Here is a 144,179-nt window from a genome sequence, read left to right as displayed (position 1 = left end):
AACTACCTGCTAATTAATGGATACATATGCATATATAATGGTATCTGCATCCTCGAATATGCATACTTGCTACTAAACCGAGTAAATTACATAAATAACCTTAATACTTTTCAACTTTCTAATCAAAAAACCTTGATGTTGTGAGTGTTATTAGTTAGTACACGATTGTGCAAATCTGTATTACACTCCTTCAAAAGAAAGTGAAAGTAGTTGGGATTGTTGAAGCAAGAAGTTTTGTTTTTGTTAAATATGATGAGCTTTATATATGCTTTTGTTAAATCAAAGAACTTTATATTTGAATGTAAGGAACCTTATTTATGTTTTTGTTGAGTCAATGATCTTTGTTGTTATTGTAATATATGGATATTATGTTTTTCTAAACAGAAAAGAAAATGCATGTGATGAACTTTTGTTTTTAATTTTCAGATTAAAAAAATATTTTATTTTGTAATAAATGTTATCCATGGATATATGTATAAACTCGCGGATACCTCAAAATCTGTGGATTACCTGCTAAACGGATATCCGCATGGATATGAATAGTGTACGAATTTCATATTTATCCGACGGAGCGGACACAAATATCACACTATTTGCATCCATGGATATCCATTTACATCCCTAAATATAAGTCATATTTATAGGATAAAAATTAGTTAAGGTACTAGATTGTGGAAATCCGCAATAATATTGATCGAAAATGCGGATAATTATATATATGTTTTTAACGGTGTAACCCAAAGGTAGTTAAGGATTGAGACGTCGAAGGAGTTTTTGGTAGTGACAAGGATTTTTACCTCAGACATTATATATATTATACATTGTCTATACCAACTGAGTTAAACTCACGAGGATAACGTCGCAGGAGTTTAGCAAAGAGATCTAGAGTTTGAACTCCACCGTTGATGTTTATTTTTCCTTTCTTACTATATACTCCAAATATAGTATTAACAACTAATCTTTAACCATCGGTAAAATAAAATTACCGGTCTTTAATCAATTATTCTTTTTCAGTAAAATAATTTATTTTTATTATTTATATATCAATTAAATTAATTAATTTCATCAAAACCCAATATCATCACCGTAGTATTTTTTCAATGTGCGGTTCAGTGGAGCCATCAAACTCTTTTCAAAAGAGGTATTTTTTCCGCAACCCTCAAACAAGAATAAGCGAGTCCACTACACTAAGGAGTGTTTGTGTGCAGTTTGGCTCGGTTTTAAGGTTAAAAGTCATCCAAATCACAAAATAAAAAAGTATGCGGTTTTGTTTGGTTCGCTTGACTTTTAAAATAAAATCTGAATCAACCCAAACCAAATCAATGCGGTTTGGATTGGATCGGTTGGTGCGGTTTTTATAGACAATCATTTTTTTCAACGTTAAAATCAAATTAAAAAGTTAAAACACAACATATTTTCAACAATGTTTTAAATTTAATCCAACATTATAATTTTATTTTCATCCAACAATGTTCACACATACGTAGACCAAATTAAAACGTGGACAAAAAGTAATTCTATTTTATAAGAAATACATAAGACTAAAAATGTAATCATCATTTAAGAGTTCAAGTAGCAGATAAATACATTTTTTATAGAAAAAGGAAAGTAGAAACTTAACAAAAGAAAAATAATATCATTTTATTAAAGTTTTCATTGAATTTCTAGTAGACGATATATATTTAATTAGTGTTTTTCTTATATTGCGGTTTGGTTTGGTTTGGTTGGTAAAATCAAAACCGCAAACCAAACCAAACTATACGGTTGAATAAAAAAATGATCCGAGTACATCTGAACCGAATGCAATTTTTTACTGTTTCGGTTTGAATTGGTTCGGTTTAAGATTTTTCTTTTGAATTGATTCGGCTTTGAACACTCCTAAACTACACTACATTCAATTTTATTAATCAAAATATCCTAGTTTAAAAAAAAATAAAAATAAATAATAATTGACTTCTACTGATATCTGCCACTGCCATCGGCGAGACATTTTATTTTATGTTTTGACATATTTATTAATTTTCTTTTGGTTTCACGCAACTAACAGTGGTGGTATACCTTTTTTATTATTATATTCTTTGTTTTTTATTTTAGGGTTAATTAAGTTTTTGGTCTCTATAAATATTTGCAGTTTTGTTTTTAGTCCCTATAAAAATAAATCACATTTTTTAGTCCCTACAAAATTTTCTGTTAGTGTTTTTAGTCTCTGTTAAATTAAAATTTGTTTAATTATGCTTAAAATTTTAAATTTTTGAAAGATTTTTTACATACATGTTAATAACATTGTAAGACACTTTTTTATAAAAATATTTAGTTTTTTAAAATGTAATGAATTAAATATGAATTTTTTTAAAAGCCAAATTTTCAAGATTATATTAATGAAAATTTGGACCTAATAATAAAATTTTAAGTTACTTTTTTGCGGAAGAACTTTGCATAATATTCTAAGTAAGTATGTGAAAAATATGTTACAAATTTAAAAGTTTAAGCACAATTAAGAAAATTTTAAATTTACAAAGACTAAAAGTATGTGTTGGTCCCTATTTAATTGAAATTTGTTTAATTATACTTAAACTTTTATATTTTTAAATAATTTTTAACAGACATGTTAAGAACATTATAATAATCTCTTTTATAAAAAATTAGAATTTTTTAACATGTAATGAATTAAATATAATTTTTTTGAAACGCCAAAATTTCAAGATAAAACTAACGAAAATTTGAACCTAAAAAGAAAATTTTGAGCTAATTTATTGTGGCGGAACCTTTTATAATGTTTTAAACAAGTATGTGAAAAATCTTAAAAAAATTTAAAATTTTAAGCATAATTAAACAAATTTTAATTTAACAGGGACTAAAAACACTAACGGAAAATTTTGTAAGGACTAAAAAGTGTGATTTATTTTTATAAGGACTAAAAACAAAACTGCATATATTTATATGGACCAAAAACTTAATTAACCCTTTATTTTAAGGGTTAAATATGATTTTGGTCCCTAGAAATATACCAACTTTTCGATTTAGTCCCTCTAAAATTTTCCTTCAACTTTTAGTCCTTATAAAATTTTCAATCACTACTTTTGATCCCTATTTTTAAGTAAATTTTTGTATTTTTTTAATAAAATTATGCAGAAATGTATGGAATATTGTAAAAATCACTCCAAAAAAATTAAAATTTTTTAAAAAAACATGAATTAAATATAAATTTTTTACCGCCAAACATATAAAAATTCATATTTAATTCATGTGTTGGTAAAAAATTCTAAATTTTTTTGGGAGAGTTCCTTATAATATTTTACTACCTCCGTCCCTAATTATATGACTCTTTTGAAAAAATAACGGGAATTAAGATAGTGGATATTTGTATTAAATATGTTTGTAATTACTATTGTTTTACAATTTTATCCTTTAAGAAAGATAATTGGTTTATATTTTTAACATGTTATTTATTGCTGATTGAATAAAAATATGTATAATCCCTCCGTTCCTTTTTAAGTGTCACTTTTTGAGAAAATTTTTGTTACTATTTAACTGTCACTTTCAAAGTTCAATGCAACATTAAATGTTGTTTTACCAATATTATCCTTAAGTATTTATTGCGGAGAGAGAAATATATGAAATGAGATATTTGAAGTAGCAATAAACGTCACAAGAAAGGGGGGTTTGAATTGTGACCCTTTTAAAAATTTATTCCTGAAACTTAAATAAGTATATAGGCTCAAGAAAATTCTTGGTTAGTGTTAATAATAAAATATTATAATATTAGGACCAGAGAACTCTGGATAATGAAATAAATAAAAGGACCAGAAAGTTCTGGAATAAAATACTGAAATAAATAAAGCAGTAAAGGACCAGAAAACTCTGGATATATAACTGAAATAAATAAAGCAGTAAAGGACCAGAAAACTCTGGATATATATAACTGAAATAAATAAAGCGATAACGGACCAGAGAACTCTGGAGATATTAAGAATAAAATAAATAGGACCAGAAAGTTCTGGATAATTATTAAGTAGTAGGTTAATTATTTAATTTTAGTTTTAAGGACCAGAGCACTCTGGAAAATTAATATAGTTAGTTATAGGTTATATGTTACGGCCAGAAATTAAGAGATGAGAGAAGAAAGAGAACACAAGAGAATTTATCCTGGTTCGCCTAACCGGCTACGTCCAGTCCCCACACTACGTGTGAGATTATCCACTATAGTATCCTGCTATCAGAAACTTCTGAATAGCACTATAATATGTTGATCACACCAGATCAGTCCGTTACACTCTGTATTATCAACCTCAGCAGGCTTCTACGATTCTTGATCACACAAGAAAAGTTCTATCTCAAACTATTAAGCCCAATAGACTTGAGATCTAGTTACACTTTGTATGGTGGTGGGTGTTGTTTGAATATGGTATCTCACTTGGAGATTTCTCAAGTATCTCACGTAGAGATTTCAAAATAATATCTCAAAGAGATATTTCAAATAATATCCCAACTTGGAGATATTATAAATACAAACTTTCAGGGATATCTTAGCTTCAATAAAAGAAAGATATTTGAAGCTTGCTTTGTTTTTGTTACAAACTTTCAGAGATATCTTAGCTACAAGAGAAGAAAGATATTTGAAGCTTGCTTTGTTTGTTGTTGAAGAGCTTTATGAATGCTTCTTTGAGGATTCACGTGAATGAGAGAATTGATTTCTTTGTATGTAAGCTCTTGAGAATTTGCCTTGCTATGTGCTTGTTTTTATAGAGGCTTGATTTGTGAAGCTCACTTGAAATGTACATGAACATACAACTGTGAAGCTTGTACGAAAAAAACAGCCCATGTGCTCTTGCTTTTTGTTGCTTGATGCACAAGTGTTGCAAAAAATGTGTTATTTCAAGTGAAGAATGTTCTGAAGAACATTCTCTGCTTTTCAGCCTTTTGAGACAGCCCACATGAGGTTGTAATACAGCTGTGTATGAGTTGTAATTGGTTGTGACAGAGATGACATCATCCTTATCCATTTGGAGCTTTACCAGAATGTTCTCAAGAACATTCTTTCTTTGTAAAACGATTTTGTTCTTCTTTCTTTAAGGCACGTGCTTTTCCAATTCCTTTTTAATTGCAAAGGCCTTTTGTAATCATAAGATATTCTTTCCATTTATGTCATATATCCAAAGTATCTTCTTTTGGTGAGACATATAGAATATTTTGCTTCTTGAATTTGTTCCAAAAAGTCCATTTATGTTTGTAATCTTTAAAACATCAAATAAGGATTTTTTTCAACAATATTAAATGAATAAGGTCATTATAGTAAAAGTATAGTTTATTGCATCAAAAGTAGTACTCCCTCCGTCCCAAATTGTATGACGTTTTGGGCATTTCACACATATTAAAAAATGTAATTAATATTGTGTGGGAAAAAGATATTATGAGTTATTTTACAAAATTTTTGGGAAAGAGAAATGAAGGAATTGAAAGAAAAGAGAGTAATAAATGATTAAGGATATAATAGGAAAAGTAACATAATTTTTCATTGGTATTGTAAAGCGACATATAATTTGGGACAAATATTTTTTCTAAAGTGACATACAATTTGGGACGGAGGGAGTATTAATTGTTGATTGTCTTGGTTTGTGCAAAATGTGACAATTAAAAAGGAACGGAGGTAGTAATAAATAGGGGCATGCATGTAAAGAAATAATTAATGTAGTTGGAAATAGCAAAGGGGTCTTATAAAAAAGGACAAAAAAATTCTCAAAAGGGTCTTATAATTAGGATGGAGGTAGTACATTTTTCTGCACAATTTTATTTAAAAATATAAATTCTACATATGAGTTTACTTTAAACGAGGAACCAAAAGTAAAGATTGAAAATTTTATAAGATTAAAAGTTGAAGGAAAATTTTAGAGGGACTAAAACGAAAAATTGGTATATTTATAGGGACCAAAAACATATTTAACCCTTATTTTAATTATCATTATGAAATGAAAAAAAAAAACCATGAAATAAATGTTGATCTTAATTGAAAATAGGGACGGATATAGGCTAGAGCGAGTTAAGCTTTGCAAGGTTTAAGCCTGACCTGTCAAAATTGTTAAGACATAAGCCTGACATACAGTGTGTCATATGCTTACTTTTTAGGCCTGAGTCTAACCTTCTAAAAGCTTTCTACGACCTGTTAGCCTATTTAAAAGTCTATATCATATGAACATATTTAAATAAGCAATGTGATCTAAGTTTAAATAGACTAGCAAATTAATAGATCAATTAGATTAAACTCTCTTTTGATAATCAACAAGAGTTTTTAGGGAATTTGACATATATTGTATTGTACTTGCAATGAGGACAATATCTGAAACTAGGGTTTAGTATGTTTAGGTCATGCCTTGAGAAAAATCTCAATAGCGGTATTTATAGTCCTATGGAGGCTTGTTTTCGCGTGACTTAAGCCCCAAGCAAGATGGACCTTAAGTCTTTTCACATGGTTTTGGAATGCACCTCTAAGAGATTCCTTTAAGTTTGATCGTGCCCCTCTGTCAATTGAAATTTGTCAGTTGACAGAGCAGTAAGATTAAGCTCAAAAGAACCTCTTGAAATGCATTCCTTTATGTGACGACTCGTCTTATATGAGAGAATTCGATGTGATAACATATATAGTTGATTCTGCATAATACATGTTGTGTTCTCTTAATCTTTTGACTTTTCAAAGGGGCTTGCAAATCACTACCTAATTTTTAAAAGGAGCAATAAAATTTCCGGGTGAATGTTTGAGAGTTGTTGTTTAACAAGTTTGACCTTATCAAATTTCAGAGGTAAGACATATTTAGGAAGAATGTAATGTGATGTGATGAAATTAAAAATAAATACAATTATGTATTTTTTTTGAATTGATTATGTGTACTTGTGACTTTATTTTTTATATTTATTTTTTGAATTGATTTTGAATTTATTTAATACGCAAATTTTATCGAATTTATTCAATATGCAACTTTATTCGAATTTATTTAATACGTTACTTTATTCGAATTTATTTAATATGCTACTTTATTCGAATTTATATAATACGCTACTTTATTCGATTTTATTTAATACGCTATTTTATTTGAATTTATTTAATACGCAAATTTTATCGAATTTATTCAATACGCTACTTTATTTGAATTAACGATAGGTTTAATTAGTCTTTATTCGAATTTATTTATTTAATACGCAACCTTTATTTGAATTCACTTTATTCGAATTTATTTATTCAATACACAATCATAAAATAAATGCAAATATAAACCAAAATAATAGACATAAAATCTCATTTTATTAATATAATGGATACATTAACAATGGTGCAGATTTAGTTTTACCCCAAAAAGGTTGTTCAACCCAACATTTTTGGGGTAAAACTACATCTACGACAACCTTTTTGGGGTAAAACTACATCTACTTCATTTTACCTCAAGAAGGCTGCTCACCAAAATCTCAAACTCAAAACAACCTCTTGAAATCTTCAAGGATGGAAAAACAACATTGTTGTTGTAGAAGGAAGAGGAGGGAGGAGAGTGAGGAGGAGAGAATGTGAGAAATGGTGTGAGAAATAGTGAAGAGGAGGATGGTATTTATAGGTGGTTTAAGGTAACATAGGACTTAATGAGGTCAAAAAACGTGTAAAAAAGAAAGTGTAAAAACCATTAAAATGCATTGACTACCGTCTAAAAAACGTGTTCTTAGTGCATGAACTACCGGCTAAAGGTGCGAGAGTTAACTCATGTTGCATGTATGGGGAGCGTGAGTTAACTCATGTAGGAATAAAAATGTCTTTTCAGTTGGGAACAAGCAAAAAAATGTTGGGTAAAGAGCAAATTTCTATAAAATTTCATGATGATGTATGTTGCGATAGATTTGGCCTCAAATTTTTTGTTCGTGGGTTTTGCTTTTTGACACCCCTTATTTTCTCTTTTTCATATGATTTATATGTATTTATTAAGGTTTTGCAAATGCTTATTCTTTGATAGGGTGTCAACATATTTGGGATGTCAGCTCATCACAATGATGTCTTCGCACTTTGAGTTTTTTTTTTTTATGTGGTGGTCGGAATTTGAACCCCGAACTTTGTATATTTTATGCATTGTCCCTACCAACTGAGGTAAGTTCACGAAGACTCGCACTTGGAGTTTATGTCTTAAAAAAAAGAAAATCTTTTCAAAATATTGTTTTATATAGTATTCAATACCGAATTATTTTGTATATTAATACACTTGGTTTAGGGACAAATCAAATTAGGAACTTACAAAGCACCAATAAGAAGTCTCTTTAAAAAATGTAGTGTGATTTCGTAGATCCAAATATATTTTTTATATCATTGTGAATGAGAATGTTGGAAAAATCATGTAACAACAAAATTTTATATTCATTCGCCTATGGTCAAATGATTTATTTTTAACTTGTACGTAACTTTCTTATAAAAAAACTTGTACGTAAATATTTGTCACACAGATTGTGCATTATTATTATTTTTAAATTTCCCCTTTCTATCATCAAAAGATGAAAAGTTAAGTAAAAAAAGAATGAAATCTAATTATTTGCAAATAACATTTAATTGTGATAAAGGGTCAAACACTACCCCTCAATGTTTTTAAGAGACACTTAATATCAGTTCTAATTTTAGAGAGGTTTTTTTATAGCACCTTAAGTTCTAAAAGTATTTTAATGTATTTAGCTCAACATGCACTTTATACACTATAAAATGATCAAATAATATTCTATTGCTACATGGTTTGATAGGAAAATATGGCTAAAACTCTTAAGTTTGTGTATGCTATGATTATATTTCTTTCCTTATTTCTTATGGCAACGAACATAGACAGCGGTGAGTTGTGACCTATTTTTTCATTGTTTTCAAATTTCCTATTTTTTTTTTTGGTCGACTTTCGAATTTCCTTCTTTAATCTTACATAGTCTTTTTATATCTTCTTAGTAACAATATTTTATTCTCTTTTTTATTACAGCACTTATTGAATGTCAAATTGATGATGATTGTCCGCCAATTAAATTTGCCAAGTATTTGTGTATTAACTACAAATGTAGAAAGATTTGTTTGGGTGAATGAATTCTTACTTTAGAAATAAAAAAAAAAAAAATCTCCAAATATGTCAATAAGGATCAATAAAATTTGTGTTTGATGTTAAAAAAAATATATGTCAATAAGGATCAAGTGTTATGTTTGTTCTCAAATTTTCTCCATTTGCTAGTTGTTCTTTTCCATTTCCACCAATAAAATAAGTGGCATGCACAAACTGAAACATATATTTCAATTTCTATGTTTTCAAAGCCTGCAAAAAGAATTGTTTTATGGATGGACGTTGTGCATGAAACATGGAAATAAAATACTCCATACTCACATAATATGTCAACTCTATATATAGTACTTTAATTTTTCTTTAAATTAAAAAAAGGTGGAAATACTAAAATATAGTACTACTAATAAACTAAAGAACATAAACTAATTTCATTGATTAAGAAAATGTGGAAAACTAGAAATTGCATGTTTGTACTTATAGCAAGAAAACATTAAAAAAAACTTGCAAACTATCCTAAGAACCTTGTCCTGCAGAATTATTAAAAAAGTCAAAGAAGGGTTTGTTCCCATTATAACCATGATCTTGATTGATCTCATGATGAGAAGAACCAGAATGTGTATCAGTGGAACTATCAGCAGAAACTGAAACAATAGAAGACACCTGGTCAGTTGATTTCCCTTCCAATATGCCAGTTGGATGCAGAGGAAACAAATCCAATGTTTCTTGATTACTGTAACCAAAGTCATAATTAGGGTTTAGGATTCTCTGTTGCATGTTTTCATTATATACCATTGGACTATTGCAGATATTTGACATGCCATTTGAGTTTGACATAACTTTCTCAGCATGGTTCCTTCTATAACCTACTGCAGGTAGAAGCACTTTTGGATTTTGAGGGTAATAGCTTATTTCATGACTTTGTGGTTGTGGTACGCAATATGGTGCACGCATAGCTGAAAACCAAAAATAATAATTCAATTACCAATGTTACAGTACAATACTAGGATGTAAAGTAAAGAAAGAAATAAGTAATACTAGTGGGGAAAAAAAAACTTTATTAGATTAAAATGTATATTTAATTTGTAACAAAAACACAAAGCAAATATAATCACTCCATCTTTGGTTATGTTTCTGTTTTTGAAGTTATCCTATTTTAATGCTTTTTTAGTTAAGATCTTGACTAGTTCAATCTTTTTGATGAACAGTTGAACACATACACCAAACATATTTGCATGATGAGATACATTGGACTATAGATTATTAAATCATCAGGAAATATTTAATCAACTAAATACGAAAAATAAAATACTAGAAGGCATTAAAACATAATTATGTATAAACCAACTAATTTATTTGACATGAAAAATTACAGAAATTAATTATTGAAAGGTTAATCTCTACTAAAACGGGATTTATATAGAGGGCTAATGTCTTCTAAACTGAGATTGAATTAACAAGTAACAAATAACTAATAGTTAAAAACAAGGTTTTAGATTGCATCAATTCAAAGTGCAGTTTCAAAGGAATTAGCTGCATATTCCCATATTTTACCACAATATAGATGTTTGCAGCATCCATGAAAAAGATACAACAATAAGAAGTTCGCTACAAGAATCAAATTACATCATAATATTCTATCATAAACCATTTTATGTTCGTACAAAGATAAAAATAAATAAAAAATTTGCAGCATAACCACAAGTCCGCTAGCACAATTTAAAATCATGGTTAAAAATCTGAAATATCTACTAGTACGGAGTACTATTTTTGGCCTAGAAATTTTTTTCCATGAAAATATAATAAAAACAAAAACAATGATATGAAAATGGAAAAAAGCATGTAAATTTTATAACCTAGAACTAGAAAAAGGAAGAAGTTGAGAACATACCATTTGGACAAATAGGTGAAGGATAAATGGGTTGAGGTCTATGAAGAAGTCGATTGAAATAAGCAATACTTTCTTGCTTCTGTTTCTGTCTCTGTCTTGCTTTGTGATTCTGAAACCAGTAAAAGACATTCTTTCCTTCGATGTGACCATACACTCTAAGCCTAGCAGTGATTTCTTGTATTTCTTCAGCACTTGGTGTCTTTATTCCTTGCTTATACAAATTCTCCAACATACTTATTTGTTCTTTTGTTGGGTTCCATCGTGAACTTGATGAAATACTATTATTCCCATTCGACCCCTCTTCATTCATCTCATTATTATTCTCACCCTCCATTCTTCTTCTTCTTCTTCTCTTTACTTCCAATGCTTTCACAACTCTTAAGCAAGCACTCTTTTATAGAGTTATGTTATGATAAATAACGAAGTCAGTTGAGATTGGTTGAGAGTTGAGAATTGAGAGAGAGAGAGATTAATGAACAATTTAACATGCGTATAGTTTTTGGTGCAGAACATTTCTGAAAACATGGAGGTGGCAGAGAGAGAGGTTGCTTGCTTAGGTTTCGTCGTCTTTCAATGGTTGAGTAGAATTTTTAGGAATAATAATTGCCAAAATGGCCCTCTCTTTTCATCTTCCTCTTGATTTTGGTGCATATGTATACATAGAGAGTGTTTAAGATTGATTAACGTTGATCAATCTTGTCTTGGGAATGAAAGAAAGATAAGGTAGTTTACGGCATTGAAGAAAAAGGGGGGTATAAAAGTAAATAGGAGTAATAAAGAGAGAAAAAAGACATGCGGTTGGGTTGTACTAAGATTGTAGGTGAAGGCTAGGCATTGGGAATTGAAGTGAGAGCAGATAGGCTCAGATATATGAATATGAAGTTGAAATTGAAACTTGAAAATTGAAATTAAGTTGAAACGTCTAGAGCTATAGCTAGGGCTCTATATTTTTCTCAGTCTTGATGGAGGTGACTGTGAACTCCAAGGTTTCATAGTGGACATTACATGGATCATCATAGATTGTTTGGCACTGTGTGTTTAATGTTCAAGTATTTATTGTCTGCTAGATAAGAGGACCAAACATTCATATTCATTTTGTTAAATGGTCCAAATTCATCTACATTCTTTTTTTCTCTCGTACAAGAAAGGATAAAATGTCATGCATGATTTACGTATAGTAGATAACAGTACTACTAGTACTTTAAATATTTCTTGCGTGAAGAGGTTTATCATTATCAACATAACTAGTACAAATAGTTCAAAGATAAGTACACTGTATATCTTGAACTATTTGATTTCACCGTAAAAGGTTATTACGGTATGGTGATTGTTAATGCTTTTTAGAAGCAATTTTTTCTTAAAAGAGAAAAAAATAAGTATCTTGAATATAGTTTAAATCGGGAATAATTCTTTTATTGAGCACGTTCTTAGATCGAGAAAAGGTCTCCATCAGCACAATCAATTTAAAACTCATGAATAATATTTTTCTATATCAAAAAGAACTCATGAATCCATGGTAAAAGTTTAAGGAAATGTTAACTACTCGTATTACTTCAGATACTAGTTAAAGACTTTAAACGATAATATTTTATAAAAGTTTATGTAATAAAGTGTATTGAAAATTGAAACTTTAACGTTTTTAAAAAATAATTATTTAATTTAGAATAAATAAAGAGTGTCTCAAGGATACTCATTAATAAGACTCATAATATAATTAATGTTAAGACGGACACTATTTTTAACTTTCATATTACGTTTAACTAATGTGTACTCCTTTCGGTTACATTTATAAGCAAAAAACCACTTTTTAGGTTCATTGAACACCTAATGTATTTGGTCTTCAATGAACCTAAAAAGTGGTTTTTTGCTTATAAATATGTTTATTGAACACCTAATGTATCCGTTTCTTTACGGTAGTTGGTTATAAATTTTTAGAATATACTATAATCAAGTAAAGATTCAACTTATAGTTCTTTTTTTTTTAAAAGATTTAACTTTGTGAAATATTTCCAATTATACCAAGATTTCACTGATTTTTTAAATTAAAAATTTGAAAGATGTAATTGAAAGATAAGAAATCAGTCCAAAATTATGTATTATTTTTATATATAGATTAGCATGGACACTCCGTACACGTCCGTTCTCTCTTTTTATAACATTAATGCGTATAAATTACGAAAAATATTTTTTATGAATTTTTTATTAAAATAATTTGTTTTTTTATTAAAGTTATAGGTATCTGTACATTTTTTTTTTCTTTACTACATATAAAGAATACGGGCTGTCTTTTTCTTTTCCGATTATAGTTGTGCTATTTTGTTGTGTCATTAGAAAATATAAAGATTTATATTATATTTGTTATATTTTTTTGAAATTTATTATATTTGTTATATTGTTGATATCCTTTAAAGTGAAAAAGTAAGTCCAAAATCATGCATTCTCTTTGTATATAGTATACATATATAGACCAACGTCAAGACGTGTACTAATGTGTTTGTGTTTTTGCTTCTATTGACAATGGACGATAAGATGCTAAAAAATAATGGAAGAAAAAATGTTGCACCAAAACACTATTATTTAGTGGCTTAAATATGTATTTGATCCTTGCAATTAGGGGTCGTTTAAAAATTGATCCCTGTATTCGCTAATCCTTGCAAATTAGTCTTGCAATCACTAATCATTTAAAATTTAGTTCTTTGACCAACTTAATCACTACCACGTCACTAATTTGATGACGTGACAATCACTGCCAAACATGAAATTTCAATTTTGCCCTTAAGAAGAGGACAAAATATTGAAGAAAGAATTGGAAATCCAGGGGTAAATTTGGAATTTCATGTGGCGTGGCAGTGATTAAGTGGGGAGAGGGACGAAATTTTAAATGATTAAACAATGCAGGGGTAAATTGCCAAGATTAGCGATTACATGGACCAATTTTTAAACGACCCCTAATTGCAAGGATCAAATACATATTTAAGCCTTATTTAGTTTACACCACTAAATAGAATGCTCCAACTTACACCATTAAAATAACACCTTGTAACAACTTTTTCATCATAAGATCGGGTCTGTTAGAATAAATAATACATCAATGACTTATATTGAGGTGGTGTAAGTTGGAGCAATCTATTTGGTGGTCCAAACTATACTTTATAACCATTTTTTACATACGGCCAAAATAAGTTTTTTTTTATAGTGTGTCCAATATTGTTCATATTATTGTAGATTGTTCCTCATAGTAAATTCAAAAGTATCTTAACAAGACTCAACTAATTTTTAATTGATAATTAGCTGAAAAGAGTATATCCTCTATTTTTTTTTACAGAAAAATAAGCTTTATTCATTCAAATGCTAAATAGCCATAGTACAGTCAAAAGTGATGCATTGGGACATTTCTCATCCATCTATTGAAAAACTTCAGCTCAAAAGAGTGTATCCTCTTCGTATATTGGTATATCTATTTACTATAAACACAAATTTTATTTACAATTTTTGATAAAAATTAGTTTAATTTTCATTATTACTTTAATAAATTTTTGTTTTAATAATTAATTAGTATATTTGTATTATCTCTGTTTCTTTTTAGTTTTCATTTTAAAAATAAAAATTGACATCATAGCTACATTTGGGGACCGATCAAACAAAAACGTAGTTTTTGAGTATGTAAAGCAGGAGTGAAAGAACTTGTTCAAAAAAAAAAAGCAGGAGTGAAAGAAAGCAATCAAGAATGATCATGACAGAAACGAGCAATTTCCAACAACCGGCGATACCCAAATTCGACGGCCATTATTACTATCGTGCCATGCTAATGGAGAACTTTCTATGTTCAAAAGAGTACTAGAATTTGAATGACAATAGGGTGTTCACTCCTCGGCGAATCCAAAGGCGGAGCAACTCAAACTAGGGGAAGAAAAATATGTGAATGATCTCAATGCCAATAATTTTATTTGTTTCAATATATAGATAGGACAATTCTTGAAATGATTCTTAATAAAGTAACATCAAAGGATATTTGGAATTCCATGAAACAGAAGCATGCGAGATCTTCCAAGGTTGAAAGGGCACAATTACATATGATGATGTAAATAGCAAGATGGGGGAGCTACAGTGGACCTCTCTTTTGTGGAAGGATGTGTTCTTCCTTCGAACCAAGGAGAGGCCACACACTGATTGGTTTGCATATGTTGTGGCTATGAAAGTGGGGGATGGAAACTAAACTTCCTTTTGGTTTGATATGTGGGTCGAATGGGCTCAGTTGAGGGTGAGTTCCCATATGCTCTTTCAGGTGTGAGATATGTAAGGAGAGAGGGTGGGGGATATGGAGTTATAGGTGTGGTACTTCATATGCAGGAGAGATTTATCAACAAGGAAGTTAGACTTGGTGGAGAAATTGATTATTACTGTGGATTTTTTGGTGTCTAAAAATTCGGATATGCAGAAAGCTTGATCCTAGTAGGGTGTTCTTAATGAAGTTAGCCTATTATTTGGCTCCCACACTCTAGATTTGGTTCAGTTTTGGCGTGCATATAGAATTCTAAGGCCTCATCCAAACTAGCATTCTCTTCTTGGCAATTGCTCCAAGATAGGCTCCATACTCGTCAAAATCTTTTTCAATAGGAGGGTGTTAGTGGGTTCGGGTAGTATTGATCATAGTTTTAAAACTCGGTTCGGTCATCGACTCGGCGGGGATACTGGGTTAATGGGTCAATGGTCGAACCACTGAGTCATTGGTCGAACCGCATGACTGAATCGAAACCACTCGGATAACTCGGTTAGATAACTCGGTCCTTAGATTAAATTTATATAGTTATTTAACTGGATTAACTCGGATTGAATCGGTGACTCGGTCACTTTAGAAACTAAAATAATTAATGAGTGTTGTAATTTAAAAAAGGTTTACATTTAAGGACAAAAATAAAATCAAATGGGTGTTTAAATATATGGACGAAGAGAGTAATACATATTCAAATAAATATAGTAAAATAAAAAAATTCTTTCAAAAAAAATATTGTAAAAAAAATGTTTATTAAAATATTTGAGATGTCGGACAATAATATTTAAATGATAAGAGTGTGCTTGGTTACTTAAAAAAAATAGAGTGTACTTCGTTGCCCTAAAAAAAACTGTTCAGTTATTATATATAAATAATAAGAAGTAATTTTAAAACAAAAGAGGTTTATGTTGCAGTGGATAAGTAATTGCCTTGCAAGTTGGGGGACGCGGGTTCAACACCCAACGCTGCCATTTTTTGGCTTAATTAATTCAATTAATTTCTGCTTTACTTCAAACCGGTCCGGTTTGTCAAACCCGCCAGTTCAGTCCGGTTTGATTACATGACCGATCCGTTTATCAACTCGAACCGGTCACCCAACCGGTTTCTGGTCGGACCGGTTCAACCGGTCGGTCCGGTCCGATCCGGTTTTCAAAACTATGGTATTGATTGTGTTTTTGGTTGGTGTCGCATAGGAGTCGACTGATCATTTATTTTTGTGTGAGGTCATCCTCCATATCTAACATGATATAAATAGGGTGAAGATCCTCTCCATTTGATAAAATAAATGGAGTTTTGCAAGTTGGAGAGAGATAGACACAAAAAATAGATGGTGGGTCATACCACTAAGTGGGTCCCACCATCATTAAATATATTTTACTTTTTTCAAGATTTTATGTATCTTTATCTCTCCAAATTGAAGAAATGGAGAAACATATAAATGGAGAGGATCTTAACCCATATAAATAGGGGTTGGATAGAATTCAGTGTCGCATTAGACCAATCTAGGTCATTTTGACATTTTGACGGTTTTTTTTTTATGGGTCTTGTAAGAGAGTCGGTCTAGGTTTGTTATTGGTTTGACTTGTTGTTGAGTGGACTGTCTTGAAATCATACAATGATATAATCTTTGTTGGAGGAACTTCGGTTGAGTTATTCTAGGATTAGGTGAAGTTCTCCTCTTGGAAATGGTTCCTCAATAATAGTCCTTGAAGTCTTTGCTTCTCGTGTGTGGTAGGTGCAGCCTGTCTTGTGCTAGTACTATAAGGTTGTGTGGTGTTGCCGGTGTGAAGCCTCGATGGAGTTGGTGGGGATGTTTTGTTCCGCTGGTCCAGCCTTGCCTGATCGTTTTCTTCCAATTTTTGGCCTTCAGTGGTGCCAGGGATGGTTGTTTGTCTGTCATGTTCTTGATTGGAATCATAACTGCAAAGACCGTTACGGTGAAGAACGTGTGAGCAAAAATGGTTACGAAGACGAAATGTGTAACTGAAAACGGATACGATGGTGAGATGGTTTGAATCGACAAGAATTAGTGAATGATCCCCTCCTTCTAGCGGCAAATAATTTATCTGGTACATAGGAAGGAAATGTAGCGGTGGTTCTCCGATAAAAGTAGTTGTTGTAGCGCCGGTACACAGTGTTCCTGCTTGGAGCAAGGCTATCTCTAAGGCGCATGAGAATGGTGCTTGAAGGCACGTCAGCACTCCAACGCTCAAGTCAGTATCAGAAAGTGTGGATTTGTGTGAAAAAGTGATGAATGAATCATACCTTGAGCGTGACGTTGGCCCACACTTATATAGGCGAGGAGGTTGATAACTACCTCCATGATTTGCGGTGTGGTCTAAGAAAGTCATAGATGGCTTCAATGGTGGAGAATGAGCCTAAGTGCACGCATGTGCGGTGCCGTACAAGGCATCACATGCACCTTTACGATATTGCCCTCTAAGTGATGTGGGTCACAACTTGTTGGGCCGTTATCCTTTGGCTTAATGTCGGTCCGAAGTAGATTGTATTGTGGTTGATTGTTTTTGTTAAAGATTTGTCTTTGATTGTATCCTTCCTGTGACTTGTATTTATTTATCTCTGATACATCTTCTACTCAAGGGCAAATTCTTTCTTAGCAAAGGGTAGCTATGGCTACCCAAAAGAAAAAATATTTATTGAATGAATATGTATATTTTTATATTTTGCTATCCCTAATAATATATATTTGGCTATCCCAAATTTGATAGTAGATATAATAAATTTTGGTGACAAATAGGGTACCCATGGAAGAATGGTGAGTAATTTACCTCAACCAATACACATTAGCCACATAAGCACATTTTTAAGTGGTATCCGTGAACTATCTTGACCCCACCAACAAATTGCTCATTTTCGTTGATTGGTGGGTAAATTACCCACTATTCTTCAAAGATAATCTAGAAAAAACCATAAATTTTTATTTAAACTTCCTTATATTTCAGTTGAAATTCGAATTAATTGATCCATCTTCCAGAAACCAGAGGGACTAAGTACCAACAAAATTATAACATTTTTTTATTTAACAATAAAAATATGACTACGACAACCCCAACAAATTTTTTAATCTATTACTATCCGTCCAAACAGATTTCATGTAGGCCCATCGCCCACCTCATTATTATTGTTATATAATCAGTGGTTTTACTATTTAGTTTTTCTTTTTTGCTTTGTTTGACTAATTAATTTGTATCTTTTTGTTAAAACTCTGCGCGTTCGTATTATATATTTCATTTTAATTTGTTTTAAAAAAATTGTTATATTAAAATTATAATATTATTAATTTATTAGTAAATTAGAAAAAGGGAAGGAAACAACATTTTATTAATATTTTTTTGGGGATAAAAAAATAAAGTAATTAGTAAATTATAACCCATTTATATTCCGGCATTGTTTCTTTAAATGTATTTTATGAAGTGCATTTTATATAATTAATAGTTATTGTGAATTATTTTGCTTATTCGTTAAATTATAATATTAGTTTCAAAAAAATATTATATTTTTTTTATACATGGCCACCTCATAAAAATACTATTAGCTTCGCCGCTGCTTCTACCTAGAATAGTTTTTATTAATATAAGAGTAATGATACATAGACATCCTTTATTCCCATACATCCCTGTACACCTCATGCATTAGGAAGAGAGAAGAGGAGATAAAAGAGAAAGTGTGCTTGTGTGGAGTTCACGTGACTACGTGTCAGATTTTTGTGTGGGTGTCAAATGGTGTATTGTCATCTAAGGGTGTCTATATATCATTACTCTTAATATAATTGCATGAACTTTCCAAAAAGAAATAGTGACTCTCAATACTGTTGTGGAGTATTTTCAAAAAGAAATTATTTATATGTTTGAAATTTTCTAAATAGTTTTATATTCAGGACAAAGAAATCTCGAAAATGGATAGTGTTATTTTTGAAAAACAGATAAACTTAATTTTGAATACATTTCAATTATGATATTTTTATTGTTTAATTGAAATGCTAAATATTCGACGGAGACATGTTTGTATGTTGTTGTTCTTTTGTGAGCTATGGCTCTTCGTGAGTCAAAAAATCCACCTTGGCGACAAAAAGTATGATAGAAATGTATACTGTATGGCAGAGTAAACCTTTTCTCCCGTGTCATTAGTAGTACTGCATTTTCATTTTGTAATTCCATGTTGCTGCATTTTTATTTTTTAGGAATTAAGCAACATCACTTTGTGCAAATTTAAAGTGTAAATCCAAACATGTACAAGGTTTTAATTAGGCTTCATTTGGAAAAAATTAAATGTTGACATCTGATCAGTGAGTCAATTATAGCTGATCACAGATAAATTAGTTGAGTCTAAGTGTTTAGTAAATTAGGGGTTACACCACATTATAAATATATATGAAATTACATAAAAATATATGTTTAATTAATATTTACTAAACGAGGGCAGGATGTAAGTCCAAAGACTTACACCAAATATAAGTCATCAGATTAAATTGTATATTTAAATGGGTCTCACGTATACACATTACTTATTTATAATTTTTTAATAGTAGTATCTATTAAGAACTCAATCTCTCTAATCCAGCATCTCACAACAAAATTTAAAATGGGATCCACTAATCAGCTATCAATAACATTTTATCTTTACATTTTAATTTTTCAATATTAAAAGAGTGATGGTCCCGCTTAAGATTGGAGGTCTTAAGTAAGACTCGGGTCTTATGAGACCCTGAAAAAGATTCTCCACAATGGAGATATCCTAATAGGTATCGGGTCTTAAATGGTTAAGATATTTCCATTAGAGATGATTTGTTCTCTTCTTTTTTAGGATGTAGTTTATGGTTTTTTGTTGGGTTGAATACCCCTTATACTTCTCTTAATTAATTAGAAGGAAAAATACTATTTGTACTTCTCTCGTTCTCTTCAATAATACTATCAATTTCGATGTTAAAAAAAAAAGTTGAGTGAAAAAAAAAATGATAGGGCACATTTGAATAAAAAAGAGTATAAAGCCGATAAAAAAAATACAAACTTGTGAAAAAAATATATTTTTATCAAACAAATTTATGATATTAATTAATATGCTATTATAAATTATATGCTATAAACTCAAAATTTTATCTTGTTAAACAAGACTCTTCTATTAAAAAAAAATGGTTATAGACTCGGTTTTATAATCTCAAAAAGAAATATTCAAAAACAAAAGTTCCACATAGGAAAAGGTTATTATCATAAAGATTTTAATTTATATATAGAGGTTAATTTCTATGCACTTACGGTAAAATGCTTTTACACCTACACTTAACATATCTAAAAAGATATGTAAAAAAATAAACCATCATCGATATATAGAAATTAAATCTTCATATATATTTGAGGGAATGTTCTTTTTGTAAGCTACGACGCTAGGCTAAAATTAAAGTTCATGAAATCCTTAAAAGAAGGAAAACAAAAAGAAGAACAAAGATACAGACACATTACACAGAGAAAGATGGAGATACTTAGTTGTAACCAGATAAAGCAGGTTTCAAACTTCAAAGAATGCAATGGGTAGAGAAGAAGATCCAAATTGTGGGGATGCATGTGAATGATGCGAGGAAGATGCGTGTAACAGGTTAAAAAACACGTGTTAAGTTTGGAATGGTTTAGGGCATGCAGATTACTAAACCAAAACACCAAGTTGATGTTGGACGTTAGTGCCATTAATGTGACTGTTGCATGCTAAGACATGCAGTCAACGAAGTACAGGGTGTAAAACAAGACATGATAGGTGAAGGATCATGCTATTCAATTCCTCAAGAATAACGGGCTTTTGCGCTGATTGTTGTGTGTGCTGTGCCTTGGAAGAAGAAGGGTTTCTCACGTCTTGTCGTATCCCCATATACTTATTTAAATATAAAAAATATTATAAAGGAAAGAAATCTAATCAGGTTCATCTAAATGCATACAAAGCGGTCGTGTTGTTAACAAGTGTTTTCTGAATACTCTTTAATCATTTAAATTTAGTAATTATTCTTTTAAAAAGTTAATTATTACAATTTCCAATATATTTAATACTCTCTCCATCCCGCAATAAATGATCTATTTGAAAATTTACAATTTTGACCTAGCTTACTTTGATCATATTTTTCTACTAACATACATAGATAAATAATATCATATAAGATATCGTTAGATTCGTCTCGATGAGTATTTTCAAAATATTAAATTTTCATTATTTTTTCTAACATATTATTCAAGATATTTAAGTTCAAAATTATGCATTGGAATGCGTAATGGAGTCAACTGTGTCATGTATTAAAGGACGGAGGGAGTACACAACTTTTCATTAAAAACTTACCATTTAAAGTGCTTAAAAAGTATCCCGGAGACACTCGTTAACATTTCCCTAAGTAAAAATGTAGTATTTTTTAATTTATTCAATAAATAATATATGTAGTTTATATTATAAACCATGTGCGTAATGATTAGACTTTGACAACGTGATAAATTAAAGTTTGAATTTCAACTAAAATAATTTATTTACATTTAGTGTCAAACACATCCCGAATATGATTACCTCAAACGAACATAACATAAAAAAAAAATGTAAAATTTATCTCACTAAATGAGATCGGCTATGAGTAAGGATACTCTCCATTTTCTTAACATTGTGACACTTTTTTTATGGTATAAATTTCCATTTAATTGGGGCAATCTATTATTTTAAGAGGGGGCAATCATTAAAATATCAAAGACTTAACAAATATAACTGGAATATTGGTGGGGGCAGTTGCCCCCAATATATTATATGTGGATCTGCGACTGTATGGGTGAGTCGAAGCGATCACTAAATAATAAGATTAGAGTTGAAGGATCAACGAGTATGTCTTACTTGCATTGAGAAATGTAATAATTTTGCTTTTCACTTTCGACTTATTAGCATCAAAGGTTGTTGACCTTCTATATAGAGTTCAAAGGTGTCTCCTAGATCCATGAATATTGTGTTGTTGAGGATTGATTTTGTCATCCAAAAAGGTCTAGCGGCGCAACTTGTTGTCCGGTTGTCTTCTATTCATGTGTAAATAATCATTGATATATATAATACAACTTCTATTTAATACCATAAATAAAGTCAATGATAGAAGTGAAAAGACATCCATTAATCTTATTGGTCTTTTGTCTTTGTGGTCGTCATTCTGGCAACGAGGATCAACAATGGTCGAGTGAAAAAGAACTTTAATTAGCTCATATTTATGTGTTGATTAATTGCATTAAAAATAGTTTTCATAAGTTATCTTGACGAAATTATAAAAATAAACTGATAATAGCTTATGACAATGTCATAACTTTTTTTTTACTTCTTCAAAAAAGTCTCATTAAACTAGTGTCAACAGATAAGTTCAAATAAATTAATCCAAACAAAAAAAAAATAAAAGAGATTATAAGAAGGGAAAGAGAGTAGTATGAAGTTTATGTTTAATATTTCCTGAACTTCGAGAGACAAATCCCTCAAGAGCATTGTGAGACTTAAATAGATGGTAAGTTCTTTTAAGAGTTTTAACTTTATTGTATGATCAAGCCTGAATTCGAACTAGAATCTTGATTAAGTTGGAAGAGACTCGTGTCATCTCATCCAAGCGTTTTTGGATAATATTTGATCCATTTGCAGCAACAACAAATATTATCTCAAATTCTCAATGACATTGTAACTATTGAAATGCCGCCACCTGCTCTATATCTCAGCGAGGCCTCGTGAACAACACACATGGACAAAGGTAGAGGGGGGCCAGGGAGGGGCGTGAGAGATTGAGAGATGGAGTGAATATTGGTTTGGACTTCGTAGCAACAAAAGCACCAATCCCTTCGTCAAGTTCAGCTACTGAATTCGATGCAGATTGCTAAATCCACATGCATGCTTATCCTCACCAGTGAATTGTGATTCAGGGACAATATGTAGACCAAAATACGAATTCAGATACCATGCATTCCTTAGTTAATCTTCAGTCACACCAATTGGTCAATTACAGCGCATGCTTGTTGCAAAGAAGAATACGACGATTTTGGGACAACATGGTTTTCTTGTTTTAAACTATTATTAAATTACTCCGTGGGTCAAAATTATAAGTATTATTGCTAACTACTCCCTCCGTTCCTCAATAGTTGACTCTGACACACGTACCAATGCATCTGTTTTATCTTTGATATCTTCAATTTTTTACGAAAAAAAATTATGAAAATTTAATATTTTAAAAATATTCATTGAGACGAATCCAACAACAACTTACATGATATTATTTTTCTTTTTGAATTAGTAGAAAAATATGTTCAAAGTATGTCAAGTCAATAATGTATATTGTCAACTAGGTCATCTATTGAGGAACGGAGGGAGTAGTGTTTTGGAGCACTAATTAGCAAGATCCTACAAATTTAGTTCTAACCATTCAATTTTTTTTACTACAATAATTATCTTATTGAATTTCCATACAAACTATGCAGTCATCCTATTTTAGAAGATATAATTCAATGAAGATTGATTCAGTTGATAAGAAGTGTTGATTCACCCACAAGGTTGTGGGTTCAACTCTCGTTGTCTATGTAATGATTTTTTTAGTTAGTGATATGCAAGTACTTTTATAAACGGTCTTTGATCTTTGAGGTCGTTCTATCTTGACTAGTGGTGTTCGCAGTGCAATTTGGATGGTTTTGAGGCATAAACTCATCCGATCCAAAAATAAAACTATATGCGTTCGGTTCGGTTCGGTTTTGGATGACTTATTTATAAAATCTGAACGGATCTAATTTAATGTGGTATTTTGTATCGGTTTTTGGATATCAAAATTGCAATTTTTTATTAATATTAATAGACAATGTAAATATATAGGTTTGATGCAAAATATAACATACAATATGTTAAGAATTAATATTACACGATGAAAATCATCGATTATGTTTCAAACATACGAAATAATAATAAAAAAAGAATAATTTAAACTAATAAGTAGAAATAAAAAAAATTATAAACCTGGGAATAATATATTAATGTAATATATCATAGTAATAAAAAAATAAAAAAAAGTATTAAAATATATATGGGGTTCAGTTTGGTTTGGTTCAGTTTTAAAATTCGATCTGATCCAAGCGGTTCTCACAAAGTCACATCTAAAGACATCCGATAATATTTAATTTTATGCAATTTTTAACTTTTTAGATCGGTTTGCAGTTTCAATTTGGATCAATTTAGATTTGAAAACCCCTAGTCTTGACCATGGTGAACTCCGGTAGCCCAACTTATGTAAACTAATTTCCATAAGTAAAAAAAAAGAACTTAGAAGATAGAAGAATTAATAGGAAAATATCATCACTTATTTAATTCTTCATATTTTTATAGAGAATAAATATTAGCTTAGCACCTTAAAGATATTATTATTGCTTATGAACAAGCTTCAGGTCAGGTAATAAACTTGGGCAAATATGCACTAAAAGTAGGGGCGGGAATAGGGAGTAGGCCAGGCTGTTCGTTAGGGGCCTATGGCTCGGCCTATTAAAAGCTCGGTTCGGCCTAACTCGTTTAATAAATGAGTTAAATTTGAACTTTTTAAAAAGTCTATTAATTTAATTAGGTCAAGCTTAGGCTTATAAAAAAGTCTATCAAGTCGGCCCGTATATAAGTGTATATATATATATCAAAAATTCAAATTCTCATACCACAATTATTATTATTCAGTTTTATGTGCTGAGCCTATTATTTATTTATTTATTTATTTATTTTGTATTTGGGATACAACACAATTCTTGATATTTCCCTCATATATCATATGAACTTCATCTAACGAGCCACGAGTTACTCACCCCAATTGTGTTTTATTGGTTTACTCACCCCTCTATATTAACTAAGTTGCACAAATTGAAAGGAAAAAAATCGATGAACATATTCTGTTTGAAATTTGTAACACAAACTAGGCTTTTAGACAAGCTAATAGGTCAGGCCAGGCTTTTAAAAAGGTCAGGCCAGACTTAAAATAAAGCCTTTGACAGGTAAAAGGTCAAGGCTTAGGCCTTAGTTTTTTCAACTAGGTCTAGCCTATTTAAGCAAAGCCCGACTCGGCCAGGCTCATTCCCACCCCTAACTGAAAGCTATCTCGTCCATCACCTTCTCACTTGGGGTTCATAATACTGTTGGCAGCGGTAAATACTTGAGTTCACCATCCATGGTGGGGAGAAGTAAGAAGGCCATTTTCTCTTATTTAAAGGACCGAATTTGGAAAAAAAATGTCAATCTTGAAGTGTCTGATCCCTTTCTCACGCAGGGAAGGAAATCTTGATAAAATATGTCGCTCAAGCTATCCCTTCTTATTGTATGGGTGCCTTTCTCATTCCTACTTCTTTATGCGATGAGATCGAGCCAATGATGAATTCGTTTTATTGGAGTTCTGAAAAGAATGGTTGTCGTGGAATTAATTGGATGTGTTGGGATAAGCTCACTTTACACAAAAGTTTAGGGGGCCTTGGCTTTCGTAATTTGGAGGCTTTCAATCTATCTATGATTGGAAAGAAAATTTGGAAAATCTAATTTGACTCCACCTCTCTACTCACCTGGATCCTCAAAGCTAAATACTTCCCGCGAAGGGATTTCTTGGATGTCAACCTTGGCCATAATCCAACCTATACCTGGGGAGTTTGTTGAGCACTCAATCTTTACTTTCACTAGATGGAAAATTGGAGATGGCACCAATATTAATGTGCGGAAAATGTCATGGATCCGCAACCTTCATTCCCACAAACCCTCAACCTTGCCACCTCTTCACTATAAATATCTTACGGTAATGCTTTGCTAAACCCGAGTCTGAATTCTTGGAACATTTCTGTCATACAAAATTTGTTTGATGCTATTGATGTAACAGAAATTCTGTCCATTCCAACGGTGGATGGAGTTTATACTGTCAAAACAACTTATTGTCTCTGCTCCGATCTTTTTCTTGATGTTGCACTTGTCTATAACAATTTACGTTGGAATTCTACATGGAAGATGCAAATTACTCCTTGAGTACGTTCCTTTATATGGTGATTAGCTCATCAATGTTTACCTACCCATGCAAATCTCACCAACCACGACATCCCTTGTGCTAATTCTTGTGTTTGTTGTGACCTCTTGGCTGAAACACATATGCATCTATTCTTTGTTTGCTCAAAATCGGTCAATTGTTGGGAACAAATCGACATCCAAAATATTGTGCTCGATCTGGTGGTGACAGCTAATGATTTCACTTGCATGGTTTTTGATTTGTAATGCATCAAAGATATCTAGCAGCCATGGTTCTTTGGAGTTTGTGGAAAAACCGCAATTCAAAGCTTTGGGATAACTCACCGGCCTACACAGTTACCCTAGCTAAGGACACTCTCAACGAATGGAGTTGTATGCAAAGAACAAAGTTGGCTATCCAACCTGCCAATACTCCTCAAGCTTGGAGCAAACCCCCCGTGGGAACAATCAAATGGAATGTTCACGTTGCGTCTTTCAACAACAATTCAATTATGGGGTATGGTATTTGTTTAAGAGATTCCTTAGGATCATTTATGTTTGGCAGATCTTATTATCTTTACTCTTCCACCACAATCCTAGAAGCTGAAACCATAAGCTTGTTGGAAGCTAATCAAGCTATAAAAATGGCCATCCTGAATGGAATGACTACTGTCTTTTTTGAAATCGACTGAAAATCTCTGGTTGATGCACTCACCACAAACTCCGACCCTCTTAATGAATTTGGTGACCTCATCTCCTAATGTAGAAGTCTCTTACTTACCAATTTCACCTTTGTAGTGTCTCATATTCATAGGCAAACAAATATTATTGCTCATAATATAGCTAGAGCATCCCTATATCACACTAGCCCCCATATTTTCAATATTGTTTCAACAACTTTATATTTGTTGATTATGGATGAAATGGTTTAACTTTACATTTGCTTAAAAAAAAAAAAAAAAAAACTTCTTCTGAAAAGATACCACTATTGAATTCCTTATTCTTTATGATTCATGGAGAATAAGTATTGGGCTTTCAAGTTCTTCATTAACTACACGATATATTCAAATAATAAAATAAAAGATTAAATAACTACTCCCTCCGTTTTTAATTATAAGCAAATTTTGATTTTTAAATTCATTCAATTAATGATGTATGTGGTCTATGACATAGAGCACATACATCATTAATTGAATAAACCTAAAAGTCAAAATTTGCTTATAATTAAAAATGGTCCCTATAAATATCCACAATTCTATTTTTAATCCCTAAAAAAATCACACTTTTTAGTCGGGTAAAATATTTCATCAACATTTTTAGTCTCTTGTAATTTTTTATCAGCATATGTGTTAAAATTATATCCCGAAGCTATTTTCAGTCCTTCCTCAAATTTCAAGAGCTATTTGAAGGATACTTTTTTAAGAGAATACCGTTAATTATGAAGAATATAAAATCACACAAGGAAAATCTGTGTTTTTAGTTTTACATAGACTATTTTTCAACTTCGCACACATTATAAAGAGAGGTTATTTGAGATATTAACTCTACAATAAATACGTGCCAAGCAAGGCACCAATCTATAATTCCACACGGCAAAATTAAACACCGGTAAACAAACAAAAACAATAATGCATTATACACATGATTAAGCTGATGTATATAACTCGAAGAAAGTACAATATACTCAGAGAACGAGCTAATATATAACTCAAACAAAGTACAAGAAACAAACACACGCACAATGCCGAACTGGCAGTGTATAACATTTGTAACTTTGCTGATAAAACTAAACAAAGTGCGAAAGTGATGCTGATGAACAAAGTGTACGTGATGCTATGTTCTGTTAACTCCAAGTATGCATACAATGTCTTATAATACATTCTTCTTCTCACTCTATCTCCATTGGAACCACACCTTTACATAAACACAGTTATGTCATACATGTAAAGTACCTAAATACTCCAAAAGCACCTTTGCACACAAGTTACTTACTGTATAGCAAACAAGAAATACAACTAATTAAAGTCTCTTTAATTACCATAAGCAGGTTCCATTCCAACCGAGCAAATTACCAATTATATGTTATGATCCAAGTCATAAATACAAACCGATATCATTATCAGTTCTCACAATCCCAAACAAATATACGTAATGGGAAAATGGGAAAAGAAGCAAAAAATGGCAGGAAAGAAAATTGAGCTTACTGAATAGAAGAGTGTGAAACAGATGGGCTGCAGAAAAGACCCCTTCTCTACAATGGGTTTTGTTTGTGTTTGTATATAGTCACAAGTTACCTACTCACAAGTGAGAACAGAGTGGATATTCTGATCAAGAAGGCAGAAAGATTTTGTTCAAGGAAAAAGGGCAAACATAGATGAATTTAACTTCATTTCTAATGTTTGAACGAGTCAGAGTACAAAAATACTTACAGTAGCTTCACTTTGTCTCTCTTGACCAATTAACCATCAAACATCATTTTAAAACATCACTGGACTTGGGTAACCTGTTTCTCTTCTTATTTTTCTACCTTATCTCTTTTGATTTTATGCAGGTAATTTTGGATTTGAAAAGTATAGCAAACTGAATAAACCCCTGCCAAAATAGGCAAGAACTACAACTAAAACATCCTTCAAACTAAAGACAAACCAAAGTCAATGGAGACATTTTTTAGTCTAATAAGCCCGGAATACCAACCTGATACAGTTTCAAAAGCCAAACCAAAACCAACAAAGTCAATTGAGCCATTTTTTAATCTTTTTCTAGTATGCCCTCGAACACCAACCTGCTACAGTTTTAAAAGCCAAACCAAAACCAAAATTGAAGAAGTCTATTCACTTCAAATTTCTTAACTGATTATAATCCTAACAAAAACTACCCAACTTAGAAAGATAAAACACGAATTTGAATCCATGATCAATTTATCAAAAGTCAAAACAAGAAAAATGAAGAACAGGAACTTAAACCATTGTTAACATTAAATAAAGGGAAAAGTACATTGAAATAAGACAGAGCTCGCTGTACTAGCTAAACCAAAACACATACATATTACTAGGATGCTATTTCAAAAGAGTCCTTGCAAAATCCTGAACCACACATAAATCCCATTACAAAAGTTCCGCTTAATCAACTTCCTCAATTTTGGGGCCAGCACCACTTCCACTGCCAGCAGCAGGTCCATCCTCATCCATGGCTCCTCCAGCATCACCACCAGCACCTTGATACATCCTTGCAATGATAGGGTTGCAAATACCCTCCAGCTCCTTCATCTTGTCCTCAAATTCATCAGCCTCTCCAAGTTGATTTCCATCCAACCATTGAATAGCCCCCTCAATAGCATCTTCAATTTTCTTCTTATCATCAGCCGACAACTTCGAAGCAATCTTGTCGTCTTTGATTGTGTTCCTCATGTTGTAGGCATAGTTCTCAAGCGCATTTTTGGCCTCCACCTTCCTTTTGTGCTCCTCATCCTCGGATTTGTACTTTTCCGCTTCCTGCACCATTTTCTCAATGTCCTCCTTGGAGAGCCTACCCTTGTCATTGGTAATTGTAATCTTGTTTTTTTGCCCGGTTGTCTTGTCCTCTGCTGAGACATTCAAAATGCCATTGGCATCGATGTCAAAGCAGACAGTGATCTGAGGAACACCCCTTGGAGCAGGAGGAATACCCGACAGCTCAAACTTGCCCAACAAATTGTTATCACGAGTCCTTGTTCTTTCTCCTTCGTAGACCTGAATCAGCACACCAGGTTGGTTATCAGAATAGGTCGAAAACACCTGCTCCTTCTTGGTAGGAATTGTTGTGTTTCTCGGAATTAACACAGTCATGACTCCTCCTGCAGTCTCCAAACCAAGGGAAAGAGGAGTAACATCCAGCAACAAAAGATCCTGTACTTTCTCATTGCCTTCGCCGCTCAAAATAGCAGCTTGGACTGCAGCGCCATAAGCAACAGCCTCATCAGGGTTGATGCTCTTACAAAGTTCCTTCCCATTGAAGAAATCTTGCAAAAGTTGTTGAACCTTGGGAATCCTAGTCGATCCGCCAACAAGAACAACATCATCAACACTGTTCTTATCCATCTTAGCATCCCTCAAACACTTCTCAACAGGCTCCATACACTTCCTAAATAGATCCATGTTGAGCTCTTCAAAACGAGCGCGAGTAATGGTAGTGTAAAAGTCAATACCCTCAAACAAAGAATCAATTTCAATGGTGGTTTGAGCAGTAGAGGAAAGAGTCCTCTTAGCTCTCTCACAAGCAGTTCTCAACCTTCTAAGAGCCCTTGGATTTCCACTAATATCTTTCTTATTCTTCCTCTTGAATTCTTGAACAAAATGGTTCACCATCCTGTTATCAAAATCTTCACCTCCCAAATGTGTATCACCAGCTGTAGCTTTCACCTCAAAGATACCTTCCTCAATAGTAAGAAGTGAAACATCAAAAGTTCCACCACCAAGATCGAAAATAAGAACGTTCTTCTCACCAGTACTTGTAGCTTTCTTATCAAGACCATAAGCAATAGCGGCAGCAGTGGGCTCGTTAATAATTCTCATCACATTGAGTCCAGAAATGACACCAGCATCCTTAGTAGCTTGACGTTGTGAATCGTTGAAGTATGCAGGCACGGTTACAACGGCATTCTTAATTGTTGTACCAAGGTAAGCCTCTGCGATCTCCTTCATCTTCATAAGAACCATGGAAGATATCTCTTCAGCAGAAAATTGCTTCTCCTCTGCCTTGTAGTTCACCACGATCATTGGTTTGTCAGCAGGGCCAGGAATGACCTTGAACGGCCACAATTTCATGTCACTCTGTACTGAAACATCGCTGATTCGCCTACCAATTAAACGCTTGGCATCTGAAAACACCAAATCAATCAAACACAGTCACTAAAGGATTCACTAATAAATCACATAACCAATGCAAAACCTTTTGTCAACAATCTCTAATCTCATAACCAAATGCAAAACCATTATCAACAATCTTACAATCATAAACAATAAAATTCACTTTCATACTTATATACAAAAACATAAATCATGCTCTAGCACTACAACCTAATCATATAACCAAACCAATTGTATAAACAATGCAAAAACTATAACCAACAATTTCACAACAATAAAATTCACCTTTCTATCTTTTGTACTGTAAGGCCAAAAAAAACAAAGTCGGAAATCTAGGTTTAAGAGTTTAATTAAAGAGTATACGCCCAAGTTATTATCAACAACAATCATAATACCACTATAAATAAATTTCACTTAACAGTGAGAAGCAAATTATTTATTAATAAATTTCACTTAAACAGTGAAAAACAAATTATTTATTAAAAAAACAGCTAATCGAAGACAAGAACCTAATCAAGATGAAGATCAACAATTTTATCAGGATGAGCAATTACATTTACTTTTCTACCTTATGCATTAGAAATTTCAAATCATGCATGCTTGATTAATTGTGACATTAAAGAAACAAATACTGAAACAGAATAAAAACTTCGGAAAATCAACGATCAAGAACTTGAGAATACTTACCGAAAACAGTGTTGGTAGGGTTCATAGCAACTTGATTCTTGGCTGCATCACCGATCAAACGTTCTGTATCAGTGAAAGCAACATAAGAAGGTGTAGTTCTATTACCCTGATCATTTGCTATGATTTCAACACGATCATGTTGCCAAACACCAACACATGAGTAAGTTGTTCCCAAATCTATTCCAATTGCAGGTCCTTCACCTTTTCCAGCCATAATCTCTCAAGAACTTTTGCGACAGAAAAAACTAGGGTTTGAATAGAGAATAAAGAAAACTAGGGTTTATAGCGTAGTAAATGAATTGAAGTTTTGTTTTTGTTTTCTTTGAAAAACTGAATGAGTTGCAGAGAGAAAGTACTGTGTTAATATAAGGACAAGTTTATGTCTGGAATGTTCGGTATAGTAGCAGTAGTTTCTAGCCGTTGGATGTATAGTTTGGACGGTATAGATCTTTCGAGAAATTTCTAGATGGCAGGTGTTTTTCGTTTTGCATTTTTCTATTTTCTTTTCCGTTTTCCCGCGCCATTGGCTATCGACCGAGCTGCACTTTATATAACTGACCAACTAAATTTAACTTCTTTTTTTTTAAGGACCAACTAAATTTAACTTTTTGTTTTTTTGAAAAAGCACAAATATTATTAAAAATGAAAAAAAATAAATAGTTTTAATGAAATTTTAATTCATATTACTTTGATTTTGATTAAAAGTATAGGTATAAATATTTTGTATTTTTATATTACAACAAACTACATTTATATTTTTTTTAATGACACCCACAATATTGTAAATATAATTTTTTTTTTAATCACACTAACACTATAACATTTTTATAGACAAATTTTTTAAAGGTATAATTGAAAGTAAAAATATCATTTCAAAACCATGTGTTTTCTTTATATATGACATAGACAAGGCACTAGGGTACCATAGAAAGAAAACAAAGTTTGAATTAAATTAGAAAAAGTGAACTCGATCAAGTAGAGTGAAAAAAAAAAAAGAAAAAAAAATTGGAACATGGCGGAAATAACTAACAATAACCTAAAATACAATGAATACATCGAAGGAGTGGGTTAGAATAGTTAGCATGGTTCTTATATTGACTATCCATCCATGGCACACACAAGTTTATTCAATGTACTAATACAATTCAAATTATATAATCTGAACTTGTTTTCCCCATGAGTTTTTGGCAAAATAAGGTGTATAAGGTGTGTTCGAATTTTATTATCCAAAAAATAAGCACATTTAGATTTTATAATTTGAACGACCCCTATACATGCTTCAAAGAAGGGCATATAGGGAATGTTCAAATTTTATAATCCAAATTGGTGAAAAAACTATTTTCCACCAAAAATATAGGGAAAAATATCATTTTAGATTATATAATCTGAAAATAGAAGGGCCTTTTTCGAGTTTAGAAGAGCGCGCGAGAACAACAGAGAATGGAAAAAGAAATTCCCGTAAATTGCACCTAATCATCCACCTCTACTACCAAGATATATAGCAAGACCAAACGAGAATGACAAAACAAATGAAGAAAAATGTTCTTTAGTCATCCATGGTTTGCTTTCTTTCCACCCTAACTAACAAAAATAGCCACATCAGCACTTAGTTGTAGTTTGGAGGATTTTAATCGATTGAATCGATCTAAAAAGTGTTTTGACCTATTTAAAAAGTGACGAACGATACTTGTGTACCATTTTGTGGCAAACGACACTTAATTATTGTTCAACCAAATTTAATTAGAGGATGTGTAAAGACCAACCTTCAAAAATGAAAGATGTGGCTCAAACTAACTAACGACCAAACACCACTAATGAAGTACAGAGAAAAATAAGAGTATTTTCTTCCCACTCTCTACACTTGTTTTGGATGGTATAATCTGAAATAAATTATTTTAGACGATAATCCTAAATGTTGTAGAGCTTTAGTGGATGTTTTAAAAGTATTTTTACACCTTTCAGACTATATAATCTAAAATACCGTAGGACACGCGATAAACTAGTAAGGTGGAATAAAAAAAAAAAACTCAAAAAATAAGGATGGTCGTAAGACACCACTTCTACCTTGGATTTAAATTAGAAAATAAAATTTGCAGATTATTTGAAAAATAATCTTATTCTTTAATTCTATATAATGTTAGAATGAGTAGTTGAAAATGTCATTCAAAGTTTAACTTAATGCGAATGTTAATGTTAAGTTATTCTCTTTTGGTGATATAGCGTAGAAAAGTGATTAAAAAGAAAAGGTTAAATATATTTTTGATTTCTATAACTTTTTTCGAAGAGGCCAAAATAAAATATATTGATAAATAAAAAAAGTCCATCCAACACAAGCTATATAAAAGAGGACTTAGAGTCGTTACAAGGTTAGATTACAAAGTAAATTGGAAGAGAAAGAAAATACATAGAGAGCTAGGATACAAAAATCAAACAAGAAAGAGGGCTAAGCCTCCAAAATGATAATCAAAATCTAACATTACATGTTTTGATTTCAATCACCAAAATCTTAGCTTTTTCACTTAATATAGCAAGTGATCTTTCTTATGTTGAAAAACGCATCCATTTTTCTCTTACTAAATTACCCATACAATAAAAAGCCAAAATAATATGAAAAGTATCGAACACATCTCGAAAATCCTCCTCACCCACAAAACCAAACAAGATGCTAATTTAAAATGCCCTCATTGATCATTAAGAATCCTAGCCAACTTGAAACCAACAACCAAAGTTTGCCGTAATAGATGATTCCAGTCTTCATCTTTACCACAAGCTCGTGTGCATAGCTGATAATTACTAAAAGAACCCAACGTCGAACCAAGTTATCTTTAGTGGAAACGTGATCAAGAAGAAGATGTCAAGCAAAATATATATTTTTAACGGAACCGACTTAATACATATAATAGACTTGTCATCCAGTTAATTTTTGTCATCCGTCGTGGTTAAGTAAAAATAAGCACTACTCACCATGTAACAATGTGAACAATGTAACTTGCAAACCTACATGTCCATCGCATCAATTTGTACGACAACAAAAGTTAACAAATCCACACACTCCCCCCGTCAACTATTCCTCCCAAGGAAACAACCTTTTACGTCATTGTGAACCCTCTCCAATTGCCCCCACCTTATAGAATTCATATATGACATTGTCGTCGATTTATTTTCAAATATTCATTTTCAAATATTCCTAAAGCCTGCTGAAGTTAGCATTAAGAGGTACCACATATCCAAGCAAGGGTCCAACCAAAATAATGCAGAGGACCTATCACCAACCACACGCCCAATGTTATCAAGCAACCAACTACCCTCACACATGCCAACATCATCTCTAATCCTATTAAAATTCTGCAACCACACAGATCCCCTCACCCACCATAACAAGCACTTAAACCCTAATACCTTAAATTATCCCTTTCCACCAACATCGTTTACCACGGAAGACTAAACTAAACTCCTTTAACCTCCTCACCTCCAAACTACCATATTTTTTTCCAGACAAGTAGTGTCATATTTAATCCCAAACCACCAGAACAAAAGCATTAAAATAGATTTAAGATAAGATATGATATGATACATGAGGAAGTCTTGAAGAAGGAAAGAAAATATCATGTGTTATGAAAAATAGAAGAGACTTAAATAGAGTCGAACGACCCCTTAAAAAATATTACGGCTCTTTCATCCTGACAACCTATTTGTAATGTGATCATTCAAAGGATGCCAAAACTGAATCTTACATGGATCCCCAATAGGAAGTCGTAAATACAAGAATGAAATGTTTCATTCTTGCAATTCAAAACCAATGCCGCCACCTTCTACCAAGATTCAATTCCAACTTCCCATTTTAATCCTCCTAAAAAAATTCTTCGACTTTTGATACCCAAAAGCTTTACATCATCACTTTTATTCCTCATTTTTAAATCAACTCATATACATCTTCGAATTTCAAATGAATTTTTGCATAAATCTCTAAATATTAGAAGAATATCCAAAAAAAAATATTATTTTTTAACAAAACATGAAGTACGAAATTTTAAACATCAAAAGTATAAAATTCATATTTATCTCTTGTTAAAAATAAAAAAATTGCAAAAAAATTATTGCATAATGTACTAAACATAATGGCGGAAAACAAATTTAAAATTGAGTAAATAGGCAATTACCCCCCTAAAATTGTAAGTTTCGTCAATTACCTCCCTGAAATTAACAAAACTTCAAGATTTTAATGTCCTGCATAATCAATCGGTCGATTTCCTTTGCTTGAGTACAGAATAGAAGAGTTTAGTTTTGTTTCATGCTCAAACTTGTATTAAAATTTAAAAATTTAGACTAAGGTTTCATCAGAATTTGTATTATAGAAAAAAGGAGATGTCTTATTAATCTTAATTAAAAACACTTACAAGCATCTCTAATATGTAATTTTTTCCTTTCTTTCTGAATTTGCAGGATAATGATAACTCCCAAAATTTATTAATTTTTAAGCACCAATGCTTGTCAAATGGCTCAAACCGTAGTTTATTTCCTCCTTAGACTTGATTACAAGCTAAAGGATTTCTTACTGAAAACAAAGCATTCTAATGACGCTTGCTTAACTTGTGAACAATTTTTGGTAGCTACTCATTTAAAACTTCTTTGTTTAGTTTCATTATACATTGAAAAAACACGGTTCACACTAAATCAAACAATTCACTGATTTGCCAACATAAAAAATGATGGAGTACTCAGCAAGTAACTAAATTTAGCTAATATGTTCCACAATTTAGTGATAATGTAATCACTTTTAAGGATAAGGAAAAAAAATATAAATTTTCAAGTTCAGGAGACATTTTGCACATAAGTGCAAAACTTCAAGGGGATATTTGCAAAACGTCATGTTAACTAACAGAAGAATTTGACGGAAGGGGTAAATTGATTAACGTTGTGCAATTTCAGGGGGTAGTTGAAGTTTTATTAATTTCAATGGGGTAATTGACGAAACTTACAATTTCAGAAAGGTAATTTCATATTTACTCATTTAAAATTTTGAATAATACACATTAATTAATTTAAAAGCAGGGTTAAAGATTGTGATGTAAAACTTTTGTGAACCAAAAGTAAGAAAATGGTATACGGATCAAACATAGATTTAACTCTACAAAGAATGGATGAATAACCAGATATAACCGCATATGATACGGTTTATACTCATATAAATACTCTGCTTCTTTTTTTCTTTTTTTTTTTGAGAGAAAATACTCTGCTTCTTTTATATGCCCTTAATCCCCCCACAACTCAATTAAAATTCTAAGAAAAAGAAATGAAGGAGATGACAAAGGAATAGTCTAGAAGAAAAAGAATGCGAAGTGTACATCACCCATGATAAGATCGGCAAGCCTGATTAATCCAAAGGTTTTAAAAAACCATACTATAAAAGACCACTTTTAAAGTGAAAAAAAGAGGAAAAAATAATGCTTCTCGTATTTTTGCTATATGAAAACACAGCAGCATCCACCTCCTATTCTTCATCATGACAATAATAAAAATGACAAGATTCAACAGGGTATTTCTCAGATATTTGAACTGCCATCTACTCTATGCACTGAACTGAAATTACCAATTACAGATTATCAACCAGGTTACGAACACAATCAACAAGAAAGTTTCAGTTCTCACAATAACAAACATATATACTTGATGCAACTAGCTGTGAAATGGGAGGAAAAAAAATTATCATTGCTACTCATTACAATCACAAACAAAAAATAAAATAAAAGGAAAAGACAAGCTTTTGAGGGGTAAGGGAATTGAAGCATGTGTAAAACAAATGGCTGTAGATAGAGTGAAAGACCCTCTCTTTAATGGTTTCGTTTCTATTTGTACTAATTAATTACAAACTTAATTTTAAACCATTGCCAAACCTTGGTGTTCTGTTTCTATGCTTATTTTATCTACCAACACAAATAAACTTATTACAAACACTTATATTTCCATCTCTTTAAATTTTATTCGCTTGCACTTGGATTTGAGAAGTAAAAGCAAACTGAAGAGGGTGGTCATTGAATTCCCCTTCAAATTCTGAACCAAACCAAGGGCCCACAAAAGTCAATTGCACCAATTATCAACTTCAAACAAACACCAAAATTGAAGGGTTTTCCTACCTGCAAATTTCTTACCTGATTAAATTTTCAGCAAAGAGTAACCTTTCATCCTGATAAACACAGCAAATGCAACGAAGAATAACACAATTTAGTTTGAGAACAATAAGCAATTAATCAAACTAAGCAAAATGTAGAATAGAAGCTTAAACCATGATTAACATTAAAAGTGAAAGAAGTACACTGATGACATAAGAGTTCCCTACATTACCTAAATCAAAACAAATACATATAATTAAGCTACTAATTCAAGAGTCCTTGCAAAAAAAATCATGAACCACCCATCAATCCCATGAACAAAGTTTAGCTTAATCAACTTCCTCAATTTTGGGGCCAGCACCGCTTCCACTGCCAGCTGTAGGACCATCCTCATCCATGGCTCCTCCAGCATCTCCACCAGCACCTTGATACATCCTTGCAATGATAGGGTTGCAAATGCCCTCCAGCTCCTTCATCTTGTCCTCAAATTCATCAGCCTCTCCAAGTTGATTTCCATCCAACCATTGAATAGCCCCCTCAATAGCATCTTCAATTTTCTTCTTATCATCAGCAGACAACTTCGAAGCAATCTTGTCGTCTTTGATTGTGTTCCTCATGTTGTAGGCATAGTTCTCAAGTGCATTCTTGGCCTCCACTTTCTTTTTGTGCTCCTCGTCCTCAGACTTGTACTTTTCAGCTTCCTGCACCATCTTCTCAATTTCTTCCTTGGAGAGCCTACCCTTGTCATTGGTGATTGTAATCTTGTTTTTCTGCCCTGTTGTCTTGTCCTCTGCTGAGACATTCAAAATGCCATTGGCATCAATGTCAAAGCAGACAGTGATCTGAGGAACACCCCTTGGAGCAGGAGGGATACCCGACAACTCAAACTTGCCCAACAAATTGTTATCACGAGTCCTTGTTCTTTCGCCTTCATAGACTTGAATCAACACACCAGGTTGATTATCAGAGTAGGTTGAAAACACTTGCTCCTTCTTGGTAGGAATGGTTGTGTTTCTAGGAATCAATACAGTCATGACACCTCCTGCGGTCTCCAAACCAAGGGAGAGAGGAGTAACATCCAGCAACAACAGATCCTGCACTTTCTCATTGCCCTCACCACTCAAAATAGCAGCTTGGACGGCTGCCCCATATGCAACAGCTTCATCGGGGTTGATGCTCTTACAAAGCTCCTTTCCATTGAAGAAATCTTGCAAAAGTTGTTGAACCTTGGGAATCCTAGTGGATCCACCAACAAGAACAACATCATGGACACTGTTCTTATCCATCTTAGCATCCCTCAAACACTTCTCAACAGGCTCCATACACTTCCTAAACAGATCCATGTTGAGCTCTTCAAAACGAGCCCGAGTGATGGTAGTGTAAAAGTCAATACCCTCAAACAATGAATCAATTTCAATGGTGGTTTGAGCAGTAGAGGAAAGGGTCCTCTTAGCTCTCTCGCAAGCAGTTCTCAATCTTCTAAGAGCCCTTGGATTTCCACTAATATCCTTCTTATTCTTCCTCTTGAATTCTTGAACAAAATGGTTCACCATCCTGTTATCAAAATCTTCACCTCCCAAATGTGTATCACCAGCTGTAGCTTTGACCTCAAAGATACCTTCCTCAATAGTAAGTAGGGAAACATCAAAAGTTCCACCACCAAGATCGAAAATAAGAACGTTCTTCTCACCCGTGCTTGTAGCTTTCTTATCAAGACCATAAGCAATAGCAGCAGCGGTAGGTTCATTAATAATTCTCAACACATTGAGTCCAGAAATGACACCGGCATCTTTTGTAGCTTGACGTTGTGAATCGTTGAAGTAAGCAGGCACAGTTACAACGGCATTCTTAATCGTTGTACCAAGATAAGCCTCTGCAATCTCCTTCATTTTCATAAGAACCATAGAAGATATCTCTTCAGCGGAAAATTGCTTCTCTTCCGCTTTGTAGTTCACCACGATCATTGGTTTGTCAGCAGGGCCAGGAATGACCTTGAACGGCCACAATTTCATGTCGCTCTGTACTGAAACATCGCCAAATCGCCTACCAATTAATCGCTTAGCATCTGAAAACACCGATTCAAGTAAACACAATCAGCTAAGGAACACAACCATTCTTACCAAATACTGAAGCAATACAATTCCCTTTTCTACTATTATGCTCTGATGAGCATGAGCATGAATAAAATTGTTTATCGCCCAACCAATGCAAAACTATGATCAACACTCTCACTATTATAAACAATAAAATTCACTTTCCTATTATTATGTTTATGCAGAATAATTTAAAAACAGATTATTTATATAAAAAAAAAAAAAAAAAAAAAAGAAACAAATTTCAACTCATGTTCTAACACTTCAACATAATCATATAACCAAACTAATTATATAATCAATGCACAAACTATTATCAACAATTTTACAACTATTAACAATAAATTTCTCGTTTCTAGCTTATATGCAAACACTCTGAAACTAATTATTTATTATAAAAATAAAAAAAAAATAAAAACAAATTACTGGAAATTTCAACCCATGCTCTGATGTTATCATGTTATCAGCAATTTTACAATAATAAGATCAACAATAAAATTCACTTTTCTACTTTTAGTACAATAAGAACGAAATAGAGTGTTAGAAATTTCAACTCATGCATGTTCTAAAAACAGAATAAAAACTTCAGAAAATAAAGGATTAAGAAGTTGATTTTAAGAGTACTTACCGAAAACAGTGTTAGTAGGGTTCATAGCAACCTGATTCTTAGCAGCATCACCGATCAAACGTTCTGTATCAGTGAAAGCAACATAAGAAGGTGTAGTTCTATTACCCTGATCATTTGCTATGATTTCAACACGATCATGTTGCCAAACACCAACACATGAGTAAGTTGTTCCCAAATCTATTCCAATTGCAGGTCCTTCGCCTTTTCCAGCCATAATCTCTCAAGAAATTTCCTTCTGAATGAAAACTAGGGTTTTTGTAGAGTTGAGAATAGAAAAAACTAGGGTTTTGAGTACTAGAGAATGAATTGAAGTTTTGTTTTTTGTTTTCTTTGAAACTGAATTGAATGAGTTGAGGAGAGAAGCTTTGTGTTAATATAGAACAGGATTGATGTCTGGAATGTTCGGTATAGTGTTTTTAGCCGTTGGATGAGTAATTTGGACGGTGACGATTTGATCTAAATTTGAATTGAGGGTGTGGGATTTCTCTAGCATTGTCTAGCACGTTCGAGAAAATTCTGAAAGGACACGCGTTGTAGTTGGTTTGAGTTTTCGTACCGCCTTTATATTTTATTTTTCTTTGATTGGCTTTCCCGCGCCATTGGCTATCAACCGTGCGCTTTATATAACGCTCCAATAGGATTAATTTTATATTATTTTTTGATAGAAAATTTATGTTATCTTTTTCTTCACGATTTTACTCCGGTCCGTTTTAAAATATAAGCAAAATTTATTTTTTAGGTTCATTCATTTAATGATGTATGTGGTTATGATATATGTGGTTCATAATATGACCACATACATCATTAAATAAATGAACATAAAAAATGAATTTTGTTTATATTTTAAAACGGATGAAGTACTAAATTACTAGAGATGACATGGTTATCGGGGCATGTTAGCAATAATTATTTTAACTTTCATGTTTCTACCAATTTTTGACAAATAAATTTATTTAATGTAGTTGAATATATATTATTTAGGTGGCAAAATATAAAAACCATATACTCATACACATTAAAACAAAATAAAATAAATCAGGGTAGGCAGATGTTACCCCATTTTTTTTTTGAAAAATTGGATAGCATCTGTCCATATTTATATCCCCTCATAAATGGTTTTATCGACGCTTCCTATGCATGGACTTTCAACCAAATCGCTCTGGTGGAACTGTTGACGGGCTCGTCTATAACACACTATATATACCTTAAGGAAATTTTTTGGTAATGCTTATAGGTTTGATTAATATTCTTTTACTATTTCAAATATAATCGATCATTGTTGTTCCATAATATTAGTTTTTTATATGTTAACTTTTGTATGACATTTACTTTTTGTATCTTTGTAATATTAATATTAATAGAATTTTTTTCACAATCATAATTTGGAAATCCAAAAAGAAATTTAAATTAATTAAACCGCATTTGATTGAAAAGAATTTTTTTTCATGAGGACTGATAAAGCCAAGTTGCAGTACCAAACTATATATAGATTATTGATCTACAAGAGATTTGGTAAATTCAAACTGTTAAACTATTTTCAATATTTTAAGACTAGAGTTTGTAAAAATTTGCTGATAGATAACATAATAACAAGTGATGAAAACTTCAATATGAGAGAGTTGTGTTAGGTTTAAGTTTTGTTAGTTAATTGTATAATGTATTTTATTGATTGTTATATACTTGTAGTATTTTAGATATACTTTTATCTATCGCTCACCATACATCTCGATATTTTGTAAATAATGGGAGATCTATTCCATCCTTTAATTTTGGATGTCTCGCTCAATTACGCAATATAATAGCACTATATGTTTTGATAGTGTGTGTGATTGTAAACCTAGATCGATGTCTCGCAATACAAATGCTATTATACCATGTCCTTGGACAAAAGAAAAGTTTATGTTTTGCACTTACTAAATCAAAAGATCGTATTCAAAGTTTCACGTAGGAAAAGCCTTAAGTGCAAGAATAATAACGTTGATATAATGAAACAAAAGTTATATTTAACTAGTCATATCAAGTATTTACATTAAAATCGTAATTAACTAGACCTAATCATAAAACAACGAGAGCTTTAGTTAGAGATTGTCATGGTAACTTACAACAAAGAGATGAAACGAGAGAGGATGTTGCGTCAACACTTTATTCTTCAAGTTGTAATGCTCTGCCTTGCTTGTAGACTTGCTCCTCTATTATCCTTGCGTTTCTCTCCTTTTCCAAAGTGATAGAATGACAAACAATGTCAATGTGACTGATTCCTCTTTATTTAGTTTTTTGAAAGTGACATTTTGCTAGACGAATTGTATGCTCGGCAAGAGAATTGTGATTTTTTTACCTTGAAATCTTTAGCAGCTCATTCACATGAGTCACTAATCTGTCAGAATTCACTATGAGAATTGGAATACATCACATTGAATGGTGCCCCGTTTCAAGACTCCAATCTTAGTGACAATCGTCGGGAGTGTGCTTTCTGCTCGCCTAGCGAATTGCATGAACTCGATCTTCTTGTCCTTTTTGCTTGGATCTTTATTCATGTTTCTTTAATACTAAAAAAATGCATTTGAACAAGATCATAGTACATGAATTTCCACTCATGATCTAGCTATCTAATATTCAGACTAAATTGAAGGATTATCATCAGGTTCCTTGCATAACAAGTCAATAACTGTCATAATTTATATAGATAAAATTAAGTAATTTGAAACTTTTCAAGCATCGTGGGGCGTTTTGACCATCTTACTGATACATGTATTGTGAATAGACTATCCTCTTCGACATGCTGGCTTCTCGGCTTGCATTAACTTAGTAAAATTAATCAAAATGTTGGAGTAGATGTTGTTAGATTACACGAGTCAAGTCTTGCATACCATGTTTATTGTCGTCTTGCGTTAATCTTAGCGCACTTGTTTGTTAATATGTTGATTGTTGTTAGGATGATTGCCACTTATATTTAAGATATTTATTTCATTCAATTATATTCTTGAAATAATTAGTCACTTTGTATGTTTTTCTTATGAGTATTTGTTTAATTTTTTGTGTAGGTAATGAGATGGTGTTGCTTAAAGAGAAGATTGACGTCTTCGTGACCTTAGTTGATTTGGACAACGCATAATATAAAGAGCAGAGTGAAGACGGAGCGAAGGAGTTATCAACATTATGCCATCACAATATACTTAAATTTAATTTAGTTACGAATAAGTCAAACACTTATGCGATTGACATTTAAATTTTTATTTAGAGTAGCTCAATACAATGTGACAAACTATCTGGAGTTGTTTTCGTTGAGATTTTATTATTTTCCATAATTTGATTTATGTTATGCCACAAGTTTACAATGTAATGTTTTCTATGTATGTGAATATTTTTAAAATAAAAAATTATCTAAAATTGAAGTCATCGTTCTTTAATTGAACACCGTTTCCTTCCATTTTTTTTTTTTTTGACTAAAAATTGCAAGAGCAAATAACATTTTTTTTGACTAAAAATTGCAAGAAGCAAATAACCACCGGTAATAATATGTAATGACGTGTCACACAGTCGCTGGCTGAAAATCTTCCACTACCCATATCGTGCAGTTGTCTCTACCTCGCAAAACAAAATGCATTTCATTCGGATAATAGCAAAAAAATATCCTCTCATCTCTTTTCTCTATTCTGTGACGAGAAGCTGAAGCCTTCGCCCTTCAAGCCTCTCTCTATCACCCTTCTCATCATCCATGGCGAAGACACTGATTTCATCTCCATCATTCATCGGAACTCCACTTCCTTCACTTCACCGCAACTTCTCCCCTAACCGCACCAGACTATACACCAAAGTTCACTTCAGTTTCCACCAAATTCCTCCAATTCAATCCTTAACTCATTCTATTGATGTTGCCGGTGTCTTCGCCAGAGCTGAAGGCCTTCTTTATACGCTTGCTGATGCCGCCGTTACGGCCGATGCGGTTACTTCCACTTCCACGGATGTTACTGTGCAGAAGAACGGAGGTTGGTTTGGTTTCATCTCCGATGGTATGGAGTTTGTTCTTAAGGTAATCTTCACAACTTCTGCTTTTTAATTTTATCAATTATCTTTCTTAATATTCGTAATTTAACTAATTTTTGTTTATAATTCATTCCAAAGAAAATATATGAAATAAAATCAAACCGAACTTATGAAAATAAGTTGAAAACAGTTTGGGAGATGTAATAATTTGTTTCTATGAGATCTTCCAAACAGTCTCATAAGTGATTATACCAATAAATAAGCTCAAATAAGTCAATCCAAACATGACCTTACTATAAAAGGATTTGTTGCTCTTTGATTCATGAAACTTGTATTATTGAGGTTGTTGAGTTTTTTTAGAAGATTGAACCGTTTTTTCTTATCCTGAAATGATATGTTGCAGGGAAAGTGTTCAGTGTTACTAACTTACTGTTTACTTTTTCTGTTAATTTGATTGAACAAGTTAAACTTGTGTATTTTTTTTAGGTTATATGGAAATGTATACGTATAAATGGAAAGAGTAATGCTATTTGTTTCGAATGGTTTTCTAGTTTCAATGGACTTGGCCCTTACCCTTTTGCTTTAGAGTTATCATGTAAAATAGCCATAAAAAGGAAAAAAAATCTACCTACAAATGTTCCACGTTCCTGTAATAAAATTGGAGGATTGCATTTTATAACAGGAAATGTTTTGCTTGTTGTTACTCAGATATTAAAGGATGGTTTGTCTGCCGTGCATGTGCCTTATTCGTATGGATTTGCTATCATATTGCTCACTCTTATTGTTAAGGCGGCTACGCTTCCTTTGACAAAGCAACAGGTTAGTACAAATTACAACAATTTCTATAGGCAAATTTACTGAAACCATGAAATTATGATAACCTCGTTTGAAACATTACAAACAAACCATAAATGGATTGCCAGTTGGAAAAAAAAAAAACCATAAATGGATTTTTCTTTCAGTTATATGAAATGAAGTTCTGACTTTATTTAATACATGTAGGTTGAATCAACACTAGCTATGCAAAACCTTCAACCTAAAATTAAGGCCATTCAACAAAGATATGCTGGTAATCAGGTGAGGGGTGTTGCTGTTTGTTACTTATTAAGCATCCAATTTAATCTTAAGTAAATATTGATTTTGTACCTTAAAATGATAGCATGGTTGTTTCTAACTACTTATTTCATTGCCCTCATTTCAAGGAAAGAATACAACTTGAGACTTCAAGGCTATATACCCAAGCTGGGGTTAACCCATTGGCAGGTACACTTATATCTTACTATTGCCTTTATCATTTTCTTCTCAGCTCTGATTCTGTATAATAATGCTTTGACATGTGATAATATGATGTCAAAATATTTGCAATATCATAACTGGGCTGTACTTAATAGAAGGAAATTTTATCATTTTTTATAGGTTGTTTACCGACTTTGGCTACTATTCCCGTCTGGATTGGTCTATACCAAGCTTTATCTAATGTGGCAAATGAGGTAATTAATGGTATATAAACTATTATAATTTTAGATTTTGATAGACGAATTACAACTACATGATTTTTGCTAATTATTGAAAACTTTTAATTTGAAGGGACTGTTAACAGAAGGTTTCTTATGGATCCCTTCTCTCGGTGGTCCCACTAGCATTGCTGCTAGACAAAGTGGATCTGGAATTTCTTGGCTTTTTCCATTTGTGGTAAGTTATCCTTTGCTCATAAGCGAAATAATTTTTTTGCATTTGGCTATTTCTTTTTCCTTGTACTTGTGAGTCTGTGACACAAACACTATGATTTTCAGACATCACACTATTTACTCTTAACAATAATTTTTTTTGGAGCTTATTCCCAGTCATGGTTCCTGAAACAATAAAATTCTAAATTGTATGTCGTACAATACAATTGCTGATAAAAATTCTTTTCATAGTTAGTAATGTAGCAATTTGTGTAGGCTCTGCTTGTGAAAATATATGCAAGGTCCCTTTTTATAAGTTATGCATATGCACTATTGTCCCAGTTAGTCTTAGATTTCAGTAAATACGAGACATGGTTTATGCAGCATGGGTGCCAGTTGGATTAAATAGTATATAACATGCAGCACATTTAGTGATGCAGATTCTTTTAGTAGTTTGGAATTTAGCATTTTGGGGGTGGGGGTATGCCGGTATGGTCTGTTCACCACAGAATGTGCCAATAGGGACTAAATGAGCATTTAGGTCGACTGCTTAATTAAACATTAATTCACAAGCACTTGTCGTATTAAAATTTATATACAAATTGTTTCTACCAAGGGAGAGCCTTGATGCAACGCTAAAGTTGTTGTCACGTGACTGAAAGGTCACGGGTTCAAGTTCTAGAAAGAGCCTCTTGTGTAAAAAACAGGGGAAGACTGCGTAGGATACACCAAAATGGCGAGACCCCTTCTTGGACCTGTGTATGTGGGAGCTTTAGTGCACCGAGCTGCCCTTTTTTTTTTTTCAAATTGTTTCTACCATCAAAGAGGAAATGAGAGTTAATTGCACTACAGTTCTTTTTGAGTTGTTTCATTACAAAATGAAGTTCTCTAATAGCCTATCCATAAAAGCTTATGAAAATAAGTTGAATGCAAATGAACATATCATCAAGTATTTTAGTAAGTTTTTCCAAGCACTTGCACAAATGTTTATATCATAAATAAGCCTAAATACACTCTTATAAACACCCCCTAGTAAATCATTTTGCTTGTTACAATGGTCATTACCACATCATTTAGTTTCTTTATAGTTTTACGGAGCTCGGTGTTTATTGGTTGTGTTGTGGTAGGTTGAATCTTGTGGTAAATGTAACTAGGAAGTAGGAACTGGGAAAACAACATTATGTTTTGATGACTTCAGTATTTCTTCTCTTTGGTTGACCCTCTTTTCTCACTTTCTTTTTACAAGGAAAAATTTTCTTCTACATTTTTTTGGTTGTGGTTTATGAGATTTCATTTTTTATTTATTTATATCAGTATGGATAATAGCATTTAATGTTCTAGATGAAATGTTCACCTACTGCAGTCATTTATCACAATGTAGTAGGCGGTACACTTTGTTAGTTGATTCTATGTTTTTTCTTCCGTTATACAATATAACGTAACAAACGTCTGTTAATTGTTATGCAGGATGGCCATCCACCTTTGGGTTGGTATGACACTGCAGCGTATCTTGTTTTACCTGTTCTTCTTATTCTTTCTCAATATGTTTCAATGGAAATCATGAAACCACCTCAGGTAAGCATGTCAGGTATCCTTCTCTTTCCTTATTATTTTACAAAGCAGACCTAACGTGGTTTTTTTTTTTACAGACAAATGATCCTACTCAAAAGAATACACTTCTTATTTTCAAGTTTCTTCCACTCATGATTGGCTACTTCTCACTATCTGTGCCATCAGGACTAACAATTTACTGGTTAGTATTTCACAAACTATATCAATGGACTCCTCTCTAGTTATTAAGTTCCTATTTTTTAATTTTCAAATTTTTGCCATAACTTCATACATTCTTTATATGTTTTATTATGGGTTACTATTATAATTATCTTATATTCTATAAATAAATCAAATTTGGTCAGCAAATCAACTTACCGTATCCATATAATACACCTTTTTCTTTCAGAAACCATTTCCTTGATATGACTGCCTAATGTGTGAAACTCAAGTATACAGAGACCATATGCACGAGAACTTAGATACTTCTTTCTGAAGGAATATCATGTTCATCAAGTCAATAATTTTTCAGTAATATATATATATATATATAATACACACACACTATTAGATGTGGGAGATAGTTGTGACGACATTGCTTGTGTGCTGAGAAAAATAAACAATTTAGTTGCTGATAGATTTTTTTTCCTTTTGCTAGGTTTACGAATAATGTCCTGAGCACAGCTCAACAAATATGGTTGCGCAAATTAGGAGGTGCGAAGCCTGCTGTTAATGAAGATGCTGGTGGAATTATTACGGCAGGACGAGCTAAGAGATCATTTTCTAAGCCCGAAAAGGATGGTGAAAGGTCAGTATTTTATGATACAGGTTGCAGCCTCGGTCTTTCAATCCCTCATATACTTATGGCAAATTGGTGATTTACAGGTTTACGCAGTTAAAAGAAGAGGAGAGGAAGAAAAAGTTAAGCAAGGCACTGCCCGCGGATGAAGTTCAACCTCTGGCCTCGGCTTCTGTTTCTGATGATGGCTCGGATGTAAAAAACGAGAAGGTAAATATTCAACTTCTAAAGTTTCCTAGTCACAAATTGTATACAATAGAGCTGTCTATTCGAGAGAAAAAGAAGTAATTAAAGGTGTTCGGATCCCAACTCTGGACAAAAAGAAAAGCTCAATATTTCCATGATTTCATATTGCATAGAATCCCTTAAAAATTGAAACTATTGTATAAGGAACAATTTCCGAATCCCAACTACCGTCTATTTCCAATCTTGTATAAAGATGAAATGGCTCGTTCATTTGCTTCCATATAAGAAAATACAAATTTCCCAGGAAATTCAAGAGGCCTGGTTCTGTCTCAACCCACTTCTTTCCTGATTCTCTCTTCCACCTACTTTGTTTCCCCTTCCCTCCTAACCATCTGACCATCCTACTTCTTGATTTTCCCATGCTATGAAAAAGATGTTGAACAACTTTTCCTATTTTTACTTTTTTGAGAAAAATTATTACCGTCATTTTAATGTAATTTAAGGTTGGTGTTTGAAATTTCCATTCTTCTACCAAAAAACCCCATGCTAAACCAACTTTATACAGGAACAAGAAGTTACCGAAGAGGCGTATGCATCCAAAGTTCCCCAAGAGGTTCAAAGTTTTTCTAGGGGAAGAAGAAGCAAGCGTTCAAAGCAAAAGCCTGTTGTATGATAACGGACCACACACAATTGTTTGTAGTTTATAGTAAGTTTTGTATATTACAATGGTTTGTAACATTTTTGGGTTGTCACTTTTATTGAACATGTTATTTAATTCTGCAAAATATATTTTGTTTCGTATAAGTTCCACATGTTAGCAAATGTAAATTGTCCTTTAACAGACACCTGCTTTCTTACAATTAAAAACTTTCTGTTGAACAAAGATAGTATGATAACGGACCACATACAATTGTTTGTAGTTTATAGTAAGTTTTGTATATTTCAACGGTTTGTAACATTTTTGGGTTGTTACTTTTATTGAATATATTATTTAACTCTGCAAAATATATTTTGTTTTGTATGAGTTCCACATGTTAACAAATGTAAATTGTCCTTTAACAGACACCTGCTTTCTTACAAAATACTTCCTGTTGAAAAAAAATAGTTTAAAACCTTGTAATGAAAGTTCTCAATTGAAAGCAAGGTTGGAAGCCTGAGACAAATGCGCATTAACCTTGCATATTATTGTGAAATAATTGAATATGCTTATATATCAAGTCCGTGTAACAAACTGTCTCTTAATTAAAGTAACTGACTAGCTCTGTAGAATTAGTTATGTGTAAAATGGGTAGGGCGGGTTAAAAGAAACATGAATTTATATGTGCAAGAAGTTTAGAAGAGTTGGGAAATTTGACGATATAGGAAACAGGGAGACATCTCATGAAGAATGGCATGTCTAGGGGATGGAAATTTCTGTAGTATGTAGGTTATATAAGAGGCAACCTTTTGTAGCACCATGTTTGGAACGAGGGAGCACACATTGTCTAGCTTGAGGGTCCAACATGGTTTTGTTTTGAGCGTGTTTGAAGGCTTAAGAGAAACAATTATAGACTTTGAGATCAAGGAAGATGTGTGGCTTGGTTATGCATTGCCTCAAATGGTCATTATTTGTGGTGATGTATTAGAGGATGATTGGGTAATCCCATGTTCGACATGGCCAAGGGTCTGTTTGGTTCAAAATTTTGAATGATGGGAGATATTTTAATGGAGGAGAACGATTAAAGATGTTATGTTTGGTTGAGAGGATGAAAGGGGAAATGACTCTTTTACAAGTGGGAAAATGGATTTCAATGGATGGAGGGGAAGTGCTAATTTACACCCTCATAACATATTAGGTGACATTTGATTCAAGGTTATTTTTTGTCAATACTTATTTGAAGATTTACCTTCTTAAGTGATTTGGGATTTCTGTAAAAAAAATAAAAAAGTGATTTGGGATAGAAAGTGATGAGAATTGGACTAATTGGTGGTGGTATGATTTTGTAATTCAAACTATGAAGTTTGGAGCAAAGTAATGAGCTATTAATATTTGATCAGAAATTAGCTTGCAAGGATTGGCTTAATGAGGAAGATGAAGTTACTGCAGTCATGACATAACGGATGTTCTTGAGTTTGTGACCAAGTAGAAAAACCATGTTTAAAATAACGTATGTATACTATGAACTTTTTATTAGTATAAAACAAAGTTAGTTTAAACACCAGTGATTTGAGACCTTTTTCAACTTAAAAATAGCTATTGCATTTTTGACGCATATGCAAACATACACCTGACCGTATTGCATTGTCCGTTTGCCCCCAAAATTTGAACAAACTTAACAAGCTAGTTAAAAAATATTTTATACGTAAAAAAAGTTAGTTAGAAAATAAATTGAGATTTGTTTACATTAAGACGACATCAATGCATTGGCTGGTGAAATTACGGGTTCCCCAAAGTATTCTATGGGATTTCCCGTATGGTTAAATTTGTCAGAAAACTTGTCCACTATTTTTAATTCCTGAAAACATGATAGGTGAAAGGGTGTAAATTGGTATTTTTTAAATTGTTATTATTATCAAACTCAGAATTCTTTCTTGAAAGAAAATGTATTTTCCTTCACCAACCATGCATGCTACTTAAGTATTAAAATGCCCCTTATAAAAAAAACTCCAGTATAAATATTTCTTCTTAAAAAAAAAAAAAACTTCAGTATCAAATGCTTCATCTTAAATTTCTACTTTCTGTCTATTTAGGCTATAAACTGATTTCGGTAAAGTTAATTATTACTTCATTTGTTTCTATTATAAGAAAAAATATGTCAAAGAAAGTTGATGTATTTGGTTCAAATTTAGAGGATAATTTGACTTTGAAGCTTTGATGAAAAGGATATACAACAAATCAGGTGAATAAGGAGTTAAGAGGAAAACAAATCCCTTGGTGAAGGTGATTTAGGGATGACAGTCCGACAAAAGTGTTACATGAGAATTTAAGGAAAAGACGGAGATTACGTATCTTCATTATTTCTAGACAAATTTCAAGAATATAGTTTCATTTAAGGGAGGTAGAGTGCAACACCCCCAAGTTTTTGTTATTTTATTTTTAGGCTTTTTGATTTAGTTGTGCTTATTGTTAGATGTTTGAATTATTAGACATCAATTGGATAATAGGGAATATGTTAGAATATGTTTTACAAACAAAATCAATAAAATCTATTATGTGAATTAATCAATTAATGTATACATCAATATCAATTAATATCAAATCATAGGAGATGAGCATAGTTTTACTTCATAAATAGATTAATGTTTGGAGGAAATTCAATTTCTAGTTATCTGATTCAAAAAGGAAAAACATTACTCTTTATAAGAGATCAAAATTTGAATCCAACACAAACATCACCTTTTGGAGACCATAACCCTAAGTTATTTAAGCAATACTAGTTCAAAATTTTGTCATTTAAATCTTTAGCGATTCTTGAGTTTGAAAGCACCTAAGTTTCATAAATACTAAAAAAAAATCCAATTTTAAACCATTTTTAGTTCCACTTGTCAGTATGGATCAATCAATTTGAGGAGTGTAATACCAACATAGTTTCTCATTGATCAAAACCATTCTTTGATAGGTAACTTCGTAGATTTATTCATGTTTCAATCAAATTTCATAGAACAATCAGCTTTTTTCTTTATCCTTAAATTCCACAGTTTTTCCTTAAACTTAGACAACAAGAATCATTCTTCTATAATTATGTTTGTAAATACACAAATTGTCGATTAAGGTAGGAAAGAGTTTGATTCTTAGATATAACAAGTATAAATAGAAATAGGTGGCATTTAGGGTGGATAGGAGGAATTCTTTCCCACCATGGAAAAGTCACTTTTCGATCTCTAGATCAAATAAAGAGCACACTTTTATAGTGGACCCTCAATACTAGATTTTTTTTCAAAACAAAAATAAAACATTTTTTTTTGCTGAAAAAGGAAAAAAAATTAGAGAAATGGTGGATGATTAACATCAACTAAATTGTTCAAAATCATGCCATCATACTGACATAGTTTAATAGCGTAAAAGTGTGATAAAAAACCATTCTGATTCGATCTCGTCGGAATCCTCAGATCCGATATTCCACCATCGGCGATCTGTGACTACGGTAATGGCCAGTTCATATGCCATGAATCATCGCCCAGATTTGGTCCATCGCCGATTGATGGAAGGAGATCTTAACGCGACCCTTATCAGATTATGGGTTGGTAACCTCGCAAAGGTTCCATATGGGCGTTGACGTACTGCAAAATACATTCCCACATGGAAGCAAGTTTGGGAGACAAGGAGGGAGCAATTGATATACGACACCTTCAACAAATAAATTCACAACAGTTTTATTTCCTCTCCCAACTAAAAATAAGACTTATTCAAACTAATATTATTTATTTATTTAAATCATTTTTTAAAAAAAACATCAAAAACTAAAATTATTTGGAATCAGATCTGGGTATTTTTGCTAATTCAAAAAAAAAAATCTGGGTATTTTTATGAACAAAGTTAGGGTATTTTTTCATTCATCTTCCAACTTTGTTCAAGTTGTTGTAATGGTACTGTTAAAAAAAAAAAAGGTTGCTGGAATGGTAGCCATGGTTGAGCTTGTGGTGGTGGATGAGTGATGAAGGTGAAAGAAAAAAAATATAGTGTGGAAAAGACTATCGATGTTGTTGAATTTGGTGGTGGTGAAAAGGTGTAAAAATAATATAGTGATGATGAAGTATGATAAGAATGTACTCTCCATTTAATTCAACAGTTAAAATTTACTTTCTTATAGTGGGAAAGAATTCCTCCGACCCAACCTAAATGCCACCTTATTAAATAGAAATGTCTTATGATCCCTAGGTTGCACAAACATGATTATTGTGCCTAGACTGTCGTCGGAACTCGGAACCATGAAATTAGGCTATGTGTTATTTAATCAACTCATCTCTCATGACATGTCATTTATTTAATTTAATATTTTTACAATATGACTGGTTGATGAATATGGCTTCATAGGTGTATGTTGAGTTATTTTAGATTAAATGGTTAATAGTGTTTTTCACCCTTGTAATATATGTCATTTTCGGTTTGATTTGCATATTCGTAAAATTTTTATTTTCCGAAAAACATTCTTAATAGGCCATTCAAAAACCAAAATTTCTTGAAAAAAAATTCTGAAAATGGCCTATAAGGGGTGTTTTCTGAAAAATAAAATTTTTACAAAGGTGCAAATCAAACCGAAAATTTTATAGGGGCGAAAATCAAAAATGATATATATTACAGAGGTGAAAAACACTATTAACCCTAGATTAAATTATGTATAATGTGACAAAAGTATTGTGGTTGTCATATATTGATTTAATAATGAACTCTTCAATTGATTATGTTAATTCCACATGTTTAATTATATGATATTATCTATTTGTACGAGTGTTTTAAATTGAAACAAATTTTACCTACAATTTATATTACATTGCATTTTAAACACTTTCATGGTAGAGAGTGTGACAAAAGACATTATATTGTGGAATTACACACCAACGTTAAAAAAGATAAAATTACACTTTTAGTCCCTTAACTTAATTTTAGGCAATAGTTTGGTCATTTATCTTTTTCTCATTTTAATTTGGTCCTTTTTGTCCATTTTCATATACATTTTCAAGCTTCAAATTAAATATTCTTATGCAAACATAGACAAGGATCATAAATTTGAAGATTGAAAGACCATAAGAAAATAAAATCATGAATTTTCAGCTTAAAAATTCATATGTAAATGGATCAAAAGGACAAAATTGAAATGAAAAAAAGATAAAGGACTCAACTGTAACCTAAAATAAAGTTAAGGGACTAAAAATGTAATTTTGCATTAAAAAAACTCATAAAAGTATTAAAACTTTGGCGCAAATTATTTTTTTCACATTTCTAAAAGATAAGTTTGCGAAATAAAATAAATAACAATAATACAACATTTTGGCTTATGAAAGTCAATTATAACAATACAAATATCTAATAAGGAATACAATAACCCCAACGAAACTGAATAATTAAATTGAAGTTTATACTCTACTCACACAAGCAAAGTGCCATCGTTCACTTCTCATGAAATGTAGACTACAATCTGCATATATAATAATACATAAAAGAAGATGACATACAAAAAAGATGTGAGTATATCTTATACCATTTTAAAGGCATAAGGTAATATTAGATGTACACATTCACAAACAAACGATCAAAACATACACACACCAAGCGTTACTCAAAATGCACTAATCAAACAAACTTTCATTTTTTATTTATTGGCAAAATGCATTTTTGCCCTGCAAGTTTTTCAAACTTGCGATTTTGACCTCCCAAGTTTAAAAATAACACTTTTAACCCCCCAAGTTTCACCCCCTTTGCGAGACCATAGCCCCCCTTAATTTTGACTCGGTGAAGCTGATGTGGATATTTTTTATATTAAATGTTGCCACTTGTGCGTACACATGGAAATTAATGAAAATAAAAAATTTTAAAAGTTGAAAATTGAAATTAAAACTTAAAAATAAAATAAAAAAATTGAAAAGATCTTCTCCATTCATCTTCAACCCAACTTGTTCTTCATTCTACCTTAATCTCCATCCTCAATAATTAAATTTAGTCAAACAAACCAAACTAATTTAAAACAGGAATAACCTCAAATCCAAACAACAATTTTGTTCTAAACTAATGGAACCTTTTTTCTTTTTATTTTTTATTTTTTATTTTTTTATCAAACACTAATTCCGTTCCAATCTTCAAGCCTAAAAAAAAGGTTTAGAATAATTCTGATCCATCAAAACACAACTCAAATAAATTCAACTCAAGCCTAAACCAACAAAGCTTTTTGCAAATACATGAGCTTTTCTCAAGCAAGCTTTTCACAAATACATAACCTTTCATCCAGATACAAAAGCTTTTCGATTTCTTATTCGGCAAAGTGATTCAATTTTGATTTGTTGAGGATGAAGATTAGGGTTGAAGATGAAGAAGAAGAAAATTAGGAATGAAGATTGGGGTTGAAGATGAATGGAGAAGAATTTTCAATTTTTTTATTTTTAATTTATTTCCACGTGTATGCACAAGTGGCAACATTTAATATAAAAAAATATCGACGTCAGCTTTAACTGAGTCAAAATTAAGGGGTGTCACGATTTTGCAAAAGGGGTGAAACTTGAAGGGCCAAAAATGCTATTTTTAAATTTGAGGGGCCAAAATTACAAATTTAGAAAACTTGAGGGATCAAAAGTGCATTTTAACCTTATTTATTTATTTAAAGGGAATCCTATCTCCTATGACTTACCACAAGATATCCATTCTAGGACAATTATAATTTTTTCATCAAACTTCTTAGGGTCAGGATCTTGCCATCAAGGACACCCTAAGTTGACCTCTTTGTCACCAATTCAACATGCTTACCCCCCTTTATAAATAATTTAAATGACCACGATGCATCAAATCGCAAGTGATCACCACCCCCACCTCTCTAAGATGTATCCTAACAATCACATTATCCACCGATTACCATTGTAACCGTTTTTTAATCTTTGTCATTAGTCATCAACCATGTATCATTGTTGTCTTATTTGTCCAAGGTCATTCATGTACCATTTTAACCTTATTCATCTTGGAAGACAATTTTGAAGAAGTATTATCATCTCATTCTTAGACTTAAGCCACACAATATCAAGTATAATTATGTCACATAGCTTGATAAAATATTCACACATCCACAAAATAATATTCTAAAGTCACAATATAAATCAACCACTCCTTTGAGGTTTAAAGATGACTTCTAAGCTTCACACGTGATATATCAAATAACTATGTCATACTTATTAACCTCTTTATATCAATTATAAGAAGAAAAAAAGGTAACAAATTACTTAATATTAATAATACACTTGTATAGTTATTAGAGAAATGAAAAAGTATGTGAAATATTCATCAAAGTATTAAAAAATACATAAAACTGGTAACATTAAGATGAGCAAATAAAACTATATATTATTCATAATATAGAACTATTTTTCAACTTACCTATGATTTAATACATTGACACTTTAGCAACCTACATTCTGGAACTTCATTAGGAGATGTACATAGATCTTGTCCACAATTAGAATCTTTAATACAAAAAGCGAATGCTGTGATAGAAAATAAGAATAAAAAAATGTTACTAAATATGGATGAAAGTTCGCAAAGGTAAAAAAACTAAAAGGATGATAAAAGGCTTACGATCAGTGTCAGCTACAACAAGAAATATGTAAAGAAATATGATCATGATATAAACAAGCTTGAGAACTTCAGTCATACTTTTCCCTCTTTTGCATGTAACTAGTAGAAAATTGTTTGATCACTTTATAGCCTAAAAACTCTCATATAATGTTTACTTCAATTAAATAAATTTTAGTACTTATTATGTTGAATAATATAAAATGTCTCTAAAGTGTATTGATTGGTCACATTTATCCTTTTGGCTTAATCAATTGATCACTTGAATTTATTATAGATCTTACATGGCAATTAAATGTCCCTAAAGTAAATTGAAAAATTCCATTGATATTTTGGGACCGTACATTATTTTTTTTATGTCCTATCCATCCTCATCTCTAAACAACATTGATGTGTAGTGTTTGTCCTTTTAGTTCAGACAATGAATCACTTGATTATATTATGAATATCATATAACAATATTGGTGGTTTATTGATTTTTTTGCCAACATTTCATCATTTTAATTATGATCTATCCTTTCATGATATACGGAGGAAAAATCACAAAAAAAAATGATAAATTTTTTTGGTCCTAAAACATACGCAACCCTTAATTTCATACATCTATTTGACACCAACCTACATGATCTTTTTTATGTGACTCATAGAAAATAAAAAACAAATAAATTAATATAAAAAAACAAGGATAAATTACATATTTAGTCCTTTAACTTAATTTTTTATTTTCATTTTTGTCCCTTAACTAATTAACATTATATTTTTGTCCTTCAACTTATACTTCGTTAGCCAAATAAATCATCTTCGTTAGTTTTTGAAAAAAATGTTAACATTCATCACTTTCATCCTCACCATTCATCACCTTCATCTCAAATCCAAAAATTCCAAAATAAAAATAAAAATTCATCATCTCCATTTATCACCAAATACATTATGGGTCTTGCATGGTGCATGGCATGCTTTTACAAGTTTTTTTTTTTTTTTTTTATTTATTTATGTTGGTCTTATAACTTACATGTGTAGGTCAACCCAGTATTAGTTACCTGTTGTTGCAGGTAATCAGTATTATATTAGTCACATATACAAATTGAGTGCTGGGGTTATTTTGGGTAGTTCAAAAGTAATACCTTTCCTCTTTTCCTTGCCTTTACTGAAACGAGAAGAACATCTTCCTTCACAATTTCTTCATAACTAAACAAATTTTAATTTAACATGGACTAAAAACACTAACGGAAAATTTTGTAGGGACTAAAAAGTGTGATTTATTTTTATAAGGACTAAAATCAAAACTGCAGATATTTATAAGGACCAAAAACTTAATTAACCCTAATATTAGTGATTAAAAATTGCTATCACACATGATTTGATTATTGGTAGCTCTCATACGTTATTAATTGTTTAGAAGATATTTTAGATTGATTAGTCATTGAACATTCTTTCATCGTGATGTATCCAAATAAATATTTTTGTGTCCTACTGTGGCATTGGAGTTATGTTTGAAAAAAATAATAATAAACGTTGATATAAGGTAAATTAGTAGTATATTCAAATTTGACTTTTTCATATTCCAAGGTAAATATACGTAAAAAAAAAAATATAAAAAAAAAGGTAAATTAGTAATATTAATTAGGGTTATGTTTGAAAAAATAATAATAAATGCATCTAGTATTAATTAGGGTTATGTTTGAAGTGCACCCTCCGGTCACTATTATAAGCAAAAACTAACATTTTAGATTCATTCATTAAATGATGTATATAGTTGACAATAACACCCTTTACGTAAATTGTTTGCAAAATCATTTAAGTTATTAAATATCAACTTTAAAGATTAAAATATACTATCCTAGTGGGTCAATCTGCCAAGAAATCTGTGCCATTCAAAATGTTCTTTCTAAATCCAATGGCTCACAACCAATTTAAAAACTAAAAAATAAAATAAAATTGTAGTCTCTTATAGTAGGAGACCCATTAAGGTCGCCTACCGTAGCCATAGCCCTTTCTCATATAGTTGAAGATCAAAAGGAACTTACATCAGAGTTTTCAGAGTTTGAACAATTTGAGGGCTTAAAAATAAGGGAAATGTTAACAAGTGTCCTAGGGGCACTTGATAAGAAGTTTTAAATGGAAACTTTATCTTGAAATTTGTATATTCAATACATTGAAAAATCAAAAAGTAACATTTTCTATATAAAAGTTATCAATTATTTTTATTTTGTGAATTCTTAATAAATATCCTTAGAACACTTGTTAACAAGACCCTAAAAACAATCACCTTATAAATACCAAATGAATGGTATCCATCTTAATTCCAGTCCAGCTCCATCCATTTATTTTCAGAGTACTCACCACGACCCCTATTTATTCTTTCATTGCACCAAAACCCAAAAATCTTGACCTTCTCTCTCCTATTTATTTTGACATAGTATAAGTCAAAGGATCAAAATGGCGTTAATTATTTAGGGGATTAAAATAAAAACAACAAAATAAATTAAGGGATTAAATATACAATTTAGCCCAAAAACAAAATGCTTGTGAAATATCTCTATATATATATATATATATATATATATATATATATATATATATATATATATATATATCTTCCATGTTTCTCTCATTCCCTACCCCTCCACTTCTACCTTCTCGTCTCGGCCGCCTAGACTTCCCTCTCTCATTCGCCTTCTTTGTTACTCTCGGACCCCATCCATCCGCTCTCATGTCGACGTCAATAACATGGATTTGGTCGGCTACCTTGAAAACGTTGATATGGTCGTCATCATAGACAATATGAATCTGAGCTCAAGGTCGTTGGAAGAGATGCATCAAAGTCGACGAAGTGAAACTCGCAGCCACCAACACGGTTGCCAATGGAGAGAAAGATCTTAGATTAGAGAAATAAAGTAAGTGACAATGATAGTGGGTTTGGCGTTGAAGATAGCAGAGATAAGGAGGAGGCCATTGGGGGTGGGGGTGGGGGCGGGAGAAGGTGAAGAAGAGCGGCAGGTAAGATGAAAGAGATAGATAGATAGAGATAAAGTGGCTACTCAATGGATGGATGGACCAAATGGGGTGTCCATGAAACATTAGTGCATTTTTTTCGTTTACAAATAAATTATAGTTTTGACCAATGAAAAAGTTAATTGTATTAATGATGAAGCAAATACGTGATTATACTTATTCATAAATTGAAAGTAATTTAGAAAGGTAATGCATAGATAAACTTGAGAATTTCAACAATTTTTTGCATTTGTTTAAAACAAACATGAGTATTATTTTTTTGAATATTTTTAAATGTAAAAAACTCATACCTGTATACTTCAATTAAATAGTTGTTACCATCCATAAAATGTGAGACATACTAGCTTATAAAAAGAGGTGTAATTACTAGCTTGTATTAATTAATAATGAAGCAATAACGTGATTAAATGTGTTAGCATATAATACAACCTTTGAAAAATAGGGATAGCACTTGAGTGACATTGTGGTGTCAATGTCATATGACAAGTGGCAATGTGGAAATTGGACTCAGGCCCACGCTAGGCGTGAGGGTGGATGTTGAAGTTGGTTTTGAAGTTGTCTGTAGTGTTAAGATAGTTGAAAGTTATGTGGAGTTAGTTAGACTAGAGTTAGTAATCAACTATAGTTAGTTGATAAGTAAACTAGACTTAGTAGCTTGGTTAGAAGTTAGTTAGAGGTAGTTACTCAAACTAATCTCTATATATAGGAACACTATTGTACTCATTCATTATCTTTTATCAATCTACTTTGAGTATCTCCCTCATGGGTACTCTTATGCTTGCTATCTTGCTTACATCTATGACTTTTCTCCTATGATTCCATGATTCTTAATGTGGTATCAGAGCGATACCCTAGGGAGGAAGTTGATGATGCTTCCGCTTTCGATTCAGACACCGATGAAGATGAAGAATCTGATGATGCAGCTTCTGCTTCTGCGATTCCGGAAACTTCATCTTCTCAAGATCGCATCTTTTTTGGCAGTTTCGAGTCTCCAATTACTCCAGTTTCAACTCATGTAATCGCACCAGAATTTGATGGATTCTCCATCAAGATTGGGGAGATTTCATGTGTTCTTGTTGCTCCTTGCAGCAACATCGTAAATGAAGACAATTCTGTGTTTGTTAATTTGCAAGAAGATGAGAAATTGGAAATTCTTGAACCTGAATTGACGAATTGCGACTCTGATTTCTTTGTTTCTGAAGTGCCGGAAGTTTTCGTCACAATTTTACCAGTGAGATTGTGTAGCCCTGTTTACGGCGTCGTCTCCGTGAGGCCTTTCGCCTCGTGGTTGTTCGTCGGAAAACAGGCTGAACAACTTGCTTTCGTCGTCAACAATCAGCTTCGTGTTTTCAAGTTACATGATGAATCAATCATCAATTTCGATCCCGGCGGAAGAATTGGTTCGTGTTTGCTGTTCTCCGTTTTCACAGTTCTTCGACAAATTCAATTCCGGTTGTGGTGGATACCTTGGGATCGAGGGAGGCACGTCCTGATTCTGATTTGTGTTTAGAATCACTTTTATGGCTATTTTTCGTCTCTTGTTTGGAATCAGCATTGCGTTTGCAGAATCACCAGGCGTTTACAGTTTTCAGAATCGCATTTGAAAAGGTTGTTATTGGTTCATACTTCAAATACCACGTTTCAGAAATTCATTTTGAATGAGTTGTTTTTAGAAAAGTGCTTCTGAAATAAGCTAGTTGAAGAATGAGCAGAAACGCGTAAGAGTTTTCAGCAGAGTCTCAAGCTTTCTCACATGTTCAAGCTATTTTCAGAAGAAGTGTGTTTTACATAAGCTGTTCTTCGTTCAAAAGCGCTTGCAGATCATCAAGAAGATAATTACGTTTCCTTGTTTCATGTTAAATAAGCCATATAGAAGCATGTTTTTGAAACCATTGTTTTGCATCAGATTCTGGAAAAGTGATTTTGAAAAGCGCGTTTGGTACAAGCTGTTTTGACAAAGCACAATTTGTTAAGTGTTTCTCCTTCATCCTTGTGCTTAGAGTTTTGGCAGTGTGTGTACCGTACTGGAAATTGCTTGCAAGTTCTCCATTAGGCATGGGCTATGGGAGGATCAGAAATCAACATTGGACCTGTGCCACCTCATTTCCTATCAGTTTTGTTTTTCATTTGCTAGTTTTAACCCCATTTTACTTAGTTACTTTAGTATGAATAATCAATGTAATTCCAAACTCAAATTGGCGAATTTCCCCGTTTTGAGTTTGAGGGAGGCTGTTAAGATAGTTGGAAGTTATGTGGAGTTAGTTAAGGTAGTTAGACTAGAGTTAGTAATCAACTATAGTTAGTTGATAAGTAAACTAGAGTTAGTAGCTTGGTTAGAAGTTAGTTAGAGGTAGTTACTCAAACTAATCTCTATATATAGGAACACTATTGTACTCATTCATTATCTTTTATCAATCTATTCATTTCTACAATGAGTTACTTTGAGTATCTCCCTCATGAGTACTCTTATGCTTGCTATTTTGCTTACATCTATGACTTTTCTCCCTATGATTCCATGATTCTTAACATGTAGTTTGTTATTTGTCTTACATTGTCCAGGTTCCCGGACTATTGAGTGTGCAAGTATGCTTGAGTACCCTCATCCTTTGAGCTAACTTTTGGGATGAGATCCAAACCTATTTAACATGGTATCAGAGCCTGGTTAAAGATTATAATGTGGGAATCAGACTCAGGCCCACGCTAGGCGTGAGGGTGGGTGTGGAAGTTAATTTTGAAGTTGTTTGTAGTTTGTTATTTGTCCCACATTGATCAGGTTTTCTGTGGAAGTTAATTTTGAAGTTGTTTGTAGTTTGTTATTTGTCCCACATTGCTCAGGTTTTCAGGTTGTTGAGTGTATAAGTATGTTTTAGAACCTTCATCTTTTAAGTTAGCATTTGGGATGAGATCCAAGTCAATTTAACAAGGTGAGTCGGGTTATGGATTGCAGTTTTGGAATTGGACCCAATCCCACGCTAGATGTGAGGGTGAGTGTTGAAGTTGGTTTTAAAGTTGATTGTAGTTTGTTATTTATCCCACATTGCTTAATTTTCTGCTGTTGAGTGTATAAGTATGCTTGAGTACCCTCATCTTTGCTTGACTTTTAACAAAGAAATTTTCTGTTAATAATTGTTCTTTGTGATAGAACTATGTTGAGGGACTATAACATGTTTGATTTTTGAAAAATAATGTGAAATTGATTAGTAGTGCTCTAAATAGAGTGCAATGCTTTGAAACTGCAATCACAAGCTTCTAGTTGAAACTTGAACGTGTGTTCAGCCAATTTTAACGAAGAGAGAAACATACATTACTATATTGCATTGTCTGTTTGCTCCAAAATTTGAACAAACGTAACAAGTTAGTAAGAAATACCTTATATATAAAAAAACCTAGTTAAAAAATAAGTCGATATTTATTTTTCTTGTGGTAATTTGTAAAATACGAACATTAATTAATACCATTTAAGTACAAACACAATGCTCCTAAGAGCATGCACATCGGCTGCATATATGGGTGGTATCACACTGCCCAATGCTTTTGTGTCATAAGATCATGGATAATTGACATTGAAATTGAGTAGTTAAACTATCCATGGTGGTAATGCATTACTACCTTCCTTTTCCTGCAATTGTCAGATTTGTGCACATCTTCTATTACATTTGAGTTTTTTTTTCTTTTAATTAATATTTATATTATTGAAGAGAAGTCCAACGGTAATGTACATTTATTCAAGCCAACAAACTATACATTTCTCATCATACATATTTAACTCATGCAACGGTAATATTTTTTTTTTTCACTCATGCAACAACTAAATTTTTTAACATATATATTTGATTATTTATCCTATTCCATGGTAAAAAAAAACTACACATTTCTTTTGAAAATGAACCCCAACAATCAAGGATTTTGGTCCAATTATATACAAAATGGTGGTAATCCTCTTTGTAACCCAAATCAACAAAACACCTCATATTTTGGAAGTACATCTCATAACCCAAATCCACATCATAATCCAAATTTTTTAAATTCTCCTTTTATTCCAATTCCACAAAATAATCCACCCTTTGGAAATTACCCATATCATACTTCACCTTATCAATATCAATCTCAACAATTTTCATCTCAATCAACTAACCCCAGTATGTCTCATGAGGTTCATATTGGTAATGGTGGTGTGCAATCAAATGATCAAGAGACTTCAACACCTAAATCTTGCACTCAAGGTGGCTTGGAATCTATAAATCTTGATGAAGAAATTGGATCTGCACCGGCTGTAAAAACACCGAAAATAAGATTCCAACCAAACGAGGATGAACTTCTCATTCAATCATGGTTCAACATTTCAAAGGACTCGATTGTTGGAGTTGATCAAAAAGGAGATTGTTTTTGGAAGAGGATTAGTGAAGCTTATAACAAGCACCGCGACAAAAATTGTCCAGAGAGGAATTTCATGGCACTAAAAGGTCGATGGCACAAAACGATCAATCCTTCTGTTAATAAGTTTGTTGGGTGCTACAAACAAGCCGTTGGTTTGAAAAAAAGTGGTAGCTCCGAGAGCGACATTATTTTGGCTGCACATGATATTTTTCACCACGACATGCGTAGAAAATTCACATTTGAGGGTGCGTGGAGATTAATGAAGGATGAACCCAAATGGAGTGCAGGTTCATTAGAACCTTCTTCAAAAAGAACAAAGAATTCAACTTCTGGAGCATATTCGCCGTCTTCTAACCCACCAACACCAACAAGCGAATACAATCCGCCGAAGCGTCCAATCGGTCAAAAGGCGGCTAAAAGGAAGGAAAAAGAAAAGCTTAAAGAAACGTCTGCTACCAAATTTGATACTTTGAAATATAACTTCGACAAAAAGTTTGAACTAGTATCCGTGTTTGCACGTGATTATGCACGTATTGAGAGTGAAAAGGTCGAGATAGAGAGGAAAAGGGTTGATGCGGAGCTACAAAGAACCGAAAATGATAGGGAAAGGTCGAAGATCGATGATTTACAAATTCTTTTAAAGGATACGTCAAATATGAATGCAAGACAACTAAAAGATTATGAATATTTGTGTGGCATGATTAGAGATAAATATGGACTTAATTGATATTATTATGTATGTTTTATGACTAGCCATTTTTATTTATGTTAGACTTATTTATGTTGGACTTAATAAATGTTACTTATTATGTAAAAGCTAGCTATGCTACTGATTATTATGTATGTTCTATGTGAGAATTCAATTTAAAGAAAAGCTAATTATAGCCATTATACTAGCCGTTATCTCAGAATATGTAACTATTATATGAGAATTGCTAATATATATAACTAGCCGTTATAATCAGTAGCTTTTAAATTCAATATAAACTAGCCGTTATTCATAACTATATAAATATTATAACATGCATAACAAACTTCACAATCATTCTCAATTTCATTCCTTTAAAAAAAATCATTCTCAACTTCCCTCTTTGTTCACATTCAATATCATACTTCTCTTCACATGGATCCTTCCAATCCTTCCCATATTGCAAAATTGTTCATGGATTATATGAATGATGACTTGGATGAAGAACTTTTGAGGCTTGCACAAGAAGAGTTTGCGAGCTCAAGTAGGCCTAGAAGCCAAAGAAGGAATATAGAGAGGAATCGCGAAGAAGGACATGAGCGATTATTCAATGATTATTTTTCAGAAACTCCAGTGTACACGGATGAGCAGTTCCGTCTAAGGTATCGAATGCATAAACATGTCTTTCTTCGCTTAGTTGAAGCTCTTAGCCAATATGATGAGTATTTTCAGCTGAGGGTTGATGCAACTGGTAGATCAGGTATTTCACCACTACAAAAATGCACTGCTGTTATTCGTATGTTGGCATATGGAACATCTGCTGATAGTGTGGATGACTATTTGAGAATTGGTGAAACTACAACACTAAAATGTGTCGATAAGTTTACAAGGGGTGTGATCAGTGTATTTGGGCCACAATATTTGCGAAAGCCAACGACTGAAGATATCGAACGCCTGTTGCAGATGGGGGAGGCACGTGGTTTTCCAGGTATGTTGGGTAGTATTGATTGTATGCATTGGGAATGGAAAAATTGTCCAGTCGCAATGAAAGGGCAGTATGTTCGAGGTGATCATGGTAAACCCACTGTTATGCTTGAGGCAATTGCTTCACAAGACCTATGGATTTGGCATGCATTCTTTGGGGTAGCTGGTTCAAACAACGATATCAACGTGTTGAACCAATCTGATGTCTTCAATGATGTTATGCAAGGGCGAGCTCCAGAGGTTCGTTATTCAATAAATCGTACTGAATACAACATGGGTTATTATTTATCTGATGGCATTTATCCTGAATGGGCCACATTTGTGAAAAGCATCCCGATGCCACAAGGAGAAAAGAGAAAATTGTTTGCCCAACATCAAGAAGGCGCTAGGAAGGATATCGAACGAGCATTTGGAGTTCTCCAATCCCGATTTGCAATCATACGTAACCCGGCTCGATCTTGGCATCTGGATTCTCTGAAGCGCATAATGGATACGTGCATCATATTACACAACATGATTGTTGAAGATGAGCGTGCTACATATGGTGGCAATTTTGATTATTCTTATGATCATCTTGGCAATGACCCAATTGCACCATCAGACAATTCTAATATTGATTTTCGCGAGTTCCTACGTAGAAGACACCATGTTCAAGATAAGCAAATTCATCGACACCTTCAACAAGATTTAATAGAACATATATGGGAACGTTTTGGGCATGAGAATAACCGCAACTAAAAATTATTTTAAAATTTAGTATATTTTTAGGTAGTAGTAGTTTATTTCAACGTTTAATAATTTTATTGATGTATTTTCTTATAACTTATTTGTGTCAAGTAGTACATTATTTAATATATTTTCGTATAATTTTCATTTAACTTAATTTATTATTTAGATATTTTGATTCATTTTTAGTATATTGTGTGATACATTTTATATATTTTCATTACACATTTTATATATTAATGTAAAATATAATTTAAAATATATTGTAGTTGTAAGATAAGTGGGACCCATTTTAGAGTTTTAGAGGAGTGGCATGGATATTTAGAAAATGTAGTTGAGTGGTTTAAATAATTGGAAAGTGTAAAGTAATGTAATATATTATGTGGGTCCCATTTATACCACCCATTTGGGTGGCATGGATGTGGGTGCTCTAAGAGTAGAATACACGAATCCATTGATCTCTTATGACATGAAAGAAACATTTATTGATACCACTGAATGCTGATGATGTTGAACGAAGATTTTCATTTCTTTAAGGTTTAGTTGGTGGATGCTGATTCCCTTTTGAGCTGGGCCCTGATGGGATTTTACAACTCTTCTTTTCTTTAACCTGTGATTTTCATTGCTCGGATCAGAATATAATTATACAATTATCATACAGTTACCACTAAATTAAAATGAATAAAAATGCACATTTGAAAATAAAAAGTTATTGATGTCTTTATAAAACTAACCCAGTATATGGCTTTGGGATAGCTTGTTTGGTTCTGAGCTTGAAATCAACTGTTGGCAGCAATAGAGAGTTACGTGAGATAGAGTATAATCATTAGAGTTTTAAATTGATTTATAAAATTAAAAAATCTTGTTCATCTATTCAATTAAGTACATTGATTATTTACTCCTTGCAAATTTGACACCACTAAGTGAAATAAAATATTTAACACGTATGTGAAATGTATATGATAAGTGCAAGATTGTACCAACAAATATATAAAGTGCAAGCTATTTGTATGAGAATAGGAATTACCTGATTGATTAGCCTGAACATTGGCATTGACGTGATTGAATGCAGAAGCCATGCAAAGAGAAAGAGAAGATGGATGGAAATTTGTCTTCTCATCTTTGGCAAAGTTTGTAGTGATTATAGTGAATGTAATGGCACTTTTAATGGGGTAATTTAGGGTTACAAATTTACATGCATGATGTACATATAATTTTAGAAAAACGCCGCAAATGAGCATTGTTTAAGAAGTTAAAAAAGTAATTTTTGAATAAAAAATTGTATATTTGTTACCGTGAATATAAATGTTTGATTTGTATTTTCAAGATACAATTTTATTTTATGGATTTCTTAAACAAACACTTACTCCTCCGGTCTTTATTATAAGTAACAATTGATTTTTTAGGCTCATTGGATAATTAATATATCTCGTTATAAATATAGACTAGATACATCAGTTACACAATAAATTTTTGATACGATAGGTTAAACCATTTGGTAATTGGTGCTATTATATAATCATTAGGCAATTTGAAATTTTACGTGAAAATGTTTGTTAAAAAAAAAAAAGATGGCAAGGAATCCTATGACATTTACGTGAGGAAATGTGGGACCATAAAAGATCGAGAATCTGTTTTTGTACTCATAATATACTATATTGAATTCTTATTTGTTATCATTGCTTTCATTATAGTGCTTTACTATTCTGTCGGCATCCTTTCTCAAAATGGCAATATATAGTTAATTGAAATCTGAGCAATAGTGTAAATATTGAGCCTTGAAACATTTAAGATTTTTTATTTTCATTTTTTTAAGAAGATATGAGGGTAAGAGTGATTTTTAGGATTTGAGAGAGAGGGAGGAAGAAGAAAATGTTGTGTTTTGTGATTTTTGGAGCAAGACATCCTATTTATAAACAGTGGTGGATCTTAAGTTATTTTCTTAGGGGTGTCAAAATTATATGAAATTATAAGCAAAATTGACAACTTATTTAACGATATATTTTACTAACCTTTGAATACTAGTGCTAACCTTTGAAGAGTTTTCTAATATATAGAAAACTTGGGGGGCGCCATGACTCCCATGGGTCCTAACCAAGATTCGCCACTGTTTATAAAGTTGGTTTGATTTTGAAATAAACCGAACCCATTTATTTCAGTGTTAAGTAGGTGCCCTAATTGAGCTCTAATCCAACTCTCGTGACTAAAAAATAAAAATTCTTCGTACATTTTAAACTACTTTGCTACCGATAAAATTCACGGGCTCGTGATAATTATTTTTTCAACGGAGTTTTCATTTTAGAAAGTTCATAATTTCAAACTTCAATACTTTTTAAATAGAAAACAATTTATATAGGCTTTGTTTGGCAAGACAAACAAGGTAGCTTATAGCCGATAGTTTATATGTAAATTATTTTCTGTTCAAAATGTATTGAAGTTTAGATTACTCTTAAGAAATAAACATTTAGTCATAATTATAGGTTCATCTCACACCAAGGAAACCATCTTCCCATGGTCTATGGTGTCTTACCCTCCTAAGAAACTTGCACTTGTTCTCTCTTTTGTGCAAGTAGTCAATTCCTTTGCGGAAGTTGATAAATTCTTTTGTGCAAGTAGTCAATTATTTGTTTGCATGAGTCTTTAAACATTTCACAATATTAATAATATAATTATCTTTTATTTAATTAACACGGGATTACACGACTTGTGCGAAATCACAAGTCTTTTACTAGTTAATAAACAATAAAATAACTTTCTAATGACACATATTTTTAAAAGTGTCTCTTTGAGTAACTTCCTTACAAATGTCTTATTTTTAAATAAGTAAATTACAAATTATTTTCTGGCGACTTCTATAAAAACTTGGGTTTTTCAATTGACACATTCACTAAGTCGAATGATTCTTTATTACTCATGTCGAATATATGCATGTAACATGGACCACAGTTTTTTATTTAACACAAGTCTTACTCAAAAGTGTTTAGATGAGATGACTCAAATCTCATTTAACTTAACTAAGATTATGGGTATGAATACAATTTTAAACATGCATCAGCGATTCAGCGTTAATACTTTTAGAAGAGTTTGTCATTTATTATAAGTTCCACCGGAGGTCTTCATGATTACGCAATGAGGATACATGGTAATTTACAACAAAAAGAAAAACGGTTATATTTAGGCGATGTCATACGCTTTCTAAGGGTGACAAATTCTTCAATATAACAATGTAAAAACTATTCTAATCAATGGACTCATCAAACCCATTACATGAATAACCGACAAGGGAATTGCTTCTCTATTTGAGTTCTTTTCCAACAAGTTGCATGTCAATTATTTATCATCTTATTCTTATGCCTATTCTTAATTTCCTTTTGTATTACACCAATGATATTTATGTGCAAGTGTGAGTTAAATGTTTTACATCGGATAGAAAAGTGGAGGTTGAACATTTTATAAATAAGAGAATCCATAAAATCATTGCCTTAAAGTTTTGGATAAGAGTGTGACGTCTCTCTTACTTGTGTGGTTGCTCTGCCTGAATATGGGTGGTCTCCCGGACTCCCCTCGTAACCCAACACGATCAACAGGAATAGGCCTTCGACATTCATCCAATCCCAAAACCTATATTTGGTTTGATATTCACTTAACCAACAAAGGCACTAATATCTCTAACATCACATTTTTTTCACAAAAAAAAAAAAAAAAAACTCTAATCACACTAATATCTCTAACATCATATTTCTTTCAAAAATGTATCTAAAATCATATAGAAAATGCAATTTTCCACACTAACACGATCAACCATTCCCTTGTGGTATAAACATAACTTTTAAGCTTCTTAAATGATGTATCAAACACCTAGCTAGTTCATCATACTTATTAACCTCTTTATATCAATCATAAGAAGAAGAAATGGTAACACTACACAATATTAATAATTAATTTCTACGGTACACTAAAATAATTGATATGTATCGGTACATCAGATCTTTAAATTAACAATTAAACGAGTTTTTTTGAAGAAAAAAAATACTTTTTATCATTTACAATTGTAATAAGTAAATACTATTCACCAAAAGTTTCGACGAAATAAAATCTAAATTTTTATTAGTCATAGTAGTGTATATTGATTATTTTTTATAATAAAATGTAAAAAACAAAATACTACGATTTTTACGAACAATGAAACTGTATTTTTTCTTATGAAAATATATTTCTTAAAATATAAAAGTCGACAGATAAATATTTATTTCATATAAATGATCGTTAATTTTTTGATTTAATCAATAAATGTATCAGCAAACTTCAATTTATTGTTGTATCATAGAAGCTTCCTAACTAATTGTCACATTGAACTTAACTCAGACATTGCATAATTTATGCAGGGACTGAGATTCGAACCTCGAATACCCCACTTCTCCACATTTAATTATGTGAGCTCTAGTTACTAGGCTACTAAAAAAACTCCCTAACTAATTTAGTAAGACACTTATATGACCATTAGAGAAATGGAAACGTCAAAGAAACATATTTTAAAGTGTTGGAACATAAACTTGTAATAAATTTATGAGAAACAAATAAAACTATAGCTTTATACATTATATGGAGTTATTTTTCAACTTTCCTTTGATTTAATGCAGTAACGCAAACTATAGCTTTATATAGTTATTTTTCAAATTACATATGATTTAATGCAATAACTCTTTAAAAACCTACACGACGGTACTTCGTCAGGACCCGAACATGGAGATTTTGGACAATCAGAATCATCAATACAAATAGCAAGTGATGTGATATAAAATTTTGCCTATAAAGAAAAAATGAAAAGGATGCTACAGCATACTAGGCAAATTCAGTTTTAGCGACGGCCAGATTCCATCGAAAAACAGGCTAAAACTGTCACTAACTGTTCCCTGACGGACTTCGCGACGAAATCGAAATATGTCGTAACAATAGGCGTCGGAAAATGTTAGCAAGGGAAAATTAAATTGTCACAATTTTGCTAAGGTTCATGTATGGTCGCAAACAGCAAAAATCTGACGCTAAATATCACAAAATAAGGACATTTATAACCCATATTTCCGTCACAAAGTATCGACGCAATAAATATCCGTCACAAATTTCTGAGGAAAAAAAAGGTTGCAAAATATCAGAGAGCATACTCCCGTCGCTATAGTTTCTGGAAATTTGAGTAGCGTCATTGTAAAGGCCGACGCTAATTTGCATACCAAATGTTTCACAACTTTTAATTTTCCATCGCAAATAGCAATTTTTTTATCCAGATAATTAACATTTGTGTCCATCTACTTTGTCACAAACTTTATTTCGTTGTGGCAATTGCAATTGTTTTGTCCCCATAAATATTTGTTTACGCATGTGACATTCATCTCAAATATATATATATATATATATATATATATATATATATATCAAGTTTACAATTATGAGTGACTAGGCTATCACAAACATTAATTAGTTTTTTTATTCAGGTTGTAAGAGATCAAACCATCACAAATGTTAAATATTTAATTGCAATTTTGACCCCCTATGTTTTACAATCTGATGATTTTGACCCTTTATAATAAAATAATAACAATTTTGCTCCTTAAGTTTATCCCCTTATTTTGACCACTTAGTCTGATTTTGACCCAGTCAACTCACATGTGGCACCTCACTTAAGCACTTAAGTGAGTAGGATGCCACATGTATTTTTTATTTTTATATTTAAAAAAAATCAACTCATAAATAATAATAATTAAAAAAGAAAATAATAAAAATCTTTCTTCTTTCTCCTCTCACTATGCTTCTTGAAGCTTCCACTCCCTCTAATGAAATACGATTTTCCAAACACTTTTTCCACTATAGACTTACTTGGTGTTCTTGGTGATACAACCTTAGAGCTTTCTCGTGTAACATATGAAACCTCCATGTGTCCGAAAAAGTGGACACACCTAACAGTCAAACAAACCTTGTTGCCGCCACCATCGGAACAAGATTTCTCCGACGGAGAAAAAGATGGCAAGAGAGAAAGTGTAGTTGACATGAGAGAAGGGAAGGGGTGAAAAATGAATGGTGTGGAAGTGTCGAAATACAAGAAAAAATAAAGATTTTTTTAAAATTTTCTTTTATATTTATTACTCACTCTGTCTCACAATATTAATTAGTCGTTTAATGTTTGTTCATGATGATTAAGAAAATGATTAATTATTTTGATATCTAGTTGATGTAGGAAAACATATTAAAAGAATGCATGAATCATTAATTGATTTATGACATGTTTATATAATTCAAGTACATGTTTGTTAATGATGCTCCCGAGATGCATGTATTATGTTATTATTGTACGTAAGATATGCATCTTATGCATTTGTTTTCATGTTTTAAAGCACAAGCTTACAAACTCGAGAGTAAAACAAATAACAACAGAAAATAGTCTAGATCCCTATATAATAATATTGGAGTCGTACAAATATTTCATAACGATTAAAAAGAAAAAACCCACAATACATGTCTTTATCTTCTCTCATTAGCAAAGCTCCGCTGATCGCTATTCATGACCATATTTTTTGTGTAATCTGTATATTCAAATGCATAGAAGAAGAGACCACCCAAATAAATGGCGGGTACATCTTACATGATGTTAGAAGTATATGGCTTAATATATGAAGGATTTTTCTATCATGTGCAAATTTGCACATGTTAAAAAGTTTAAAGTAGTAACTTTAACTTAAAATTTGTATTTTTTATATTAAATATGTAGTTTTTAATCAATAATTGTTGGTTTTCAATAAAAAAATTACTATTTTTAGTTACCTTAACATGTGCAATATTGCACATGTTAGACAAATACATAGACATGTATAAAATCAAACAATCATGGAAATATAATATTACATGATACAATGGAAGATAATTAACCACTCATATGCATGTGGTGCCAAACTAACTCATGAAAATATGAATTAAGAGGGCATGATATATGTGACATACAAGTGCAAAAAATATGCATCTTTTATGCCTTCATGTATATAGTACACTCTCACTAATATGATATTGTTATGTGAACAATCAAGATATGTCCATACATAAGATATCTAATATAATCCATTTATAATAAATGGTCAAATGCATCTAAAGGTCCTTTAAGTTTTTCGTTTTTTCTAAAGTGGTCCTTTAAGTTTTAAAAGTCACAAACAAATCCTTTTAGTTTTTGAATCGTTTCAAACAAGTCATGTTGTAGATAGCATAATTGTTAATTGCTTCCTTGAACTCATCTTTGATACCAAATCTGGCTCCTAACACCACTTAAAATTAGTCATCTTTTTAGGCATGACAAATGGTGGATAATGAATGATCTTTGTTGCTATCATTGAATCATCACCATCATCCTATAAAAGGATTTGTTTGAAACGATTCAAAAACTAAAATGACTTGTTTGAGACTTTTGAAACTTAAAGAACTTGTTTGGAACTTTTGAAACTTAAAGGACCACTTTAGGAAAAACGAAAAAACTTCAAGGATCTTTAGATGCATTTGACCTAATTTCCCTATGTATATAATCCATTTTTTTCTTACGCATCCTAAGTTGCTTATTGAAGATATAGGTTAGTCATCGGTAGTTATTGGTTGAGGTTGGTTACTAGTTAGTTAATGTCTATAAATAGACTTGAGTTAGTTAAATTGTAACTAACTTCTTCATTTATAATACCACTCATTCTCATCAATACAAGAATGTTATAGTTTTGTCTAAACTTTATACAGAGATATTATGTTTCATAATAGTTCCATTGTTGCTAATTCAACTTGGGCCAGACGATGTCAAGAAGTGTTATTCTAACCTTCTTAGACCTTATTCACTTGATATAAATCATAAATATATGTTACAAAGCATGATAAAATACTAAAAAATCTTCAAGATGATATTCTAAAGTTTCAAACTCAAACGGTCATTTCCTTGATATTTAAACCTTATTTCTAATCTTCTTTCATGATATATCAAGCATTTAAGTCACATTAGTGTATTGCTAAGACTTGAATAAAACAATTAACACATGTCTAATGCTATCAAATAAATTGAAAATGTTAGATAAATATATATATATATATATATATATATATATATATATATATATATATATATATATATATATATATATATATATATATAATATGAGACACATCATACAAGTAATAACATGTGATGGGAATTATAGCTAATCCTAGAGGTAACAAAGAATTATTTTTTTCAAAATACCTGTCAAACACAGTGACAATCGAAAAAAATACACTTCGCAGTTTTAGGAGAACAAAAAAGTTGTGGACAAGCAGCATCAGTTACACAAAGACCACCAAATGCTATTATAAAATATAATAATAAAATAACGTTAGTGATAGGATATGAATGATTGTGAATAAGAAAATAAATATGAGAAATGGCTTACCATCGACATGAACTAGAGCAAGAAATAGAGAAATAAAAAATGTCATAGCATACACAAACTTGAAAATTGCAGTCATATTATTTGATCAGTTTATAATTTAAAACATTTGATGGTATGCTTACTTCATTTAAATAGTTTTTAATACTTTGGAATTGCAATAAATCCTACCTAAAAATAGAATAACGGTAAAATGTATCCAAAGTACAATGGTATGTCATGTTTGTCCCTTTAGCTCAAATAATTAGTTACTTGACCTTTGAATGGATCTAACTATAGAAATTAATTGATTGTATTAAAAATTCTTTTTTTAACAACCTTTCATTATTTTTTATTTTTTATCTAGCCTTTCATAGAATACGGAGAAATAAACACACAAAAGAGAAATGATAGTTTTTTATTTTTTATCTAGCGTTCCATACAATAAGGAGAAAGAAACACAAAAGAGAAGTAATAGTATTAATGATGAAAAACTTAGCCGCAGAAATAATACAACAATAAACAAAAATATTTTTTTGCAAAAATTAAAAGTATCATAGGATGCAAATATATGCATAAATATAAACCTCATAATTTTGTCTATACTTTGGGGATAATTATTCTGCCTTGGTGGTAACAACAATTCCTTGAGGCAAAAATAATTTTTTATTTTTGAAAATGGAAAGGCTATGAAATTCATGCCAATTAAACAAGCATTATTACGAGTAGCAAACAGTAAGTGATCATATGTAATTTTTTAAGACTCAACATATTTTAAAGATTGATTGAGAAAAATTAAAATCAATGGGTTGCCTCCCTTTCAAAGCTTGTTATAATGTCATTAGGTCGGCACCTCAACCACAATTATGGTTTATTATATGCAAGAAAGAACACATAATCTTTTCTCTTCCTCTTATTTGGTACGAATTTCATGAATTTGGCATAGATCGTAGAAAATTCAAAGTTCGTATCTTTCCCTCGGAAAGCTTTTAGAATTTGTGGTCTCACATCTTATAGAATAATGAGACACGCTGCAAATCAATATTCCTTTGAATCTCAAATTTCACGAAGTTTGATAGAATGGAAAGCTTGTCTACTTGCACCATCACGTCCTCCACTACTACTCATATGAATGTTTAGTTGTTTTATTTCCAAATCTTAGAATAACGCTTAATGGCTTCACCTCAACTCTTTCGATATTTCTTAGAATCGATAATGGTATCAAGTTAATTTTTTCACCTTGATCACACAAAGCTTTTCCTATATGGATAGTTTCTCAAAAGAGTTGGAATTTACTGGGTCTTTTTTCTCTGGAGGTAACCGTCTTGAAAAGATAGAACTTCAACTTTTGGTTAGAGCAATAGATTCTTCACCCTTGAACTTCCTCTTTTTATTTCATAAACTTTACATAGCATCTTCTCAAGAGCTTTAGCCAAAGATATGTTGATTTGAAGTCTAGTAAGCAACCCCATAAAAAATTTAAACTATGTATCATGCTTCTCATTCTTCTTGAGATACGGGTATGATAACTTGATGTATTATGAGATGTTGTCAAGATTCTTACTTTCTTCTAGTATTTGTCGTCTATTTTTCCTTAGGGTGAATCTTTATCAATGAGTGTTTCAGATATTATAGCATTATCATTCTCTTTTTCTCGTGGGTTCACCTCTTCACTTTCTTTGTGTGTTTCAACAGTTTCAGTTTTTCTCTTTTTTGCTTCCAATGGTGTCAGTATATTCTTACTTCTTAACTCGGCTACCATTTTTATTTGATTGTTCGGATAGTTGCTCTCACATAATTTTTCCACTTGTGCATCTTAATTACCCATTTTCCTCTCTAATCTTCCAAATGTTTCTTCATGATGTTGGAGGGCTACTTGTTGAATTCTTGCAACATATTCAATGTTTTGATGAGATGCCTTCATAAGTAAGATAATATTATCATATACAACCTGCCTTCTTATAGGTTAAAAATTTCACCTCTTGTTGAGAGAAGTGGGCTCTCCTCATCAGTTTGAGTGTGAGTAGTACTCAAGCAACACCAGTGGATGAGTATTGTTGTAATGATTGAACTGGTTTATAGCAAGGTTATCCATGAATTGTTGTTACCTCAAACAACCATAAACACAATACTCAAGGAGCATTGTTCTATCTAAAAGTGATAGAAAATAGGCAAAATTATACGATTAGTTCCTTAACTTTATTTTAGATAATACTTTCGTCCTTTATCTTTTTTTTTTTGTCACGGTTTAGTCCTTTATGTTATAAAATGACAATATCTCATCATTTTTTATGAGATTTTTTTCAAAAAAATTTAATTTTCTAGGCTTGTATGATGAAGATTTGCGTTTGCCTATGAATTTGATGATTTTTTTTTTTGAGTTTTTGATTATTTTTTCATAAAAAAGGATAACTATGTTGTTATTTTATAACATAGAGGAAAAAAGGATAACTACGTTGTTATTTTATAACATAGAGGACTAAATCGTAACAAAAAAAAGATAAAAGACTAAAGTATTACCTAAAATAAAGTTAAGGGACTAATATATATGAGTTTGGGATCAACCAACTTTTGAGAAGAATTTCCTTGTGAGGGCCACTCTACGTACTCTGATTACTTGCCTTTTACCGCCCTTTTTATTCTTTTTCTCATCTTTAATTTTTCTTAATTTTAAGCTTAAGATGAATTTTTCTTTTTCTATGCTCGTTTGCATTATTTATACTCTAACGATATCCAAATTGATCAATCTTAATATAAAATATCGGATCAATGGATTATTTCTTTTTATGGCTTAAATGGGGCAACTAGTGCATAACAACAATTCAAAAGGGGTAAAAATCCTAGAGTGCTTCAATTTTATCAAGATATGCTTCAAAAGTATAAATTAGTTTCAAAATGGTTACAAGTCCAATTCTAGTGGAACAAAAGTCTTTGAACAATACTCACTCAAACAAGTAAAAAAGGAAGAAAAAAAATTTATCTGCAAGTGCACGATTTTGTCAAGTAATAAAAATATATCGATTCCACATGGATTTATGTGTCCCATAAAAAAGGTCATAATCGCAGCTTTTTAAAAAAATAATTGGTTAAAAGATCATATTCCCCTTATATTAAAGGTCAAAAGAACATATTTCTCTAAATATAAAGGATCATTTTTTTAATAGAAGATCAAAATCGTAACATTTTAAAAATTAAAAAACAAAAAGTAACAAATGTCTAGGCCATTCGTTAAAGATTTTAAACAATATAGGAGTATATTCTAAGAATAATTTATGTAAACAGTACATTAAAAATTAAAATATTTGATTTTCTTAAAAAACATAGGAACTTCTATCCTCTCTCTATATTGATAGTTGAAGAAAATTAGTGGTGTACCGCCTAAGGTTGGAGACCGAATCATTTTCTTACCGACGAGTCTTGTCCATTGTTTCAGACTTTCAGACAACCTTTTTCAGAATTCGATCAAAAAGACAAAAGAACACGGAAAAAAGTACTAGTACAGTACTACACATATCTACTACCTCCTGCTATGTCTATTTTACCCTTTACAAATTCAAAAATATCAACACACATCACAACATTTTCAAACACACAGAAAGGGTATTCCAGTCATATCAAAATCCCACAGACAAAAGCAAAACTAGCCGTTCATCATTCATCATCACACACCGTTCATTCTCCTCTTCATCTTTCTGCCTATAAATAAACAAAACCTAACAACACATTCTTCAAGTTTCATTCAAGCAACAATGGCTTCTTCTTCTTCTTCCTCCACCAACTCACTTCTCATTTCAACCTTTATCTTTCTCACCATATTCTCACCCTCTCAAGCCCTAATATTCACCTTTGTAAACAACTGCCCGTACACCGTCTGGCCAGCTATCATCCCCAACGGCGGCTTCCCCGTCCTATCCAGCAGCGGCTTCGAACTCCGTCACTTCACTCACCTCTCCATCCCCGTCCCAGACACCCACTGGGCCGGCCGTGCATGGGCCAGAACCGGCTGCTCCACCGCCAACAACAAATTCTCCTGTCTCACCGGCGACTGTGGCAACAGTCTCCAATGCCACGGAGCAGGTGGCTCACCACCTGCAACCCTAGTACAGTTCGACGTACACCACGGTAACAAAGACTTTTCATCTTACAGTGTTAGTCTTGTCGATGGTTTCAACACTCCTTTGACAGTTACACCGCATGAAGGTAAAGGTGAGTGTCCAGTGGTAGGTTGCAAAGCTGATCTTGTTGCTTCATGTCCTCCTGTTTTGCAGCACCGTGTTCCAATGGGTCATGGTCCTGTTGTGGCTTGTAAGAGTGGTTGTGAAGCTTTTCACAGTGATGAACATTGTTGTAGGAACCATTTTAACAACCCACAAACTTGTAAACCTACTGTGTACTCCAAGTTCTTTAAGGATGCTTGTCCTGCAACGTTTACGTTTGCTCATGATTCTCCTTCTTTGATTCATCAGTGTTCTTCACCGGGTGAACTTAAGGTTATCTTTTGCCATTGAAACTTGAAAGTGATGAGGAAAATAAAACATGTTTGAGTTGGGTTATTGTTAAGTGACCCTGTTAATGGTGTACTTCTTGAAATAAGAATGTGGGTTGAGGGTAGAATGGTAATTAGGAAAAGGCAATCTATGTTTTTAGTTTTTGTTTTATGTTGTGTTTGGAGATGATGGTTGTATTGTGTGATTTTTATTAGTGAAAAAAAGAAGAAAAAATATGTCATTTTAATTTGTTGTTTGTTAAAACTTGCTTGAGCTTGGTTGTTCAGTTCAATAGATCTGCATATTTCAGTGCATTTGCAAGTTTTGAACTCCTTGTTGCAAAAATAATACTAATAATTAATAGGAAACTGGTAATGTAAACTAACAAATTGAACTCAATAAAAACAATTACAATTGAACTCATCTTTTAACTAATAAATTAACAATTTTGTATCAAAGATCTATTTTTAATCTAAGTTGATCTATTTTTAACTCCAATGTTGGTAAGTATCTTTGAGTCTTTGCTTCAATCTTATTGACTCTTGGTACTTGATTCAAATAAATTTTGTAAGTTATAACATTTTTTTTAAGGGGTAAGTTATAACATGTTAATCTCTTGTCTAAAACAGAAAAAACAAGTTAATATAACTATTAATGCTAACATTTAACTTAACTGATAATTCTACATTTATGGATTGAATATATTCCAACTCTGGACTAGTTTTAAGTACTGTAATGTTTATCACTACATCACAAAAAGTTTCTATAGTTCTTTACTGATGAGGGTATATTTTTAAAAAAATTTAAAATGAAAATTTTGTTTTGGAAAAATAATATATTCAACACATTTAAACTCCCTCTCAAAAAAAAAACACATTTAAACTAAAAATTTTAACAATTATTTTCATAATTAGAGCAAACCATCCTTATTTACATGATTTTTCAAAGTAACGGTGAGATTAATTATTTTCCTCATCACTTTCAAACATGGTAGTAAATCTAAATTTGTTTTGAACTCATCGCACTCGGCTCTGTTTTTTGTTATTTTTTAAAAAATTTGATATCCAATTCAAGAATTGATTCGAAGGTATCAATCTTACCGTCCATTTGTGAGGATCCTGTTTAAAATCAGAGCAAGTTCTGTATGGATTTAACCCATTAAAATTGGCATCGGAGAAAATCGAATCTGAGACCTCTAGAGAAACAAACTCTAAAATTTCAAACCAACACTAGACCACCAAATTCTAAATGGGTTCGGACTCGGCTCTTGTTAATAAAGAGGGTTAACACTACTGTTGATGGTGATAAGGACCAATCCACCTCTTTGGCTCCAATTTCGAAAATTCGAATCTTTTCTTACTGGTACTAGACAGTAGACACTAGTAGTACTCCTATTATTATGAGTGCAGTGCTGCGTTTGTCACGTGGTTTCTACTTTTTCTCTTTTACTTTTGGCAAATCCAAGTAAGTTACATTAACAAGGAAAGGAAATCTTTATTTACATGACATGGATTATCTTTTTGGAAATTGTCATCATCGTTTTTGTTTTGTACCCCACTACTAGTACTATTTTTCTTTCTTTATCGGGTTCTGGTTGTATGTTTACTGCTTGTATACTAGTTGAATGAGGAAAAACGATATCGATTGGTTCACAGCAAACCAAGATGACGAGGCAACTCAGTATAAATTAAGCATATCACCATATTTAATCTCCATTTTTCCCTCCATTACTGGAAAACATAATTTTGAAGAGTTTTAAAATGTACCGTATAGAAATAGAAGATAATTGAATCAACCAAATATTATATTATCATATTTATATATTCAAAACTCCGGAAATGAAAAAAAAAATAGAGATGATACTATAAAATAAGAGTTTTTCTATCATGTGCAAATTTGCACATGTTAATAAGTTTAAAATATAAATTTTGTATTGGAAATTGTACATTTAATATTAAATATAAAACTTTTGAATAAATAATTGTTGTTTTTCAAGAAAAAATTACTACTATTAGTTGTTTTAACATGTGCAATGTTGCACATGTTAGACAAACCCATAAAATAAAGAAGGCGTTGACTCCCTCTTTATTGATCCCTACTTCTAAAATAAACGATACCTGAACAAACCCTCATTTGAGTCCTTGAAAGTGTACCTTGCTATCAGACACGTCTCTGAATCAAGAAAACGAACCAAAAACTCCTTCAATGTCTGTTTCATTAGTCATACACGTCCAAAACATTAAACTTTTGTTAACTCTAATGATGTGTCATTTAGGTTGTGTTTGTTTCAAAGGAAAGAAAGGGGAGAGGAGAAAGTTGAGGGATAGAAACATTTTCCATTGTTTGGATCTCTTTAAATAAGCTAAGGAAAGAAAGATTTTCATGGGACCCACCTATAAAACCTTTCCGCGCACATACAGAAGGAAAGATTGAGAGACTGCTACTTTTTGATTGAAAAGACCAAAATAGTCTCATTTTCATTGCTTTGTTATTTTTGATCAAACTTTCAATTGCTTTATATTGATTTTACTATTTTACTCATCGTATCTTTCTTCTTATTTTTTTCATTTCACTGCCTCATTTTGTATGTACGTATATAATGCGTGCAATTGAAGAAATACTCACACCTAGCCAAATTTTGTTTTCCATTGAAATTAAATTGTATTTATTATATATATTATTGTTGTACCTTATGTGTAAACATCAACCGCAACACCGCAACTTTAGGTAATAACGCAGCAACCGCAACTTCGAACAACACCCCAGCCACCACAACTTCAAATAACACCGAACCTGATTCTGCAAAACAAACTAGAAAGTAAACCTGTAAAATCACGTTAGTATTAACCTGAGGCGTCACGAAGACTGTCCTTGGAATTTATCCACCTCAATGTGCGCAAACTCCCCAGGATACAGCAGATCCTTCTCTTAGTGATGGAGGTAACAGAACAGCAAGAACTATAAGTTTATCAAGTAGATGTTTATTCAGGAATTAGAAAATTGGGGGAGAAGAAGAACAAAATTGTGAGTTATTAGTGTGGCTTTATATATTTTGTTGTTATTGATCAAGTATGAGAAAGAAGAATAGAGCTTAATTTTCTATGTGTTTTTGTTCACGTTGGAACGTAATATTATATAGCAACAAAGCTGACTTGGTCTTGCAAAAATAAAGCCACAATAATAGCTAACAAATTTGCACGTTTTTGAGAATGAAAAAGTAACTGTTGTAAACAAGTTAAATGTGCTAGTTAATTGAATTAACTTTTGAAATAAAATAAATAAATATACAACAATTACTTCTATTCAAGGGTATTTATGTTAATTAATAAATATATATCTTTCTTTCCTTCAACTTTCTATTCCACTTTCTTTTATACCAAACAACCAAAACAATCTTCACCAAAAAAAAAAAAAAACCAAAACAATCCTCTTTTTTTTTTTGAACAACAAAACAATCCTCTCATTTTCTATTCTTTTTCTTTCCTCATATAATCTTTCCTTACTCTTTCTTTCCTTTCGCTTTCTTTGATCATCCAAACAGACCCTTAGTTTTTCCATGTGAGATGCTTACATGGGATGTCCATGTTGGTGAGGGACGAAACTGATAACAAAACCCCTTTCAACTTTCGAAAAAAGAAGAAGAAACCCAATCTTCATCTTCTTCCTCCATTCCCAGATAAGAATCACCTCGATTTTGCATCAAACAAAAGTAAATATTTATGTTATCGTCTCCACAGGAACTGGTGCGATATTCTAAGCCGTTCGGCAATCTATATTGTTCTGAGTAATGGAGTGGTAATAAGTTTTGTTTCATAAACTAGAAAACTATGAAATTATAAAATATTTGAGAGTTAACAGGAAAATGATTATGTTGGGATTAAACTTCATCAACCTACGTGTACGTATTCTCATATCAGTGTTGCGGATTCTAATTATCAATTGCTATTATCGCATATTGCTCAACAACATCATTCGTGTCCAAATGATGTCGTGATTTCTATTGAGTCGTTTAATCGTCGATTTCCCAAAATATTAAACTTTCCAATAGTCGATTGTATCGTTGTATAGTTGATTTCCCAAACTATTAAACGATAGAAAAGCGTTGGGTTCCAATATTCAAAGTGATTATCAAAACCTAAATTTCATGTCTAGAACAAAAGCTTTGATAGAGATTTACTCTAACCTAGATTCAAAAGGTATTTTTCAATAACAATTCAAACTCATAAGATTGTAATGGAAACAAGAATAACCTCAATATCATAAGATAATTAAAATCAAACAACATCATAATCAAAGAGAATACATACTAATATTGTTGATTGCATTTAATCCCAACAAAAAGAGTCTAGCTACTTATTGTCATGGTAACCTTACAAGGAGAAAAGAAGAGATGGAATGGAAGCAAGCCATGATGGAAGCAAGCCATGATGTCTCAATGATCTTGTGAATCCCTTCAATGCTTGTGCCCCTTGCTCCTTAATGGTCTCTCTGTGTTTCCCATGTTTTCTCTCTTCCTAGAGTGAAATATGTTATGATGATATCATCATGTCTTTCTAAAATGAGTAAATGGCCTTTTATACAATTCTGTTCTGACTCAACTCGCCTCGCAAGTAGATGTATTCGCAATGGCGTTGATGTTTCTTCGCCAGTGGATTTCTGCCACGTCAGCTCTTAGGAGTTTTTGATGCCTTAACTCGCCTCGCGAGTTGTTTGCTCGCCATGGCGAACTCTGAACCTTTGCTCTCTGGAACTCCTTGCCATCTACTCACCTTTCACATGCCATGGTGAGTGAAATATAGGACTTTCTGCCAATTGCTCGCCTTTGACTCACCACTGGCTCGCCATGGCGAGCTAACCTTTGCACTTTTTCTTTGTTTTACTTCTTTGTTTGGTGTCTTGAGTTCAATTCTTGCACAAATTGATAGAGTAAGATAAAGAAAGCGTAATAGGGCAATTATCACTTTTCTCTCGGCTTTTCCCTAGATAACTTGTGAAACAAGTAACAGAAGTGTCTTAAATGAAACATGGAATTAACTACTTTCTCGCACTTATCAGCGAGTAGGCTTGAGGTCCGGCCCCCCAGCCTCCCAAGGGCGACACAACACCTTCCAAGAAACCGTGCAAAGTTTCCTCGTGTTAACATCCCCACTCAAAATAAAATTCTTTATCCATTTATCTAAATCATCCAACAGGCGTCTAGGCCACATATAGACATGAAAAGAGGAAACCAACATACCATGGATGATGGATTTTACCAACTGAACACGACCCATGATAGAAAGCAACGAACCTTTCCAAGTAGCAACGAACCTTTCCAAGCAACGAATCTTTTGATGTATAATTAGCTTCTTTTTCTTGTCCGAATTGTTTTAATTTTACGATAATCAATTATACTCTATTCATTCTATTTTAACTGTTGTTTTGATATTTTAAGGTATCAATTATGTTGGATATTTGTATATTGGCTTCACTTTTGCCTAAAACAAATATTCATGTGAGATGTTGAACAAGATGTGTCAACATCATGGCATGGTTCAATTGACCTGTACTTTGCCTTGTTTTTCGCACGCGTTATTTTATTTAAGGAATCCACGCCTTTATTCTTGTCGGTCAAGCTGCGTATTTTTAGCACAAGATCAGATCGTTTGTGATTTCCTAAGATTGTGTTATCTGCTTAGGAAAGTTTGGAGGTGATCAGGATGTTCCTAATAATGTGCATACTTATTAGGAGTTTCCTTTTCTGGTTATGTTGTACGTGAAATGGATCACCGGATTGTTCTGAAGCCCAACAAGATTAATGATCTGTATTGCTTCAGTATTTAAACAAGACTAGAAGACCTAGAGAATGATTCAAGCTGTCATTTGAAGAATAGATCATCTAGGGTTTTGAGTCTGTTTTTGTGAGCCTTTCGTGTATCATCTTGATGCATGTTTAGGATTGTGTTTGAGTTGTAAATTGTGCACTACTCTGAAGCTTTTAAGCAAAGAGTTAGGTAGTTTGTAGACTACACCTAAGTTGTGAAGTACGGTGTTTAGTTGTTTTGTTTGAAGGTAACTTCGTTTTGATTGTATTTGTTATTTGAGTATCACAGGGGCTATGATCAGTTGTAAGGGAGTGAGATGAGATCTCAGATCTAGTTGTTCCCGGGTTGAAGTCAGTACGGGTAGGTCCTAGGTCTTTAGTGCAAACGAGGAGTTTGCTGAGAGCTATTGAATACGGACTACACTAGTGGATTTCCTTCCTGGCTTGGTAGCCTCCAGAGTAGGTGACGTTGCACCGAACTGGGTTAACAAACTCACTGTGCCATTTACTTTATGCTTTGCATTTTTCTTGTGTTGTGTTAGCTTAGTGTTCAAAACATTTTATTCAACATCTGTTTCTGTATAACTTGTGTTGAAACGTCGTATAGAACATCGTAAGTCTAACGTGTCAGAATTCCAAATTATACTCTATTTCAAGAAGTTGCTGATACACTCACTGCGATGACTGCAAGCGGGTATATAACTGAGACTAAGGCAAGAGATGTGGGTTTCTTTTATGGCAATTTGATAAAAGCTAGGAATCATGTTATTGTTGAAATGTTTTTGAGGAAGGAAGGTGTTCCAAAAAAGATAAATCATATGAAGGTTGATTTTCACATGTCGTCGTAAAGCAAACTAGGTATGTTGTAATTTGAAAGTAAATGCCTATTAGCACATACTTTAATGACTCGTTTTGCTCTTTTGGAAGAATTTGAACATTTACTTTTCATGTTTATGTTGTTTTTGGTTGTTGAGTTATTTGTTTAAGTCTTTTTCTCTAAGGTGAATTTCTTGTACTGTTCATTTGGATAATTTAACTCAATTTAAAAACAGAAATGATAAACAAACACAAATTTTTAGACACAATTACAATACCAATGACATTTTCGTAATTCTAATTAAAATGAAATGACAAAATTGTAATTTTGTCTCTCTATTTTCCAGTCCTACTCTCCCTCTCTTCTCTCTAAGACTATTTACAATGGTTAAACATATTCAACAACCTTCAACACCCACTTTTTCAATTTCCAACACTCAACATCATTTTCTCTCTCTTAATTCAACACCCATTCAATTTTTACCTCTCCAATGATTTTTTCATTCAACACTCTACCCCACCACCTTTTATTTCTTATTCTTATTTAATTTTATATTTTTGTTTTTATAATTACATAAAATTACAATTATCAATTATAATTATGGCTTAATTGCACTTTTCACCCCTATAGTTTGTCAATTGTGCGATTTTGCACCCTATAGTTTTAAACGAGCGATTTTACCCCCTATAGTTTTCCCCCTTTCTGATTTTATGGTCCCCATGACATTTAGTGCTGATGTGTGTGTTTTTTATTAATTAATGTGTGTCACGTGTGTAATTCCATTTTTTAAAAAATAAAAAAATGGTATCTTGATGCAAAATACCATGGGGACCATTTTGATTTCCTTCTCTCAAAATCTGAAAAATACCATTTTTTTATTTTTTAAAAAATGGAATTACACACGTGGCACACATTAATTGATAAATAATAGACACATCAGCACTAAATGTCATGGGAACCATAAAATCAGAAAGGAGGAAAAATATAGGGGGCAAAATCGTTCGTTTTAAACTATGGGGTGCAAAATCGCACAATTGGCAAACTATAGGGGGAAAGTGCAATTAAGCCTATAATTAAATTAAAATGAAGAAACACTTAACAAGTTATTGTAGGTGAAATAATAGGTACAAAGTGGGCATAAATTAAAGCAAATAGTAGGTGAAATAATGGGCACACAGTGGACATAATTATTAAAGTAAATAGTAGGTGAAATAATGGGCGCATAGTGGAACAGAGGATGAGTGATTGAAATTTGAGGCAAAACCAAAATTAGGCATGTTTTGAGGATGTTGGTTGGGGAATTGATTTGGATTTTGAGGATGTTGGTTGGGGAATTGATTTGGGTGTTGATAATTGTTGGGATTTTGGTAGTTAAATGGGTAATAAGAAGAATTTTGGGTGTTGAATTGATTGTTACTGGGATCCATTTCACTAAATAAAGACTAAAACTTCAAAAGAAAAGCTAATAGAAAGCTAATAATAAGATTAAGAGAGTGAAAAACTTGGTTTTTTTTTCTGTGTTCAAATCAAATAATCCAAGTCTCTATTTATAGAGAAAAAAATTACAAATTTTGGTAAAAAAAAATTTTTTTATTATTTGCAATGAAATAATTGAGTCCAAAATATTAAGATGATAAAAATCTAAGCAGCCAATTGAAACCAGCCACGTGTCCTCACTTTATCCATTTAACTTTCTCTCTCCGCAACTCCCTTTAGCTCACGCGCCCTGTCGGCGCGTGTACCGCACGCGCCTACTTCAGCCAGCGAAAACGCACCACGTGGCCCCCGCGTCAGAATTCAACATGTTTAATTCTTTCTTGTACTCTCACCTCCGCATCATTTTTTTTCATTTTCAACACCCACATGCAATGGTTTCAACAATCCATTGCACTTGGTCTAATCGTACTTCTCTCTGTCACGTTCTCTTCTCCCTGATATTCCCATTAAAGGTATCCTTTCTTCAAACAAATCTTACAAATTCAGTTGAACTTTTTATTGACTTCTGTTTTTCCTTCCCTTTTATTTCCAGGCAGGAGAATAACTATGATTATGGTCTGTTTTTGCTTCACTTTGAGAAATTGGTATTTGATTACTTCGGATCGTGTTGCATGCCCTTGTTAATTGTTTGGTATGCTGGAACTACGTAGCCACATTTTTTAACAAACTCCTGTAACTTACTCTTATAGCCCATTGCTACAAAGAGATAAAAAGGTGATGAGTGGTATATAAAAAAGTATGTGTGTTTTTGATGAATAATTGAGAATTATACATTATGCCTATTCATAGGAACATATATACTTCTATCTAAATATAAGTTATTAATCCATTCTTATGGAAGAAAAAAAAACAGTTTTTCAAAACAATTATTATGGAAAAGGTATAAACTCTTTGAATATTTGAAGCTTATATTGATAAAATATAAACATTGAGTGAGAAGTTATAAACTTTCATAAAATATTTTCAAGATTTCAAAAAATTTACTAACTTTCCCACAAAGATCGCACAAGTTTCAAATATTTAGGAAGTTTTTTTTTTGAAGGAAATATTTAGGAAGTTATAAACATTAAGTGAAAATTTATCAAATCCTTTATTATTAAAGTCAGACTTGATGAGCTAGCAGTGTTGCCCTAATCACTCATTATTTTTCCTCCCTAATCTGTAATTAATGCTAATCTCATCTGCCAACCACACCCTAAATCTCGGCCTTTGATCTGATGACCTTTCATATTCCTAGATAACGCAATCAAAATCTTACATTGTACACTTCCCCACATTGCATGCACATCATCTATGTTTACTATGCACACTAATCAATAAGCCTTCACTAATCAGGTTTTTCATCTCCTCAAGAGACTAATTAATACTCACACCAGCCTATTTTCATTTTCTTGAATGCAGCTACATTTTCTATCCATCTTCTCCATAGTTTTCTATCCCTCTGCATATTTCATTTCCTTGAATCAAAGGCATAAATCTCCATTTCCATACCCTTTTCTTACTAAATCGAAGGCATGTATATATGCTAAAACCCCATCCATTTCTATATCAGTAATTAGAACTGATATCATGGGTATTATTATCACAATCACTCAATAAATTCATTCAAATTTTCAATTCTCATTTCAATTTTGTGATTTCCTTTATCAATTCAGTATTACGATTACTATTAATTGGTATTTCTGTTTTCAATCACTTTTTCACAATCACTCACAAAATTTAATTTAGTAATCACTTTGAATTTTATGTTTTTTTCTTAAGTTTTAGATATGCACACCACATGTTTGATAAAATGTTTCAGTGAGCAATTGGATCTCCAAAGCTTTCTCTCCAAAGATAGCCCTCTTGACCACGTAAGCTTTCACTTTTTTTATAATATTTTTGCTTTGATTTTTTATATTGGTATTGCAAAGTAAAGATTTCTGAATTAATTTATTAATCAATTCGAAATTCGAATTTTATGTTGTTCTCTTTTAGTTTTAGATATGTATACCATGTTTCTGATAAAATGTTGCAGTGGAACGGGAAACTTTCTTTCCAAAGATAGTCCTCTCTATCGAGTAAGCTTTCATTTTTAATAATATTTTTGCTTTGGTTTTCTCTTAATCAAAAATCCAATAGGATATGAGACTTGGAATGAGAGTTGTATTGATAATGTTTTCTTTTCTTTAAGTGACATTTAGATTGATACTTCCATCTTTGGAGTATATGTTCGTGTGTCATTGTTGACCATTGTGTAAGTAAAGTGATATTGGAGTGGTTGATATCTCTATATAAATAGTCCATGATCATCGCTTTCATTCTTACTATTATGTTTTATTTTCAGAGACTAAAGAATAGGGGTTTCCCATTCATATTGATCACCATTTATAGTAGACCTCTTTTACTCTTCTACCTTTAGATTAGCGACTGCATACTCTCTTTCTCACTCGATAACCCAAAATCAGATCAAGACATGGATCGCATTGCGTTGTTACACGACACTTCGGTTGCACTTCACAGTCTGAAAGGTATATGATGGTTTACTTTCTGTGTTTTTAATAGTCAGGTAGCATAATCAGTTCTGTTATTTTGCTAAAAAATTGTTTTATAACATCTGCTATCTGAATGGTGTTATTGTGCTGGAATATGACTGCTATCTGCTAAAAAATGAAAGATTCGTCAATTATAAAGATAACTGATAACAACTATATTTCTCCATTGAATTGATGGAAGGGATTTACAAAGGGACTAATATATTGGAATGGTTGTGTACGAAAAATGCAAAAATAATCCCTTAATAACATGATTTGTGAAAAGCATATATAACTGCCATTAGAGAGCACTGACATCTTCCAACTAACAGACGTATACCATTAAATATAGATTCCGATGTAAGTCGATGTTGTGTTATCAAGAGCACTAATTAATTAGGCCGTCTAAATTGCTCTTGGACGTTGTGAATCAATAGATAGAAAAGCAGGTATAACTGTTTTATAATTACTTTTATCTTGATCAATGTGAACTTTTATTAGTTCGTTAGAGGTGTCGGACATGAGTTTAGTGTTTTCCAAAAGTTCCGTCTATGCAAAGGCTAGCTGCCCTATGACAGATAGATCATTTAATGTAAAATCTAGCTAGCATTCTAACTTATTGCACTATATAAGGACAAGGCGCAAGCGAAGATGCATCCATTCCATAACAGTAAACTTTTGATACCAAACAGCAAGATAGAACTAAAAATGAGATCAATACACTTTGGTTTACTTGAAGCTTCACTAAAGTCATTGAATAGTTGTGCTAACAGCAGCTTCACTAACTTTTTCTCTTTGTTTGTGCTATTGGCAAGCTAACATGTTCTTCATATCAGCAAATTGGCATCAAGTCATCAACATCCCTCCTTTGTTTAGGCCGAAATCCTTTAAGAGTTACACATCAGCTCTCTTGCTTATTAATCGTTATGGTTCACACTTCTCCTATGCATAAATCCAACAAAAGATATCTAAATACATCTTCAATTGATGGCATTGGCATTGGCATGGATTAAATTTATCTTTGTTGATCGTTTGTTGCTTAAATTTGTATAGCACAATAGTTTTTCTTTGTGTTCTAATTTTTTTTATTGCTCAATTCATGGAAACTGTTCAGCATAATCTTTCTTTTGTCTTGCATGTAATTTCAGATAATTAAGTGTTAGTATCAACTCAGTTTTAAGTAAGATTGCATCAGGCTATTCTTATGGCGTTGTTCTTTGAACATGAATTATAGTAAAGCATTAGAAATTATATATGAACATGAATTATTAAGTTATGGTACCAAATTTGAAGCTCTGAATTATTAATTGTTCTACTCTTTTTTTTAGTGCAAGGGAAAGTTATACCTAATTTGCTGGCGTCGTTTAAAAATTGGTCAATGTATTTACTATTTCTTGCAAATTACCCTTCCATTCTTTAATCACTTAAAAATTGGTCCTTCAACTGATTAGCTGATGTAACTTGCGAATTGACAAAAATACCCCTCCTTCTTCCTCTTCCTCTCCTTTATTTTCTTCTTCATCAACAACACCTTGCTGCTCTTCTTTCCCAGTTATTTTCCCAGCTATAATCGATTCTAATTTCTAATAGAAGCTCAAATCAACTAAATCAAAACAGGCGCCGCTGCTGATGCAAAAATTGAGCTGCAAAAGTAACACCAAAGAAAAACAAAAAACTAGATATTGTTCTAATCTAGATTGAATCATGGGCCATGATGCAAAAATAATAAAACAACACCCTGGATATGGCAAAAATTCAATTATGGAATCATGGGCCATCTTGTTCTCATCAAAACAACACCATGGATATAACAAAAAAATTGAATTTTTTACAACACACAGGTACCAAATGGCTGCTTCATCTTGTTCTCATCTTACCTTAACCCACAGATTCCATTATTTCCAAATCACCCCTCACCTTCGATTCAAACCATCCCCTCTGCGCTTCTTCCTTCCATCATCTTCCACACGAAAACCCATTCACCATCCCCATTCAATGTCTCTTTACCGGCCTCGTAGAAGAAATGGGTACCGTCAAGCAACTCGGAGTGGCCACAGACGGCGGTTTCGACTTAAAAGTGGAGGCAAAGACGGTTCTTGACGACATCAGTCTCAGAGACAGCATCGTCGTCAACTGTACTTGTCTCACCGTGACGGAATTCGATCCAAAGGCTTCTGATTTTACGGTTGGGTTGGCTCAGGAGACGCTAAGGAAGACTGCTCACGAAGACTTTTCATTTCGTTTTCTTCTTTATGATTCTGATGAATTTTGAATTTCCAGTTGTTGATTGAAGGAAGTTGTTGTTGGTGGTGGTGGTTGAAACGACCGTGCGGCAGTGAAGTTGGGGTGAATGATGGTTAATTTATGCTATTGGCCATGGTGATAGGGTGGGGGTGGTGGTGGTGGTGGGAGAGAAGAGAGAAGGAAGAAGAAGGTAACTGTGGAGGAGCCATTAAAGAGAAAGAAGAAGATGAAGTCAGGGGTATTTTTATTAAATGGGATGAACGACCAATTCAAATTAATGAATACACAAACCAATTTTTAAACGAATCGAAGCATGAAATACATGTTTAAGCCAACTTAAAACCACATATTTCTCCATATTTGTTATACATATTTTTACTAGCTATAAATGCGCAGAAACTAAACCATTAAATATTCAAAACCTTCTTCAAAATCTTCTAAATTATTTCCTACAAATTTTTATAAGAATTAAAAAGTGCAATTTTATTTTATAGGGATTAAAAAAAATTTGAATATTTATAAGAACCATTTTATAGGGACTAAAATATAACATGCGTATTTTTGTCCAATAAAAATATTATACTTCATTTCGCTTCTTACCATTCTTTCTCTGCTCTTACATCTTTCTTTAATTAAATAATATAATGAAGAACATATTCGTACTAGTCTACGACTCAGATTTTGTTTCTTATGCAAATGGAAAGATGAATTGGAATGGGTGTGTGTGTGTGTTTATTTTTGTAAATGAGTTGCGTGAGGTAAGAGAGAAGGGGGAGGGTGACTAGTGCTTTAATCGAAAAATTTACCCTGCATGTGGAATTGAACCCTTTTCTTGATATTGATTTTGCTTACAAATTAAACAAGAATTAAGAGCCGACTTAACTCGTAAATACATTTTGTACATGCACACAACAATGAGAAACACTTAAAAATAACAGACCGCATAAAAGATTGTGAAATACACATATCCAAGGTTACAAGATTGCACATATTATATGCAATGAGATAAACAACAAGAGTTATACAATGATTAGATGCGGGCAGAATTAGGACATGGACGTTCATATGTCATATGTCTTGTGCCTATAACGAAGTACTTTGATCAATATCCTTAGACCTATTAACCAGAATGTCCACATGTAAGCTTCAACCAAGCATAAACTACTCTGTTAAGAAGTGATGGTGGTGTGAGGTGGTGATGTAGGCCACATTTTTGGTGGTGTGAGTGGGTGTTGGTGGGTTTTTAATGGTTGGATTCGATCATAACCTTCTCACCCGGTTCAAGTACTCTGTTATCTGGTGGTTTGTCGATGTGGATTGATGGTGTTGCTGTTGTGAAGGTAGGTCTTGTTGTTGCGCTTGTTGTTGTTATTGTTGAAAACGTGGATTCGTTAAAGTGACATTGATTGTTGTTGTGGTGAAGGTGGTTGTTGTTGTTTCAATCGCTATTGTTACCGGTTGTTTTACAAAAGTTGTTGGTTGTTGTGTTGGTTCTTGACGTTGTTGTTTGGTGGTTGTGTGCGAGCAGCATATTGTAGGTGGTGGAAGTTGTTTTTTGTGGCAACTTATGATGTTGGTTGAGAGTTTTTTTTTTGTACGTTGGGTGAGGGTTTTGGGTACAAATTTTATTTTCCTTTGTATGATACTACTTAACGAATCATAATCTAGCATTCCTTATGCTGGTTAGGACTCATTGTGATTTTAATAAATTTTATTTTGACTTTTTAAAAAAAATAAAGCATGAAACTCTTTATTCAATTACCTCTTAGAAGATTCAAAGTAAAAAAATAATTCTGAATATCACAAACTTTCTATGCTATATTCAAAATACTTCCAGAACAAACCACTGCAATGTATCAAATAATATGCAATGTATCAAATAATAACTCACTTGCTCTATATGCTACACCACATTATGCTAACAGGAAAATCAATACTAGAGCTCGCAAGAGAACCAACTACTACTACAAGGTATCAAATAAATAACTCATTAGCAACACTTGAAATTAGTTTTTTTTTTTTTTTTAAATAAGTTTCATAGAAAGATGTAAAATCAATTTCTATTGGTTGTTGTTATGGAGAAAATGGAGAGATAACAAATTAGATGCAATTAATTTCTATTTACATTTAATTTCATTAGAATAAGTAAAAGTTCTCACTCAAAAAAACCCTATCACTTACAATCTCATGCTAAAATCCTATCACTTTTGAATAACTACTATACACTCGACAATAATTATTAAACTTGGAAATATTATACACTGGACAATAATTATTAAACTTCGGCCAAGGAACGACTGAAAATAATTAATTTAATATACACGAGAGAAGTTGTATTTAAAATAAATATTATACATAGGACAAGTTGTTTTTGATAAAAAGTTAAAAATAATTATTAAACATTGGCAAAGTAGCTGCTAATACAAATTTTAATTTTTTTTTTTTTGTTTTAGAAGAAGTGGTAATTCACTGAAATTAAACTCACACACAACTGTGAAGTCCCGGCCTTGCAATTTCGACATTTGTCAGTTGAGTTAGAACTTTTAGACAAAAAATAATTAATTTAATATACACGGGATAAGTTGTCGTCGATACAAACTATAAATTTCTTTAAAAAAAAAACTATAAATTAAATATTATACACGGGACAATTGTTACTGATAAAAAGTTAAAAATAATTATTAAATATGGGCAAAGTAACCGCCGATAGAAATTTGAAAATAATTAATTTAATAGACACATGATAAGTTGTCGCTGGTACAAAATTTAAAATAAATATTTTTTTTTGATAAAAAAAATAAAATAAATACTATACGTGTGACAAGTTGTTCTTGATAAAAAGTTAAAAATAATTATTAAACATGGACAAATTATCACGGGTGCATACTTTAAAATAACTATTTATTTTTTTAAAAGATTTTAAAATATACAAAATTGAAATAAATCGTTCACATCAACGGATACCCGTGCGGATACACTATTAAGTACTCCTTCCGTTTCCTTTTAATTGTCAATTTTGCTTTTTAAAATAATTGATGTATATTCCCACGTTCGGTAAGAATCCAACTACCTTTGTTTTTCAAATAATTCCATGTCCCATTTATTCTCTACTTATTTCATGTTTCGATTGATGATAAATTTATAATTTGATAATGAATGGTGAATTTTAAAGTTAGAAGATGAACAATAAAAACAACCCATTATCGCATCTTCTCTGGGTTGGTTGAAAAAGAGTGGTTCATTATTTTTTACTGAAAAATTAGAGAAAATTTAGAGTATGTATCCTTTCTTGAAACTGGATCAATCTAATTGAAAAGAAAAAACGACCACACTAACATCACGAGGTAGAAGAAGAAAGGCATGGATTGTTTTTCGTACATGATGAAGAAAGGAAACGACACAGAAGAAATAGGGTAAAAAAAAGATTAAGCTGCAGTTATTAAAATTAAACATCATGGTAAAGATTTATCCAATGGTCAGGATTTGATCCTCTCACCCTCTCACAATAAAAGTTCTCTCACTTGATATGCATCCTTGATTCTTAGATGAAGTTATAGTAATTCATAATTCATCTGGGAGATAAGTAAAATTAACCATGAAAGTAAAGTCGATCAGGAATTGTTTCACTAATAATCATATTTGATTTTTTTTCCCAAACGATTTGTCCTTAAGCGAAAGTCATTTATCACTTAATTCAATAACTTGGTTATTTGATTATCAATATATAAGATGACATAACTCCTTTTTCATAGCAAATATCCTAATGCGAGCAAGGTCATTTTTCATAGCAAAGATTTCTTGTGAGCATCCTAAAAGACACAACTCCTTGGCAAGCAAAGTAAACTCCGTGGCGAGCATCTTGAGCACCCCGCAAGCAAAAAACCATCTTGAAGATAACCAACTCCTTGCGAGCATATATAAGGGCTTAAATGTTCTTAGCGAATGCAACTCAAGGAAGATTCATAGTTTTTCTAAAAATTCACAAGTGTCGTATGAACACTAGTACGCCCTCCCTCGAATATAAGATTTATCCTCACATAAACTTTCCGTATCACTCTTATACAAGAGCAACAACTTGGGGGGGGGGGGGGGGGGCTATTGTTCTGAACTGCTCGAATGACTAAGGCCATCTCAGTCCAAGCTCAATTATAAACAGGCCCAATTCATCATTTGGTTAACTATGCACATCACACACCCCCATGCGAGGAGGGTGCCTTCAACGGTCCGGGGTACCAATTCAAACAATTATAATGGTCCCTATCAATGTCATTCAATCATGGTGGATGGTTACTATTCTAACAATTATAATATCGAGCAACGGTTGTGCCAACGACACTACACCTCTTCACTATATAAGGGGACTTTTCACAGTCCCCAAAGGTACGATCTTTTTCTACAATTAACCCTCTGTTCTTGCTCAAATATTGACTTGGACGTCGGAGTGTCTGCAGATACATACTCTCCACCATTCCAAGCATTAAAACGCCTAAAACCACCGCATCAAACGTTGTTCTCATGATCTTGGTAATATTAGTATATATATATATATATTTAAAATTTTGATACTAATTAAATAAAGATTAAATTTTAAATAAAATGCTCATATAGAGGAAAAAATTTAAAAGGAAAATGGCACACCAAAAGTTTGCATTCCCTTGATTTTCAAATTTGTGTTTTTTTAACCCTCTTATTCTTAGGTGAAGCTCGAATAATTCATACTTCATCACGAATATAAGTAAAATTGACCATGAAAGTAAAGTTGACCATGAATTGTTTATTGAATAATCAAATTTGATTTTCTCTCGAACGATTCGTCCTTAAACAAAATTCACTAACCACTTAATTCAATCAATTATTTGATTTTCAATATATAAGATAACATCCCTTCAAAAAAGTTACAATTTTTCCCTAAAAAAAAGTTATAATTTTCAATATTTAATTTTTGACTAACCACTTAAATCAAAATTAAGGCTTCATCTATGATTTCAACCAATACATAGCGTTTAAAATAATCTTTGTTTAAAGACAAATTTTAGTTTTCCAAATAAATAGCATTAATTAGTTTTATTGAAAAAAGATAAAAGTAATTGAGAAAAGGTATAATTGACAAATCGTACCCTTAAAATATCAAAACAACAGTTAAATAGGAACGTTAAATCCGTAGTCAAACAAAATTTAATATATATATATATATATATATATATATATATATATATATATATATAATAAAAAATGTCAAATGTATTTGTGTGTATAATTCATAATTTGATCAAAAGTTTGCATTCCCTTGATATTCAAATTTGATCTTTTTTTTAAGAAAATTTGATTTGATTTTTTATTAACCCTCCAATTCTTAGATGAAGCTCTGATAATTCATAAAAGTGACCATGAAAGTAAAGTTTCAGTCCAAGCCCAATCTTTTATTCAAGAGCAACAACTTAAACTATTGTTCTGGACTGCTCGAATGGCTTGGCCCGTTTCAGTCCAAGCCCAATTATAAACATGCCTAATTCTTCATTTGGTCAACTATACGCATCACACGCCGCCCTCCTAGCAAGAGGGTGCCTTCATCAATCAAGGACACCAATTCAATCATGGTTGACTGTTACAATTCCAACTACTGTAACCATCGAGCAACAATTGTGCCATTAACAATTACACCTGCACCTCTTCACACTATAAGGGGACTTTTCAAAGTCCCTAAAGATACTAGCTTTTTCTACCCTTAACCCCCCTTGCTCAAATATTGACTTGAGTGTTGAGTGTCTGCAGATACACACCACTCGCCGTTCCAAACACTCAAATGCCAAAAATCACCGCATTGAACTTTGTTCTCTTGGTCTCGGTAAGATCAGTATATATTTAAAAATTTGATATCAATTAAATAAAGAAATATTAAATTTTAAATAAAATATTCATATAAAGGGAGAAAATTAAAAGGAAAATACCGCACTAAAAGTTTGCATTCCCTTGATTTTCGAATAATTCATAATTCATCCCGGAGATTAGTAAAGTTGACCATGCATGGTTCAACTAAAGAATCAAATTCAATTTTTTTTTTCTCAAACGATTCGTCCTTAAACAAAATTCATTAGCCACTTAATTCAATCACTTGATTATTTGATTTTCAATATATAAGATAACAACCCTTAAAAAAAATATAAGATACCATAATATTAATTTAATTTTGAAAAAAATAAAATAAAATATTTCATAATTTTAAGCAAATCAAATATGCAATATATTCCTTAAAAATAACCCTAATAGTAATATTAGCCGTTCAAATCTTAACTAATCACATTTCCACAACCTCAAATATTTAATTTTTTTATTCATAGTATTTTCTAGAAGATATTCATTAAAATAAAACCTATTTTTATTGTTACTTGGAAACGAAAAATCCTATTTTAACTCAAGAAATACATAAATACTATAAAGGATGAAAATTAGCATTGAAGAAGAACCCAAACCCACAACAACACAAAGAATCGAGAGAGAAAGAGAGAGAGAGTCACAGGGAAGCCAACCATCTTTCTTTCTCTATAAATATTCAATCCAACTGTCGGTTTTCAAAACAATTCTCTCTTGATGGCGTCTCAAGCCAGCCTTCTTCTTCAAAAACAGCTCAAAGGTAACACCAACAACAACGTTATACCCTTATTCTTATTATTGTTTTCGATTATTATTCAATTCATCGATGATGTTCTTATTATTACTGTTTATTTTTTTTTTTTATTTTGTGTAGATCTTTGCAAAAACCCTGTCGATGGATTTTCTGCTGGTTTGGTCGATGAAAACAATATTTTTGAATGGAGTGTCACCGTAATTGGTCCCCCTGATACTCTCTAGTAAGCCCTTTTCTTGATTATTCCCTTATTCCTTGTTTGGATTTTGGGTTTTGTTTATAATTCGTTTTTGGCTTTTTTTTTGTTATATCTGGTTTTTTTTTTTGTTATTATAGATCATGTGTTTGATTGCTTCTATTAGGTTTTTTGTTTTGTTTTTTAATCTAATGAGGTTTTTTTTGTTGTTGTTTGTGTCTTGATCATGATAATTTGTTAAGGTTGTTTCTTTTATTTAGTTGTTTAGATTCTTGTTGAATGAATAGATGATGTTTATGCAATCTGTTTGTTGTTTTTGTTTATACTGTTAACTATTTGGATTGGTTTTGGTTGAGTTGATTGTTTTTATTAGTAGGAATCAAATTCGGTGGTGTTCCGACACTCGCACACACTGCTCACCGATGATATTGGTTGGGTTGAATTTTACTGTCAGCAGGAATCAGACTCGGTGTTTCGACTTACATATGCTGCACACAACCGTTTGCACTTGACCTAGTGATAATGGTTGTTGAGTTTTTTTATCGGTAGGAATCAAACTCGATAGTCTGGAAGCTCAGACACATGCACAGCAACTGGTTGCTATCGACCCTGTGATAATTGTTGGGTTGATTTGATTCGATAAGATTGTGATTGTGCTAATTCTTAGGCGTATTTTATTCTTAGTTTTTTGAAAATGCATTTGAATATTTCTATTACCATTCTGCTTTCCCTCTAGTTGCAAAAAAGTTTTGCTTACTATTGCTCAAGTACTACTATGTTTTCAATGTAGCATTGGTATTTTACCGACTTTTCTCTGTTGTTTTGTTTGTTAATTCATTGGCTTGGATTTCTTGCAGTGAGGGAGGTTTTTTCAATGCCATCATGAGTTTTCCTTCCAATTACCCAAATAGTCCACCAACAGTGAAATTTACTTCAGAGATATGGCATCCTAATGGTTGGTTTTTCTTATTTGTGTTTTTTGGTTTGATTTTAACCACATGGAACTGAGTTTTTCTGTTTAATTTGCAGTATACACTGATGGCCGGGTTTGCATATCAATCCTGCATCCTCCTGGTGACGATCCTAATGGTTATGAGCTAGCAAGTGAGCGCTGGACACCTGTTCATACCGTAAGTGATTAATTATAAAACCATGAGAATTTCACTTTTCATTGTTAACCTGTTTAGTATAGTTTATCTTCAATACCTTCTAAGTTTTAATCGAGTGTGCTGTTGTTCAATAATAAAATCAAAACATTGAAACTTCCTTCACACACTTCCTCATCCTTCTTCCACCCCACTTTAAATTAATTTTAAATTGAAGTTGCAGATACTGCAAGAAAGTACTATAAGGCTCCTTTTCTTTCCTTTGCTTGTATAAATGGGCATATTACAAATTCCAATATACTAATGTTGAAGACTAGTGTGATTAATATCAATACACATGGATCTATCGGCAATAAAGTTTTCCAAAATATAAGTAGCGTGAAAGGCTAAGTAGTTGTTTTTCAATAAGAGCTACAAAGTTAAAGATTAAGGTTGAATCAAGAGTTTTGCAGCATAATGTATCAAATGAAATAGCTTTAAAATGTTTGTAATGACTTCAAATGTTTACTGTCTTGAAACTAAATTGTAGTGTTGAAAATTTCACTGTTGGCTTTCCATTAATAACTTGCTGGGTGTCCTAGGAAAATCGTATGCTACCTTATGTTCTCCACTTGTGATTTCATATACTTGCTACTTGTGAAACTATAAACTATTCAAATCTTGTATGTACTAATAAATAATTATGTACGTTATCTTGCAGGTAGAGAGTATAGTATTGAGTATAATATCAATGCTTTCCAGTCCTAATGACGAATCTCCTGCAAATGTTGAAGCAGCAGTAAGTTTGCTAATTATTTCTATTCACTTGATTGTTTTATTGCAACCAACATTCTTTCCTATCATAGTTTACTTATTTGTATCCTAGAAAACATAAAGGCATCGTAGTCATTAGTAGTATGATACTGATATGTTGCATTGCCTTTGGATATTTTAGGATTCAGGCCTTGTTTGGATAAACATCTTAATTAAGTGCTTATAGCATAGACACTTAATATATTAGTCCTTATGTATGAGCTATTTCTATAAGCTGTTTTCATAAGCTATCATTGAGAGCTCATTGAAATATGCTGTTTCCATAAGCTCCGCAAATCAGTCTCACAATTGCTTATGCTAGTAGATAAAAGTTCAATCAATTTAACTAATCCAAATAGGTACTAGTAGATAATGTTACTTATTTTGGGAATCCTTATTTTCGAAAATTCTTATGTGCTTCAATTTTGGTAGTTTTGCTTAATATCTAGTTTGTTCTTCTAAGACCTATACTTGATCTAATTTGCAGAAAATGTGGAGAGATAATAGAGATGAATTCCGGAAGAAGGTTGGCCGATGTGTAAGGAAGTCACAAGAAATGTTGTGATTGCCTGCATATCACGGTGCTTTTGTGAACCAGAGGAATATACAACTTACCTTAATGAATTGGTTCACTCTTTGCTTTTTGATCTGTGTAAGCATGGCTTTTTGGTAGTTGGCCACTGCACCTCTATTTTCTTCAGTTCCATATGTTAGGAATTGGAAACAAAAACTGTATTCTAAGTGCTTTGGCTGGTGGTTTGACATTGGAAATTTACTTTGTTCATTTGCATAACCTTTTTTTATTTAAATTTTATGAGTTTAAATGGGTGCTTTGTTTGGTTTTTCTGCATAATATATTACTCTCAATCATGCATTGTGTGGTTATGCTCTGAACCTGTTTTCTTAGGAATCAGGATTACCCTTCGCGGTTTGCATTGTTTAATCTTTTGGGTCATGTTATCAAGTGTCTCAAGGACACTCATTAAGAAATAGAAGTTTTGTTTTAACTTTTTTAATCTTTTAAAAAATACACACCAGTTTTCAACACCCTATTTTTTATATAGGTTTCCTTAATTTGTGCTCTAAGGTCATTCATTATTATTTTTCTAATCTTAAATTCATTTCAATAAAGTTATATTGTCATTGTTCTACCAGGTTTTGATGTCGATGCCTATGTATGTTTGAAAAGTGCTCGATAGGTTAGGGATAGTTTACCTTCATTTCAGTGATCTCCTCTTGTCTAGTAGCCTATAGTGTCAAACCAGGGATATTGATGCCTCTACCTCTTGGCTAGTGATAGTGTATTGATGTTGTACTGTGTTCTGTGCTTGCTTGCAACTATTTAGTGTTAGAAATAAGTACTTGACAAAATCCCATATCAAAAGTATAAATATTTTTTGAGTATTACTTTTCCCACCCTATAGGATTCTCGCCCGCCTTGCTTTTTTCCAAAAATGCCCTTGAGGTTTCCAGATTTTATAATCCGGAATCATGTTTACTATTTCGGATTTTATAATTCGGACAATCTTTATAATCAGCCATCAGAATCTCTCACATTTCATTAGTTTTGAGTTTTGCTTTTAAAAACAACAAAAAAAAAACTAAGTAAAAAAATGCTAAAAATCTGTCAAATAAAATCATAAAAATACCACCAAAAAATTCTAAAAATCAAATAAAATTAGTGCAAATTTTTTCAGATTTTTTTGAGAATATGAATAATTAAAAAAATGAAAAATGGGTCTAAATAATGAAATTTTGGATTTTGAGGGGCGAAGTCCCATAATAAGTCCCTTCTTCGGGAGTCATGGTCCTTGAATTTTTTCTGATTTTTTGAAAATACATGTTACAAATATGTTTAGGATTTGTGCTGATACAGTGTGGATTATATAATCCGAATTATTTTACCTTAAAAAAAGGGTGTTTAGGGGGTTTCTGGATTATGTAATCCGGAAACATCATGTAACGCGTCCTATTTTTTGAAGTTTCCGGATTACAAAATCCGAAAAAATCCGTAACTCCATTTTTCACCCTCTAACAAAGGAAAACATCATTCCGAATTATGAAATCCTAAAATCTCAAGGGCATTTTTGAAAAAAATACAGGGCGCGCGGGAATTCTATAGGATGGGAAAAGTAATACTCATATTTTTTTGGTGTTATTTCTCCTATTCTTAGAGGAATAGGGTCTTGTTTGATAATTTGGATTTGGTGAGATAGTAAATAAAGTTTGACCAATAATTTTTCTACAAAAATATAAAATATTTAAACAGATAAATATGAACTTGTATCTGCTTTTGGATTAAAAAAAAAAAACAAACAGTAAACCTATGTTTAGTCTTGCTGCGAAATTGATTTTGAATAAATACATTATATAAAATTGATTATAATTAAAAATGAGTTTAAGGTAAAATAATATGTGTTCGGATACATTCATATAAAAGTTAACTGAATTTATAAATTTATGTAAAGAAGGTTAATTCTAAAATTAAAGACTACAAATTTTAGATTCAAATAGAATTAATTATACTAAAAACAACCAAACATGCTAGAGTTGATATTACACTTTCATAATAAACTTTTTTTTTGTTACACTTTCATAATCAACTTTAACCCTTCAAGAAGTGAAACCAATACATAGCTATTTTTAGTAAGCTATTTTAATTGCTACATTTTGTAAAGAGAATTGCTATACACGCGAAAAACTGTACGCGACTAGCACACGATAAAGGCAGCTAGTGTTATTATATTTTTCTAATAAATGAAAGTCAACAAAGCTTACAATCTCAATTATATCCAAAGGCCAATATTAATTCGTTGCTATTCGTGCACTACCATGTCACACCAACAAGCTTTTTCCATGTTGAGAATTGCTATAGAGTGCGAAAAACTGTAACGCGACTAGCACACAATAAAGTGAGCCTTAAGACTAGCTGCCCTTAAAAACATGTTGAGAATTGCTATACAGTGCGTAAAATATAATAACACTAGCTGCCTTTATCGTGTGCTAGTCACGTTACAGTTTTTCACACTGTATAGCAATTCTCTTTAGTCAGAAATGTAATAAAGTGAGCCTTAAGAAAGAAAAAAAAGTAAAATAACTAGCAAAAAAATGGTTTGTATTTCAACACATGATTTATTATGCATGTTTATAAACCACCCTTGCCACCAAAATTGTCATAAGCAACAACAATCAATGAAGTATAAAACAAAGCAGAGCAAATACATGTATAATTCCAACTTCATTCTGGCAAGTGCATGCTGGGAAATTCACATATTGTTGTCTGCAGTTGATAATTTTATTTTAGTAACTTATATGGATGTATTTCTTATACATATACAAAATACATGTTTTTCTTATTCAACCTATACAGAATACATAAACATCAACGTAATATTGTATTTTACCAACTGCTTCTATGTCCAACTGCACATAACTAATCTAATTTTGCAGGCTTTACATGATTTCCCATTCTGATCACGATGCCATCAATATCTCTCACGTACCCAACCTTTTGGCCCCACTCCTTCATCTCTGGTTCGCTCACCGGCACCGCTCCGTTCTCCACGGCCCTCTGAAACATCAAATATATAATCAATCAGTCAGCAACAAAATTAAACATAAATCATTCGTTAAATTCTAAAGCATTTGATTTCTAGTTCTAGCTGTAAATTATGGTTCCCAACTACATGTAGCAAGAAAACCATTGTATTACTCCCATCCCTAAATATATGAATCTTTTTTAAAAAAAGAGTCCTTTTTATAAGACCCTCTTTGAATTTTAAAGAGCATTAATTATTTCTTTATCAAACCCTTTGGGTGCGTTTGATTTGCTAAAAAATGAAGGACAGGACAAAACAACTCTAGTTGTCCAGTGTTTGATTTGTAAAACTGTTTCAGGTACAGGACAAACTGGAAGCAAGGGATAGGACAAAAACTCATATTTTTGTCCCTCACCAAACCACAACACAACTTTTTGTCCCACGTACAAGTTGTCTAAAATACCAAAATAGCATTTTGTCCCTCAAAAATCGTATAAAACAAAAAATTACTCAATGCCATAAAAAATTTGTCATGTGCTGTTCTGCCTTGTGTTGTACTGTTTTATCTTGTACTGTTCTGTCCAGTACTTGCTGTTTTGCAAACCAAACACACCCTTATTTATTTTCATTTTGTTTGTAATAAAAAAAAAACTATGAAGAGGACATAAAGTAATTCTCTTTTTTTTTTTTTTGAAGGATAAACTAATTCTCTTTCTTGAATGATACTTTTATAAAAATCATATTAATTATCAATAAATTTAATACTACCACTTAGTATTTTCTTAATTTATGTGATTTAGGCAATAGGATTTATATTTAGAGATTAATGTAGTAAATTGGGTGGAATAGGTCGGGTTAGATTTTGCTTAAATAGGCCGAACCTAGTTTAAAAAATTAAAACCTAAGTCTAGCCTATTACATGTTAAAGACTTTATTTTAAATCCGACCTGACATTTTGAAAGTCTGGCCAATCCTATCAACATGTCTAAAAGCCATTTTAAAAACCTGATGGTGGTTGATCTCAGAAACGTCATGCAATAGCGGATTCACACTGTTATGCACTTGAATCCCCTAAACTTTGGAAATTTAAACCAAGTAGTATCCAAAAGTTGAATCCCCTCAAATTTAGAGGGTGCACCCATTATGCACTATTCTGTCAACTCACACTACAAAGTTGTGCAATGTAAAGTTTCCATCCAAAGCCACGTGCGTAGAGAATGAAGGAGTGCATGTTGTAATTGAAATTCAATTGAAAATAATTCAAACTAAAAAAAGTGGCTTTTGGGTATTGAAACCAAGTATGAAGCTAGTAAAAACACTCATTTGCCACTGGACTAGGTGTTTACAGATTTTAACATATGAGGAGTGTTATAGACACTTTCTCTAACACACACTCACGTTGAATTAAATCCATATAGATCTCATATAAATTAGTGAGACTCACGTGAATTTCATTCAATATAAAAGAAAGTGTTAGATAAAGTGTTAGAAACAGAGCATTCCTAGCATTTCTCTTTAACATATATTACATATATATTCTTTATTCAAGTTTAAAAAAAATTAATGTGAAAATTGATAAATAATAATTTGTCCAAAAAATCATGAAAGATGTGAAATGTTACGAACCTATTAAAAATAAATATATAGTTGTCCCGTAGATACAATTTAGTTGGTAGTTGCATATAAGCTGATAGGTAGTTGTTTGAATTCGAATTCAGGATTCTTCATACTTAATATGTGTGAGTCTAATAACTGGTTATTCAAATAATGTACATTGCTGCTAATCTATCATCTTTTGAAGTTAGCAATGATTTTGCCCATTGTCATAACAATGTTGAAGAGTCCTTTTCTACTATGAAAATTGTGATGAGTAGATCGTGCAGAGAACAATTGCATATATGTATGTAATTTTTTAGCGCTACAATTTAATTATTTGAACCCTAGACCCAAGGTCCTGCCAACGCCAATGTCATATAGGCTGACTTGGGTATGCCTAGTAGACTTTTTTATAAACCTTAGTCCGACCTATTTAATTTAATAAGCACCATAGACCTTTAATCATTAATAATTGTAGTAATACCCTTAATAATTTATTATCTAATTAAATCTATTTATTGCTGCAATAAATAAAATAACCAGAAGTTGCAATAACTACCTAAGAATATTTTTGATAAATCAATAATGAGTAAATAGGCAATTACCCCCTGAAATTGTAAGTTTCATCAATTACGCCCTAAAATTAACAAAACTTCAATTACCCCTGAAATTGCACAACGTTAATCAATTTACCCCTGCGTCAAATTCTTCTGTTAGTCAACATGAAATTTTGCAAATACCCCCCTCCTGAAGTTTTGCACTTATGTGTAAAATGCCTCCCAAACTTGAAAGTTTATATATTTTTACTATAATTACCATAGTTTTTTTTAAATGGAAAACTATATTTTTAGGCTCAGGAAACGGCAAAGAAATACAAAGTTCTCAAACTACACATATACAAAAATGCAAACACTCTCACAGAAGTGAAGGCAAACAAAGCAATGAAAATTGCATCAGACTAACAAAACCATGATTACGTTTATATTTCAATTAAAATTAAAGAAATTATCAGATTAAATAAAAGAAATTACAGTCAATAACTGAGAAAACAAATCACTCTATGAAGAAGAAATAAAATCATCTTCAACAAAAATAGATACACCGAAGTTGCATGAAGTCGTTGTCCTCTGTAATTGAGATCGTAGATAAAAATATAACAAAGATCAGACGAAGACATATATACTAATGAAACTATGGGAATATTAAAAAAAAAAAACTATGGTAATTACACTAAAAATATATAAATTTTCAAATTTTGGGGGCATTTTGCACATAAGTGCAAAACTTCAGGAGGGGGGTATTTGCAAAACTTCATGTTGACTAACAGAAAAAAATTGACGAATGGGGTAAATTGATCAACGTTGTGCAATTTCATGTGGGTAATTAAAGTTTTGTTAATGTGAATAATTGACGAAACTTACAATTTCGGGGTGATTGCCTATTTACTCATTCAATAATTATAATTAATGTTGAATTGAATTTTAAAAATGACAACTAACTGGATTTCTTGCAAACAATTAAAAAAGAACAAGAGTGACGGTTTTAAAAGTCTCTACATCTATAGCCCTTAATCACAATTACAAATAAAAATTATGGTAATTACTACTATTATTCATGATTAATTAACAGCATGTGTAGGTGAGATACATGTGATTATATATGTACCTTGTAAGCAGCATCAACGTCGGTGTAAACGAAACAAACCTCAACTGGTGGTCTTTCTTTGTTAGATCTAGTCGTGTGGACAACACCGGTGAGATCATCGGTTTCATGTTGGTGGATTGGAGTGAAAGCAATAGTTGTATGACCACTTTCCAACTCTCCCCATCTGAGATCGATACATGATTGAAAAATGAATATTAATCAATGTTAACGTTAATTAATTATATCTTAATATTGAGATTAAATTGGTTATGAAGATGAAAAAGAAAAGAAATAAAATAACCTGTGTGATTCGTCTAAGCGACGAACGGAATAGCCAAAGGCTTTGGAATAGAAAGCTACCGATTCAGCTACGTCTTTTACGTAAAGCACCGTGTATGCAAATTCTGGGCTGAGTTTTGACGCCATTGATGTCTTTTTTCTGATATTCTTGTCTTCACTTGTGTCGTTTTGTTTTGATTCACATCGATAGAGTTTTGTTTTCAAGGATGATCGATTCGTGTACGTGGAAAACTATTAGGAGTGGCACGTGGAGTTCATGCACGCTGTCACTTGTTCGCTGCATGGCCTTCTTTTATTTGATGGATGAGGTTAGGTATTACAATTGTTTATTGTTAGGAAAATTCTATTGTGAAAAGAAGTTAACACTATAACATTAAAACTGTAGTGACTAACACCCCACTGTTAATACAGTGGCATCAAAAATTCAGTTTCCATACTGTTATTATTACCTTCATTTTTGTCATATGATCTGGTGGTTAGAATATTCATCTTATAAAATTAATAAGTGAGGTGTCCGGAGTTCAAACTCCGACTCCTACATATAATAATGCATTGCCTCCTATTCACGACTCAACGAAATTTGGATCCATTAAATAGAAGGGTTAGCAATATTTTCTTTCAACATTTTTTAGCATTCATTTTTTTATTAGATGAAATTCATGTAGTTCTTATATTTTATAAATAAATATCTCATGTAAATAGATGAGTCTCACATGAATTTTAGCTAATAAAAGATTTAGAGTTAGAGAGAACGTTAAAAAACTAATGTTGTTAACACTAGGGTGGGCAAAAAGAACCATGAACCGAATCGAACCGTGCGAACCATTATAATGGTTCACGAACCGAACCATTAATTTATTAACAGTTCTTGAACCATAACCGAACCATCTTGAACCGAACCGAACTGTTTGAACCGAACCAAACCACTTGAACTGCTTTTTTTTTTTTTTTTTTTTAAGGAAACTGCTTGAACTCTTTGTTGGATCTTTCCCAAAATAGCTTATTTTAAAAAACAACTTATTCAAAACAGCTTATTTTATGAAAACAACTTATTTAAAAAAACAGCTTATTCAAAACAACTAATTTTATGCAAAATAACTTATTTTAAAAAACAACTTACTCAAAAAAACTTATTTTATGCAAAACACCTTATTTTAAAAAACAGCTTATTCTAAAAATAAAAATAAAACTTATTAAAATATTTTAAAAAAACAGCTTATTTAGATTTGGTGATGAATTGGAAAGAATAAGCTAACATGCTAGTTTTTGCTCTACTCGTTACTTTGAGCATATTTATTTAGATTTTACATTACCTGCTTCTAACGATAACTACCATATTAATCTATTTGTTGGTGCAAAAACTAGTGCTGAATTATGAATTATAGAAAGAACGGAAGAACCTTTTCACATGAAAACATTGTTCATGAAAGTAAGATATTGGCCAATATTATGAATGTTAATATCTTCGCTTTAGGATATTAGTATTCATACTTGTAGCTCTAACAAGCATGAACATATTAGTATTCAAAGTATCAGGTGATATTTTACCTGTACAAACTATTATTTCTTGTGTATCGAGGCTCTTCATTTCATTTTGAAATCCATATATTTTAGCACTAATTTTAATTTGTACTCCAACAAATAAAACAATATAGCAGTTATGGTTAAAAGAAGGTAGATAAAAAAAGAAATAAGTATTATCAAAGCAATGATTCCATACATAAAGAGTATTATTGTTAATTATGTGAGTTGAAAAATTACTTGAGTGTGATAATGGGCTATGAATATACCATACATAAGGAAAATCAAGGACCATTTTTAGACTCAAGAAATTTACCAAAATAGATTTTCCCAATAAAAGAGTAAAATGATGCATAATGAAGAAGCATGTTCCATGTTATTCTTCAAATCTTTTAAGTTGTTTTAAAATAAGCTGTTTTTTTAAAATAAGTTGTTTTAAAATAAGTTGTTTTCATAAAATAAGCTGTTTGAATAAGTTGTTTTTTAAAAATAAGGTGTTTTGCATAAAATAAGCTGTTTTGAATAAGTTGTTTTGCATAAAATAGGTTGTTTTGATTAAGTTGTTTTTAAAAAAAGAGATCATAACAAGCTATTTTTAATAAAATAAGCTTTTTAGAATAAGCTGTTTTTCATAAAAGAAGCTGTTTTGAATAAACTATTTTCAAAAATAAGTTATTTTTCATAAATAAGCTGTTTTTTAAAATAAGATGTTTTGCATAAAATAAGCTGTTTTGAATAAGTTGTTTTTTCATAAAATAAGTTGTTTATCAAATAAACTATTTTGAATAAGCTGTTTTTTTTATTTAAAATAAGCTGTTTTGAATAAGTTGTTTCTTAAAATAAGGTGTTTTCATAAAATAAGCGGTTTTGAATAAGCTATTTTTAAAAAGAGATCGTAATAAATTATTTTTCATAAAATAAGTTTTTTTGAATAAGCTGTTTTTTAAAATAAACTGTTTTGCATAAGATAAACTGTTTTTGAAGAAATAAACTATTCTAACTTTTAATTTTAATTTGTTATTTTTTATAATAAAAGTGGTTTTATTCATTGGATAAAAAATATTTGTTTTGGTTCGATTCGGTATGGTTAATAGGTAAGAAAATGATTAACCAAACCATAACTTTGGTTCAGTTCGGTTAGCTCCAAACTTAAAATGGTTCGGTTCGATTTTCCCGAACCATTTCAAAATTTCGGTTCGGTTCGATTTGATTTTTTGGATTAACCGAACCATGCCCATCCCTAGTTAACACATCTCATATTTGATATTATTTCTTTTTACACTTAAAGTGAGTGACTACTTAATATTTTAGAGGAGTTGGATCACTTGTAGCAAATGATCCAAATGCCTTGAATTGGCATTTGTTTCTTTATGGTTAGAATCAGGGCACATTGTTTATTTTGCCTTTGTTGATTGTTTTAATTATATGTTTTATCTATAAATTGTTGTAAGTAAGTGTCATGTGAGTTATGCTTAAATTTGCGTAATAATCATAGTCAGTTGAAAACTTAAACAGCAGGGCATATTTTCTGTTTTCTAAAAAATTAAGATAAAATTGTTTTTGGTATTTCAAAGGCATTCAAACATTCAAAATTATTTTTCTATAATAGAAATACCTCATAGTTACTGAGTCTTAAAAAGAAGAGATCTCTCATTATAGGGATGGTCTAAATGGAATTGATAACCAAATAAATTTCCCCTTTATTATCTTTTGCACTTGGCCTAATACTCCACCACCAGCTTTGTCTTTTGTTTGTTTTTTTCTTCCTCCTTAGTTAAGCGAAAATTATCATTTGTGCCCCTTTAATTAATAAAAACTTCCCTTTTCCGCAACATTTTGTAAAAAAAAAAAAATGATAATTTTCAAAAATATTATCTTGGAGCAATTGAGGTAAATTTAACACTCAACTATACACCGTAAAAATTAGTTGAATAACTATTGAAACTGCCACACCATTGAAGTCTTAGATAGGACTATAGTTTGAACTTTGCAAAACACATTATAGAGTTATAGAAGTGTCAAAGACTCTAATTATGACGGTTTTCTTTCAAAAGAATTAAATTTACTCCTTTTGACCACACAATAATTAAAAACATATATATTTTTTAAAATGAATGTAAAATTCATTTTTTAATATAATATTAATTATTATTTTTGGCTATACCCTCTAATTTATAATATATGCATTACTTCTAACACATTATATTCTCCTTTACGTTTATGATAATAATAATGCACCAATACATAACATGATAATTTCATAAAATTATTATTATCTTTTTATTTGTAGTCTTTTCTTAATTTATGTGAAAAAATATGATATTTATTGTGGTACAGATGAATTAGCATTTAACATGTATACAAAGTTTATAATTATAGTCAAAAGAATTATTATTATTATTTTTATATGTAAATATAATTAATGTTTTGAAAGGCCACAAATTAAATTGCAATTGGCATTATTATGAACATTTTCTCTTATATAAAGTGTTGAATATAGGCAATGAACATAAAATACTGATACAGTGTCTTATCAATCACCATGGCCACCATTGTTTCCATCTTCAATCAACTTTTTTTTGCATGCAAATTTTGCAACCAAGTTTTCACCAACTTCCAATTGTTCAAAACACATCATGATTCTCATTTTGTTCAAGAAAACTTTGCCATGAGAAGGCTTAGCCATATGAGTTCTCAGAGAGTACTTCACCAACACCAACCAAATTTTCCTAGACCAATGTTGATGCATGGAACTGATGGAAACTTTGCTGGAAACAGAGCTTTTCAAGAACCTCAACAACAACAAGCTTTGTTGATCTCTCAACCAAGAGTCAATCAATTTTCAAATCCTAGCCTCCAGGTTGTTGCTTCACAACCTCCTATGCCATCTTTGAGGAATAATGTCAATGTTACTAACATGACATCATCTGTAGCTCCACCAATCCTTCAAATGAATGATGAAATTGAGGTTTCTTCAATCGATGGAACTAGGGCATATATCAAACAGTTGGATAAACCAATTGATAACAATGTGTGTGCTCCTTCTGCTAGTATCAATGATGAGATAATGAATCTGGAGTTAGGGCTGTAGAAATTTAAGGAATTTGTTCCTTTTGTTTATTGTCATGAGTTATGTATGATACTATTGGTTGCAAAAATAATCATTGTACACAACATTTCACCTTAAATAAAGTTGTGTTAATAAAAAGTTAATTCCATCCATCTCAATAAAAATGTCATGTTTAGAATATATTTATGCATTTCAAATTAGTTATCAATTTAGAATATCAATACAATTTTTTTTTAATAATATCTTTATTTTAAGCTAGTCATAAATTTAGCCTCTTCTATTAATGTGTGAGAAACTTCATAAATATTCTTCCTATGAAACTAAATCAAAAAATTGAAATAAAAGTCTCATATTCAATTGGTTCATCCTTCATATCCTTAAATATAATGGTAATTAAATCAATTTTGGTCGTCATTTATATAAGCAATTTCATCTTCCAAATAATCGAGTTTCTCTAATGTTAACGGCTTTAAGGAAGATAACTCTACTGAATCTTTAATTCAATATTGAGAGTGTATTTCGTATTTTGCGTTTATGAATTTCCTCTGTCTTACGCCATGTGGGAGAAATCAACCGGTCCTCAAAATTAAGTAAAAATTATATATGCACCATTTATTTGAATTAGGTTTTTTACAATACCATTTATTTTAATTGATCACTTTTGTTTTATTATCATCTCATCTCTCAAAATAAAACAATGCTCCTATTGAGAGAGAGATACTTTAATAGTAACTTTGCCTAGAGTTAATTCGTTTAATAACTCAATATAAACATCATATTTCACCCATCCAACCATTGAATTAAATGTTCATATTTGAGTAGATCAATACTATAGCTAGAATTGTTGATTTTTTAGAAAATTTTGTGGAGTTGATCTATATAATAAGAACTTTAATCAGACGGTTTGATTGAAGAAGTCTAATATATGTAACAGGTTATTAAGAGGAATGATCATACAGAGAGTTACTCATGGAGTAATATTTTTTTAGAGGACTTTTAGAGTAAATTGATTTTTACTCGTGTATATATAATTTTAAGTAATTCTAGTATATAGTCTCTCTAGTCTCATATATAAGCAAGAAACAAATATCTCATGCTCTTTAAGAAAATTAGTTTTTCTCATATAATATTCTCAAAGAAAAAAAAGTTAGATATATTTTCTAAAATGTCCCTCATGGAAACTTGAACCATGAGAAGAAGAAAAAAAGAGGTATTATATAAATAAAATATAAATTTAATAAAATGATATTTTAGGAATAATAGCATTAAATGTAGCAAAACTAGTCAAGAATTTCAAATATCTCAGACCACAACATAACAAAAAAAAAATACTTTGTTGCTTGTATTCAAGATTAAAGGGAGAAGTTTTCTGAGAGTGTTCGACAGAAACATTGCATCATTATGTTGCATGCATGAGTCTAGTGCAGGATTGAGTCTTGGTATCTTCATTTGAAATTTAGACATAGATGTTAAGAATCCATCAAATTTAGTTTCATTCAAAAATGAATTGTGGAAATCAAATTATAGCTAAAAATCAAGCAAGGACAAACCTGAAAATTCAACATAGGAAGTTGAGATTGATTACTAAATTTAAGCAGGGAAGATGGAAAAATTAGAATTAAGGATGAACATAGAAGTTATTAATAATTGAATTAAATTTACAAGGTTATTACAATAAACTCTATTTGATGAGTGAGAGAGAGCCAAGATGTGGATTAACTTGCAATATTAAACTAGGTTTTTGGTTCATCTACTATTTAGGTTTTTATGTACGTCTTATATATACAATTTTAAGATTGTCATTTAAATGTAATATGTTACCATTTTTTTTTTGTCTAATTATATTTAATAACATATTTTTTATGTTCCTATTATTGTTAAATGGATCTTAAATAATTAAACTATATATGAATGTTCAAGGTTTTTGCTTATAAAAAAAAATTAACAATGTAGAAATCAACATAAGCACATGGGGTATATTAAATCAAATGTTTTTTGTCTACATTTTAGACTAAATACAGTTGACTTTTTGGATAGTTTGCTTATAACTTTTTACATATTAAATAATTAAAATATTTTATTGTAAGATTGTTTGTAGCCTGATTTTTATATTCCTTACATTGAAAAAGGAGAAATAAATAATATTATTTTGGTAAAAATATAAATCACTTAAATAATTTTTTTTAAGAAAAGTCAATTAAATAACTTCTTAACTTATATTTCCTCCGTTTCTATATATAAGCAAAATTGACTTTTTAGGTTCATTCAATTAATGATGTAAGCAAAATTGACTTTTTAGGTTCATTCAATTAATGATAACATCATTAATTGAATGAACCTAAAAAGTCAATTTTGCTTATATATAGAAACGGAGAGAGTATGTTTAAAGCATAGATTAACAAAGATAAAGATGAATGACTTGAAATTAATCGATACATTGAATTTTAAAAATACAAATAAATGTCATTAATTACAATGCTAGTTGAGTTTAATTTATTTATACACACGTTATTTTTATTCAGTAGTCTAGTAGTTAGAAAATAAGTTGAGTGTTTGAGGTTCGAGTCACCGTCCTTACATATGTTATTCAATATCCTTACTAACCAAGCGCTCACGAGGACTGTACTCCCTTTTTTTGAAAGCCAAAATTATATTTCCTCTATCATATTGCAATAATTTTTTATCTCAATATAATTATTGTTTTAAAATATCAATAAAGTATTAACAAATTTTTCATTAGTATACCCTTATTTAGTGCATCTCATTTCCTCAAACCACTCAACTAACTATAATTAATAATGATGTTTTTTGAAAAATGAAATTTATTTTATCTTTGAAACTAATGCAATTAGTAACACTACTACTCTCTCCGTCCCAAATTATATGTCATTTTAGAAAAAATATTTGTCCCAAATTGTATGTCACTTTAAAATACCAATGAAACATTAATGTTACTTTTCCTATTATATCCTTAACTATTTATTACTCTTTCTTTTTTCAATTCTTTCATTTATCTTTTCCATAACATCTATTAAGGATAATTTTGTAAAACAACTCATAATATTTATTTCCCACACAATATTAATTACATTTCTTAATATGTGTGAAATGCCCAAAACATCATACAATTTGGGACGGAGGGAGTATTTTCAATAAAAAACATTTTCATATATCTACATGTGTATACGCTCACCTATAGCCATTATTTTAATTGATTTTATGAGTGTACATACAATTGTGGTTGACATGATATTTTTGTGTCTATTAGATTCAAGGGCGTCCCTGAGGGGGTGCAAACAGCTCAAACGAACTGGGCGTTTGAGCTGGGCCTCCCTCAAGGATGGGCCTCAATTTTTTAATTTTTTTTATACCAAGTATAATATATATCCTTCAATAAAAAATAAAAAATTATTTCATTCCCTCACAAAATTCACAACCGATTCTCAATTCTATCACCGATTTCCTCGATGCACAACCCCGCGTTTCCTCGCTCTCATCACCGATTTTCTTCCATTCCATCACCAATTCACAACCACCATCACTGATCAATCATCAACTGATTCACATCATCAGGCTTTCCTTCTTCTTCTTCTTCTTCCTTCTTCACCAAATCATCACTGATTCTCAACTCTCAAGGTTTCAATCAGTTTTCCCCTTTCCAAAACAACACTGTTTGGTTAGTAAATAAACTCTCTTTCATTAATTTGAATGTTGAAATTGCTAAAATAGAGATTGATAGAGATTTGTTGAATGTTGAAAACAACACTGTTTCAAATTTCAATCGGTTTTCCCTTTCCAAAACAACATTGTTTGTTGAACGTTGAAATTGCTAAAATAGAGATTGATAAAGATTGATAGAGATTTGGTTGATTATTAACAGAATTAGTAATAATTGATTTCTGCATATTTACTGTTTTCGGAGTTTTTGTTAAAATTATTCAAATTTCAGTGTATAATTGAATTTATATATCATATATGTTGCTAATTACTAATTATGTTTTAATTTTATTTTATGGTTCAATCTCAACATTGTATGTCTAATGATGTGGTTCAACTCGTTTAATATTATTTATTATATTATTTGTTTCTTATGTTTGCAGACTTCATGTTTAATTTAAACAGGGCTGCGATTTTTTTGCTGTTGATGTGACTGCTTGGCTTCTGTACTGCCAGCTTTGTGGGTTTTTTTGTTGTTGTTGTGACCGCTTGGTTGTTGTGCTGCTAGCTTTGTGCGCGCATGGCTTTTGGTGGTTTTGTGCAGATTTCATTTTCTGTCCTCTTGTTTTAGCCTTTTAGGATTATTAGAATTAGTTCCTCTTGATTTTGGTGTTAGGTGGGGGTTCCTCATGTCTACGGTAGTCATTTTCACCTCTAGGTGTACCGCATATATACTGTTGGAACAAAATGTGTTTTACAATAAACCTTAATGAGTTTTGATGATAACAAGGTATTAAAAATTGTCAATTGGTTATTGCTAATATTTGTTCAAGTGTACAGGACCATAGGCAAAGTTATTCAATTTCAATAGGTCTTGGAAGAACAATAGAGAGTAAAGGAATCTAAAGCATCTGAAGAAAACTGCGTCTGAAGCTATGAAGTGCTTCTGAAGTTTCAAGTGCCTCTGAAGTAGTGACGTCATCAGAAGCAGAAGTTCATCAAAAGCAAAGTTCATCATAAGCAAGATTTCATCAGAAGCTATATCATCACCAGAAGCTACAGTGGATCAGAAGATTCAATCTGAAATCTCAAAAGAGCTGATTCTTTATGTTAACCTCGTCTAAGAGAGCGAAGGATCAAAAGGAAAGTGTCAACGTTCGTTTGAAAAGCACTGGGTGCTTTTACCTCATTGAAGAGTTGACAAAGTACAAGTGTACAACCACTACCTCCACGACCCTGAGTGTGTCCTCGCTACAAGACAAGATAACAGCTCTGCCTGCAGAATTGTTCCTTCAAGATAGGAATGAATTTGAAGTTAATCCTTCATAGGACTACACCCAAATCAGGCAAAAGATTACTGGTGGATGATCAAAGGAACTCAACGACTCTTTGGACGTGCTAAAAATCTCAACGTCTCTCTACTCACCTCTATATAAAGGAGTGAAGACTTGAAGATCGGAAGAGACATCAACACAAGTTAAAAGCGCAAAAACTCTGCCAAATTTGATTCTCAAAAGCACTCTGAATTTCTGCACTGATTTGATATATCTTAGAAATTCTTAAGTCTAGAGTCTTTTATTGCATTGTATTGTGAACACCACTGATTGTATATCAAGTGTTCAAGTCAAACAATTTTCTGTGTAATTCTGTTTGATTAGAAGTCTCTTGCTTTAGTGCTTGAGCATTGGAAGTCTCTCGCCTGCGTGCTTGAGCATTTGAGAAGTCTCATACTAGATAGTATTGAGCAGTTGTAATCTGTGTGATTATTTCTTAGTGGAAATCTCCTTGGAAGTGCAAGGGGGACTAGACTACTTCCGGTTTGTGGAATGAACCAGGATAATTGCTTGTGTCTCTCTTTCTTTTCTCTACTCTGTTTTTATTCCGCTGCATATCTGATTCTGAATATCATATCAGAAGCACTCTCACCAAGCTTCTGAATTGATATCAGAAGAAGAATTTTTTTGAGAAAAAGAAAACACAATTCAACCCCCCCTTCTTGTGTTTTTCTCACCTTCATATACGACACCTTGTATTTATCTTTTAAAAAATTATAAATAGAACATTGCTCATTAAAAAAAAAATACATTTTGATTTTATCACTGGCCTCTTTTCATTCCCAAAGCCGAGCCTCCGAATTTTCATGGACGGTCCTGATTAGATTAATAATAATTGTATGCCTAATGTGTTTAAATTACAGTCAGACAATCGTTTTATTATAGTTGTGTTTATTTATGAATAGTTATCTTGACATAATTTGAGAGTCTCAACCTTAGTTATAAAAGTGAGTTTGTGTGATTTTCGGGGCCTTTTACTAGTGTGGTATTCTACTTTATGCTATTCTACCGTAGCCTAAAGTATTCCATATATGTCATACTTAGAAAAAAGTTTTTTTTTTTTTATTTTTTTTTTTTTTTATCTAGTTTAATGTTTAGGTGTTTGTCTGAGCATATGTAATTTTATATTATACATTCGGATACTTTTTTCAGCCTCTTAGCATAAGCTAAGTGTGAGCGATGGGTGTGCCTCCTTCCATGATCACCCAAATTCTTCATTTGTACTCAAGTGATTTTAATCATATTCCTCCCATTCTATCTAAATCATAGCTGCACAATACATCTAAACAATCCTTTTTCTCCGAAATAACAAATAACACTCAAATAATTCATTGATTCTTGATCAACCTAGTAAATTTCAAACACTTTCTATGATAAAGAAGAGAGTCCTCGCCAAAGTTCATGATTATGAGTTAGACTCTATTTTCCTTTAGATTCTTATAAGTGCACTTAGACATTAATTATAATTGTTTTGTGTAAATGTCCAAGTGCTATCAATTTGATGTACACATGATATGTGTATTTGTGCATGGTGAAAGTTTTGATTTGTTGAAAAATCTATGAGTTATGCCTAATATGAATTGTGTAAATGTGTTGTGAACTTGTAAACTGTGTAAATGTGTTGCGAACATGTTTAATGCGTTTTAAACGCTATTATATAAGGTTATCCATTGATGATCCAGGCTTTGATAGGTGATAGTGGGAGGAATAGTGACCGTTATATTCTATGGAGATATGAATTGATTTATATTTGGTGAAAATATGGGCCAAAAGAAATATTTTTTAAATTCTGATTTTTGAAGATAAAAGCCAATCTTCTCTGAGTTTGATAATGTTTTGATGTCGAGTGTTAATAAACCTTAATTACTTTAGTTCTAAGATATTTTAATTCAGGATTTATGTACAAGTGTTTATGAGAGTGTAGATTGCTGCGTTAGAACCTTATATTTGAAAATAAAATTTCATATTCTATTCGAAAATGTTGCGTATTTTACTCAAAACTATATTATTTTGTTATATCTTTTAAATTGGGGTTTAGGATTACACAATAAATAATTTTTTTTATAATTGTTTACAACTCAAATGAGACAGAGAGAGTATTAAACAAGATATTCAAACCACAGTGTATACTTATAATAGAACATCAATACAAAATATCATAATAAACTTATGCTCAATTCAAGAAAAACACACCCAAACTCAAACCAAAATATTTTACGAACCAAATTGGTTCCAAAACAATATCTTTGAATTGATGTTTTGAAGATAACAAAACAAGAGAAAAACTTGTCTACTAACTATTTGATCAAGTATACAATTATTGTTTAACAAGATCTATATGATTCACATATAAGAGCATCAAGAATCAGCTTTGCAAGAAGAATCAATAAGACATCTCTTTACGTCTAGCTATGAAGCCCTGATACTTCAAAAATGATGAAGTATCGTCCCTGATACATATCTGATATTGATACATTCTAATATGTATCGAGGAAGTATCAGACAATTAATTTTTATTTTATTGGAACAAATTTGTATGATATGTTTATAATACAACTGGCTTGTGAAGATTGTCTCTATCTTATATTATGTTTTTAGTGATGTCATTGTTTAGTGAGTTAGTTTTTGTACTTTGATTCGATTTAATATAAGCATTGTATATATTGAATTGATTCATTTAACCTATATGGGTGTGTGTCTTTCATGTTTGTATCGATTCAAATGGTTGTAGTTCAATCTTTCAATTGAATCAATTCACCTCTCGGGTTTTGGGAGTTGTTAAGCTGAATCGATTCAAAATATTTTATTGGGTTAATAGGCTTTTACCCCCCTGCCATTTGGGGGTCTTTTGGTTTACCCCCCTGCAAAAAAAAAACTTGGAGATTCCCCCTTGTAATTTATAGATTCTTTGGTTTTGAACCCTGATAGCATATGACTGGACAAATACGATGATGTGGCATGCTGATTGTGTAATTAATTTTCTTTTTTAATAATTTTAAGTCCATGTGGCATTTTAACTCATTTTTTTAAAAAAATAATTAATTAGAATAATATGTCATTAATTTTTTTTAAATAAAAATTATTAAAAAAATATCTTCATCTTCACAACATAAATCTTCATCCATGATATTTTAGATCTTCATCATCCCAACTTGAATCTTCATCCAAACTCATTCAATAAACATCATCAACAAACTCAAACATTCAAACCTTCATGGCATAATCCAAAAAATTCATGAAAAAAATCCAACAATAACATAATTCTTTAACAAATAATCTTTTAATCAACAACAAGACAATTCTTTAGCAAACTCATTCATCTTCCCAAATTCATCATCTTCCCTCTATCAACAACACAAACACATCTTATAAAAAATAAAAAATAAAAATCTGGAAATGTAATAACAACACAGGAACAAGAATTCATCATCTTCCCCTTCAATTGAAACCCATTTATCTTTAGATTCTTCATATTTCAACAATAACAGCCAGCACCAACAACACTTCCAGCACTCCACAACCAACAAAAATAATCTAAACCTATACAAAAAAATTGAAATATGCAAAAATCCAAAACATATTCATAAAATTGGATTTAATCCCAATTCTTTTTCTTTCTCTTCTTCTCCAGCGAACTCATCCTCTTCTCTCTTCTTCCCTCAATGATTTTCCTTCTCTTCTCCAGCAAACCCCTCAAATCCCTAAGCCTTAAATTCGAAAACCCAATTTTAGATCAACAAAATCATAAGAATAACCCAAATTCGAAAACCCATTTCCAATTTGCAACCGGCCAGAAATTCATATGAAGAAGAACGGATCTAGAATGGAAGAGGAAGATTGAACAGAAATTCATCCAAAGAACAAGGCTTCCAATTTGCAACCCAAAAATTCACCCAAACAAAGGTTCCAATCGAGTTTGTGCGTGAGGGAGATTGAGCAGGAAAAAAATGGAAATTGTGAGAGAAGAAGACGACGAGGGAAAGGAAGAGGAAGAAGATAGAAAAAAATGGAAATCTAAGAGGATCAAGAAGGGTTATCGTGAGGGAGAGGTGGAGAAGAGAAAAATTATTTATTTTAATGTTTTTAATTCATTAAATTAAGTTTTAATAAAGGAAATTCAAATGGAATTAAAAAAATTGGAAAATAAATAAAAAAAAGCCTAGTCAAAGTGCCACCTCATTATTTAATGCACAATCAGCGTGCCACATAAGCTAATTTACACAGTCAGATGAGCTTAGGGTTCAAAATCAAAGAATCTATAAATTACAAGGGGGAATCTCCAAGTTTTTTTTTTGCAGGGGGGTAAACAAAAAGACCCCCAAATGGCAGGGGGGTAAAAGCCTATTAACCCTATTTTATTTAAGGAAAATATTAACGAGTGTCTCTGATACACTATTTAAGAACTTTAAATCATATTTTTTTATGAAAATGTATGTATTCAATACATCGAAAATTTTAATAGTTGATTTTTTAAAAGAATAATTTCTAAATTTAGGATTAACCATTAAAAATTGTATTAATAACTAAAGGAGGTTATCGTTAAGCATATAGTACTCTTTACTTAGGAAGACTCTTTACTTAATTAACCATTTTACTCCCTCAATTTCTTTATTTAAACATTCATTATTTCATTTATGTCTCTACATATAAATCTCTTTTTAAATTATTAGATGTATTTATTATTTTAATTAAACCACTAAATTTGTCTCTAACAACTTTTGAGAAACGTGAAAATCAGAACCAATTTAACGGCACATTCAATTCTCTTTCCTATCCGTGATGATGTAGTAGTTAGTCAGGCAAAACACGTTTAGGCATTGACGTCAGAATCAACAGATCTCAACCGTCCACGTAATCATTTAACAACAATTCTACTATTACTGTTACTATACATACAACTGCGACTTTACTCAGAAAGCGAAGAATGAATCATTTTGTTGGAATCGCCGACTAAACTAAACAGCATCAACTCAAAAAAAAAAAATCTGACATTTATCGATCCATCTTTCTCCATAAATCAGGTTCACTTTTCAATCAGATCTTCTTGATCCCAATAATTAACCGCTTCTTACATATTAACACATCAATTTGTTGCAAATTTTAATATAGTCATTTTTAATTCATGTGTTTAGTTTTTACAATTCACTGTGGTAATTTAATTTATATTATTCTATGCTTCTCGTTTTTTCATTTTATGAATTTGCACTGTCCAGTATAACGTATTTATTTGTATCGTGCACCAGATATGACACTGACACGTTGATATGACTGTTCATACCGGTAGTAATTTGGACATACATACATTCAATCCGAAGTATCCATGTTACATTGTTTAGTAGCAAGATTTTAAATTGAATTTGGTGAATGCAATCGTGATTTGTGTCCCAATGTCAAGGCTTTTGGAATCTTTGTGATTTGTTGGGATTACATTTGCTGCTGCATCAACAGATTCTGTATGCAATTTTCGGTATTATCAAACCTTGTTTAGTGGTTAGGATAGTGTAATGTTGTAGTTTAAAAACATGTTTTGTTTAATTAGGGGTATGCTTGGTTTGGCTTATTTGAGTTCACTTATTGGCATAAGCACTTGTGTGAGACTGATTTCAAAAACTTAAGAAAACAGCTTATGACATGATCATAAGCTATTTTTATAAGTTTTCAAAGATAGCTTATGGAAACAGCTTATGTCTTCTACAAAAATAATTTAACTTTATTTTATATTTTGTTATAGAATTAGATTATACATAAGCACTTATCATGATAAGCGCTTATATTATAAGCTGGCCTAGATAGATTTGACTTATAAAATATTTAATTTGGCATTGATTTTTGTAACTTGTAGCTGAAAATTTCATTTTTTTTGTCGCGCTACTATTCAGAGAAACTGAATTGCCTTCGGTTTATATGGGAGAGAGGGTGGATAAGTCTAGCTCGACTATGAACACTAATTCTAAACAAAACAGTGCTATCACTGGGAAAAAAACGTACCAAAAACAGCTGGTTGTGTCGCGTCCCAAAGGCTTTGCACAAAGATATTGTGAACCCCTTGTTTCATTGACGCATGGTGACTTTGGAAGCAGTGCTGTGGGGCGTGCTGCATTTTGTTTAGTTAAAGTTGCTGCTTTAGAGGCTGTACGGAGACTCACAAAGAGTAGATGCCCTTGTGTCTGGCAAGGTCTGCAGGGTCTACAAATCCTTGCCTACCCACCATTTAAATGGATTCAAAAGTGGGCTGTGTTCAGGGGTTTGGTTAAAAGCATGCAGGTTTGTGATTATCGATTTCTTAGGATATATTATATTGAATGACATTTCAAAGTAGCAAAAATATGTGATCTGAGTAAAACCATTTTTACTATGTAACTGAATTATCTTGAAGCAGCACTAGCATCATTTAATAAGTTTTAGAAATTGGCTTATATCATCGATATTTGTGTACTTCTGGACAATCTTTGTTCCAGGACGTTTTATGTAGGTTACTTCTATGTATCATACATTTTTATTGAATTTGTCATTAATTGATTCTTTTTCTTTTAGTTCATTTTTTGTTTTATATAGAAAAGATTTCCGTTCCCTTTGTATGGACTTGGTAGATTTTTTTATAAAAGCTATTCTTGCTGACAATATTCTTTCATCTTTGGCTATCATAAGATATACAATATGATATTTCTGTAGCCCCTTTCTTCTGTAAAGGTTAATGAGCGGAGAACGGAATTGATCAACACGCTCCTTCACTTTTTTATCAAGTTGTTTCTGTTTCTTCTCTTTATAATATCCGAAACTCTGCTATATACATGAAGCATATGGTTAATACTCTCTCTTCTACCAGGTACTATCAAGACCATTATTAGTTCTTTCCATTACAACAGCCCTTACTGATGCACTGGAATGTAGTGATGGAACCTCAGATCATATTACTAATTCTCATGATTCAGAAATATCTGCTGAGCCGGCTCCTGTGCAGGATAATTTGAATACTAGGTATATGATTTGAGGCTTCTTGCTAAGGTTTGGATGTGCAATTTATCCTTGTTATGATGTGATTAGTAGAATGACATAATTTTCTATGTAAGAACTGTGATGAGTAGATTAACATTTGTCATTTGCTTATCAAGTTATTATTAAGTATTAACCTTTTGGCTTACAATTGCTAGAGGGTTATTTGCCTAATTGAGCATCATTTCATTGGTAAAGTCAGCTTCACAAATAACTGATATGCTAATGCAACAACCAAAACCTGGACCATCCCACATTTAACATATTTGCAATTCCACTTAAGTTTCTGTTTCAGAACAATTCTTTGAGTGATCTTAGAAAGAAAAAAAAAGGGCAACCCGGTGCACTAAAGCTCCCGCATATGCAGGGTCCGGGAAGGGGTCCCACCATTATTGGTGTATTGTACGCAACCTTACCCTGTTTTTTACACAAGAGGCTGTGACTTGAACCCGTGACCTTTCAGTCACATGACAACAACTTTACCAGTTGCGCCAAGGTTACCCCTCTTTGAGTGATCTTAGAGTTAATGAAAAATTATTATCTTTCTGTTTGGCAGGTTTCCTTCTGGTTCCTATGTTTCTAATTATTTTACTCAAATCCCTGTTTCTGAATTTTCTTTGTAAGAACATTACAAAAAATCAGAATCATGAAGAACATTTGAGAAATTGAAGAAGATGTAGCTCAGAGAGAAATTAAGATAGATCTTTTTTGCATATTTCATAAGCTGAAATTGTGAATTCAAGAGAAATAATAGCTAGGAATTCACAATGAAGTAATCTAACTGATTACAGAACCAGTTATATACTTGAGAGTTAAGTCCTAAACTGAAGTCTAAGCTCTAACAAAATCTGGTATTCTGTTACTCATCTCTCCAACTGATACAAGTGCTGACTCAGCACTGAAACTGAAAACACAATTACAAAGTGTAGTTAGGAGACTTCTCTATTAAAACATTGGCATCATTTTTCTGCTCTGATAATGATCAGTTTAGTAGGTTAGTAGTCTGGTAGTCATTGCATACAATAATCCATCCATGAAATTGTGCAAAATCTGAGATATTTACTGATTGGACGACACTGAACCAGTTTCTACAACGTGTTCTTGAGAAAGAAACCTAGTGCTTTATTTCCAACTTGGTGCACTTTGCAGGATTTAGAGTCTAGCCGAGTCTTGTTGGAAAATCAAAATGCCTAAATCTCTCATAGTATCTCCTACCTAGAATTTGAACATCATTTAAGAATGAAAAAACTGTGTAGTCTGGTTTATTTGTGGCTTCCATTTTTGAAATTCTGGTTACATAAAATTAAACACGCATGAACCGAAAAAAAACATCTATTTTGGTTTGTCTTTTTATTTACATATGACATTTGTGGTTTGTTCATTTTGGGTTTTCTGAGCATGTTGGTTGCATTATAATCATGTGTATGTCAATGTATATTCTTCGGGTTTCAACATGAATGATTGGTGAAGCTCATTACATTTTTTCAATGAAAACAATTGTTACTGGAGGGCTCTTATGCATTTGTCCAAAATTATTGTAGAATGTTGTTGTTTATTGAGCCAATAATGTACAGGGCTGACCACAAATCAACCTTAGTCTTTCAGTGGTGCTTGTTATACACTAAGTATCAATCTCAAGAGTAATGACTTATGTTGAGATCCCATATGAATTAGATTTAGTGTTGAATTAGGTTGAGTCCAAATTCTAAGACGGTATCAAAGTCTATCCAAGACTTTTTATTGGGTCACCCATATTTGTTTATGTTCTAGTTGACTTAGTCCTAGGCATGAGGGGTGTTCTTGTTTGGCCACCTGCAATTTTCCACGCTCTACGTGTCCAGTCCTGGGTGTGTTTTGAGATCTGACTTTGTAAGGATTCAATATGAGGTGGTGTTTTAAGTAATTAATAAGTAGTTAATTAGGTTTAAGTAGATTATTATTATTAAGTGGCCCATTAGGATTAAATAATAAGAGGCCCATTAGAGTTAAACCATAATGTTCTCTTTATTTGAATATAAAGGGGAATTCTTGGGAGTTTTAGGGAGGACGGAATAAGTAAGTTTTATGTTTAGGGCCAGAGTAGGATGATTCCTCTTCTACTATTTTACTATTTTCATTCGTATCAACAAAGCACCCTATTTTATTGAATTACCATCTATTTTCTTCGTCTTGTTTGGTTGTGTTACTGTTAATTCAAATATAGGATCCTTTGGTTCCTGTTAGACTTCAACTAGTAATATGGCTGAAGCTGTCTATAAGGATTGGGAACCGTCATCCCTTGATCTGGTTTTTGGGTTTTAGTTAGGCCTAGCACAAATTCAAAGAACTTCAATTTTTTGTCTAACACCTCATGAATAAAGTGATTTTCATGATTGACATTCTTTAGACCTTTCTAATATTTTCTTTCCTTTTTCACAGTCAACCCGAGAGATCTCCTGAAGTTTTAGAATATGAAAATTGGTTGACTCAACTCAACGAAGAGCTGGAAAATCAAGGGATTAGTTTGCCAGAAAGGTATTTGATGGTTTTGTGCATAATTGTGCTATTTCGGAAAATGCTATAACATGATACTCTCAGAATTCTATTTCAAACTAATCTATTGGATTTTCATACGATTGTAATCATTTTTTAATTTTTGTTGGTAATGTAGATCTACTATTGTCTCCTTGTTTGGAAAGAGAAGCACAAAATAATAATTTATTGGCAATTGTATTTAGTTGCTTTTCACAATTGAGCATTTGGATCCTTTAAAGTGGCTGAAGTGTAAAGTGAGAAAATTAAGGGTTGTTATTTTAACAAACTCATGATTTGTTATGATGTTCCTACAAAATTTTCCTTTGATTTGTAAATTAACGGTTGCCATTACTCACTTTACTCTCTAAAGTGAATTACTCACTTTGGAGGAGCCGGATCTCACAACGGAATATATGTTAAATTATTTTCATTGAGTGAATAACATTAAATAAAATCACTTAGGATATTCATTATATTTTATGTAATCACTCTATTTGTCCCCAACTCGGGGATTAAGTACTCATGCAAGTTACTAGTGATCATTGAGTTTTTTTTTTTTTTGGGCAATGTTCTATATATTCTCATTCTCGGTTTGTATTGTTGCATTTCTTGAGACAAGTTTCAAAATCTTGGTTAGAGGTTCCTTATTAGATAGCAATAGCATATTTACTTGCATATTTCTTGGTTTCTCCTGTTGCAGTGGACCATGATTTAGTGGTGTTTGTGCAGAATCAATGACGATGAGCTCCACAGATTTTACACAGCTGCTAATAATGACTTTTCATGCTTCCTTACCTCAATCAAGAAGACAATACGCTGGCGGGAGTGTTACAAAATTCTTTCAGTAGAAGAGCTGGAAATGTGGTCAAATTTGGTGTTCTGGCATGGATCTGATTTGTCGCACAGACCCTGTCTCATTGTAAGGCTTGGGATAGCTTGCAGCACATTGGCATCCCAAGATAAACCTCGATTTGCTCAGGCAATTAGTATGTTTTTCTTTCGCTTGCCACTAGTTCTCATATTTGCTTTATTTTGAAATTGCAACCCCCTCGCTGCTCCCTTCTGTCTACTGAACATTTACAAGTAGAGATTCTTCACTTGTCACTTTTCATGCTTTAGTTTAATGAGTAACCAATGATCTTTGCTTCAGTATCACAGGTAGAATATGGGGTCTTGCACTTTGTTGATAGAGAAAACCCTCAAATTACAGTATTGGTGGACTGTGAAGGGCTATCTCCATTGAGAATTCCCATGCAAATACTGAGATCCTGTTCTTCCATTCTGCAAGATCACTTTCCTAATCGTCTTGGTTGTTTGTTTGTCATACGACTTCCAGCAATTGCTCGTGTTATTGCCCAGACTTTTCTTCAGGTAATCTCCCTTCATTTATTTTCCCTAAAACAACAAAGAAAATAGCAAAGAGGGAATGTAGTCTCAGTCAATAAAAAAAACAAGGGAATGTAGTCAAAACGTTGTTAATCATGAAGTACACGGTTATTCAATAAATTGTTTCATTGAATGCAATTTTAATTATCCTAGGGGTGCGTCAAATATTGAAGAGGTTTCCTTGCTTGTGCAACACATTTTTTGTTACAAAATTATTGCTCTAAAATTTGTGCTTTCTTTAAATGAAATAATTTTAAGCATTTGAATCATAGGTTTTAAAGCCAGCTACTAAGAAAAAGTTAAAAATAGAAGGAGAGATGTACAAGAAGGTTCTTTTTGACAATCTATCAACAGTGCCATCATATCTTGGAGGCAGCTGCACATGTGTGAAGTGTTCTAAAATGGGCAAGCGGGATAGAGTGCAACCTCATGAAACTGGGACCAGCAGCAGCAGAATTGTTAGCGAGGATGATATCAGTGACAACGAGGATTTGCCATCACTGCGTCTACATCCAACTATGGTATTAGATGACCGTCAAAGCAACAGCTATGACCAGGTGTTGAGAACCGCTGTCATAAGTATTATCGTATTTTGGGTTGTCATAGCTCTTGGTGCTGGAGTATACGAACCTGGTGTGTAAAATTGGCCAAATTAGTTTACTTCCCTAGTTGAAATAAATTTGTAGAGAACACCTCTAGTAGGATTTGTCTTTGTGAATTAGGAGGTGGCAATGGTTCAAATTCTACAGATGAAATATCTCTAGTTTTGGCTTGCACAGCTGCAATAAAAGGTGTGTTTATGGGTTTAATAATTTTGCTTCACTTATAAAATTGCTACTGCTATAGTTTTGATCCTAAATAACTAGATTAGATGTTATCTGGGATTCCTGTGCTCTTTATAGAAGCATAGTGAGTTTTTTGACTTTTTCGTTCAAATATAGTATAGACTATAGAGTATCGCCAGCCATCTATAATTGACGCATGTTCTGAATTAAATGTAGCAGCACTGATTTTTCTGTTTAAGTGTTAAACTTGTCCACCATGTACCAGTTCATTTTATACATTTAGATCAAATAGGAGCACTGATTTTACTTTAGTATGCCCATACTATACCTTTTTCACATTGTCTTCAACCTTCGTATTTTCAACCTTTATCACTACCAACACCAATAAAGAAAGCACCTGATCCGTGAACAGCTGTAGTACAAAAAATCATTCTACTCTTCTCAAATGTAAACTTTTGAGTAACAAATGGATATTTTTATTATAATTTTATACAAATCTCAAATGGGTGTTCTTTAAAATGTTGATTTTGATATTGGGTTGCGTTTCAAGGCTGAAAGATTCTTAAGTTTTTCCCTTGAAGCAAATGATGCAAGCAGCATTTCGTAGAGCAACTAGAGGGATACATTGTTTCAAATCCTCACAACTAGGGAGAGAGATGAGTGAACAGCAAACCCAAAAGGGTTTAATCGACGATGCCATTTACGGCGACAAATGTTTCTATGATCTGATCTTGCACTATCGTTTATGGGTTTGGTTTTTGGTTCAAGCTTGATCTGTTTTTCTCACTCTTAGATTTGTTTTCCTACTTCCTGGGTTGTTGATTCCAATTCAAACTTTGGTTTTTGGTTGCTCGCTTTGAATCTCTTTCAGGTGCATTGATTTTTTCTGTTGTTGGTTTGATCTGTTGTTGTTTGTGTTGGTGGTGTGTAACTTGTTGCCCTCAATTCTTCTCTATTAGGGTGTCTTCCATGGCTGCCTCTTTCTTGATCAATTGACCATGTCTTGTTTCTCCACCAGTAAATCCCTTAACACAATCATCTCAACCAATCATCCGAAACACTTTGAAACCACTCGCACAACAAAAAACTTTTGCTTAAGCTCTCAACAGTGTTTGTACATACCGTTGAGTCAGCTACCTCAACCTTGTGTTAAAGATCATAGAATTGCAATCACGATACCAGAATATGAGTATCTTGATGGAGTGGAAACGTGCAAACACAATTTGCACAATAGAATAATTTGGCCTAAGGGTGCTACTCCGTTGAGAGTGAATGCTTTGCGTACCAAACTATCAACCCTTTAGAAATCATTGGGAAAGTGGGGGATCACATCCCTTGATAAAGGCTTCTATGAATTCTCATTTTCATCCCTTGAAGATGTAAGAAGTGTCAAAGCAATTGACTCTTGGAATTTAAGCCATAGTTACTTGAAACTGTTTGCTTGGACCCGTGATTTTAACCCTCAGGCGCAACAACAATCATCAACTCAGGTATGAGATCGAATCTATGGTCTTTTGTAGGAATATTGGAGACCTAAGATCCTATTTGCAATAGCTAGCACTATTGGCTCTCCTATTTGTGTGGATGACACATCCAACGAATCTATTTTGATAGGCCTTTTGGCCATTTTGCGAGAGTTTTGATTGATATGAACATTAAAGAACGTATCATATACAAAATTTTAGTTGAAAGAAAAGGTTTTTTTTTATTGTTGATTTATATTACAAAAATCTGCCTGAATTTTGTGATCACTGCAAAAATAATTGTCAGAATATTGATTATTATAAGAGGATCAATAAAGACCATATGAATATTCTTTCAAAAACAAAAAAAGACCATATGAATATTGTTGATGTTGAGGCTAAGATCAAAAGAACATAAATTAGGCAAGAACATAGGAAGGTGAACTCAAAAGCTACCAAGATTGTTGACACTAGATATAACTGTTAATGAAGTCAACAATCATGTGATTGCTGATAATAGCATTGAGTATGCTATATAGATTATTCAGACTGAAATTAATGGAAATTGGCTCAAAATAGATCATATTTAACTTCACCACAAAATATGGATAGTTCTATTATAGAAACCGCAAATGATCAAGGTAAAGCTGACGAGAATTGTGATGATGATTCATATTCTGTTGACACTTTCTTTCGAGATGAGCATCAAGAGAAAGTAATAACATATTCACTTCATTTGGGAAGTAGCTTTATAATGGTGATGGACTCTACTTTGTCGAACTTCAGTACAAAAGTTATTCATGATATGCAAGTTTTAGTACTTGTTCCTACCATGACATAACAAGCTATGGATTTTCTGAGTGATTTGTGGGCTAATATGGCTTATACATAAGAGAATGTTGATTCGATTAGAAACACAAATCAATCAATTCAATTAATGGTCCCAAGAAAGAAGTCTAAGAAGTAGCGGTCCGAGGCGAGCATAGAGAACATGTACATAAGCTCATAATACTCATATTACTTCTTATGCCAAATGCATGATGACTTTCTTTAAATTTAATGTTTGTATGGTATTAGCCCGTTTAGTTTTTTTAGTTAAATTTGTCTTTTATGTTAGGCTTAATTACACTTTTGGTCCTCGTGTTTTGGCCTACTCACGAAACTGGTCCTGCCCTTTTAAAACAGAACAAAACGGTCCTTCAATTATCATTTTTGTTGCATTTTTCGTCCTACATCCTATTCTCAAACTCCAGAAACGTAAAGAAATGGCAATTTTAGGCGGTTTTAGACCTACCCCTATGCTCAACCATGAAATCAACAAGGAATAAAACATGTGGGCACAAGGAATCTATTCTATTCAGCACACTAACCAAAAAAACCCTAATTTGAAACATATCTTAGAAATTAGGGTTTTTTTTGTTAGTGTGTTGAATAAAGTGGATTCTTTGTACCCACATGCTTTATTCCTTGTTTATTTCATGGTTGAGCATATGAGGTAGGTCTAAAACTGTCATTTCTCTGCGTGTTTGGAGAATAAAATGGGGGGTAGGACGAAAAATGCAATAAAAATGATAATTGAAGGACCGCTTTGTTCTGTTTTAAAAGGGCAGGACTAGTTTCGTGAGTAGGCCAAAACACGAGGACCAAAAATGTAATTAAGTCTTTATGTTAATAAAAGTGAACAAGTTAGTCCTTTAATATTTATTTATTTTTGTAATAAATTGATATATATTTTTATCCAACTTTGTTAAAAAGTGCTTACATGACTATTTAACATCGAGGTGGAAGATCCAAAAAATGTTTATGGCACGAAACATGATTATTTCAAACTAAGACTGAATAATACATTTATGAACCATTGTTTTGCGAGCGGTGAATTTGAACTTACCGACTTAACAATAAATATCCTTTAAAAAAAAACTTAGCAATAAATGTTCATATGTTTTATGACTCGAAAAAGTTGGTGCATACTCTTACTAACATAAAAACTATAAGTTGAAACTAAATAAATGGACTAATCTGGTAGAAATGTTAAACTTAAATTACTCTATAATGCATTTAATCTACTTTTTATTAAAAGAAAACTCTACGTTTTTTTAAAGAGAAAACTATAGGTTGACTATAATCTTCTACAAATAATAAAATACTTCAATAATCATTTTGGTCTTTGAATATGTAACGAAGAGGTGAAACTCATCATGTTTCATATTTTCATTCGATGAACATGTTTTCTCTTGACTGCGGCGACACCAACTGGTCTTCGCTCATCTGCTTTTTCAAGGAAGGGAACGCGATGTAGCTGTACGAACGGTGGTGTGACTGTGGTCTCATCTACGGCGTCACAACCTATTTGAGCAGCTGTTGTTTCCTTTGGAGATGTTAAAGCAGTCGTTGGTGTCTCAACCGCCACGGTTTGCTTGGTGTTTTTTATGTTCGAATTTGTCGATGATCTCCTTCGTGTGGGTCAGTTCTATGAGCCATTCATCATATCTGAGCTGCTCCGTCAGCTTTGGGTGTTGTGTGGTGGCTTGGCGGCGACTTCCTCTACCTTCGTGAAACATGATGGGTTGCTGGAGTGGTTGTTTCGAATCCCTCATCGTCGTCGTCCTTTTTTTAGAGGTGGTTGCGGTACTGTTTTTGGGCTAGAAATGGCTGTTAATTTGTTGTAGTTCATGGCAGTAAACAGTTGGTACGAGTGGATTCGCGAATTACCGTGTTGGCGGTAGAATCCACTTACCACTCAAGAATATGTTCATGGTTTCGTATCATGTTATCCTTTTGGTTGAAATTGGATTGTGTGGACTCGAAAGAGTCGTTATTGCTTGTTGTCGTTGTTGCAGGGAGTTGATGGTACATGATTCGATTTTGTGTTGACATTCAATTCATTCGCCAAATTAAAGATCCACTTGGTACTCACAAACGTCTTTCGTTTGTTAGAATTGATTAGGGATGGATCCACTGTGTTGTTCTTTTTTTTGTTGTATTACCCATTAGGGTTGATTCACATGGATGGATTGATTGGGTCATGTTTTATGTCCCCCAGTTTTTATGTAATTTTTATCTTTTTTAATAATATTTATGAGCAATTGACACACAATTAGAGTATGGTACCAACTTAGTTGGACACTATTCCTTTTGATGTCATTTGTTCTTGCCTTGTCAAAAAAATATGTAACGAGTAGCCATTATAGTTCAATAACGTATCAAAATTTCAAAATAGTCCGTAATTGTGCATTATATTCAAACTAGTAGTAATTAACATTAAAATAATCTTTCAATGTTGACTATAATTATTTTCTTTTAATGACTAATAACAATAATTAAATATATCGAGTGACTAATATAACACTAACAACAGAATATTTTAACGCGATAAATTATTTTGATTAACAGAGTGCATAATCAAACACTATTTAAAAAATTTAAAAAATTCAAAAATTATTATTCCTACTCATTATACATTCATAAATCAAAATAACAATTTCTACTACTATTAACTTATTTGGGAAGATGCTTGTGTGACACAATGATGAAAAAACAAAGTACACACTAGTTTACCGAAGTGTTTGGCAGTTTGAGAGTTCTGAAGTAGAAGACAAGACAACCTCTTTGCTTAGGTGAAATATCCAGCAAGCAAGCAAGCGTTTCAGTTACACTTGCGTTGGTAGGTTTGACTGTAAGACACTCTTGTCTGTCTGTCTTTTTCGTCCATGTACTATGCAACTCTTCGCATGACACGTGGCACCCCTTGATTGGTAATCTCCTACATGGGTGCTAGCATATTCGGTCCCGGCTCAAATAAGCTCAGGAATTCTTCTTAATTTCTCTACTTCACCTCCAAAAGTGACATGACAGAAAATTTAAAATTATTTACATTTTTTATTTTTTATTTATTAATTTTTTTTTTTAAATTCCATCTTTGTAAATTTGACCTTTCAGAAAACAAAAAGCTTTGCAAATTAAAAAATAGATTATATATGTTCTTGGTCTCTATTTATAAAAAAAAATTAGTTTTTGATCCTATAATATAATCAATTTCGTTTTTAACTGTTATAACTCAGGTTCAGGTTCGATTCTCCTCATTGCCAATTTAGGTGGGCTAATTTAACTTCTTAAAAAAAAACCGTTATAAAATAAATTATATATTTTGGTCTTTATAAACTTTTCAACGCGTAATTTTAATCTCTATTAAATTAAAATTTATTTAATTATGAATGATATTTTTATAACATTTTGATTTCGAATAAAAATGTAAATATAAATATATTTTTTTAAAAATAAATATAAATATTTGTGACTTTTAAATTATAACAAACCCTTTTTAAAAGAATTATAACAAACCATTTGTAAAAAAAATATAACAAACTTTAAAAAATCTAACAAATCATGTTTATCTTTTTCAATAACAAATATTATAATATAATATTTTATATATTTTTAATGAAACAAAAAATATAGGAAAATTTGTTTAATAGTCTATCCAACATCTCTTTATATATAATATAGATTAGTAATTTTTTGAGGGAATATAGATTAGTATTATTATTAATCATCTGTCCCTGTCAATCTCATTCATTCACTCACAATTCATTCCCAAAAAGAAATTCTTAACCTTCAAATCCAATTTCAACTTGGACCCTCCTCATTCATATCCATCACTTAGGTACCATTACTTAACTCGTATTTAATTCCTTAGTTAGGTAAGAATTTGTTATGTTTTGTTTTGTTCTGTTCTTTTCTATGTTCTGTTTGGTGTGATTTCCATCACTCTTCTCATTTGTTGCTTTGGAGCTTTCATTACTTCCTTCAACTTTACGTGACTTTCAAGCCTTCCAAATTAACTTAAATATTTATTTCTTTCTTTTTCTTAATTATAATCAATTCTTACGAAAAAAAAACTTTTATTAATTTAATTAGCGTTTGGTGGATCTAATTCCTTTTCTGTCTATATATAAATTGCTCTGATCACGGTGTGATTAGATCACAAGAGTTGTTAGGGTTTTGGTTTCAACATTTTTCTTCTCTAAACTCTCGATCAGGTTCATTACTTGATTTTGGTTTATGAAAATTTTGATTTTTCTGATTGTTATAATGATTTTGATCTTTCTGAAATTTGATGCAGGAATTGAAATTCAGAGGTCTTTGCAATGGCAGGGAATTCTTCTAATGGAGATCAATCAACAGCTAAGCAGCCTCCTTTGCCATCTCCCCTGCGTTTTTCCAAATTCTTTCAGGTCAATTTTTGTTTTTTTTTTTTAATTGGAAATTTTCTTGCCACATTGTTGTTCTCATTTGTTTTCTAGATTAATCTGATACAAAACTGTGTTAATTTAGTTATTTCATTTGTTTTCTACTTAACATGAACACGACACCAACAAGTGACTATGTAGTCTCGTGGGTCGGTGTCGGACACTAGACAAATCTTTAATTTGAAGTTCAGTAGGTGCTACATAAGCTTCAATTTTTTGTATTTGTCGAATGTGATGATCATAATAAATACAATGAATAACTTAGCATTGTTTATGACTTTGTTCTTCTGAACTTGCATATCAGTGTAAACTTCAGAACATTGAACCATCAGAGCTTACTACGACTTAATTGTTATATCCTTGAATGAATCTTTTTTATAAGTCCCGAGGGGGGTGATAATTGAGACAAGATTGTATGGATGTTTGGTGTTTTTTTTTTAACTGATGAGTTAAACTCAGTTTTTCCCATTTAGCTATCTAAAAACAGATTCCCTGGAGTAACTGTGTCACGCAGTTACCGATCTCAACCGCCCGATCTAAATGAATGGTTGAGTTTGTTTAAAATTGATTTAGTGACTGTGTAATGTGAGTCGTCCAATCTGAAATCAATGATCGAAATTGGTAACTGCATGGTAATAGTAATACCGGATCCTTATCTATCGTCTTAAATTGAATACCTCTGGTTCACAAGAATGTCTATGTGAACATAGATGCATTTTATATGATATAATTGTTTGTTGAAAGTTATTACATGATTATGAATGAGCCCATTATACGAATCACTTTATCTGCATAACATTTTTTTTTGTCTTGATGACTTGTTTAACTGACATTTTGTTCATTCTTGACAATAGTCTAACATGAGAATCTTGGTTACTGGAGGAGCTGGTTTCATTGGTTCTCACCTTGTCGATAGATTGATGGAAAATGAAAAGAATGAGGTCAGCTCGTATTTCTTTTTGTTAATAATATTGAAGTTATTATATTGTTTTTTCTACTGATTTTATGCTTCTTACGTAACATTATCAGCCCTAAATTCGATAAAATAGATGCATAAAACAGCATGATCTTATCAACTTCATTAATATCAACATCTTGAATCAGGTCATTGTTGCTGATAACTTCTTCACTGGATCAAAGGACAACCTCAAAAAATGGATTGGTCATCCAAGATTTGAACTTATCCGTCATGGTATAAAATCCACTTTTTCAATTCAACTATCTTTGCGTAAAACTTGTGTTCATGTATCACATCGAACATTAATTTATTTATTTCTTTCCATTTGTTTAGCACATCTCCAAACACTTTTGTGTAAGTTGTGAAATGATTTCCCTTAATTTAAAATCCTACAAAATCTTTTTCTATATCAATCACAATTTTGATCTGCTGGCATTGTGAAAGCTGAGAACATTGACAGCAATAAATTGTGTACTTTATATATTATGTTCAGCATGCATTCAAATCAGTGTGTAACTCGGTAATGCTGATGAATTTTCCAAATCAGTGTGTAACTCAGTAATGCTGATGAATTTGCCATTCTGATCCCTTTGTAGATGTCACTGAGACTTTGATGATTGAGGTGGATCAGATCTACCATCTCGCATGCCCCGCATCTCCTATTTTCTACAAATATAATCCTGTGAAGGTATGATAATGTCTTATTTTGTCTTTAATCAGACCGTTTACTTGGCAAGTAAACATAACACTACATTCTGCAGTATGTTTATATCTGCTGCATCACTCGTTGGAATCTCTCTTTTTTCTAATGATCCTTGAGAGATTATCTAATGTGTAAGGAAATAATAATTATACATTACAGACAATAAAGACAAATGTGATTGGCACTCTGAACATGCTTGGGCTTGCAAAGAGAGTTGGAGCAAGGTTAGGAATTTTTCTTTAGGAATAAATTTTATAATTTCAGCTTCTACATGGTCTTAGTTCTGTTTTTCTTTATGGAGTCTTAATTCTTATTCTATTGACAGGATTTTGCTTACATCAACTTCAGAGGTATATGGGGATCCTCTTGAGCATCCCCAACCTGAAAGCTATTGGGGCAATGTTAACCCTATTGGTACGTTCTTTTATCTCATTCCAACCTGTTTATTGACCTTCTGAAATGAAATTATACCGGTGCTATGATTTTTAAAGATACCTGTACTAAATAAACCTTGAAGACCTTTCTTATTTAATGTCTATAGTATAATATAAATGACTTACTGTTTGATTATTCTTTCTCATGACAATAGTTGTTCACTTAAGAAGCTAATATGAAAATGTAGCTTAATGAAGAACTTAATTTTGTTCATAACAGGAGTTCGTAGCTGCTATGACGAAGGGAAACGTGTGGCTGAGACTTTGATGTTTGATTATCATAGGCAACATGGGATAGGTAATTCCTGGTCTTCTGTGTCTCTTAATCTCCTCTCGTTCTCTGTATGGTATATAGCCTGTAGAAGTTTTTCTTTGTAATTTAAGAAGCTAATATCTTTTCCAACACAGAAATACGTGTTGCAAGAATCTTTAACACATATGGGCCGCGCATGAATATCGATGATGGACGTGTTGTCAGCAACTTCATTGCTCAAGCACTGCGGTAATGAAACTTACTTTTTCTTCTGCTAGGTTCTCCCCATTTCTAAATCAATGCTCTACCAGTTTAACTGTCGTTTCTAACGTAACCATTGGTGTGTTCTAGTGGTGAATCCTTGACTGTCCAAGCACCAGGAACGCAAACTCGCAGTTTCTGCTATGTCTCTGACCTGGTAATATGTCCCATTCAATCTTTTTTTTTTTTTTTTTCCATTGAATTATACTAGCGGTATGCTGATTTTATGTATTTTAATATCCCTTAGGTTGATGGCCTTATCCGTCTCATGGGAGGATCAGACACTGGTCCAATCAATCTTGGCAACCCAGGTTAGATTTTTACAATTGATTTTCTTTGCCTTTTTGAATTGTTATATTTCTTTTATTTAATTACTCGAGTCTCTTTGCCTTTTCAGGTGAATTCACGATGACGGAACTTGCTGAGACAGTGAAGGAGGTCGGTTCTAATCTTTTATCCTTTGTAAACTTACTGATGTTAAATATGGCTCTATATCGCTATTGCATAGCGGTATATGAACAAACTGATATTTCCACGATTTGCAATCGTCAATACTGTTTCAAATTACAAGCAATTAACTGTTATCTGAAACTAAACTTGGGAGATAATTTTGAATTAATGTTTTGTATTTGATTTGCAGCTTATTAATCCAAATGTGGAGATAAAGATAGTGGAGAATACTCCTGATGATCCAAGACAGAGAAAACCAGACATAACCAAAGCAAAGGAATTGCTTGGCTGGGAACCAAAGGTCAAGCTGAGCGAAGGTCTTCCTCTCATGGAAGGAGATTTCCGTTTGAGGCTTGGAGTTGACAAGAAAGAATAACTTGTTTTAGTTCATTTTATTGCTTGTCAATAGAAAATAAGTGGGATGGATTGCTCTCAGTTATCCGATTTTTTACTTTACTTTACATGATTATGGTACTGGAGAAGTTGGGGTTCCTGAAATTTTAGCTTCAAAGAGTATCAGAGACTTGCTAGCTCTTGTTTGACAAAACAATACAGCATGTCTGTCCAAATTTTGTTGCTGGAGTTATTTTTGAGTTTACATTTATCTAAAATTCCCCTGCTGTATGTTTCTCTTTACAACTTTCTTTATATGGTTTTTTATTCACTGTATGACATTTCTAATGGAAAAGATTTAAAGTTTAAACAACTCAATTTGAGTTCTTATCTCACTATTAAATCCTTCCCACTATGCAACAATATATTAAAGCAATCCATCCACCTTTGGATGCTTTTTTTTTTCCTACTTGATTATTGTTCTTGCTAAAAATATGAGAACCTTGTTAGCAATGTGCTATGATCAAGGCAATGAGTGTATAGCGTTTAGGTAAAATGTTGACAGTTGGTGCATTTGACGAGTCTCCTGTATATAGAGATTCAATCTTCTTAACCTCCCTAGGTGATGCCCTCAAATGTGGGCCCATCACGTTCTCAGGTAACTAGCACATCATCGTCTCTTCGTAGAAATCTGCTCTTCTCCCAAACAGTTTTGCTCATTTCCACCTCAAACATTCTAAAATAACTTCAACGTGAGAAATCTCACGTTCGGTAAATCTAACGTGAACTCACATAGGTTATATTCCAACGTGACTTAACTCACGTTGTGTTTTTGTCAGCTAGCAGTACAACAAGATTGCTTATAATCCTTGTTTTCATTCATTTTTTCATGCACTCATTCGTTCATTTTCACCCATGTTTCATCCATTCAATCATTCATTCAAAGTTAAAATACGCAAAATAAAATCGAAAATTAATCAAAATATCATAAAAATACGCATAGGCGCAAGTGTCAATATATTACATCCATATTCGCCAAAATGTCATAAAAAAAATCTAAAAATATACAATAGAATAAAAACACTAAAAAAAAGATCATATTGCTCTAGACTATGGCTCTGCCCCTCCCGTTCCTCCTACTCCTCATCCGGACAACCGACCCCTCCTGCATCATGCGATAATCCTCCTGACGATGTGGCTTCACTTGTCGGAGCGGGTTCTCAGGAAATACGACTATGTGCATGGCATTCCCAGTTCTCCTACTGTGTTTGGGGCTCTTGAGCCAGAGGAGATAGTAACGGCCTTCCAAGATTTTCTGCTCCATATCATCCACAAGTTGACCGGTGTCGGGAGGCGGTGGATCAATGGAGGTGTAGAAGGGGGTACATGACTTGGTTCTACAATGTCTCTCATTCGATCATGAGCCAGCCTACGCCCATTCTCGTGTACCCACCTCCTAGGCCTCCTATTGAGGAGCTTATTATTCAGAAGCAGTATGTGAGACAGCTTCCCGACCCACTCCAGTTTATTGGGAACATCTCCGCCAAAGTCGAGATTGCATTGCAATATCCTGAACCACATCCATACTATCACAATGTGTTGATGAGCGTCCGATTTGCTGGCCATGATCCAACCGGGGTATCAAAAAATATCATGAAAAGACATAATGTCCTAGGTATCCTCGTACGGCCTCCATATGATATCATCGTTCACCGTCAGATCTATGAGGCTTCGGTAGTGTGCTGGATCAGCATTGCCCCTTGAGAGTTTAAATCGTCCAGCACGCGAGTCACGACGATCATACTCCGGATTAACCTTCCACACATACAACTTCTTAAGGTGCTCCACAGCCCATGCCTGCAAACACAAACAAAAAATCATATCAACACAAGTATATACAAACAAATATTTCAGCATCACATGCATACACAAACACAATAATGTCAACACATTTATAATATGATATAGAAAGAAGAAGAAAAAATTACTACCTTAAGTAGAGACATGTAACCGACAATGGATCCAACCTCTAAAAGTTGGGTGTAGAGATAAGCAAGTGTCATCCTAGCACAAGACCACGTGTGCACTCTGTATAAATCTTGCATCCCCATCAGTCATATCACATTAACGTGTTTGTTGGTCTTGTTGGTGAAAAATGGTGACGGCAACCAAAGACAACAAAAGCACCTTAATACGGTGCTCCCTAGTCTTCTGGAGCTCCTCCTCCCCCTCCTCATCAATTGGGTCCTCCAATTCATTGCACCTATGAAGGATTATATCATACAACTTCTTCAGATTAGGAATACTAATATTCCCTCCCCATTGTGTGCTCGACTCCTCCTCAACTTCCTTCTCCGTTAAACCCATCTCGGACTGTATCAGCTGAATACTTAACTCGTAATTACAGTCGTCGTAGTGCATGAGCCTCCCTTGAATGGGGATGTGTATAAGACATGCCACATCATCTTGTGTGACGATCAACGTCCCCACAGAGAAATGGAAGTCCCTAGTCTCCTTATGCCACCTCGCTGCCAGAACCAATATGCATCATCTCCCAAGACTGTAAGTTGGTCATGCCTAATCTTCCTCCTGTGCGAGGAAGGGTTCAGCCAATGATCCTGCCGAAACTGAAATACAAAAAATAAAAACAAACAACAAACCGTTAAAAATATAAACATTCGAATAACTAAAAAAGACATAACAATTTAATCGTAAAAAAACAAAATTAAAATTAACATTAAACATTTTAACATAACAATTAAATCGTAAAATTAAAATAAATATTTTAATATGACAATTGAATCGTTAAAAAAACAATAATTAAAATAAACATATCATTGATGCGTAAAAAAGACAAAAATAAAAATAAACACATTAATATAACAATTGAATCGTTAAAAATAAAAAGACAATAATTAAATAAAATTAAACAATTAAACTTATGTGCCGTCGCTCCAAATTTATTAACATAATTGGACTTCAAATTTATTAACACATATGTGTAGCGGCCTGGTAGATCTAGTAGATTTTCCTATAAGTCTTAGTCTAACTTATTTAAACTAGTGGACTTTTTAAAAAGCTTAAGGCTGACCTATTTACTAAACGAGTTAGGCCTAGTTGGACTTCAAATAGTTCGAACCATAGACCCCTAATGAACAGTCTGATCTATTCTCACCCGTAATGACTAAATTACAAGCATCCCAAAGGTCTAACATAATGTACCACTAGCTTAAATATTAAGATTGCTAACTTGGATGAAGAAAGTATCTTACTCATGGATGGAGGTTACATGTGACCTATAGAAAATAGAAAAGACTTATTAGGAAGGGGCTTGTAGGGTAATTAGTGTGTGTTTGTGTTTGTGTATGTATGTATGTATGTGTGTGTGTGTGTATATATATATATATATATATATATATATTCCTGAATTTTATTCTCTTTTAAAATAAAGGGTTAATAGTGCTTTTCACCCCTGTAATATATGTCATTTTCGGTTTGAATTGCATCCTTGTAAAACTTTTTTTTTCCATAAAACACTCCTCCCCCATCCAACTCAGCAAATTCGCATACGTGGCGCTGATTTGACATATTTTTCCCATTTTTTATTTTTTTAATTGCCCACGTGTAAAAAATATATCCATATTAGATTTTATTTTTAAAAATAAATAAAAAAAACATAAAAATATTCAGTTTTTTTTTCCAAAAATTAATTTTTTTTTAAAATCTGACTTTTTTTTTAATTTTGAAAATTAAATTTCAGAATTTTTTAAAATCTTTTTAATCGAAAAAAATCTTAATAGTTTTTTTTTGTAATTTTTAAAATTTTTGAAAAAAAAAAACCTATTTTTTTTTTCAATTTTTCCAAAAAAATATGACTATTTTTCTGTTATTTTATATTTCGGAAAAAATCTTAATATTTTTTCTGAATTTTTTAAAAATTATTTTTCGATTTTTTATATTTTTGGAAAAAAAAACTGAATATTTTTATGATTTTTTTATTTTTTAAAATTTATTTTCAAATATTTTAAAAGTAAAATCTGATGTGGAAATATTTTTTACACGTGGACAATTAAAAATAATGAAAAAAAATGCCAAATCAGCGCCACGTAAGCAAATTTGCTGAGTTGGATGGGGGAGGGGTGTTTTCTGGAAGAAAAAAAAAAGTTTTACGAGGTTGCAAATCAAACTGAAAATTTTACAGGGGCGAAAACCAAAATTGGCCTATTTTACAAGGATGAAAAACACTATTAACCCTAAAATAAATTAGTAGTATTAATTTATAAATGCATTTGTGTTTTTCTGAAGCTTTATGTCTGCAATGTTTCAGCATGGTTTTTGGTTCACGTTAACCTCTTTTTTGCTTGTGTTTCTGGTTTTGGGATGTTTCACAAATTCCATTTCATATATTTTTTCCTGGATTCAAGATTTGGGTTTTTC

The 144,179-nt window shown here is 32.1% G+C and overlaps 12 protein-coding genes and 4 long non-coding RNA genes across 22 annotated transcripts; 8 read left to right on the top strand and 8 right to left on the bottom strand.

Moving 5' to 3' along the window:
* Positions 1-9,429: 9,429 nt before the first annotated feature.
* Positions 9,430-10,254, bottom strand: LOC112421172 (uncharacterized). The gene has a single exon (XM_024781749.2). It carries the CDS (start codon positions 10,002-10,004, stop codon positions 9,567-9,569), a length of 438 nt encoding a protein of 145 aa, XP_024637517.1. The 5' UTR covers positions 10,005-10,254; the 3' UTR covers positions 9,430-9,566.
* A 658-nt stretch (positions 10,255-10,912) lies between these two features.
* LOC25492497 (WUSCHEL-related homeobox 2) lies at positions 10,913-11,275 on the bottom strand. The gene has a single exon (XM_024780616.1). The coding sequence runs from the start codon at positions 11,273-11,275 to the stop codon at positions 10,913-10,915; it is 363 nt and encodes a 120-aa protein (XP_024636384.1).
* Positions 11,276-29,148: 17,873 nt separating this feature from the next.
* LOC25492496 (heat shock cognate 70 kDa protein 2) lies at positions 29,149-32,135 on the bottom strand. The gene is made up of 2 exons (XM_013600648.3): positions 31,744-32,135; positions 29,149-31,067 (listed from the first exon to the last, which is right to left on the bottom strand). The coding sequence occupies exons 1-2, from the start codon at positions 31,955-31,957 to the stop codon at positions 29,332-29,334; spliced, it is 1,950 nt and encodes a 649-aa protein (XP_013456102.1). The 5' UTR covers positions 31,958-32,135; the 3' UTR covers positions 29,149-29,331.
* A 5,873-nt stretch (positions 32,136-38,008) lies between these two features.
* On the bottom strand, positions 38,009-40,937 carry LOC25492495 (heat shock cognate 70 kDa protein 2). The gene is made up of 2 exons (XM_013600646.3): positions 40,575-40,937; positions 38,009-39,918 (listed from the first exon to the last, which is right to left on the bottom strand). The coding sequence occupies exons 1-2, from the start codon at positions 40,786-40,788 to the stop codon at positions 38,183-38,185; spliced, it is 1,950 nt and encodes a 649-aa protein (XP_013456100.1). The 5' UTR covers positions 40,789-40,937; the 3' UTR covers positions 38,009-38,182.
* A 3,225-nt stretch (positions 40,938-44,162) lies between these two features.
* Positions 44,163-49,664, top strand: LOC25492494 (inner membrane protein PPF-1, chloroplastic). The gene is made up of 11 exons (XM_013600645.3): positions 44,163-44,604; positions 45,267-45,377; positions 45,561-45,635; positions 45,761-45,821; positions 45,975-46,048; positions 46,146-46,250; positions 47,693-47,800; positions 47,875-47,978; positions 48,435-48,584; positions 48,662-48,785; positions 49,327-49,664. The coding sequence occupies exons 1-11, from the start codon at positions 44,290-44,292 to the stop codon at positions 49,432-49,434; spliced, it is 1,335 nt and encodes a 444-aa protein (XP_013456099.1). The 5' UTR covers positions 44,163-44,289; the 3' UTR covers positions 49,435-49,664.
* A 4,989-nt stretch (positions 49,665-54,653) lies between these two features.
* LOC25492491 (uncharacterized) lies at positions 54,654-57,176 on the bottom strand. The gene is made up of 3 exons (XR_003011320.1): positions 57,016-57,176; positions 56,818-56,924; positions 54,654-54,877 (listed from the first exon to the last, which is right to left on the bottom strand). It is a non-coding gene; the product is annotated as an uncharacterized lncRNA (long non-coding RNA).
* A 6,992-nt stretch (positions 57,177-64,168) lies between these two features.
* Positions 64,169-65,131, top strand: LOC25492488 (glutathione S-transferase T3). The gene has a single exon (XM_013600639.1). The coding sequence runs from the start codon at positions 64,169-64,171 to the stop codon at positions 65,129-65,131; it is 963 nt and encodes a 320-aa protein (XP_013456093.1).
* A 331-nt stretch (positions 65,132-65,462) lies between these two features.
* LOC112421403 (putative nuclease HARBI1) lies at positions 65,463-66,875 on the top strand. Its single transcript, XM_024783063.2, has one exon. The coding sequence runs from the start codon at positions 65,528-65,530 to the stop codon at positions 66,812-66,814; it is 1,287 nt and encodes a 428-aa protein (XP_024638831.1). The 5' UTR covers positions 65,463-65,527; the 3' UTR covers positions 66,815-66,875.
* A 288-nt stretch (positions 66,876-67,163) lies between these two features.
* Positions 67,164-67,588, bottom strand: LOC120580110 (uncharacterized). Its single transcript, XR_005645733.1, has 2 exons — positions 67,537-67,588; positions 67,164-67,412 (listed from the first exon to the last, which is right to left on the bottom strand). It is a non-coding gene; the product is annotated as an uncharacterized lncRNA (long non-coding RNA).
* A 5,553-nt stretch (positions 67,589-73,141) lies between these two features.
* On the bottom strand, positions 73,142-75,408 carry LOC25492485 (uncharacterized). Its single transcript, XR_003010806.2, has 3 exons — positions 75,244-75,408; positions 75,057-75,157; positions 73,142-73,377 (listed from the first exon to the last, which is right to left on the bottom strand). It is a non-coding gene; the product is annotated as an uncharacterized lncRNA (long non-coding RNA).
* A 3,531-nt stretch (positions 75,409-78,939) lies between these two features.
* Positions 78,940-79,970, top strand: LOC25492484 (osmotin-like protein). Its single transcript, XM_013600635.2, has one exon. It carries the CDS (start codon positions 78,969-78,971, stop codon positions 79,725-79,727), a length of 759 nt encoding a protein of 252 aa, XP_013456089.1. The 5' UTR covers positions 78,940-78,968; the 3' UTR covers positions 79,728-79,970.
* Positions 79,971-89,071: 9,101 nt separating this feature from the next.
* On the top strand, positions 89,072-91,636 carry LOC112421137 (uncharacterized). The gene is made up of 6 exons (XR_005645632.1): positions 89,072-89,396; positions 89,585-89,676; positions 89,801-89,883; positions 89,997-90,059; positions 90,150-90,333; positions 91,152-91,636. It is a non-coding gene; the product is annotated as an uncharacterized lncRNA (long non-coding RNA).
* A 7,393-nt stretch (positions 91,637-99,029) lies between these two features.
* LOC11422025 (ubiquitin-conjugating enzyme E2 7) lies at positions 99,030-102,123 on the top strand. The gene is made up of 6 exons (XM_003606600.4): positions 99,030-99,211; positions 99,326-99,428; positions 100,259-100,356; positions 100,431-100,531; positions 101,208-101,285; positions 101,787-102,123. Exons 1-6 carry the CDS (start codon positions 99,169-99,171, stop codon positions 101,862-101,864), a joined length of 501 nt encoding a protein of 166 aa, XP_003606648.1. The 5' UTR covers positions 99,030-99,168; the 3' UTR covers positions 101,865-102,123.
* A 2,364-nt stretch (positions 102,124-104,487) lies between these two features.
* On the bottom strand, positions 104,488-108,552 carry LOC11415944 (uncharacterized protein Mb0911c). 2 transcript variants are annotated; one of them, XM_003606601.4, is made up of 3 exons: positions 108,380-108,552; positions 108,100-108,262; positions 104,488-104,870 (listed from the first exon to the last, which is right to left on the bottom strand). In XM_003606601.4, the coding sequence occupies exons 1-3, from the start codon at positions 108,502-108,504 to the stop codon at positions 104,733-104,735; spliced, it is 426 nt and encodes a 141-aa protein (XP_003606649.2). In that variant the 5' UTR covers positions 108,505-108,552; the 3' UTR covers positions 104,488-104,732. The 2 variants fall into 2 exon arrangements, with proteins under 2 accessions (XP_003606649.2, XP_013456086.1); XM_013600632.3 differs by having other exon boundaries at positions 108,139-108,262.
* Positions 108,553-122,740: 14,188 nt separating this feature from the next.
* LOC25492481 (uncharacterized) lies at positions 122,741-129,849 on the top strand. 3 transcript variants are annotated; one of them, XM_013600631.3, is made up of 8 exons: positions 122,741-122,981; positions 123,204-123,413; positions 123,840-124,224; positions 124,787-124,938; positions 127,372-127,467; positions 128,197-128,453; positions 128,618-128,838; positions 129,126-129,849. In XM_013600631.3, the coding sequence occupies exons 3-8, from the start codon at positions 123,865-123,867 to the stop codon at positions 129,492-129,494; spliced, it is 1,455 nt and encodes a 484-aa protein (XP_013456085.1). In that variant the 5' UTR covers positions 122,741-122,981; positions 123,204-123,413; positions 123,840-123,864; the 3' UTR covers positions 129,495-129,849. The 3 variants fall into 3 exon arrangements, with proteins under 3 accessions (XP_013456085.1, XP_024638254.1, XP_024638253.1); XM_024782486.2 differs by having other exon boundaries at positions 123,204-123,427; XM_024782485.2 differs by lacking the exon at positions 123,204-123,413 and having other exon boundaries at positions 122,742-122,981.
* A 5,776-nt stretch (positions 129,850-135,625) lies between these two features.
* On the top strand, positions 135,626-140,137 carry LOC11417070 (UDP-glucuronic acid decarboxylase 6). 4 transcript variants are annotated; one of them, XM_003606614.4, is made up of 13 exons: positions 135,626-135,764; positions 136,224-136,335; positions 137,205-137,291; positions 137,455-137,542; positions 137,905-137,996; positions 138,171-138,235; positions 138,337-138,425; positions 138,666-138,743; positions 138,854-138,947; positions 139,050-139,116; positions 139,207-139,270; positions 139,357-139,397; positions 139,600-140,137. In XM_003606614.4, the coding sequence occupies exons 2-13, from the start codon at positions 136,249-136,251 to the stop codon at positions 139,783-139,785; spliced, it is 1,038 nt and encodes a 345-aa protein (XP_003606662.2). In that variant the 5' UTR covers positions 135,626-135,764; positions 136,224-136,248; the 3' UTR covers positions 139,786-140,137. The 4 variants fall into 4 exon arrangements, with proteins under 4 accessions (XP_003606662.2, XP_024638567.1, XP_024638566.1 ...); XM_024782799.2 differs by having other exon boundaries at positions 135,653-135,801; XM_024782798.1 differs by lacking the exon at positions 135,626-135,764 and adding an exon at positions 135,836-136,140.
* The last annotated feature ends 4,042 nt before the right edge of the window (positions 140,138-144,179 follow it).

Source organism: Medicago truncatula, chromosome 4, assembly GCF_003473485.1.
Source record: "Medicago truncatula cultivar Jemalong A17 chromosome 4, MtrunA17r5.0-ANR, whole genome shotgun sequence".
NCBI lineage: Eukaryota > Viridiplantae > Streptophyta > Magnoliopsida > Fabales > Fabaceae > Medicago > Medicago truncatula.
This window is presented reverse-complemented; position numbering and strand designations above follow the sequence as displayed.

Bases quoted from the DNA above. Each gene is read 5' to 3' on its own strand.
- LOC11417070 (XM_003606614.4), top strand. From the start codon at position 136,249: ATGGCAGGGAATTCTTCTAATGGAGATCAATCAACAGCTAAGCAGCCT. The intron at 136,336-137,204 runs GTCAATTTTTGT...TCTTGACAATAG, and splicing joins GTTTTTCCAAATTCTTTCAG to TCTAACATGAGAATCTTGGT. The intron at 138,744-138,853 runs GTAATTCCTGGT...TTTCCAACACAG, and splicing joins TCATAGGCAACATGGGATAG to AAATACGTGTTGCAAGAATC.
- LOC25492496 (XM_013600648.3), bottom strand. From the start codon at position 31,957: ATGGCTGGAAAAGGTGAAGGACCTGCAATTGGAATAGATTTGGGAACA. The intron at 31,068-31,743 runs GTAAGTATTCTC...TGGTGTTTTCAG, and splicing joins CCCTACCAACACTGTTTTCG to ATGCCAAGCGTTTAATTGGT.
- LOC25492488 (XM_013600639.1), top strand. From the start codon at position 64,169: ATGTCTCATGAGGTTCATATTGGTAATGGTGGTGTGCAATCAAATGAT.
- LOC112421172 (XM_024781749.2), bottom strand. From the start codon at position 10,004: ATGCGTGCACCATATTGCGTACCACAACCACAAAGTCATGAAATAAGC.
- LOC25492497 (XM_024780616.1), bottom strand. From the start codon at position 11,275: ATGGAGGGTGAGAATAATAATGAGATGAATGAAGAGGGGTCGAATGGG.
- LOC11415944 (XM_003606601.4), bottom strand. From the start codon at position 108,504: ATGGCGTCAAAACTCAGCCCAGAATTTGCATACACGGTGCTTTACGTA. The intron at 108,263-108,379 runs GTTATTTTATTT...TATCGATCTCAG, and splicing joins CGCTTAGACGAATCACACAG to ATGGGGAGAGTTGGAAAGTG. The intron at 104,871-108,099 runs GTACATATATAA...TTGATGTTTCAG, and splicing joins ACGTTGATGCTGCTTACAAG to AGGGCCGTGGAGAACGGAGC.
- LOC25492495 (XM_013600646.3), bottom strand. From the start codon at position 40,788: ATGGCTGGAAAAGGCGAAGGACCTGCAATTGGAATAGATTTGGGAACA. The intron at 39,919-40,574 runs GTAAGTACTCTT...CGGTGTTTTCAG, and splicing joins CCCTACTAACACTGTTTTCG to ATGCTAAGCGATTAATTGGT.
- LOC25492494 (XM_013600645.3), top strand. From the start codon at position 44,290: ATGGCGAAGACACTGATTTCATCTCCATCATTCATCGGAACTCCACTT. The intron at 45,822-45,974 runs GTACACTTATAT...CATTTTTTATAG, and splicing joins TGGGGTTAACCCATTGGCAG to GTTGTTTACCGACTTTGGCT. The intron at 48,786-49,326 runs GTAAATATTCAA...AACTTTATACAG, and splicing joins CGGATGTAAAAAACGAGAAG to GAACAAGAAGTTACCGAAGA.
- LOC112421403 (XM_024783063.2), top strand. From the start codon at position 65,528: ATGGATCCTTCCAATCCTTCCCATATTGCAAAATTGTTCATGGATTAT.
- LOC25492484 (XM_013600635.2), top strand. From the start codon at position 78,969: ATGGCTTCTTCTTCTTCTTCCTCCACCAACTCACTTCTCATTTCAACC.
- LOC25492481 (XM_013600631.3), top strand. From the start codon at position 123,865: ATGGGAGAGAGGGTGGATAAGTCTAGCTCGACTATGAACACTAATTCT. The intron at 127,468-128,196 runs GTATTTGATGGT...GTGTTTGTGCAG, and splicing joins GGGATTAGTTTGCCAGAAAG to AATCAATGACGATGAGCTCC. The intron at 128,839-129,125 runs GTAATCTCCCTT...TTTGAATCATAG, and splicing joins TTGCCCAGACTTTTCTTCAG to GTTTTAAAGCCAGCTACTAA.
- LOC11422025 (XM_003606600.4), top strand. From the start codon at position 99,169: ATGGCGTCTCAAGCCAGCCTTCTTCTTCAAAAACAGCTCAAAG. The intron at 99,429-100,258 runs GTAAGCCCTTTT...GATTTCTTGCAG, and splicing joins GGTCCCCCTGATACTCTCTA to TGAGGGAGGTTTTTTCAATG. The intron at 100,357-100,430 runs GTTGGTTTTTCT...TTTAATTTGCAG, and splicing joins AGAGATATGGCATCCTAATG to TATACACTGATGGCCGGGTT.